At 43.9% G+C, this 144,179-nt stretch overlaps 1 protein-coding gene across 9 annotated transcripts; it reads left to right on the top strand.

Annotated features, from left to right (window-relative positions):
- Positions 1-27,412: 27,412 nt before the first annotated feature.
- Positions 27,413-129,439, top strand: STK33 (serine/threonine kinase 33). Of its 9 annotated transcripts, none has more exons than XM_019477137.2 (14): positions 27,413-27,525; positions 84,326-84,771; positions 88,393-88,509; positions 90,936-91,049; positions 94,142-94,246; positions 95,552-95,690; positions 99,144-99,232; positions 104,192-104,276; positions 109,801-109,876; positions 118,296-118,408; positions 118,620-118,705; positions 124,443-124,685; positions 127,216-127,299; positions 128,611-129,439. In XM_019477137.2, exons 2-14 carry the CDS (start codon positions 84,547-84,549, stop codon positions 128,776-128,778), a joined length of 1,644 nt encoding a protein of 547 aa, XP_019332682.1. In that variant the 5' UTR covers positions 27,413-27,525; positions 84,326-84,546; the 3' UTR covers positions 128,779-129,439. The 9 variants fall into 9 exon arrangements, with proteins under 9 accessions (XP_019332682.1, XP_014457661.1, XP_014457662.1 ...); XM_014602175.3 differs by lacking the exon at positions 84,326-84,771 and adding an exon at positions 73,726-73,806; XM_019477136.2 differs by lacking the exon at positions 27,413-27,525 and adding an exon at positions 73,731-73,806.
- Positions 129,440-144,179: the final 14,740 nt, after the last annotated feature.

Below are 144,179 nucleotides of genomic sequence, written 5' to 3'. Positions count from 1 at the left end.
GCAGCTAGGAGTTATCCGGCCTTCCAGAAGTCCCTGGAGAAGCCCCTTGGTACCTGTGCGTAAGCCGGACGGATAATTAAGACTGTGCGTGGACTACCGGCGCTTGAACGCCATAGCGGTCTTTGATGCATTCCCCATGCCCCACGTGGCAGAGCTGGTGGAAAAGATAGGAGACGCACAGTATATATCGACCCTTGACATGGCCAAGGGATATTGGCAGATTCCGGTAGCCAAGAGAGACCGGCAGAAAACGGCGTTCGGCACCCCGTGGGGGCTGTACGAATTTGTTAGGATGCCTTTTGGATTGCACGGCGCTGCCGCAACGTTCCAACGGTTGATGGATCAAATCCTGGCGCCCCACACCGAATATGCGGCCGCGTATATAGACGACATCATCATATACACCCGGACATGGGAACAACACATGGGAGCCCTTCGGGCCGTCCTCACAGAGTTGAGACGCGTCGGCCTAACCACAAATCCTCGGAAGTGCGCTTTTGCGCATAAAGAAACAAAATATTTAGGGTTCTTGGTCAGCAGGGGCACAATTAAACCATTGGCCGACAAAGTAGAAATTATCCGAAACTTCACGGCCCCACAAGATTGTCGCCAGTTACGGTCCTTCCTGGGATTAACCAATTATTATAGGCGGTTCGTACCCCATTTCGCAGAGTTAGCAGCACCCCTGTCGGGGGCCCTCAAAGGGCAGAAAACGGGAGTAGTCAGGTGGTCGGAGGAGATGAGACAAAGTTTTGAAAAGTTGAAGAGGGCATTATGCGAAGATGTCATAATCCATACCTCTGACTTTCAAAAACCCTTTATCTTGCAGACAGACGCCTCGGAGACGGCGGTGGGCGCAGTCCTCACCCAAGAAGAGGGAGGGGGCGAAAGACCTGTGGCATATGCGAGCCACAAGCTACTGCTGGCAGAAAAAAGGTACGGCACTATTGAGCGCAAGTGCCTGGCAATTCGGTGGGCGGTGGATTACTTCAGGTACTACCTGATGGGCCGAGAATTCACACTAGTGACGGACCACACTCCACTGAAGTGGCTAAGTACGGCCAAGTCCGATAATGCGCGGATCACCCAGTGGGCGTTAGCGCTCCAACCGTATAAGTTCCGCTTCACATACCGACCCGGGAAAACCAACACCGTGGCGGACTTCTTATCTAGGTGTGGAAATGAAGACCAGGCCGGGGACTGAGAGGATCCAGGGAAAGTGTGGACCGACCCTACAGGTACGACCCGCAGGGGAAACAAAGCAGCGCCCCAAGGCATCTTAAGGGGGGGGGTTATGTCCCAGGAACAACGGGATTAGAGGGAGTCCCCGGCCCAGGGCCGGGGGGAACACTTACGTATGCTCTGCAGGAGAGGGGAGCAGCGGCAGCGTGCAGGCCGGGGAACCACCTGCGTGGCTCATTAGCCGCGCTTTCATACAGCTGAGGCGAAGCGACGTCAGCGAGAGGCGCCGCTCCGCGGAAATAAAAGGCGGCCCCGAGGAGAGAAGGGGCGCGCAGTGGGAGGACACGGAGCCCGGGAGGAAGCCCGGGGGTGGAACCGGGCCCCTGCAAGGGGCTTTGACCGTGGGCCGAACAGGCTGCAGCCATGCCGGGAGCAATGGAGGAGGGGAGAGCTGCGCCGCCGGAGAAGAGTGGCGAAACTGACGCGGGAGCCGGCAGAAGCCCCGAGGAGGAGCCTAGAGAGAGGGCCAGCTGGATTCACCGATGAGGTAACAGGGGACGAGCTGGCAGAGGCTCCGGGGAGCCGACGGGAGACTCTGGTGAAGGAACCGGATTGGAGCCGGCGGGAGACTCCGGTGAAGGAACCGGATTGCAGCCGGCGGGAGACTCCGGTGAGGGAACCGGGAGAGAGCCGGAGGGAACCCGGCAAGGGAACCAGGGAAGACCGGGCAGAGGTCCCGGGGGGGTGTCGGGGAAGAGAGCCGCAAAGGGCGGAGAGGGCCCTTGACGCTCAGTCTTCACTCGGGGACAAGGGACGGAAGGTCCACGACCCAAGGTGGCATTGGCCGGGGTGTAGGGGAGGTCGGAGCCCCGTGTGAGCCCTCCCAGGGGCGCTTCGGCGCTGGAGGCCTCAGTGAGGGGGACACCCCTGTGGCAGGCCCAGCCACGACCGCGGCCGGCGAGTTCCAGGGACTCCCCAGCGAGAGCAGGGCAGGCCCGGTCAGACGCCTGCACAAGAGTTGCCCGGGAGCACCTCCTGGAACAGAGGCGGGCACACTCAGGTCTATCCTAATCTTGGCCCCTTCCTGTTCTCCCTGGGCCTTCCTTCTCCGTGCCCACACTTGGGCTTCTCAATTGTGCTGCCCCCTATCTGGGGCTCGCCATGCCCAACTTGGGCTTCTCCATAGTGCGACCCCCCTTCTGGGTCTCGCCGTGCCCAACTTGGGCTTCTCTGTAGTGCGACCCCCCCTTCTGGGCTCGCCGTGCCCAACTTGGGCTTCTCAATAGTGCGATCCCCCCTTCTGGGGCTCGCCGTGCTCAACTTGGGCTTCTCAATAGTGCGACCCCCCTCCTGGGGCTCGCCGTGCCCATCTTGGGCTTCTTATAGATTCATAGATTCATAGATGTTAGGGTCGGAAGGGACCTCAATAGATCATCGAGTCCGACCCCCTGCATAAGCAGGAAAGAGTGATGGGTCTAGATGACCCCAGCTAGATGTCTATCTAACCTCCTCTTGAAGACCCCCAGGGTAGGGCAGAGCACCACCTCCCTTGGGAGCCCGTTCCAGACCTTGGCCACTCGAACTGTGAAGAAGTTCTTCCTAATGTCTAGTCTAAATCTGCTCTCTGCTAGCTTGTGGCCATTGTTTCTTGTAACCCCCGGGGGCGCCTTGGTGAATAAATACTCACCAATTCCCTTTTGTGCCCCCGTGATGAACTTATAGGCAGACACAAGGTCGCCTCTCAACCTTCTCTTGCGGAGGCTGAAAAGGTCCAGTTTCTCTAGTCTCTCCTCGTAGGGCTTGGTCTGCAGGCCCTTGACCATACGAGTTGCCATTCTCTGGACCCTCTCCAGGTTATCCGCATCCTTTTTGAAGTGTGGCGCAGTACTCCAACTGTGGTCTGACCAACGCCCTATAGAGGGGAAGTATCACCTCCTTGGACCTATTCGTCATGCATCTGCTGATGCACGATAAAGTGCCATTGGCTTTTCTGATGGCTTCGTCACACTGCCGGCTCATGTTCATCTTGGAGTCCACTAGGACTCCAAGATCCCTTTCCGCTTCCATTCCACTAAGCAGGTCATTTCCTAGGCAGTAGGTATGCTGGGCATTTTTCCTCCCTAGGTGCAGCACTTTGCATTTCTCCTTGTTGAACTGCATCCTGTTGTTTTCTGCCCACTTGTCCAACCTATCCAGGTCTGCCTGCAGCTGTTCCCTGCCCTCCGGCGTGTCCACTTCTCCCCTTAGCTTTGTGTCATCTACAAACTTGGACAGAGTACATTTGACTCCCTCGTCCAAGTCGCTGATGAAGACATTAAAGAGTATCGGTCCAAGGACTGAGCCCTGTGGGACCCCACTGCCCACACCCTTCCAGGTCGAGACCGACCCATCCACCACGACTCTTTGGGTGCGACCCTCCAGCCAATTCGCCACCCACCCTACTGTGTAGTCATCCACGCCACAGCCTCTTAACTTGTTCACCAGTATGGGGTGGGATACCGTATCGAAGGCCTTCCTGAAGTCTAAGTAGATGACATCCACCCCTCCTCCTGTGTCCAGGCGTTTCGTAACCTGGTCATAGAAAGAGACTAGGTTGGTCAGGCACGATCTGCCCGCCACAAACCCGTGCTGGTTTCCCCTCAGCATAATTTGCCCTGCCGGGCTCTCACAAATGTGAGCCTTGATAATTTTTTCAAAGACTTTACCAAGGATGGAGGTGAGACTGATTGGCCTATAGTTGCCCGGGTCCTCCTTCCTCCCCTTTTTGAAAATGGGGACCACGTTAGCCCTTTTCCAGTCCTCTGGGACTTGGCCCGTGCGCCACGAGCGTTCAAATATTACTGCCAGTGGCTCTGCAATGTCGGCCAGTGCCTTCAGCACCCTTGGATGGAGCCCATCCGGGCCTGCCGATTTAAAGGCATCCAGTTCTTCCAAATGATTCTGCACCACGTCAGGATCTACGTATGGAAGTCTGGCGCCTTGCTGCTGCCTCTCTACAACCCCATTGAGAGACTTGTCGTGCCCCTCACTTAGGAACACTGAGGCAAAGAACCCGTTGAGGAGTTCAGCTTTGTCCCCCCTATCTGTCATCAATTGTTTCTGCCCATTTAGCAGTGGTCCTATTCCTCCCTGGGCCTTCCTTTTACTCCCAATATATCTAAAAAACAATTTCTTATTGTCTTTTACTTGGGTTGCCATCCTCAGCTCCATGGTAGCTTTGGCCCGCCTAACTGCCTCCCTACAAGCACGAGCAGAGGAGGTATATTCATCTTTAGTGATTCTTGGTCATGTGACCCCCCTTCTGGGGCTCGCCGTGCCCAACTTGGGCTTCCCAGTAGTGCGACCCCCCTTCTGGGGCTCGCTGTGCCCAACTTGGGCTTCTCAATTATGTGCTCCCCTCTCCGGGGCTGGGGTCTCTGCACCCCGTGTGCTGCGCCCGCTGGCACTGGGGTCCCCACGCTACTGTGGGTCCCCTATGAGGCCTCCTCCAACCCCTTATAGCCTCACCCAAACCACCGATCTTAACAAACAGCAAACACAAACTTGAGCCTCCTGGCTATAACTCAAACATTGCTCAACTCCAGTCAAGCGGTACCTGCTGTTAGGCTTCTACCCGCATCATTACTCCAGGAGCTCCTGCCTCTCTGGCTGCTGGCAGGGAACTGCCTCAGGCCTCTGCTCTTGGGCTTTATAAGGGCCAGGCCCTGCCCCTTCTGGTCAGCTGGCCTGCTTTGGTCGCCCTGGCAACCCACAGCTGTGCTCCTTAGTCATTGCTAGGGCTCCTTCCCTAGCAGTTTTCTCCTCTTCAGGCACAGGGCACCTCGGTGCTCTGTGACAGGGCTACTCAGCAGTCCAGCTGGCATAAGGAACTAGTGTCCCCAGATACCAAGTGGCTGGGCCTCAGAAGCTCCTGAGGGCAAGTAGCCCTGAGCTGCTGGCTAGGGCAGTTTTTTATACTGCTGGGGCCAGCACTTGTGCTGGCCCCAACCTCTAGCTCCCTGTGGTAGGGACACTGCCACAGACTGAAACCTACCTCCAACACTAGAGCAGAGAGGGAAGTGGGGGCTGCAGGACACTACTGAGGATCAAAGGCACTGTGGCGGGGACACCGTCATGGAGAGAAACTTACCTGAGGGAGGAGAGGGGCGGAGTTGGTGGGACGCTACTGGGGACCGGAAGTGCAGCCGGAACGGGGCTGCAGAGAAGAAAAACGGTGCACTTGAGAAAAAAGAAAAAAACCACCATGGGCCATGGGAGAGTTGGGGCCAGCATGGACCCGCTTTATGGTGGCATGCCAATGCCTATTTACCAGCTGACCCCCCGGAGGGGACATAAAAGCCTCGCAGGATGAGGATTAGGGAGGACTGGGTGTGAGTCCTCTAGAGTGCCCAGAGCAGCCTGGAGCTGTTTGTAGCTTCTCAGAGGGCATGTGGTGGCAGCCCTAAGAGGGACCAGACAGGGATAAATTAAGCCCAGGATAACTACTTACCAGAGACAGAGCACTGGGTCCCGGATACAGCCAGCTGGGAGTCAGATGATGTCAAACCTGAGAAAAAAGAGAGAAAAGGATCCATGGCCTGCCATGGACCCAAACCAGATAGAGACAGAAGCACACTGAAGGGCGAGGTAATCCGGGGCAGGTAAAATTGCAGGCCAGTTGATGTATGGCCTAAAGCTGGATGGTACACTGTCCAAATTGGACTTTTCTGACTTAAAAGGGGGCAAAAAGAAAACCTTTATCTTGACAAGTCTTAGTTGTGGTCTGGAATTAACATCTGGTTGGCGTAAGGTGGGGTTTAGGGGAGGTGGAACCCCAAGGCAGAAAGCCAGACTGAAAGATTGAAGAAGGGACCCAGGAAAGGCAGGACTTAAAATCATCCTCCCAACAACAAATTTATTCCAACAAGACGTGGCAGATGAGAACCTCTGGGGACTGTGCAAGATATCTAACTGAATGGCAAGCTGTCAGCCATTAAAGAGATGGCAGCACCTAAAAAGCCAGTATGGGTGAAAGGCACTAGTGAGCGGCATGGGAGGTTACAGGTGCGGCAGTGGAGATGCCACCGCTGGAAGGCAAGCCATGCCAGTGCCGGGGGGAAAGGAACAACAGCAACAATGGCGCACCACGGGAGATCTGGCACGCTCGTCTGAACTGGCGTGGACATGCTTTATAGCTGCATGCTGATGCCGATTTTCCAACCAGCCCTCAAAAAGGGGGATAAAAACCCCACCAGTCAATATTCAGGGAGGACCAGAAGTGAATCCTCAGGAGTGCCCAAAGTGGCTGGGAACAAACAACTGCCCCGGCAGGGGTGAGTGGTGGCAACCCCAAGAGGAGGGATGCCCAGCTAAAGCTGGCTCGGAGGAGCCAGGATACTTACCTTTCTCGAGGCCATGGGTCCTGGATGAAGCCTGTGGAGACTAGGACTGTGAAGAGAGAAAGGAGGCTGAATCTGTAAGTAGCCGTTGGGGAAAGGGAGAGTGCCTGGGAGGAAGGCACCCCAGGGACAACATTAGAAAAAATCAGGCTGACACCAGGCCTGAATAAGGACGGTACACCATCCGAACCAGGATTGTGATTAGATATGGGCTAAGGCCCAACCATAGCTGATGGATTTTGTTTTAGCTTTGGTCAAGTACTATCATCATTTCCGGTTGGTGCAAGGCGGGGTATAGGGGAAGCAGAGCCCTGAGATGGAGATCCAGGCAAGGAAGATGAAAGAGGGACTCGGGAGAGACAGGATTCAAGCACATCTTCCCAGCAATAATCTATAACAACAAGACATGGCAGGTGAAAACCTCTGGGGACTCTTCGAGGTATCTTACTGGAAGGCAAGCTGTCTACTCGAAAGGAGACAGCTGCATCCGAACAGCCAGAAAAAGTAAAGTGCTCAAGTGAACGTCCTGGGAGACTACACTCCCCCTGGTTGAAGATCCAGGAGAAGCTGGGCATGGTCAATTTGCCCCAAGTGGCACAATTTGCCCCACATCAAAGTGCATGTTCAGGCATGTGTGCTGAGATACAAATCTCCAGTACAAATTTGTGCCGCTGCTACTTGAGCTGCTGCAAACGCCTGTTCCTGTACGTGTGGATGTGCCTTATGGCTGCAAGGGACAGGGCAAGTAACAATGGTCTTAAATTACAAAAAGGGAAATTTAGGTTGGAAATTAAGAAAAACTTTTTAACTATGAGAATAGCTAAGCACTGGAATAGATTATGTAGAGAGGTTGTTGAATCCCCATCCTTGGTAATTTTTAAGACTAGATTAGACAAACATTTGGATGAGATGGTTAGACAAGGATGATCTTGCCTTGACCAGGAAGTTATACTAGATGATGTAATGAGAGCCCTACTTGCCTATGATTCAATGATTCTAAATTGCAACAAGGGAAATTGAAGTTGGATATCAAGATAAATTTTCTAAATGTAAGGGTGGTTAAGCACTGGAACAGTTTACTTGAGGATTTGACTTCATTGACCTTCAGATTAGACCCAGAATGATATTCACTTAGCCTCAGTCTGAAAAAAGTTCAAGAGGCTATTTAATACATGCACACAGGTATGTGGGATTAGGACAGATAGCTTTCTAGTGTAGAAGGTTTAGTTACTTCTCTTGGTTGTTCCTGGATTACACTCTCCTTCACAATCTGTAGTGATCATGCTTTAGATAATTATACTTTTGCCACTTGCTCACAGTTACTAGTACTTTTGTGCAGTGAACCTGAATTTAGTTCAGGGACGTCTTTTATTTTATTATATACAATTCCACAGCAATAACTCTTTCTGTATTCTAAAGCACAGTGTGGGGATTTTTGAACAAACAGGTCACAAAGCCAAGATAAACAATTCTGTTTTGCACTTGAAAAGCAAATGGAAAACACCTGTAAAGAACATATAAGTGCAGGCGCGATATAATCATGAGGCATTTAAAGAACCCTTTACAAATCACAGAAATTAGAGATGGTAAAAGACCTAGGAGGTCCAGTCCATTCTCTTAGAATTTAAATAAAGAAGCAATGCATTACCTAAACAAATTTAAAAATGCATTCCATGTAGTCCTTTCCTACCACTCCACTTCAAAGGAACTGTATGCTGCATTATAATACACCCAGTCATGAAAATCACAAGCATTTTCAGTGTACAGTACTAAGAAACTTCACGTGCCTCAGTATATGAGAAATCATATTTAAAAAAGCAGTCTTTCAGAATTCCACAGTAATATGTTGCTTTCTTTTGCCAAAGATTTCAATGATTTCAACTGGGCCTTTCAACATATCTCTGAGGTTTCTGAGTATAATTATCCCCAATTTATGCCTGGCAAATTGAAACATGGATAAGTTATACAGCTAGTCAGTGGTAGAACTGGAAATAGAAGCAAAGACTTCTGATTCTAAGCCCTCTTCCTTACCCACTAGATTACATTCTATTGACATAATGTACAGGTTCAAACTTGGGAACCAAAGCTGAAGTCATTCACTAGAGCAGTGGTTTTCAACATTTTTTAATTTGCTGACTGCTAAAAAAAATGTGAATGGAGGTGCAGATCCCTTTGAATTGTAATTGAGGTATTTGTATCTTCTTGTTTGATCATAGTCATCTTTTGCAGACCCCTTAGACATAATCTGCAGATACCACAGGGATCTGTGGACCACAGGTTGAAAACCACTGCATTAGAGAGGTGTCATTGAGGATGGGCCTTTTACCTTGCTTGGTCTTTACAGAGCTGAGTTCTGGCTGACTTGGAGATAGCACTGACAGTCACTGCTGGTGTGTATCACACTGGACTTTCCTTACCTAAAAAAAAGCTCTGTCCAAACACAGTTTGCATTTTAGGACACTGGACAATGCTCTGAAATGCTGCCACTGCTGCTCTGATAGTAAAAGTGCCTATTTTTGCTTACTGCCAGTATCCACCTGCACTAGCCCAAGGGCTTCAGATAGTGTAATGGCAATCTCAAGTGGTGTGATTACCTTGGAGTAATTACATACAATGAGTGGATTCCCTCAGAGAGTGAACCTCATAAAGGTTTTCTGGCAGTAGTGTCTCCATAGCTTTCAGATATCATTAAAGTCATCTTCCTTTGGTTTCTGGCTTCAGAGGTGTATGTGATATTAATGAACAGACAGCATTACTAGTTGGCACTAGCCTTTCCCATGTGAAGGTGAAATCAGTGATCTTTTGAGCTACTCAACTGTCTTGGTTTTAGTTCTTGCATCATGATCTATAGTATTCCCCCAGTATTTGCCTTGTTGCATCATGTCAGTTTGAGACCCCAGGTAATTGAAGACCTTTAATTTCATAGATGAGGAACATGTGTGGGCTGACAGAGGAGACTGCAGACTTGCAGCGTCATGCTGGGGGAGCAGAGAGAAGCTTGGAGACATTTAGTCTCAGAGGGAGAAAACTGTGACTCGGAACATGAATTTGCCCTGCTATCTTGATGACTAACAGAACAGAAGCATGTTGTCCGTATGTAAAACATAATTGCCTGTATAGATACATACTGCCCTTATAGATTTCAATCATCTGAGCATTCAGAAATTGGGTCGATCCCAAACTGCTGATAGTCCATTTATCCTCCACATAACTTAACCCACCTGTTTCCTTGTTAGAAAAAAAAGCACTAATAGTTGCTGATAGCACTGGAAGTTCCTGGAGTATGATAGGTTCCTAATTCTACTTTAAATAAGTTCTTTCTTCGTTCAGTAACAAAATGTATGAAGTGGTTACTCTTATGAGTCAATCAAACTCCAAGGAAGTAAAACAGAGATGATTAGAGAAATGTCTGGATTTGATGGTAAATTGTGAAAGCTACTACTATTTGTTATGGAAAGGAGTAGAGTCAGAGTGGACCTGGTATGGTCTTGAACATTTGCTTCTTCCCTGGAAAGTGTAAAAATAGTATTTGGAATTCACACTTGTTGAAAGTAAAAACATATTTCCCCTTAACCACCAGACCTAAAACCCTACTTTATGCTTTGATGGCCATCTAGCATCCTTCCATATAATAGAAGGTCTTAAGATGTAGCAATACCTGTGCAAGCCCATTTAAGGTTAGTAGATTTTAACAGCTGTCACTATGGACATAGCATAGGTTGGAAACCCTCCAAACTAGAAATGATGCACAGGAAAGCAGTATACCAGTTTGACTGTCAAAGTCCATCATGGGCTTGTAGGCATGGAATATAGTTTCTTTGCTTCCAAAGTGGCAATAGGGATCTCGATTAAGTGCGACATGGACACCCATGTTTTCATTGTTTTGCAGGTAAAATTCCCAGGGCGAAACTTCACTTTATGATTACAAAAGGCATAGTAAAAGCTGACTGGTTTTTCCTTTTCATATTGTTCCATAACACGTGAACAGGGAGGGAAATGCAAATGTAACAGCGAGTACCTGTAGAATATATGAAAGGGATTCTTCTTTATGGATTGTGTGATCAGCTTGTGAAATGTACTGCAGTTGAGCTCATGGTATTGATTTGATACTAGGATTATTACAAGGCTAGAGAATTTCACTATTGCTCTTAACATTGCTTATTAAACATAAAGGCAATTGAATTTCATACTTCAAAATGCAAGCTGATCACTATAGAATCATGAATTTTTCTAATTTCCTCTGACTCCTCAGGTATCAGGCATTTCTGGAGGCAGGAGCTTGGATTGGATAAACCAACAGTCTCAAATGACACAGCAAAGCCTGAATAGAAAAGAATAGAATGCAACTAGTGAGGTTTTCAAGTTAGTGTCTATGCTACTATATACTGTAGCTCTTTAATTTCAGCATAGCCTGCAAATGATGTTACGTGTACTTATCCACATATTAGAAAACTAACAGATCTTTATTGAACTGTTGTACAATAGTTGTAATAGATTTGGAGCCTATCATCTGCTACTGAGGAGAACGATGGGAGCAAGGAATGTTGGTAAATCTAAAACAGTGATTCTCAGCCAGGATGATATGGCAGCTGAGGGAGCCTTGAGATCCTTTCAGGGTGCTGTGTGGTGCCATGAAATGTTAGCATTGTTGGGTTTGTTTGTTTCCTCAGGGACAAGAGGCAGTAGTGCTGCTACTTGTCTCTGGGGTACACCTGTCCAATGTACTCTCTGGTGTGGCAGGTTACCCTGGGTGGGGTAGGGAGGCTGGGGCCAGCAACTGTGCTAGCCCCAGCAGCCTTACCTGGAGTCCTGGAAAGCTGCAGCCATGGCACTCCTGCAGCTGGAAGCCTGGCCAGCAACCAGACTGTGGCTTGGGTTGGCCGGGCTCTGGTTTTGGATACTGCATGCTGCTGCCATGTGCGCCACCCCATTATTTTTCTGCGTGGGGGTTTTTGCCACCAGGATCTCCTGGGGTCAGCTCCCCCCCCTTCCGCTATCCCTGCCTCCCACTGGGTGTTGCAGGGTAGCAGCATGGGAAACACCTGAATTTGAGGTGTGTGGTGCTGCAGATGAGTTTGCCATGCCGCATACCCCACGGCCACACTCGTCTGGATGTGGCCAAAGATTTCAAACAGAAATCCATAGTGTTAAAGCATTCTGTTGTGGTCTGAGTTATTTGCAACAGAAGAATTGCTTTATTTTTTTCTCTAGTTCAAAAGTGAGTGAAAGCTAAGAACTGGCATATTTTGAGGGGTGCCTTGAGTCTAATGAGGTAACTAGTAGTGACTTGAGTCTAGCCAGACTGAGAACCACTGATCTAAGGAAGGCAACTGCCTCCCCCTAGTGGTTTGTAGAATCATATTTTCTTGTGTAAGAAAGAAAGCCATTCCATGTTATTTCAGGAGATCTCAGTAACTCACAGACTCTGTTCTCCCTCTGCAGGATGATCCAAAAATGTTTCTTTAGGCTTTTAATGATTTTTTTCATCTAAAGCAGCTCCAGTTAGATTTTTCTTTCTTTCTTTTAAAATGTATATAAACTTTTACTGAGAGCGCTGATAGAACTGTAGTAGGAAAGCTTGGCTGAACAGAGGAATATAAGGAGGCATCTCCACAAACCCAGAGCTGAAGGCTATAAAACAAACTCTTACATAAGAACCTCAGAATTGATGGCAAGTTTTCAGGCACAAATACCTTTCATCAGGCTGGGGAAGCGTCTGCAGATGGTCTGTGCTCTTCCTGGATGGAGTGGTAAAGCAGACAGAGGCCAGTACAAATGCAAGAAAGCCAGTGTGTTAAAATGTAAATTAACTGACAACTTACATTTTAACTGACTGGCTTTCTTGCATACGTACTGGCCTCTGGCTGCTTTACCACTCCATCCAGGAAGAGCACAGACCATCTGCAGACGCTTCCTCAGTCTAATGAAGGGTCCTTGTGTCTGAAAGCTTGTTAAGAAGATTTTTTTCCGGCTATTTATTGAATTTACCCAAAGAACTGTGTCTGTCTGTCCTTAGACCCACACAGCCACAACCTTCACCTTGGAATTGACGTGCATTTATTTGAGAACTGCATTGCACTGCAGGCAAAGGAAACACGTTCCATTCTAGGATATATCGACTATTTCAGTAGAATTGATATCATCTTGAGTGATATCATTAAGCACTAGAATTTTAAAATTAAATATCTTAAACTATGCATGTTTTAATTTGGAAATACTTGGTAAAAAATACACATATGATGTATATGTTTCTTAATATCTTCCACTATACCTTCTAGCTATTATGAGATAAAAGTTTAAACTTTCCCCTTAATTTTTTTTTATTAAAAAAGGTAGTGTTTTAATTGAGACTATGTGAAAGGAAGAAGGGGAAAAGGCTTTGGCAAACAGTTCAATAGAGATCATACCGTACCCAGTGCAAATACAACAGTTACAAAAAAGTCTGTCTAACCCTTTTGCACCTATTGTGGAATTGTGCCAAGATCCAAATTTCTGGCTCTTGTAGCTGCAGTGATAACACATACCTTGCTAAACAGAAATGAAACTGATTTTCATACTTCGAGATGTAAAACTCTTGCCAAAGAAGTCAGGAGTGAATTCACCTTCTAGTTTAGCACCAGAAAATTGATGATGTCACTAACACTGTATAACTGACAATGTGTCAACTATGCTTGTGGTCCCATTAAAGTCTTTTTACAGAACATTATTTATAAACACAGCTTTGCAAATGAAACATAGAAGAAGGCATTTGTTTGCTGTAAGTACTGAAGAATTAATCTTAACATTGTGACCTGTCAATATGCCACCATTGGTCCAGTTAATCAGTTGGAACAAATCAACGCAGTTCTACAGGCTTCCCTGTCCCTGCTGCCTGTAAGAACAGGTAAGGAAACTGTTTTCTGTCATCTTCTGTCATCTGGCATTCTTGTTCCAAGCTCATGATATGTTTTTGGACAGACAGAAAGTATTTTCTTGGACTACATCTTAAAAAAAGACAGGTATGACTGCTTTTTTAATTAGTTGGTGACCTTATAATACCAGTACATCTACAAAAATAATTATCACATATGCATGCTCAGTCAAAAATATAACTGTTTTCAGTATTGTGTATTGAAGAGAGAAAATCTGAAAATCCCAACAGCTAATCAATTTTATTTTGGCATATTAACTTTCATCTCTTTTGGCTATATATAAATACATCCCCATTACAGGTGCAATAGAGTTAGACTTCTTCAAAAATCAGATAGACCTGATGCCTGAAAACACTTGATGACTAAAAATGTGTTCAACAGCTCTCCCAAATATGTAGCTGGGCCAGTAAAAGATATCACAGAAAAAAAATCTTTGCCTCCTTAAACAAATAGCTGTAAGATAACATGTACTATAATAATCTTTACAACCGCAACATAGAAGGGATGCACTTGTCATGGTGGGAGTTTTGACCATTTCTGATATTAAATCAAGCTATTTCTAACTAGAATAGTATATAAATATCTGCCCTCAGGTACTGAGGCACATCCTGTAAAAGAACTGTTTTATTCCATACAAATAGTGAACACATGCATTTTGCTCCTAAGCATTACAGTATCTTCTATCTGTCCATACCCTGGGCAAACTGGTGAATTTTGAACCAAGAAGAAAAGAAACGCACGAAGGCTGAATGAAGGTTGTGGTCTAGTAACAGCAGCCAGCTTGGCCCATCACAACTCACTCATTCATAAGCTAGTCCTGCCCCTGGTCCATACTCTTCCTGGAATTAATGCTGTCATGGAGCTTGGCTCATTGTGCATTTTAGGACATATCTATCCAGAAGTGACTGCACTAACCATGTTTCTTTGGGTTTTAATCTATGACAGCTTTGCCCCACAGTCATGCTAGCCCTCCTGCTGCTTAACTATCCCGCAATTCCTAGCACAGCTCCCAGAGGCAGTGGATTCTAGGGGAGAGTATATATCAACTAGGGCACTATAGGACAGGAGTGGGAAATCTATTTGAACTGCCTTGTCCTGAAATGTTTTAATTTACTGAGCCACTCAGTTACTACTATGGTGTAGATGGAAGCAATTCAAGCCAAAGCTGACCCCTGTAAGTCTGATCCAAATGGCATTCAGAACATATGCAGTGTTCCCAACTTTCATGATTTTATTGTAAGCTGTACAATATTTGGTATTTTCCTTACAGACCCACTCCTGGAATCCTGTCCTTAGGCAACAATCTTTGTTTTTCACTTCAATTTTTCAAACCCTCATGCTTGTGGAAGAAATTTGCAAAGTATGCACCATCAATCTGATATGGCAGAAAGTAGAAATACCCTATTTTCCTGGAGGTTGCAGCATAGCTAGAGTCAAGGCAATCCCCATCCTTCTATGAAAGGACGTAACCCAAGAGGAGGACCAGGTATAAAGGGTGGAGAACATGTCAAGATTTCATCACCTGAACAAATATCTATTTATGGTGCTGTCTGAGTGGATGATTGCATTTCCACATTGTCTTTAGCATAGCGAATTCTCTGTTGCAGACCAAGTCTTACTAGTTTCAGTTCCCCTAGAACTCAGAATCCCCACATTAGCTTCACACTTTAAATGTTCCTTACTGCTAGTCTTCCTCCTTGCCACTGCATCCTCAAATTCACTCCTTCATATCTGCAGGTTGAAGACTTTTTCCTTAATAGAAAGAAAACCCCTGTGAAAAGGGCATTTCATAGATGTTAGATGATTCATAGATGTTAGGGTCGGAAGGGACCTCAATAGATCATCGAGTCCGACCCCCTGCATAGGCAGGAAAGAGTGCTGGGTCTAGATGACCCCAGCTAGATGCTTATCTAACCTCCTCTTGAAGACCCCCAGGGCAGGGCAGAGCACCACCTCCCTTGGGAGCCCGTTCTAGACCTTGGCCACTCGAACTGTGAAGAAGTTCTTCCTAATGTCCAATCTAAATCTGCTCTGTGCTAGCTTGTGGCCATTATTTCTTGTAACCCCCGGGGGCACCTTGGTGAATAAATACTCACAAATTCCCTTCTGTGCCCCCGTGATGAACTTATAGACAGCCACAAGGTCGCCTCTCAACATTCTCTTGCAGAGGCTGAAAAGGTCCAGTTTCTCCAGTCTCTCCTTATAGGGCTTGGTCTGCAGGCCCTTAACCATACGAGTGGCCTTTCTCTGGACCCTCTCCAAGTTATCTGCATCCCTCTTGAAGTGCGGCGCCCAGAATTGCATGCAGTACTCCAACTGCGGTCTGACCAGCGCCCGATAGAGGGGAAGTATCACCTCCTTGGACCTATTCGTCATGCATCTGCTGATGCACGATAAAGTGCCATTGGCTTTTCTGATGGCTTCGTCACACTGCCGACTCATGTTCATCTTGGAGTCCACTAGGACTCCAAGATCCCTTTCCACTTCCGTGCCACCCAGCAGGTCATTCCCTAGGCTGTAGGTGTGCTGGACATTTTTCCTCCCTAGGTGCAGCACTTTGCATTTCTCCTTGTTGAACTGCATTCTGTTGGTTTCTGCCCACTTGTCTAACCTGTCCAGGTCTGCTTGCAGCTGTTCCCTGCCCTCCAGCGTGTCCACTTCTCCCCATAGCTTTGTGTCATCTGCAAACTTGGACAGAGTACATTTGACTCCCTCGTCCAAGTCGCTGATGAAGACATTAAAGAGTATCAGTCCAAGGACCGAGCCCTGTGGGCCCACTGCCCACACCCTTCCAGGTCGAAGCTGACCCATCCACCACAACTCTCTGGGTGCGACCCTCCAGCCAATTCGCCACCCACCAGACTGTGTAGTCATCCAAGTCACAGCCTCTTAACTTGTTCACCAGTATGGGGTGGGATACCGTATCGAAGGCCTTCCTGAAGTCTAAGTAGACGACATCCACCCCTCCTCCTGTGTCCAGGCGTTTCATAACCTGGTCATAAAAAGAGACTAGATTGATCAGGCACGATCTGCCTGCCACGAACCCGTGCTGGTTTCCCCTCAGCATAATTTGTCCTGCCGGGCTCTCGCAACTGTGAGCCTTGATAATTTTTTCAAAGACTTTGCCAAGGATGGAGGTGAGACTGACTGGCCTATAGTTGCCCGGGTCCTCCTTCCTCCCCTTCTTGAAAATGGGGACCACATTGGCCCTTTTCCAGTCCTCCAGGACTTGGCCCGTGCGCCACGAGTGTTCAAATATTCCCACCAGTGGCTCTGCAATGATGTCGGCCAGTGCCTTCAGCACCCTCGGATGGAGCTCATCCGGGCCTGCTGACTTAAAGGCATCCAGTTCTTCCAAGTGACTCTGCACCATCTCAGGGTCTACGCATGGAAGTCTGGCACCTTGCTGCTGCCTCTCTACAACCCCAGTGAGAGACTTGTCGTGTCCCTCGCTTAGGAACACTGAGGCAAAGAACTCGTTGAGGAGTTCAGCCTTGTCCCCCCTGTCTGTCACCAATTGTTTCTGCCCATTTAGCAGGGGTCCTATTCCTCCCTGGGTCTTCCTTTTACTCCCTATATATCTAAAAAACAATTTCTTGTTGTCCTTTACTTGGGATGCCATCCTCAGCTCCATGGTAGCTTTGGCCCGTCTAACTGCCTCCCTACAAGCATGAGCAGAGGAGGTATATTCGTCTTTGGTGATCTCTCCCTGTTTCCACTTTTTATGTGCTCCCCTTTTGGCCCTTAGGCTGCCCTGGATTTCTGTGGTCAGCCAGGGAAGCCTCCTGGCTCCTTTCCCTCTTTTACCTCGCACGGGGATTATCTCACTTTGTGCCCGAAGGAACATTTCCTTAAGGCACAGCCACCCTTCTTGGGCTCCCATCACTTCAAAACTCCTACTCTGCAGTGTGTCCTTGACTAATCGCCTGAGTTCATTGAAATCAGCTTTCCTAAAGTCTAGCACTTTCACCCTACTAGTTACCTTACCCACTCGCCATCTTATGGTGAATTCTATTATTAGGTGATCACTGTCCCCCAGATGGCTACCGAACTGTAGGTCCCCTACCATGTCATCCCCCATTGTCAATACCAGTTCCAGTATGGCATTCCCCCTAGTGGGACCACGTACCTCCTGTGTCAGGTGGAGGTCCTGTACACAGGTTAGAAACCTGCGTGAACGGTGGGACTTTGCCGTCTGTGTCTCCCAGCAGATGTCCGGGTAGTTTAGGTCCCCCATGACTACTGCCTCTTTAGCTTTTATGGTCTCCGTGAGCTGCCTCAGGAGCCCCGCATCTATTTCTTCCCCTTGTTGTGGGGGTCTGTAGCAGACCCCTACCACCAAATCCCTTTCTCCTTGCCCCCCATGTAGCCTAACCCACAATCCTTCTACTTCCTCATCCTTGGATTCCATCTTGATGAGGGTTGACGTATATTGCTCATTGACATAGAGCGCAACCCCTCCCCCTTTTTCCCCACCCTGTCCTTTCTGTACAATCTATAACCCTCAATATGTACCGCCCAGTCGTGAGACGAATCCCACCAGGTTTCCGTTAGCCCTACTAAGTCGTAGGTGTCTTGTGCAAGCAGGAGCGCTAGTTCATCCTGCTTGTTTCCCATGCTCCTAGCATTAGTATATAGGCACTTGAGCCCTGTGACAGGTGCCTTTGCTGCCCCCCCGCTCCGAGTCCCATGGGGCCCCTTATTTCTTACTTTCTCGTTTCTTACCTGTGCCGTAGTGCTGGCCGCCCCATATCTTGCAGGTTCCCAATGTTCTCTTTCTTCAGGCTGGGCTGTCCTTGTGGGTGCCACATGGTTTCTTTCAACACTTTGCTCTCACCCATACTGACTTTTGTGGACCTTGCCAATGGTAAAGGAATCAATTAAATGTCAGACAAATTTTGGACCTCAGGTCCAACACGGGGTTGATTTGAAATATTTTGCTTCTTAACAGCCTGCATCACCTGGCCAGTTTCAAGGGATATCAAGCTGATATTCAGTGCTGCTAGCATCTGAGGGATGACTGTCAGCAGGAGCTTGACCCTTCCCCCCCTGTAGGCTACTGCATGACATCTCTTTCTCTGGAAACATGAACAGTAGTATTTTTTTTACTTTGCTTCACTGTTTGTTATTATATATATATATATATATATACATATAGTTAGATAGATATACCCATAGCTCAAAATGGCTAAATTCCAGTAATTCCATGTTTGCATGCAATACAAAGGATAACTGTTACTTTAGGGCTTTGTTTTTCCACATGACAAAAGCTTGTAACTCATGCTGAACCAATGGGAGTTACAGGTATTCCTGAAAAGAGAAAAGTGTTAAGTTTTAAGAAATTTTTTTGTACTAGGTGTCTTAAAATCATTACAGATTCTCAATGACCCTTACAGCCACAGCTGAATAAGGCAGCAAAGACTCTCTCAGCCAAGTGAAAAATATCACCAGTCCTCAGCCCTCACTCTCCTCCCACAGTGCTATCCACACATTAGTCCAAGGCTTTGTCACTGCAAGGTTGATTACACTGGCTGGTCTCCCAGAATGTGCGGTCTGCAAATTCTAGCCATAAAGTGATGCCTTATCGCAGTGGCATGATCACATAGCATGAGATCTTCAGATATTGCAACAGCTTCTCCCAAAGGGTTGCTTGGATTGTGAAATTCCATCTTCACCTCTCATAATTTTACAAGGATTTTACATGGTTATCTTCCTGTTTCTTTAGTTCAGTCTTGTCTCTCTACATTCCATTCAGCACTCTGTACTCTGCATCCATCCTGGCATTGCCTGGCACAGCCATACACTCGGGCAGATTTTGTAGTTTAAATGATACCAGTAGATGGAATTGAAAGATCCTAATCATTAAATCAACTGTAAATTTGATACTTAGGGTTGCCAGCCCTTCAGGATTGCCCTGGGGTCTCCGGGAATTAGATATAAATCTCCAGGAGACTGCTGAGAGTCACTTGGGAGATAAATGATAAGGCATTCATTAAAATAAACATTAAATGTTGAATCTGATTTATACAGTAGCCCAGTGGGTTTAAAAATATTATAGTAATGTGCATTTACCTTCCTGATGTAAAGTCTGTGCTAGGGGTAGGCAACCCCTGGCATGGGTGCCAGAGTATGGCACTCGAAAACATTTTGCTTGGCACATGCACCTCGAGGCAGACTACAGGGAAGAGGCTAGGGCTGCACTGCCACAATAAGTATTGGGCCCTTTGTGGTTCCCCCACCATCTGCCCCTGGCATGCCAACATCTTACAAGTCAAGGTTGCAGGTGTTTTTGACACTCTGCCCAAAAATGTTGCTGACCCCTGGTCTACCCACTGTAATCTGTAACTGATATATGCAAGCATGTAGACATGTTTGCGTTGTGTGTTGTGGGCACATTGGCGTTCTGGAAACCTCCTGGAATAGATTCAGAGTTGGCAATCCTACTGATACTGGATTCAGGATATGATTTTGCCCGAGATTTTTGATTTTCTGCTGGAAGCTTGCCTTTCTGTGCTGTAGATAACTTCATCTTTTTCAAGTTAAGTTGATTATGAACTGGAAAATGTAGGTGGGTAAATTTGCAATATCTTAATATTCAGACTAAGCATCTGATCAACTTTAAAAAGCCATTTAATATTTTGAGGCCTCATCCAAATGAAACCTTTAGACTGAGAGTTGCCCAATATAGTCACTATCAGAAGAATATATGCTTTCTAGATGCATTTCCACTATCATGACAAATTGGATTTAATGTCATGCAATCTATATGTTCAAATGTTACATGTCAAAGTGGTTTTAGCCTAGATCTTTATAGGCATTTGTCATTCTTGAAAGATTATTAGCTTTTGACATAATATCTCTATTCAAGGACTTGGATCTGGTATTGGAACAGTAATGGTTAGATTGTGGTATGCTGACAGACAAGTGTGTGGACATTCATAGTTGTTACCTTTATAGTTGTCAGTTAGGTCAGTCTCTTCCTTGTACTTAACTTTGAGAGCTAAAAAGATGAAATACAAGACAACATTGTTTTTACATAATATTTCTTTCCTAGGCTACTTATTTCTGTCACATCATTAACTGTTGGTAATAAGTAATTTATTGTAGGACTATACAATATCTAAATCGCAGATATGTGTCCCAATCCACAGTTGCATTATTACTGACCAAAAGCAAAGCAGTGGCTAAAGCCAATATGCCCAACCACAAGAGGATCACTTGGGCTGACGTGTCATTAGCATAGTGGTTCCTCTAGCACTATCCTTCCTTGAAATCGGCACCATGTTTATGGGCCATATGTGAATAAGAACGGTGTATGCACCTTGAGCATAGAATAAGTCATGGTAAAAGTTATTGAGCAAATGACCAGCCTATAGGAGTCTGGATGAGGGCTGGCTATTCATATATAATAGAGGTAAATTATAGTGCAAGTCATTCCCAAGAAAGCAACTGGAAGAATTGCCAAAAGGTTCAGAAGGCCCAATGATAAAAGGAGAGGGTACTTTTGTTTCCAAATTGAGGCCTCACCTGTTGACTACAGCTTAGAAACACACGGAACAATTCAAGGGGAGAAGAGATGGAATGAAGCCCTCACAGACAGTAAGACAGTTGTTAGCAACTGGCCAGGGATTGCTGGGTGTAGAAAGCCTGGCCATAGCCATGTGCCAGTTTCAAGGAAGGATGGTGATAGAGGAACCACTATGCCAATGACCCATGTCAGCCTGAGTCATCCTCTTGTGGTTGGGCATACTGGCTTTTTCCACTGCTTTGCTTTTGTCCAGTAATAATGCAACTGTGGATTGGGGCACATATCTGCAATTTAGATATTTTATTAGAGTCTCTTGGATGTCTCAGTAGTAGCTGTGGGTAAGCACAACATTTTTCATCTGGACTTGGCAATAAGTTCATGACCCTTCTTACTGGCAATGGCTCCAGCCAAATCTATCAATGCTTCTGTCACTTCAAGATTGGATTACTATAATGGGATCATCCTTAGGCTATCTGTGGAAAATGTAGCAAGTTCAGACTACAGCCGCCCATCAAATTTTTCAGCAACCTTATGCTTCCCAAGTGTGTGGGACAGTCAGAATCAGGCCAGCTCACATCTGTCCCAATTTAGATAATTTTAAGGTTACTCAGATTGCACCTGGATACAATTAGGACCCTGTTCATTAGCTAGGGATTGGCTAGACGTATAACACTTTCATCATAATTCTTTTCATGGCAAGCGCACCCTTAATATATCTTGTGACCTGGGCACAGAGACCAGGAGCTGGCCATCCTTGCTATATGATAGTAGAGGATTTCCTCATGCCAGACTGTGTTGCTAGTACGATTTAAAGGCTCTTTTGTACCATTTTAATTTGGCAAATAGACTGGAGGGCCCCAATGGTAGCAGTATTGATTGAGAATCCTTCTATTAAGTCCAAGACAGGAAGAGCTTGGGGCTGCAGTTGATACGGAGTTGCAATATAATAAACAGGAGCCTAGAGATAAAGGGATGCCAAAGAGTTAAAACAAACAAACAAATAAAAAACCCTGTTTGGACAAAGAGGGAAGTTGCACTTGTCAGTGAGCTATACTTGGATAGAACAACTGAGAGGGTCTCAGAGAGAGATCATAGGAAAGTTGGGTGGGAAGGGACCTCACAAGGTCATCTAGTCCAGCCCCCTTTTCAGAAGCCAAGTGTGTGTCTAACCTGCTCTTGAAAATTTCCAAGGATAGAGAATCCAAATCTTCTCTAGGTAACTTATTTCAGTGTTTGATCAACCTTATAGCCAGAAAATTCCTCCTAATCTCAAACCTAAATTTGCCCTGCTGGAGAGCTAGAGGATTGAACTGACTTTAAAAAGAAAATGAACAGTGGCCAGTTTATTGTCATAAGAGTAATGGAGAATAAGTTATACAAGAAAATGGATTTATCTATTATCTTCTTTATATTAAATAATCACAAAAACCTCAGGTATTTAATGGTGTGTTTCTGAGGACTAACTTAAAATACTGACCATATGTAGATTATTTTAGTATCATGGGGTTAATAAACAATGCAATATTAATACTTTAAATGGGGAACAAGATTACTATCTGCTCAATCTTTTGATTGAGCAGATTGGCTTAATCAAAAGATTGAGCTTCTTTTTAATTCTTAAAGGAAAATAAAATATATTTTTTAATCAGTTGCATTTAAGATATTTGTATCCATGTAAGTAAAACAGATTCATATTTTTAGCGTGGGGAGTATTATTGAGAAATCCAGAAATGAAAGTCTGTAGTTATTATTTGCATGTGGTTATTAATGCTCTAAACCCCAAAGGTACTTTTTCTTCTACTGCGAGCTAGTGTAGGAGTAAGCGTTGCTATGAGATTGTGTACCTGGTAGATTTATCATCTCTCAAATGGAGAACATCTTTGGGAAAACAAATGTAATTAGCTCAAACTACTTATTTTTACAAATTATTTCTTCCTAATAATCAGATTAACAGACCTGCTGTATTTCTGTAGACTCCAGTCTCAACCTATAGGTTACCAGATGAACATTAAATTGTATCTTGTGTCCTATAAAGTGAAAGTTCTTAACGTAGGCTAAAAGAGTTTAATGGAGTACGAGAGTTTAGAAATATATGTTCACACACAGTACTAGTAGGATGCAAAATAATAAAAATCTGAAGAGCTGAATAAAGTAATTCACCATTTTCTGCTTTTATTGCATAACTAGCCAATTGCCCGTCATGAATGATGAAGTGTTTAAGGGAGAGTTTACATGCCCCCCGCCCCCAGTGCACCCTTTGTGGCCAGCCATGTAAACAGTCCCTCTGCCGCCACTGCGTCCATCTTCAGCCTCTGGCACAGTGGCTCTGTCCCACCCCCACACCTTTGGCGGAGCTGTGGGGCTTCCCCCTACCTAGCGAAGTGATGGCAGTGGCTTTCCACCCCCCTCACCTGCCTTCACCTCCTCCAACAGAGCAGCAGGGCTTCCCTTCATCTGAGGAAGTGGTGTCAGGAGTGGTGGCTCCCTTCCCCCAGCCCGTCTGCCCACTTCCACTTCCTCCCACAGAGCAGTGGGGCTTCCCTCTGCCTGAGGCAGCTACGGTGGCTCCCTCCCACCCAACTGCCCACCTCCACCTCTTCCCACAGAGCAGTGGGGCTTCCCTCCACCTGGGAAGCCAGTGGTGGTAGCATCTACTCCCTCCTTGTTGCTCACCTTCGTCTCCTCCTATGTAGCAGCAGGGCATCCCTCCGCCTGAGGAGGGCAGTGGCAGTGGCAGTGGCTCCATCCCTCCACCCCACCTACTACCACCACCACCTCCTCCCACAGAGCAGTGGGGCTTCCCACTGCCTGAGGTGGTGGTGGCAGCTCCTCCCTCCCCCTTGCCCACTTCCACTTCTTCCCACAGAGCAGTGGGGCTGTCGCCTCCCTGCCTGTGGCGGCGGCAGCTCCCTCCCTGCCCGAGAAGGTGGACCTCCCACAACCAATTGCCGCCAGACCTCTCGGCGGCGCATCTGCAGTTGCCCAAAAGTGTTACGGGCAGACAGACACACAGACAGACAAAGCCCTTTATTATATTAGAATACCAGGCCGCTCCTCTATGTATTAATGATATATGATTTTTGATATTATATTCTTAATAAATATTACGATAATTTGAAAATACTTTCTGCTTATAAAATAAACCTATCCAGATCTGACTATACTCTGAATCCAAGGACTGAAGTCTTTATGAGGGACAGACCTGTGAGCTACAGAGTTGTAGTTGGGTTATATACTGCAACTATGTCCAGCTCAGTTAATCCAGTTTTAAGATATAACTCATGGTTAATAAAGAGCATCCCCAAGCAGCTGTTGATATTGGTATTTATGTTGTACTGGAATAGTAAATAAACAGGTAGAGAAATGTACATATTTGCTTCACAGTTATCAAAGATTAAAAACAGCTGTGATATGACTATGCAAATCTTTGCATTCTAATTGGCTAATAGCTACTGTCAGGCACATAGGGAGTTGCATGTTGTAGGGTTAAACATAACTGTATAATGATTATGCAAATCAGACACTGAGAAGTGATCAATGCAAGGTTGGGCTGGAGATGGGGAATATAGTTATGCTTCAGTAACTACCCCAACATTCCTGCACTCTGACTTGCTGAAACAAAAGGATATTTCTGTATGAGACTTTTTAGCAGAATGTTCTGAATTGCATTTCAGTGCGGTACAGGAATATCTAGCACCTCCACAGTTGAAAGTGTATTGAGATTTTTTAAGTAAAAAAAAAACAGGTCTAGCTCCTTTTGTTCATATTAAAGGCTAATCTCCAACTAGGCTGATGAAGTAGACCTTGGGATGGCCGAATTTTCTACTTACAGTTTTATTTAAACATTTAGCCACTTTTGCAGGGTGGGTCTCTCATGGGCCTGGATACCTTTTTAAAAAACAAAACAAAACCCATTTTTTAAAAACGCCCTTTTAGAAAAATTATGATGATTCCTTCACATTCCTCTCTGGCTAAATATCAATAACCTCAAAAATTCCAAATTATGCAGGTGTGTTTTTCTTTGACATCTGCAGCATAGCCCATTTTTAAAATTACAGAGTTGTTTCCCTTATTTAGATGAACCCAATTGAAGAGCTTTTCAGTTTTATTTTCAAATCTTGCTTAGGCGATAAGCAAAAAAGAAGCTCTGCTCTCACTACAAAAGCACTGAATTTAAGCTTTCCATTCTGAAGAGGACAAGGACTTGAGCGTAAGGTATCTTATACATTGAAACTGAGTTGTGTAGTCAGAGTTCTGTAGAGAAGTTAGTATAATTTCTGTCTTGGTATGTGTATACTGCACTCATTACCATGGTTCCTCCATTTCACTTTGTTATATACAATGTGTTTAGCCTCTCAGTTTCAGTAAATTTAAAGTTCAGTAGAAGAAAGGATAAATAAGGGAAGGGCCTATGGTACAGCATATATATATGTTTGCTCTGTATATGCAGTTTAAGGAAGAGTAGTGATGTTACCATTTTCCAAAGTTAAATTTCTGTCCTTAAGTTGTTTTAAAAAGTGAAAGTAATCAGATCATAAGCATACAAGTCTTTCTGCATTTAATTTTATTTTAAAATCAGATTCTCTCCTGTCCATTTTACTTTCCAGCACAGTATGTTTAATAATAGTGACACACACAAGAGCATTATTACTGGTGTTGTGTTATACTGACAACCAACTTTAGCTGGTTTAGGAATTTAAACACTGTAATCACTGCAGTTACCATAGTAGGTTTTGGCAAACAGTACACAACCCATTTTCTAAGGGCAATTATATCCCTAGAATGGTATGTTTACCTAATGTAAATATGTGTTATTTTATAGACTAAAGTGGTGACAAGTATTTGCATCTTGTGAAAGGTCACCATACCAGCAATCTATTCTTCAGGGATGACTTCTGCAGACAATAACTCAAATTAATAGTCCATGTCATGTATGTATGGAAGGAGACAGCACTGATGCATAGAGGGCCTGCCTGGCAAATTGAGGAAACAAAAGCAACCCACTGGCTTTTGTTCTGTAAGCAAATGCCTTTGCCTAGAGCAAACCTGTTGCATTTTTCTTTCTCATGTCCTCTGTGCCTCACTGGTGCTTGCTGAGAGCTCTGAGCACCTGCAGCAGTGCCCAGGCCAAGCCCACACAGACCGATTTACAAAGCCCTTAACAACTGAACCTCCCTGGACACACTGTCCCTGACATGAGGGTGGCTGTTCTCAGACAGCAAACTTTTAAAGCGGGGAATTGCAGAACAAGAAATCATCCACAGACCAGACTGTGTTAAGTATGGTTTAGATAGGGATTATTGTATTACTTGGGTTAGCTTTGGTGACTCCTTTGTTCCTATGGGCTCACTACTTGTTTGCTTGTTTCTCCTAGTGCCGTCCCCCCATACCACCTTTCACCCTCCCTTGTGTTCAGATTTCTTTCTCCTTATACTCTTTCTGCCCATCCTTTCACAGCATCGAATGAAGTGAGCTTCAGCACACAAACGCTTTTGCTCTCTCTAGATATTACACTCAAAAGGTAGCTAGCTAGCTAGATATAGCACAAGCTTTTGTGAGCTGAAGCTTACTTCCATCTACTGATCTATCTCTATAGATATTATAACCAATCTTTCGATAGATATAGCACAAGATTTGTAAGATGAAGCTTACTTCTATCTATATCTAGATCTTATAATCAACTATTGATAGGCAGATGCAGCACAAGCTTTTGTGAGCTGAAGTGTAACTACAGATGTAGGATGAGCTTTTGTGGGCTGAAGCTTATTTCTATTCATCTCTAGATATAATCAGTCTACTGACACATGCATGTAGCACAAGCTTTTGTGAGCTGAAGCTCACTTCAATGTATTTATCTCTGTAGATATTATAATCCAACTAGTGATGGGTGGCTATAGCATGAGCTTTTGTGAGCTGAAGCGTACTTCAACCTAACTATAGGTAGATACAGCTATAGCATGAGCTTCTGCGAGCCGCAGCTGACTTCTGTGGGTCTATAGACAGCATAACCCATCTACTGATATGCGGATGTAGCACAAGCTTTTGTGAGCTGAAGCTCACTTCTGTCTCGAGAGATTACAATCAATGCATTGATGCACAGGTCAGCCTATTTCTCTCTCTGTCCATACGACCATCCATGTAGCGACAGGTGGACAGACGTATTGGCGAGCCGAGCCTCCCTTCTATCTATCTCTGTCCATCCCTGTCGGGCTGCAGCTGCGGGGACAGCTCTGCGCTCTGGTCAGTCTGTGCGGTACACCTCTCCGGAGGGGCTGTGTCCCGCAGGGCGGCGAGAGGACCGGGCTCCCCCCGGCCCTTCCCCCTTGCCCAGGCGGCTCCTGAGCTCGGGGCTGAGCCACGGGGTCCCCCGGGCCGGGAGCAGGGGCCGGGGGCAGCTCCTCCCCCGCCCGCCGGCGCTGTCCCTCCCCGGGGGGGAGGGGCAGGGGGCGGGGAACGGCTCCGCGCTCGGCTGCGCGTGTCCCCGGGACCAAAGTTTGGGCAAGTGAAGAGCAGCGGCGAGGAGTGGGTGAGTGCGCGGCGCGGGGCGGGGGGAGAGAGGGGAGAAGGGGGCTTCGCCGGGCCTGCCGCTGCCCGTCCATCTGTCCGGCCGGGAGCCGCGAGTTGTGCGGTTGTCATGGCGACGCGGCGGATGCTGGCAGCGCGGCCCGGGGTGGGGGGCGCGTCACCCGGGCCAGGTCCCCTGCCCTGCCCTGCCCTGCCCTGCCCTGCCCCCGGGGGCAGCGGCGGACACCGCTCGGCTTCCCCCCCCCCCCGTGCGTGCCCCGAGCAGAGGGGGAGGGGCGAGCCCCTGAGGTGCTGAAGGGAAGAGGGGCGCACCCCTAGGGCACGAAGACCGGGTGGGGGGCTGGCTCTTGGAGCATTGCAGAGTGGCAGGGGAGAGCCCACCTGGTCTCTTCCTCTCTTGTGGGGCACCAGGGAGGGCTGCTGGGAAGCTCTGGGTTTCTCTGGCCCCGGGGCTGGCTGGGTCCCAGTGGGGTTGCGTGGGGCTCTTGCCCCTGCTGTGGGGTGGCGGGAGCGGTGCGACTGTGCTGGAAATGCAGAGTGGTGCTTTAGCCCAGCAGTGCCTGCAGGTGCTGTGGATAAAACTTCAAAGGAATACAAAGTAAAGGGAAGAAGTTGCAGATCTAATGCAATTTTAAGTAATGAATGAGATGATCTGATCTAAGTTCTACACTTGCTGCTTTTTCTTTTAAATTTGAATGTGCCTTTTGGGCACACAAACGTTGGGAACCCCTGCTTTAGCCCAGTGGCGCAGGCAGTCAGGGTTTCTTAGGGCTGGGTGCTCTACCTGTGGCCCTCAGGCCGCATTTGTCCCATGAAGCCCTGGCGTGCAGCTTGTGGGGCTCCTCACCAGCCAGAAAATTTGGCAGCAGGAGAGCGGTGGCAGTGAATTCAGCCACCCTCCCTGGCTGCCAACCCCCAGAACCTGCGTGGCAGGTCCACGCTGAGCCACGCTGCCTTCATCACCTCCTCCCTGCACTGCTGCCTTGGGTGGGGCTGAGTCGTGCCGCTTTTCCCTGCAGGGACAGGCCATGCCCATGCAGCTGAATCAGGCCCCTCTGGTTCACTGGCCCATAGATGAAACGGGCACTGCCTGTCTGGCCCACCAGGCCAGAAGGTTGAACACTGCTGTCTTAGGGCAATATCTTGTATTGGACCAGCCGTGTGGCTGGGATAAAGTTAGACAAGCTTTCAAATGGAAGACATTCTTGCTCAGGTCTCCAAATGTAGGAAGCCAGGCTTCACTTGTGAAAGCAAAGAACTGAGTACTGAGAGATCAGGGCCTATATAGCTTTCTGTATTCAGAGACCTGAGGAAGCATGTCTTGCATTCGAAAGCTTATCTATCTTTATCCCAATTATATAGTTGCTCCATTACAAGATATCACCCTAAGACATTCTTGCCTTCTACTTGACTTCATGGCTCATTATAACCTGCCCAATCCCTTCTATACTTTTGACTCCACAGGTGTTAACACCTCTCTCTTCTTTCTTAACGGTCTTGATGTTCCACCAGTTCTGATGCCTGTTTCCTGCTCTTGGTCATGGAGCTCCTATTTCACAGCCCTGCAGATTGTTTTTAATTTGTTCCAATGAAGTAATATGTGTGTTTGCTTCAAGGTTAAACTGAATAATACAGCCCTAGGCCCCTGATGTATTAGTAAAGCTTCCAGTTTATTTTTAATGGGAGAAAACTATATGTTGTTTTATACGTGATGATCATAGATTGTAAAGCTGGAAGGGACCTTGGAAGATCATCGGGTCCAGCCCCCTGCACCAAGCAGGAAAGATAACGGGGGGTCAGATGACCCCAACAAGGTGACTTTCTAGTTTCCTCTTGAAGATTTCCAGCATAGGTTGCACCACCTCTGGAGGGAGCTCATTCCACAGTCTGGACAGCCTGACTGAAGTTTTTTCTAATGTTGAGCCTGAATCCATCTTCCAGGAGTTTGTGGCCATTACTCCTGGTTTTCCCCTTAGGTGCCCTAGTGAACAGTTACGCACCAAGCTCTTGATGTACTCCCCTAGTGTAGCGGTAAGCTGCTACCAGGTCCCCTCTCAGCCTTCTTTTCCTGAGGCTGAAGAGTCCCAGATCCCTCAGCCTTTCTTCATATGGCTTGCCTTTTAAGACTGATCATACGGGTGGCTCTTCTTTGGACTCTCTCAAGCTTGCTCACATCCTTGTTGAAGTGTGGTGCCCAGAACTGGATGCAGTACTCCAGCTGTGGTCTCACCAATGCTGACTAGAGCAGAAGAATCACCTCCTTAGTTTTGCTGGAGATGCATCGATTGATGCATGCCAGAGTATTTGCCCTACTGGCTATAGCATCGCACTGCCAGCTCATATCTATACTGTGGTCTGTTATTACCCCCAGGTCCCTTTCATTTGTGGTACCAGTCAGTTGGGTGCCACCAAGCCTGTAGGTGTGTTGGGGGTTGCTCGTCCGGAGGTGGAGCACTTTACATTTCTCAACATTGAACTTCATCAGGTTGCAATCTGCTCAACTTGCTAGCCTGTCTAGGTCCACCTGTAACTGTAGTTTATCTTCAGGCATGTCCACGCTTCCCTGTAACTTGGTGTTGGCCATGAACTTGGCCAGTGAGCTCTTCACCCCCCACATCCAAATCGTTAATAAAGATGTTTTGCACCACACCAACTACACCCCCCTTTTTAAAGTCCTGTATCTGCCCATGTTTGCACTCCTAGCCATGCGAACATTGCGTGGCACCCCGCGGCACCCTTGAAAGTATCTCAAGACACCCTGGTAGAGAATCACTGCCGTAACATTGTGCTCCACTTAATTGTGCATCACTTAATTGTTTTAACACAGGCAAGCAAAGTAACCTGTCCCAGAGGATGGGACAACTTTTGCATTATTAAGGGTAGGGATGTGAAAAGTTAAACAATTAATCATTTAACCAATAAGTGCAGTGATAACTGGCTAGCTTACTGGGTATTGTTTAGTATGGGGTACAGCCTGGCTGGGAGGGGGAGAAGGGAAGCCACGCAGTGCCCCAGCAGGAATGGGAGGGCAGCAGGGCAGGCAGGATGAATGGGGGAGGGGGAGGGCAAGTGGGGACTAGTACCCATAGCCTATGTGGTTAAAGAGGAAAACAGTGGGTAACTTAATGATTTGTTAATTGAGCACTTAGCTGCTGTTCACAGGTGCTCCCTCCTTCCCAGTGCAGGGCTTCATGTGAATGGGCTTGACACTGCCTCTCCCCCTCTCAAAGGGCCCCAGGAGTGGCTTCCAGCAGCAGCTTTGTCAGAGCTTGTGTGTGCGGGCCGGGAGCAATCCGAGGCCCTTTTTTTCGCGCGGCGGGCTGTGGCCAGCAGCCCGGACATGCCGGGTCGGGGAAGGCAGGCGGCACGCTAGAATTAGGCACGGACGCTTAATGGTTGTTTAAGATTGTTTACTTACACCGTAGATGGTTGCGGTGCAGGCTGGAAAACTTCCAGGAATACTTCGCTTAAATCCTAGTTTAAGGACTCGGACAGAGCTCTGGGTTCACTCACAATTCACTCACACGAAGTTTGCTAGGCTCCGTGGAACTTTGTGCGCAGGGAAGGGTACGTTGAGGATTGTGCTCAGCAACGGGGAGAGGCGAGAGGCTGATCAGACCCCTGTTGCCTTCTTGATATTCACGTTGGGTCCAATAGGCTCCACAGCGCTTAGAGATCTTCACGAGACGTGAAGTCTCCTCCTCCTGATGTTCGTGGAGTCCTCCAACTTGGGTGGAAACCACTCAAGCCTCTTATATGGCTAGCAAGCCAATCGCTAGCTGCCACGTAGGAATAATTTAGAACTGACCAATAGTGGGGCACGAATTTAAATACAAATGGCGGGAACTCCTTGCAACGCGCATTTCTGTGCTGCAATGAAGAAATGCACCCTGCAAAGAAAGCTATAAACGGCAGGAAAATAATTTAGCAGTACCGAAGCGCACACAAACAAAAAATCACACCCTTGGGTTGTGACATTGTGTTATCAGTTAACTATTTAATCAATGTAATTAGAGAAGGTTAAACAGATATTTTTTAAAGCAATATTTACATCCCTAATTAAGGGCATGGTGCTAGCAAGGGCTGAGTTGTTTTGGAGGGGCTGCTGTGTAAGACAAAAATGTAAGCATCTGGTTCTGCTGCTAAGGTTGAAAGATTATAGGAACTTTAAAAGAAACATACACATCACAAAATATATTTGAATTTGTGCCTGTTGAGGCTGCTTTATTGGGAAACATTGTCACTGAATCTTAGCACTGTGCTGTCATAATGTAAATGTGTAAACTCTTAGCTCTCCTTGTAATGAAACAGGTACTTGATTTCATGTATCTTTTAAATGAAGCATATATGACAACTGTGATTTCTTTTGGTAGTAAAGTTTTCTAAAAATGTCAGTAAAGACAGCATTATTTTGTCTTAAAATAAGTGTATTTTACTTTTGTTCTCATTTCTTATCTCTTTGCTTTAGGTACTTTTACCATAATCTGGCTTTACTTGCTGTATTAAAAATATTCTCTGCCAGCATACAGTGTTTTATTTCTTTGTTTGTTCACACCTCTCATATTATGGAAAAGGTCATCTCACTTTTACTTCCCTTTTAAGAAGGCATATTGATGATATTTGGTCACTCTCTTTGGTAGTGACTAGGGATCTAACAAATTGTGATGTTGTGATTTTTGCAGAAGCTGCCAATTTGGTAGGTACCCCCATGAAAAAAACCTGGTCCCCATGAAAAAGTGGGAAAACAGCCAGCAAGTGGGGTTGGGTGAGGGGAACTGCAAACAGAGATGGGAAGCTGTGGCATCCTGAAGCACGGAGGGGGGAAGAGGAGGGAGATCTTTGTGGCGGAGCACGGTTAGCCCTTCCCACACCTATGATTGGCCAAGGGGCCCCTGAAGTCCTGCCTCTCCCCCACACTCCGCTGCGAAAATGGCACCCAACATTGCTCCAGGACCATTAAATTGGGAGGCAGCTGCCCTGAATTAGGTAGGCCTCTAGTGATGAATTGTTTAAATGCAACTGGGTATGCTTGTCCTTCAACATCACTACTGGCTGCTGTTATACCCAACTTGACCATTTAGCTGTGTCATTTTATGGTAATGGCAGTAGAAGTCTTTGGTCATGTCATCTCGTTCCGTAGGTATGTGCACTATGCACTGAATATAGACCTTATTTTGAAAGGATGGGGTCTATGTCCTCATGTTAAATTAAGAACGTGCTTAAGGCTTTGCATTTGTTTGTTTTTTAATACTATACAAAGAAGGCATGGTCTCTTGTCCAAGGCCAAGGTATATTAACCAGTGGCTACGGTAAACTGAAGGGGTGCTTGCTTTATATTTTGTGACTATAGTAAGGACTAAGTCTAATATTTTTTGAAACATTAAACGGTGTTAAAATAACATTTATTATTGCTGATTTAAAGCACCCATTTAGAATCGAACAAAAACCAATTGCAATAGGAATGAAGGCTATGTTTGCGTGTCTTATGCCAATGAAACTGTGGCAGGATCCTTGATCCTCAAAATTGAAATTTTTTTTTCATAAAAACTTATTTGTGAGAAACATCTAGCTCATAGAAGTTTTGTACATATTCTAGCAACAAAAATACTTTATTAAATTCAGCTTTTTACAAAACAAGGATAATTCAATGAAGATGTATTCAATAGTTGTTAATGTTTCCAGCTACGTGAGAATATAGCTAAAATTGTAGGTGCTTTTATAAACAAATAAAGTAGATATAATGATTAGGCATAGTCAAAATTTAAGTAGCAACAGTTTAAAGTTTTCTAATCTGGTTCATCCCAAATCTCTTCATAACCTTTTTTTCCCCCTTGATTCAAAATGGTTGTTTACTTGTGTCTTGATCAGGAGGTTGCATGCTATTTAGATATTATTGAAAATAGAAGTTTCAGCCACCTATTACAGTAGATGAGTGCATGCTGCCTCCAGGAATTTATTATGGTGTATAAATCTAATTCCAAATCCCTTCTGGAATATTGAACTGAAATAATTTTATGCCTGCAGGGTTTTAGATTAGAAGGGGTAATAAACTAATATAATTAATCATTGTGCCATGGCTGCAGAATAATGGACTAATTCTCTTTCCTAATTTCCACGTCTCATTTTAAATCTCACAGGGAATGCAGCATTATATGAAAAGCAACAAGAAACTGCCAGTTAAAAAAAATTGTATCTTTAGTGTATCTTCAGTACTATAGTCCATTATTGTGAGGAAAAGGTGACGGGATTTTGTGCGCTTCCATAAGGGTGTGATCTTGAATGCTTAAATACATTTAAAAAATAAAGATGAATTCATACAGGAAAAAAAAGCTTCTCTATGCAAGAATCAGCATTCCCTTACATACAGTATTCTTAAGGATAACCAGCAGGTGGTACCTTAGATTTTCTATCAGTTTCTTCTGTGGTGTTGTTGCAAGCATGTTGTTATGTAGCAAGCTTAAATGCTGCACAACCAAGAATATGTGCGTTTGAATTAATTTCCTAATTTACTGTACATTACTTGGCTATAGAATCTGGTGTCAAACATATTTTCTGTATTTTAAAACTAACTTGAGAAACATGACTTCTCTGTCATGTTCAGGGTAGTTCAAAATTAGAAGTTATGCACGCTTAATGAAATGCTTCTTTGAAATAGCACTGAGAGCCTGCTGTGAGAAAATCAATTTGCAATCAACAGACTCAGTGTACTTGATGCTCAGTTTAGCTCACCTAAGTATTTCGCATTCTTTTTCTATAGTAAAATAAAAGGGTCCTAAGAATTAATTAAAGTGTTAGCATCTGCTCATAGCAGCTTTGCACAAACACTAAGTAGAACAGTACACTTAAAGCCCATGTCAGACTGGGTTTCAAGTTTTTACTGTCCTTGTAAGTTATTCAAATACTTTTTAAATGGCACAGTTTTTGTTTTCTTTTCTATACATATTTTTTTTCTTTATACTAGAGCAAACAATTGTGTAGATAAAAACATATCCTGATAACTTCCAAATTATTTCTGTTAAGCCCATTTTCTGTGATGCATTTGTAGCATTGGTTGTTCACTCAGCAGTGAATCCTCAAATATCCAAATCCTGGGTCATCAAAACTCATCATTTTAACACGGTGTCCAAACGTTTTATTGGTTCATAGATAAATGAGCTGCTCTGTGAGATTATATTTAATCTACTGTTAAGATTCCTAATGTTGAATCGTGCTAACATCAGTCCCCCACAAACCTTAACATTTTTGTCTTTTTTAACATACATATTTTTAAATGTCTTCATTGTAGGTGTGCTAAAATGCCAATCAGAATTAGGATGCCATTATATTGAGGATGTAGAACTAGACTTGATCCCTGAGCCAAATCTTTAAGGCTTTACTGTACTGTGCTGCCTTGTGTTTTCATGTGTTTGTTTTTATCTAATAAATATTTTAGGAAATAAATTGCCAGCCATTTAGGATTAGAACCAGGCCTTGTGTAATGCTCCCAATTATCCGGGGGTGGGATTTTCTTGATTCCCTACAAAGTTAGGCTTCCCCTCAACTTGCCTACCATGACTTTGATGATAAACAATTGAATAGGAGGGGTTCAGTGTTGTTTAATACAGGGGTCCCACTTGGGAGTACTCACGGATCCAAGAGTATTTGATGAAGGGGGCTCCATCTCCCCTACACCCCCAGCCACACCAGCCGTTGGTGTTGAGACAATGGACTGCTGTGGGGTTCTGGCTTGATTCGGGTTTTGACCTGAAAGAATTCTGAAGGTACTTGCTAGCTTTGTCTGGATTGCTCTCTTGCCTCCTTGCAGACAAGGGGTTAAACTTGGGATTTAGCCCTCACCTTAGGACTCTGCTGGTTCTAGGTGGCCTTCCCTCAAAGAAAAAAAAACTGCAAAAGAAAGAAATGAAGAGGAACCTATTTCCTTGGAGGGTTGCCTCTATCCTGGCTAATGCCCTTCGTAGACTGCTGGCAACACTCCTGGCTTTCTCAAGCCGCTGGATCTTTTTTTATAAATGGACTGTTCAGTGTATATTGAGCCCTGAGGCTCTGACTTCTCCCTGCCTCGGTGTCCTACACTTGCCACTGACTCTGCCATCACTGGTGCAGAGGCAGGCTCTCCTTCTCTTCCCCTGTCACTCCAGGTGTCTTTTAAATTTCCTGTGGCAGTGCTGGGGGCTGACGTCATCAGCTCGGTGCCACGTATCTTGATTGACAGCTGGTTCTTAAACTGCAGTGGTGGTGCTGTGCATCGTTGCTGCCCTGCCACTTCCTGCTCTGGGGCTGAGTTTTGTGTTTTATTGTGGGCTTGTTCAGCTCATTTGGGGTTCTGGTTATTGCCCATGGGGTCTCTCAGGCCCCTTTTGTTATACCTTGTATTAGGTTTCTGGTCCAATAATTTATCTTTGCCTAGACTTCCAGAAGATATTGAATATCTTTACTGGATCATTTTCTAAAATGACTAGAAAAACTAACAAAAGTCTTAAATTTACCAGGAGTTTGATTTTTGTGTGAAGACCTAGAATGGGAGAGGTCTATGGAAGATTATCATACATTGTAGTTTTGAATTGGATTGTTTCAGACTTTTTGTGTCTTACAAAAATTCTCCCACTTTGAAGGACACTGAGATAGTTTAGGCTTAATTTCAATTGGTACAGTGCCACTGGAGAAAGGGAGTTATTTCTTCGTGTTAACACTGTTTAATACCTTTGGCCTTCATTGAAACTTGAGAAAACCTTGCAGTTGGAAAGTTTAGAGTAGTGTTAATGTTTCTGTTTGTATAATGTGTTGCAATTCTAACTTGGGTAAACTGGCTTTTTTGAGGTAAGAGTGTAACTCATTCCTTGAAGAATTTTGAAATGATCAAGATATGAAGTGAACTCCATTCCGACTTATACATTCAGATTCATAGGTAAAGAAATATTTTAAGATAATATTCTTTTCTGACACACTTCTTAAGTAAGAGTAAGAAAATGGCAATAGAACTTTGGGAGTGGTCTTGGCCTTTCTGGAGCTAGACTATGGCCTTCAGCTTTCAGAAATTTTTAAAATGCCCAGCATTATAGTTATTGTATAGGAATATAATAGTTCAAGGCTATCCAACTGGTGACCTGTGCATGTGGCTCTCAAGGGGTTAAGTGGCCTCCCCAGCCACCACTCCCTTCATTGCTGTCCAGGCTTCCCCTCCCTCCTCTGGCTTCAATTGCATGTCCCTGCTCCAGGGGGTGGTGCAGTGTGGCATGGTGCAGGGAACTGAGGGTAAGACCGGGACCACATGGGCATGTGGTACAGTGGTGGTGGCGGGAGTGTGCCCACATGTGTGCGTGGTGCAGCAGGGCTATATCAGCAAGGCAGAGGACTTGGGACATATGTCCTGTAGGCAGTTAAGAAATTGGATGTCTTTGTAATAGGTATTGTATTTTTCATATATTTCAGATAAGTGGGTTATATTTCATTGAATCCATATAAGGACTCATGAGTTCTATTTCATTTGAACCAGTCTTTTTTTTTCCTTCGTGAAAGTATCTGAATGTCCTTTACAGGATCAGGGGTGTTGGTTTTAGCTGTGTAGGTCTAAGGACATAGGCAGATAAGGTGCTTTAGGTAAATGTAATATCTTTTATTAGACAAACTGAAAAATTGTTCTTTGCAAGCTTTCAGGCACAAACGTCCTTCTTCAGGCATTGGGAGAGTCTGCTGTTGTTTTGTGTTCTCCTGAATGGAATAGAAGCCAATATGCAAAATGCAGGTCTGTAAAAATACAGATACATGGCAGTGAGGATCAGAGGGAATGGGAAACAATAGGTGTGAGATAGGTAGGTGGCCGGGGGGGGGGGGGAGAAGGAGGGGATGTTGACTTGGTCATAGAATGTAGCTGGCAAAATGTAGAGGGGTTACCTGGGATTATCAGGTGGCAGGCAGGTTGTAATGTGCCATAAATCCAGTGTCTGTATTAAGTCCATGATTTTTGTATCATGTAGGTTTACGAAGTAAAGTTCATAGGCTCATCTATGGAAGGTGTTTTGTAAATTCTGTTTGAGGATTAGAACTGAGAGATTGGAGAGTGGTTGTCTTGTGAGAAGTGTGCACCTGCAGGTAACAGGGTGTTTTTGTCTTCGATAGATTTTCAGTGTGCGTTCATTCTGGTACACAGTTGTTTAGTTTCTCCTACATATTTTGCATCAGGGCATTTAGTTCACTGGGTGAGATATACAACATTTCTGGAGGTGCAGATGTAAGATCCAGGAATGGTGATGGTTCTGTTGTGGGGTGTTATTGTGGGAATGGTGGAGATATGTTGGCAGGTTTTACATTTTTTACAAGATCATTTGTTAATTTTACTCTTTATAAATATCCAAATTACCTGCAATAATCCTGTAAAATCTGGCCCCAAATTTAGGTAGACTAATAGGTCACTTACACACGTGTGGGGAGCGTGGTCTGAAGCGCTGGAAATCCAGTGTGTCAGAGCAGACTCAATTAATCGAGTCTGCTGGAGCACTTCAGATGATGTGCTCTGGCAGTCTCATGTGTCATGTACATCAGTGGCATGGTGCATCTCTGTGCTGAGAAAATGGCAACAGTGTGCTTTGAAATAAAACACATTTAATGTGCTTTAGTTCAAAGCACCCTGGCACCCTTTTCTCAGCACAGGGATGTGCTGCACCACTGAAACACGTGGTGTGCAGGCGCTTTTAATTAGCACTGCTCGCTAATTAAAAGTACCCAGTGTCACATAAGGAGCGCATGTAAAAATGCCTATAGTGTCACATGTGACTGGAGGCTTGGGCAATATCACTTATGAGGTAGGCTGAAAGAACTAGGATTATTTAGTCTTTAGAAGAGAAAACTACGGGGAGATTTGATAACAGTCTAAAGAGGGGAGGATGGAGATTGGCTATACTGTGACTGCCAGGGATAGGGCAAGGAGCAACAGTCTCAAACTGCAGCAAGGGAAATTTATAGATTCATAGATTCATAGATGTTAGGGTCGGAAGGGACCTCAATAGATCATTGAGTCCGACCCCCTGCATAAGCAGGAAAGAGTGCTGGGTCTAGATGACCCCAGCTAGATACTCATCTAACCTCCTCTTGAAGACCCCCAGGGTAGGGGAGAGCACCACCTCCCTTGGGAGCCCGTTCCAGACCTTGGCCACTCTAACTGTGAAGAAGTTCTTCCTAATGTCCAATCTAAATCTGCTGTCTGCTAGCTTGTGGCCATTGTTTCTTGTAACCCAACTGCGCATGCGCGCAGTTTAAAAGGGCCCGCCGACCGGGAAAAAGCCCAGTTAGACGCGGGAGCGGCGAGAGACGCGCGGGTGAAAGCTCGCTGCGCCCCCGCTCCCCCAAAGCCCCCCAGAAACCCTCCAGCAGCCGCGGAGCCCCCCTGCTGACCCCCAGTGCAGCCGGGGTAAGCGGGGCCCGTGGAGAGAAGGGGCTAACCCCTTAGTGTGTGTGTGGGAGGCAGCGGCTGAGTGGAGCCGGGCCGGGTCAAGCCCCGCCCAGGCCCCTACTTGGCCCAGCCCCCCAGGGAGAGAGAGAGAGAGAGGAGGGGGGGTACTCACCAGCCCCCCTCCAGTAAGGCAGGGTCCCCCAAATCCCGGGCAGAGCCCCCTTATTGCCTTAAGAGCAGCTCCCTCGACGGCAGGCCCACTGCGCATGCGCGCAGTTTAAAAGGGCCCGCCGACCGGGAAAAAGCCCAGTTAGACGCGGGAGCTGCGAGAGACGCGCGGGTGAAAGCTCGCTGCGCCTCCGCTCCCCCGAAGCCCCCCAGAAACCCTCCAGCAACCCTTCAGCTGCTGACCCCCAGCGCAGCCGGGGTAAGCGGGGCCTGTGGAGAGAAGGGGCTAACCCCTTAGTGTGTGTGTGGGAGGCGGCGGCTGAGTGGAGCCGGGCCGGGTCAAGCCCCGCCCAGGCCCCTACTTCGCCCAGCCCCCCAGGGAGCCACGCGACCAGAGCCGCACTAACAGGCTGCACAAACAGGCGTGCTTCTCTGCCGGCGCGGGAGGGAGTGCGGGTGGGCGCTGGACCCTGCCTGCGCACCCCCCAGGGTAGACAGTCCCAGCCGTAGCCAGCCTACCAGAGGCATGACACAGATGGGCACGCGCCGCACCCCGAGGGTCCCCTCGGGCTCCGCGGCCCCCCCCCCGGCACCTCAGAGACGGCCACCCAGACGGAGCCCCTGGTTCCGGGCTCCACACAGACGGAGCCCCTGGCTCTCGGCTGTGGGGGCTGCCTGTCCCTTTTTCAGGCTCTGGGGCCTGGGAGCATGGCAACCTCCCCTTGCGGGGTCTGCTCCCTTTTGGGGTCTCTGGCGCGCCAGCTGGAGGAGCTCCAGGCCACAGTCCACAGACTGCGTGCCATCAGGGACTGTGAGCAGGAGATAGACTCCTACTGCCAGGCCCTTCTCCCCGGGAGGCAGAGGGTAGATCACAGTCTCCCTCCAGGCCAGAGGAGGACTCTGGGACCTCCTGCTGTGTCCAGCCAGGGGCAGGGACCAAGGTGGTCAAGGGCCCTAAGGCCCGCCGCACCAAGGCCCCTCCCCCGCCAGAACTGAGCAACAGGTACGCACCTCTTGCCGCCCCAGCAGAGCCTGCTGAGTTGCCGGCCCCCACAGGCAACATGGGCCTAACTGCAGCTCCCGCCCCTGCTCTCCCCAAGACAAAACGTAAGGTGTTTGTTGTGGGAGACTCCCTCCTGAGGGGGACGGAGGGGCCAATCTGCCACCCCGACCCCTTAGCCCGGCAAGTCTGCTGCTTCCCAGGGGCCCGCATCCGGGACATTGCGGAGAGGATCCCCAAGCTCCTCAAACCCACAGACCACTATCCCATGCTCCTTATTCATGTGGGCACCAATGACACGGCTCGGAGCACTCCCAGCCAGGTCATGAGGCGCTACAGGGATTTGGGAGCGGGGCTTAAGGGTCTGGGGGCACAGGTGGTGTTCTCGTCGATCCTCCCAGTCTCAGGCTATGGGCTGAGAAGGGACAGGAGGATCTATGTGGTCAACCAAAGACTGCGGCGCTGGTGTCGTCAGGAAGGCTTTGGCTTTCATGACCACAGCCCGCTCTTTGGCGAGAGAGGCAGCGAGCTGCTGGGAAGAGATGGTCTCCACCTCTCTCCCCTAGGGAGGAGGCTCTTCTCAGCCAGACTGGCTGACCTGCTCCACCGGGCTTTAAACTAAGCCCGCTGGGGGATGGGGGGACTACCGCCACTGCTGGCCCGCTGAGCAATCCTTGCAAAGCCAGCGGATCACGGCACTCAAGGGAGCCCACCCCAGCCCCAGCCCTGGTAAAATCTGTGGGCAAGGAAGGAGCCCCCCAGGGGGCATTTGCCTGCCTGTACACTAATGCCAGGAGCTTGGGGAATAAGCAGGAGGAGCTCATCCTCCTGCTCAGTGCAAACAATTACGATGTCATAGGGATAACGGAGACCTGGTGGGACTCCACCCATGACTGGACCACAGGGATAGATGGCTATACCCTGTACAGGAGGGATCGTGTAGAGAAAAGGGGCGGGGGTGTAGCTCTCTATGTTAAGGAAAGCTACCCATCCCTGCAAGCCGATATTGGTGACCAGGGTGGATGGCTGGAGACCCTCTGGGTTAAAATCCGTGGGGAACACGGCACAGGGGACACAATGGTGGGAGTCTATTACAGACCTCCCACCCAAAGTCCTGAGCTAGACCAGGAGTTTGCCCAGGAACTGGCTGAGGCAGCTTGCTCCAGGACCATGGTTGTCATGGGTGACTTCAATTACCCAGACATCTCGTGGGAGGATCGCTCAGCAAAATCTGAGCGGTCGCAGAGCTTCTTCTCGTGCGTGGATGACCTCTACCTGACTCAAGAAGTCTATGGGCCAACGAAAGGCAAAGCGCTGCTCGACCTGGTGCTGGCTACTGGGGATGACCTAGTTGGCGACCTAGTGATCGATGGGAAGCTGGGTGACAGCGACCACGAGCTGATCACCTTCACCATCCGCTGAAAAGCTGGCAAGTCAGTCAGCAACACGGAAGTCCTTGACTTCAGGAAAGCCGACTTTGACAAGCTCAAGAGGCTTGTCAGTGAGGCCCTAAGGGACTGTGACCACAGGGAGAGGGGAGTTCAAGAAGAGTGGTTGCTCCTCAAGGGAGCGATCCTCAAGGCACAAACTAAGTCTATTCCATCTTGGAGGAAAGGCAGCAAGAGGGCACAGCAGCCCCCCTGGCTCTCCAGGGACCTAGCAGACCTCCTGAGGCTAAAAAGAAAGGCCTACAAAGGATGGAGGATGGGAGTCACCTCCAAGGAGGATTATTCTGCACTGGTCCGGTCCTGTAGGGAGCAGACCAGGAAAGCCAAGGCTGCAACTGAACTCCAGCTAGCTTTGAGCATCAAGGACAATAAAAAGTCCTTTTTCAGATATGTGGGGAGCCGGAGGAAAAGCAGGGGCAACGTTGGACCCCTGCTGAACCAGATGGGGCAACTGACAACTGACGCCCAGGAAAAAGCCAACCTATTAAATAGGTACTTTGCGTCGGTCTTTCATCAGCCCCATGGGACGCCCATGCCCGCTAGTGGGCCGGGAAGTCCGGGTGAGGGTGATCCCCTGCCCTCCATTAATGCTGACTTTGTGAAGGAACATCTTGAGAAGCTGGATACCTTCAAGTCAGCCGGCCCTGACAATCTTCACCCCAGGGTACTCAAGGAGCTGGTGAGCATCATAGCCCAGCCTCTAGCGCGGATCTTTGAAATCTCTTGGCGCTCTGGTGTAGTGCCCGAAGACTGGAAGAACGCCAATGTGGTGCCTATCTTCAAGAAAGGGAGGAAAGTGGATCCGGCTAACTATAGGCCCATCAGCCTGACTTCTATCCCGGGGAAGATCTTAGAAAAGTTTATTAAGGAGGCCATCCTTAATGGACTGACCGACGCCAACATCTTAAGGGATAGCCAGCACGGGTTTGTTGCGGGTAGGTCTTGCTTGACCAATCTCATTTCCTTCTACGACCAGGTGACCTATCACCTGGACAAGGGAGATGAGATTGATGTCATATATCTTGACTTCAAAAAAGCCTTCGATCTGGTGTCCCATGATCGTCTCTTGGAGAAACTGGCCAATTGTCGCCTTGGGTCCTCCACGATCCACTGGCTGGAAAATTTGCTCCGGGGTCGGACCCAGAGGGTAGTAATTGATGGAAGTCACTCATCGTGGTGTCCTGTGACCAGTGGGGTCCCCCAGGGCTCTGTCCTTGGACCCATACTGTTCAACATCTTCATTAATGATGTGGACACTGGAGTCAGAAGCGGACTGGCCAAGTTCGCCGATGACACCAAACTTTGGGGCAAAGCATCCACACCAGAAGACAGGCGGATGATCCAGGCTGACCTGGACAGGCTCAGCAAGTGGGCGGATGAGAATCTGATGGTGTTCAACGCCGATAAATGCAAGGTTCTCCACCTTGGGAAAAAAAACCCGCAGTATCCTTATAGGCTCAGCAGTGCTATGTTGGCTAGCACTATGCAAGAAAGAGACTTGGGGGTCATCATTGACCACAAGACGAACATGAGCCTGCAATGCGATGCTGCGGCTAGTAAAGCGACCAAAACGCTGGCTTGCATCCATAGATGCTTCTCAAGCAAATCCCGGGACGTCATTCTCCCCCTGTACTCAGCCTTAGTGAGGCCGCAGCTGGAGTACTGCGTCCAGTTTTGGGCTCCACAATTCAAAAAGGATGTGGAGAAGCTTGAGAGAGTCCAGAGAAGAGCCACGTGCATGATCAGGGGTCAGGGAAGCAGACCCTACGATGACAGGCTGAGCGCCCTGGGGCTCTTTAGCCTGGAAAAGCGCAGGCTCAGGGGTGATCTGATGACCACCTACAAGTTTATCAGGGGTGACCACCAGTATCTGGGGGAACGTTTGTTCACCAAAGCGCCCCAAGGGATGACGAGGTCAAATGGTCACAAACTACTACAAGATCGTTTCAGGCTGGACATAAGGAAGAATTTCTTTGCTGTCCGAGCCCCCAAGGTCTGGAACAGCCTGCCACCGGAGGTTGTTCAAGCGCCTTCATTGAACACCTTCAAGATGAAACTGGATGCTTATCTTGCTGGGATCCTATGACCCCAGCTGACGTCCTGCCCTTTGGGCGGGGGGCTGGACTCGATGATCTTCCGAGGTCCCTTCCAGCCTTAATGTCTATGAAATCTATGAAAACCCCCGGGGGCGCCTTGGTGAATAAATACTCACCAATTCCCTTCTGTGCCCCTGTGATGAACTTATAGGCAGCCACAAGGTCGCCTCTCAACCTTCTCTTGTGGAGGCTGAAAAGGTCCAGTTTCTGTAGTCTCTCCTTGTAGGGCTTGGTCTGCAAGCCCTTAACCATACGAGTGGCCCTTCTCTGGACCCTCTCCAGGTTATCCGCATCCTTCTTGAAGTGTGGCACCCAGAATTGCACGCAGTACTCCAACTGCGGTCTGACCAGCGCCCGATAGAGGGGAAGTATCACCTGCTTGGACCTATTTGTCATGCATCTGCTGATGCACGATAAAGTGTCATTGGCTTTTTTGATGGCTTCGTCACACTGCCGACTCATGTTCATCCTGGAGTCCACTAGGACTCCAAGATCCCTTTCCACCTCTGTGCCACCCAGCAGGTCATTTCCTAGGCTGTAGGTGTGCTGGACATTTTTCCTCCCTAGGTGCAGCACTTTGCATTTCTCCTTGTTGAACTGCATTCTGTTGTTTTCCGCCCACTTGTCCAACCTGTCCAGGTCTGCTTGCAGCTGTTCCGTGCCCTCCGGCGTGTCCACTTCTCCCCATAGCTTTGTGTCATCTGCAAACTTGGACAGAGTACATTTCACTCCCTTGTCCAAGTCACTGATGAATACATTAAAGAGTATTGGTCCAAGGACCGAGCCCTGCGGGACCCCACTGCCCACAACCTTCCAGGTCGAAACCGACCCATCTACCACGACTCTCTGGGTGCGACCCTCCAGCCAATTCGCCACTCACCGGACTGTGTAGTCATCCAAGTCACAGCCTCTTAACTTGTTCACCAGTATGGGGTGGGATACAGTATCGAAGGCCTTCCTGAAGTCTAAGTATATGACATCCACCCCTCCTCCTGTGTCCAGGCATTTCGTAACCTGGTCATAAAAAGAGACTAGATTGGTCAGGCACGATCTGCCTGCCACGAACCCGTGCTGGTTTCCCCTCAGCATAATTTGCCCTGCTGGGCTCTCACAAATGTGAGCCTTGATAATTTTTTCAAAGACTTTGCCAAGGATGGAGGTGAGACTGACTGGCCTATAGTTGCCCGGGTCCTCCTTCCTCCCCTTTTTGAAAATGGGGACCACGTTGGCCCTTTTCCAGTCCTCTGGGACTTGGCCCGTGCACCACGAGCGTTCGAATATTCCCGCCAGTGGCTCTGCAATGATGTCGGCCAGTGCCTTCAGCACCCTCGGATGGAGCTCATCCGGGCCTGCCGACTTAAAGGCATCCAGTTCTTCCAAGTGACTCTGCGCCATCTCAGGGTCTATGAATGGAAGTCTGGTGCCTTGCTGCTGCCTCTCTACAACCCCAGTGAGAGACTTGTCGTGTCCCTCGCTTAGGAACACTGAGGCAAAGAACTCGTTGAGGAGTTCAGCCTTGTCCCCCCTGTCCGTCACCAATTGTTTCTGCCCATTTAGCAGGGGTCCTATTCCTCCCTGGGTCTTCCTTTTACTCCCTATATATCTAAAAAACAATTTCTTGTTGTCTTTTACTTGGGTTGCCATCCTCAGCTCCATGGTAGCTTTGCCCCGTCTAACTGCCTCCCTACAACCAGTTTAGGTTGTACAGTAAGAAGAACTATCTCACTATGAGGGTGGTTAAACACTGGAACAGGTAACCCAGTGATGTTGTGGAATCTCTGTTCTTGGACGATTTTAAGACCAGATTAAACAGACATTTGACTGAGATGCTCTAGTCAGGGATGATTCTACCTTAAACAGGGGTTTGGACTGAATGACTCTGTGAGGTCCATTCCAACTAGGGATTATAAATATCATTTTAAAAATTATCTGTTTAACCTCCTCTAATTATACTGGTTAAATGGTTAACTGATAACATATACCTAGTCCTGGCTGGGGTGTGTGTGTTGAGCAGGGAGGCCCCAGGCAGCAATGAAGGAAGCTGGAGCCCACGCACAGATCCTCTTGGACGCTGCTGGGAGCTGCCCCCTGGAGCCTTTGATGGCGGTGGAGGAGGCAGTGGCAAGCCCCACCAGAGAGCACAGCCCCCACGAAGCTGGGGGTGGCGGCAGCACGCAAGGGATCCAGAGCTTACAAAAACTTTTTTTATTTAAATAATTCAGTCCATTACAGAATGAAAGTGTACTAATTCATTCCTTCTTCAGCCAAAATTCAACTGAGGAGGAAGGAAGGAATTCAGATTTGGAGTAATTGTAATTGCATCTGAATGATATACACCTCTTCAACAAATTTCTGTATGATTAAGAGTTATATTTTCTTTAAATAAAATGGTTTACATCACAAGAACAAGAGGGAGAAAAGAAGGAAGAAGTAAGGGGAGGACTAGTACTCATAGTTAGTCTACTCCCTCTCTCCTAGTATGCTGGCGGCTGCTGTGAGGGAGTAGACTAACTATGAGTACTAGTCCTCCCCTTGCTTCTTCCTTCCTTTCTCCCTCCTTCCCTCCCACCTGCCCTGCTACCTTCCTGTTCCTCAGGCACTGCACTGCTTACCTTCCCTGCCAGGCTGTGTCCTCTGCTAAACGTTAAGCGGTAATGCATTACCGGTATAAATATACTTATTGTTTAAATATTTAAAAATGTAACCTTTCACATCTCTTAATTCCAACCCCATCATTTTATGATTCTGTAATGCAACTCTTGTTCTTGTGATGTAAACCATTTTATTTAAAGAAAATATATCTCTCTTAATTTTATAGAAATTTGTTGAAGAAGTGTACATCATTCAGATGCAATTACAATTACTCCGAATCTGAATTCTTTCCTTCCTCCTTAGTTGAATTTTGGCTGAAGAAGGAATGAATTAGTACACTTTCATTCTGTAATGAACTGAATTATTTAAATAAAAAAAGTTTTTGTAAGCTCTGGATCTGCTTTACCAGAATATCACATCACATGAAATTTATCATGCTATGCAGATGACACAGTACTGAAATGAACATATGGTTTTGAGGCTTTTCAAGACTACAGAGATGCTGCAGTGCAGTGCAGGGAGTGGTAGTGAATACCCATTCCTGACTTCTAGTGGTGCGTGTTGCAGTTTCTCCAATATTCCCAGAGCCAGGGAGGAAAGCTCCAATTGGCTGAACACCAAGGAAGAGCAAGAAGAAGATATTAGTTGCCTACAGTTGCAATTTTTTGATCACTCTTCTCATTGACATCAAGTTTGACGAAGATCATTTCCGCACTTTACTGAAGTATGTGTGGTGATACCTTGAAAAGGGGTACCTGGCTGTATGTGTTGTGGGGAGGGGCTGCCTAAATCCCTGCTTCTGGGTTCCTGGGAGCTGGGTGCTCTAGGGCTGCCCAAGTTTTCATTGCTTTTAAAGGCTGGTTTTCCCCAAGCCACTCATCATCAGGGATACGGGTTTTCTGTTTGCTGTGGAAAAATATGGATTTTCTCCTTTAAAGGAGAAAACTTGGAAAACAGCAGGTTTCCCGTTGCAGGCTGGCAGAGTTTCAGCCTGCAAGGGGCTGCTTGGGGCTGGAGGGAGTGGGAGGAGGGTGATCACAAGAAGGGGGCATCACTTAGGTACACATGTGGCAGCATGGTGGAGAGCGGCTCCTGCAGATCCCCTCAAGTAAATTGTAGAAGGAGGGCATAGGTGATGTGTGGAGGGGCGGAGGGCATAGGCAACATGGGGGCGGTTCAGATTGAGGTGGCGGCTGCTTGTGCTGAGCACTTACAATAAGGGAGGGAGTGGGGCAGGGTTAGTGGCTGGGACTGAGAGTGCTGCCCAGTTGGGGTGGTGTGCAGTGCCCTGGGCCAGGGCAGGAACATATAGCCATGGGCCCCAGCTGGGGAGCAGGTCAGAGTTGGGCAGCTCATCTGGCGGGGAGCTGGTGGGGGGCCAGCTCCCTGCAGCTACACACACTCCCAGGGAGGGGTCAGGTGCCATAGGCAACATGTCTGGGCATGGGGGGGGGCATGTCCCCCCCCCAGATTTATTCACCCACAGTGGGGCATGGGGCTGCGGTCTGGCTGGACTGGCATGGGCAGGAGCCACCTCCTCAGCCCAGTGGGCAGGACCCAGCATGGGGGGGCGTGGAGAGACTCATTGCTGTCATCGCTAGGATCCCTGAGCCAGCTGTGTTGCCACAGTGCAAGGAATAATGCATCTGGGCAGGGGGCCATGCTGTTCTCACCTTCTCCTGATGCTTATGTGCCAGGTCGCAGCTCTATCCCACTGCCATAGCCGAGCTGCCACCATCACTCCCCTCAGGCCACCTACGCTGCATCCTACCTCACCTCGCCTTTGAGGTAGAGTCACAGCCTGGCATGTGAGTGGCTAATGGTGAGAGGAGGTAAAGCGAGCATGGCCCCCTCTCCCCCGGTCCATTATTCCTCATGCTTCCGGTGGCACACCTGGTGTTGGGGTCCCAGTGGTGGCGGTAGCAGCAATGAGTCTCACCTCCCCATTTTGGCCAGGCTGCAGCCCCATGCCCCTCTGTGGGCACACAAATCTGGGGGGTATGGGTTCCCCACGGCACCCTGGTGCATCACCTATGGCATCACCTATGGTTGGGCACTCCCTCTGCCCCGTACACAGGGTCTGGGATCTCGGGGCAGGGGCAACAGATCGGGATTGAGGGGCACCAGCAGGGCAGGGGTGGGGGTCTGTGGATTGGGAGTGAGAGTCATTTGTGGGAAAGGGGGGCGGGGGCTGCAGGGAGTGAGGGGCACTGGCAAGACCAGGGGCTGCGGGTCAGGAGTGAGAGGCACTGGTGGGGATGGGGGAGCTGCGTGTTAGGAATGAGGGGCACAAGCAGGGCTTGGGGGGGCTGTGCCTTGGGAGTGAGGGGCACCGGCATATCAGGGCTGCTTAATGCCACAGAGTGGCAGGGGGGACAACCTTAGCTGGACCCATGTCCTGGTGAGGGAAGGGGGCAGTGCGAATTTTGATTTTCTATGATAAAAACCCCAACATCAAATGTTAAAATATATAGGTATTTAGAGTTTATTTTATTATAATGACTGAGGCACTGGTAGACTTCCAAATTGCTTTAAAATTGTAAATATATCAATCAGGACTCATAGTAGAGATGATATCTTTTATTAGACCAACAAGACTTTTGCAAAAAAAAAATTACAAGCTTTTGGGCACAAACACCCTTCATCAGGCATTGGAGAAAAGATTGTAAAAGTTCTCCTGGATTCATATTAAAGTTCATATTTCATAGGATTTCACAGAGGAGTCAATAGATAGAAAACTCCTTTGGGCAGTCAGTTCATAGCTGGTATGGAGACTGTCACCTCCTGTGAGGATCTGTGATGCAAATTACCTTGAAACAAAGGCAGGAGCAGGATCTCAGGTTTTAGGTGGTCACGGTTGCTTCCTGCTTGGGAAAATATGAAGATTTCTTTTTAAAAAATATATCAATAAATATAGCAATAAAACATTGGGTTCAACTGATACCTGTATATAGTGGCATTTAATTTTAATCATGGAAAAATGAGGATTTTGGGTTTTCTAATTAGAGAATTTAGGATTTTTTTAAAATTGAGAATTTGTAATTTTTAAACAGAGAAAACCAGGATCCCCGCTCATCAGTTTATTTCAGTTCCTGGCAGTGTACCCAGGTTACATCCCAGGGTGATTTGGGAGTGAAGTGGTAGTCAGTTTTTTGTGGGAGCTACCTGGACACCTGCTTCTCCCTTTCCAGGGGCTGGGTACTCCAGGGTTCTGGCTTTTCTGTCCCTTTTGTGTTGTTTACATTTTCTTTTGACATGGATAGTGTTCCACATTTTCAGTTTTTATTTAAAAAAAAAATTCTGGGAATTTTTCAAGGGAAAATAATAATACGTTCCCGCAGTGGTGAGGGAGGGAGGGACTGGAGTAAGGCTGGGACTAGTGAAGGGGTGGGTTAGGGGTGTGGCACAGCCCGTTGGGTGCTCCTGGGGCTGCAGCAGGGAGCAAAGTGGGGGGGGGGCTGTTAGTGAGTGTGTGGCGCAAAGCGAGGGGTGTGCCTCTTGCTGCAGTGTGGCCCCTGGGAGGGTTGCGGCCTAGAGCTGTGCTGGGCTCTGCCAAGGGGGTCGCATGCCCCTAGATCTGCACGCATGACAAGAGCAGGCTCCCGCCTGCCCCGAACACCAGGAAGAGCCTGGTGCCACCATCGGTCCTAGCCAGCAGCAGCAGCCTGCTCTCGTTCCGCATGCAGATCTGGGGGCATGTGACCCCTGAGAAGACCCCGGGGCGGCCCCACAGCCTTCCCAGGGGCGCACAGCAGCAAGAGCCATGACTCCCGTGCCCCACACCCGCTAACAGCTCCCCTCGCTTTGCTCCTGCTGCAGCCCAAGGGGTGGCTGACGGGCTGCGCTGCACCCGTTCCCCCTGTTGCCAGGCTACCCTGGCACTTGGGGAAAGGGCGCAGTGGCACATGGCTAGATGCGGAGAGGGTGGGGGGACCCGACTATAACCCTAGCACTGACACCGCCGGGAGTCAGAGCTGGGAGCCCTACGGGCCTGTGCGGAGCAGCTGGGTGCAGCACCTGCCACAGGGAGCAGGATTGGGCTCTCCTTCTTGCCCCCTGGCAGGGCTCGCAGCTTCCAGTGCCTGGGGCAGGGCTACAGCTGGAGCCGTGGGGTGCACCTGGGACCCGCCCGCCCCGGGAGGGATTCCTGCGGCCCCACCCAGGATCAGAGCCAGGAGACCCTGAGCCCCAAGGCAGCAGCTCCAGCCACCCTCCCCTGGCCTCCTCACGTTCACTGTTACTCCCCTCTCCCCCTGCTCCACGTGTGGCTCCTGACACCGCCCACCCCCTCCCGATTGTTTTTTTATTGATTTACACTGAAAAATGGATGTAAATCAATAAAAAACGAATAACTTCAATAAAAAATCTGGTAACTTACCGGTGAAATGCAGTAAAATCTGAAAACGTGGAACACTAGACATGGAGTAGAAAACAGTATTTTTGAAAAAATGTATGCAAAAGCATTTTTGAAGATCCCTTAGAAACAAGCAATACATGCAAAGTATATGCTAGAGCAAGTTTAACAGGGAAAGAAGTATTTCTACAATAGTTAGGGACGTACCAAAAATACTATTTCATGGATTTCACGGAAATCATGTAATTGGCAGTTTCTCATGAAATGGTTAGTTCCAAATTAGTAAAGAGCTGGCAGAAAGCTGTCTCCTAGAAGGATGGGGGAGGGAGAAGGGAGCAAAGAGAAAAAAAATGCAGACTGCCCATCTCCTGAAGTGTGTGGGTGGGAATGATATGATATGATATGATATGGCCATGAAATCGGGGGTCTTGGCTTTGTCACAGCCATGTAATCGGCCACCAGGACCCATGAATGTGGTAGGTCCCTAATGATAACAGTATCAATGTATCAAGATATCTGCTTTTGTCTCAGGGTGTGTTAGAAGAACTGTTGTCTTGCCAGTAGGTAGAGTGCACATTAAATACTGTCTATAACATTTTGAAATCCCCTTTTTTTATGTCAGACTTGGTATTGAAGGTGCAAAATCTTGTATCTAGGGGCGGAGTTCAGTCCAGCGTGAGGCATAAGTCCAGTGCCGCGTAGATTATGGTTGCTCGAGTGACCCAAAGGGCTCCATAGGGACTGGCCAGAGTGAGAGTAGTTAAGCCTGATTGCCTGAGGGGGCTGCTCATGAAGCAGAGTGGGTTGCTAGTGGCCCAGTGAGGGGCACTATGAAAGACGCCCTGTGAGATGGGGCAGAGTGTGTGAGTAGAATGTTAGAGGCCCTACGAGGGGCAGAGTTTGGCCTGGCAACAGGCTGGAGCTATTATCAACTTATGATGCCATCTGCGAGGCATGGGACACAGTATAGGGAAGATCGGAGCCGTGTATATTGCCCCAGACATTGGGGCATTAAATGGACAGCCTCCTGCATTTTTCAACAAGTCTATTACAACAAGTGGCAGGCAAGACAGGGCAGACTGCCCTAGTTAGGTGGGTGGGCTGATGTTAAGATCAGGCCCCGAGTAGGCCCCCTGTCACAAAGACTTACCTAGCATTGATGCCTGGTCATAGCTAGGCTGATGACAAGCTGTTATTTAGGCTACCTGCATTGCAAATGAACACTAAAAAAACCCTCTTGTTTACATTTTTAATTGATCTATCAGCACTAATGTCATGTTATCTACTAGTGGTGCACTGACAACAGTAATAATGAATTCTAATAGGGGAATGACATCTTGAGGCCATTTTACAGGACTAATTAATTCTGACTTGTCCAGTAAAGTAGGAAATTAGCATTACTATTATTTTACAAATAATGTAATTTAGGCAGAGAGGTTAAGTGACTCACCAAAGGCTACAGAGAAATAATTTTCAATCTGGGATAAGAAAGAATTAATTTCTGGAAGTCAGTCCTGTCCTATGCTTGTGTAACTTGACTTTACTCCTTTCCTGTTATAGAACTAGTGTTCAGTCCTGTTGTTGGCTCCCTTGGTATATATTCCTTTAGAGCCATTGCTCTTGATGATGACACATGACAATTGATCCTGAAGACCTTGTGCACAATAACTAGTGTCTTCACTGAGAATATTGTCAAAGTAAGGGCTAAGTGATGTAAATAAGAAAAATGAAATTAGTACAAAGCAACGTCTGCATAGCTATGTGAAGGTAGGTTCAAGGCATTGCAGTCTTGCTGTTTCATAAATGAACTGGCTTTGAATATTGTAAAGCACTCAGATTTTTCATGGACTTCCTTGCATGCTTGAAACCTCTCAGACAGAATTTAATATAGAACTGTAGATCTTGTAGCTATCCCTCAAATTTTTTAAAATTCATTATTTCTATATAAGAATGTCACTGTTCAGATACATTTGCTTTTATCTTATGTATTTTGTTACTATTTTATTTGAATGTTATGATGATCATCAGGATTTAATATTTTGTATGTTTCCATTCATTCTTAATTTTCATTCCAGGCCTAATTAGAGTCACAGTGATTTTCTTTTTCATGTTGGATTGAGTGAAATGTCAGTTATTATTTAGAAGTAACATCATACCTTCTCTTTCCTTCTACACATGCTGCACAAAGACCAAATAAATGGGTAATATTGCATTATCTGGTGCATCCCTGGGCGACTGGTGCCTCCTGATCCTGGCGGTCCCCCAGCGGCTGATTGCTGACCGATCTCTCTCTCTGTCTCTCTCTCTTTCTCTTTCTCAAACAGAAAGTGCCGGCAGCAAACTCGGAAGTGCCACCGGCGTTTCTCTCTGCGCCCCCATGTTCTCCCGTGCCCCCCACTATGCGTCGCCTATGGGTGCAGCTGTGTATAAGATTAAATCCCTTTCCAAAGTATAAAATTAACATCAATTTGATTGCATGTATTCAGTTTTTATTACAGTAATTTCATTTTTTTTTCATTATGGGGCTCATTTTAGATTTCCTTTTGCAGTAGAAACAACCTTGTCTTAGGCACTGGAAAATATGGTATTCTATAACCTCCCTACTTAATCTATTCCAGTGCTCAACTGTCATTACAGTTTGAAAGTTTCTAATATCTACCTAAATATTCCTTGTAGCAATTTATTTTGTCATATTTTCAATGATTATGGAGAGTAGTTTGTAAGTTTCTTCTTTACAATAACCTTTTTGCACATTTCACACTATTTTCATATCTCCGCTTAGTCTTCTCTTTTCAGTGTTAAACACAATTCTTTCTTTCATCATTGGTCATCTGTTTTAGACCTCTCTTTCTCTCTCTCAGATGTTCTCCAGGTCTGCATTTTTAAAGTGTGAGGCCCAAAACTGGGCACATTACTTTTAAGACCTTACTCATTGTGAGTAGAGCAGAAGGATTACTTCATGTATTACAGCCAATACTTCTGTTTATACATCCTAGTATAGTGGTGTCTTTTTATAGCAGCTTGATATCCTCGACTCATGTTCACTATGTGAACCACTATAACCTGTTTTCTGAAGAACTGCTAGTTAATCAGTGGTTTCCCATTTTATATTTGTGTAGTTAAGTATACCTACTTAAGTATGATATTTTGCATATGTCCTATTTGCATGTTGTCTTGCTTATTTCACACTTTTCTCTAGTGCGTCAAAATATTTTTAAATTCTGATCCTGTCCGCCAGAGCACTTGTAATTCCTTCCAGTTTGTTAACAGCTACAAATTTAAAATACACTGTCAAGCTGTTGAAGTAGTCAGTAGTAGAAGGCTCCAGACATCCCTGTGGAACCCCACTTTATACATACTTCCAGCCTGAAGGTGAGCCAATGACAACCCCTTTGAGTATGTACCCATGTTATTACTCTAGGGCAGTGGTTGACAACCTTTCACTAACAGTGGGACAAATTAACACAGTTGAGCTAGTTTCCTAAATACTGTAGTACAGGGGCAGGCAATTATTTTGGCTGGAGGGCTGCTTAACAAGTTTTGGTGAGCTGTTGAGGGTCCCATGGGTAGCCCTGCCCCTTGACAGGTGCCCCACCCCTTGGTTGCCATCTTGGGACTGGAAGTTCCACCCCCCCCAGCCCCTAACCTTTGCCACCAGAAGTTCCTCCCCTTGCCCCTGGAAGTACTCCTAAGGAGGTTGCCATCTTGGAACCAGAAAAAATTATATTCTAAAAATCAAACATCTAAAAATCAAAAATGTGTTTTGTGTAGTGTACATAGAGGTGATTGCATAATAGCTTAAAATGAAGTCTTACTTTTATATATTGTAGGGCGGAAGATATGGAGGGGTTTGCAGGTTATGGGTGGGTGGATACAGGGTGTGTGGGGGGCTGTGTGTGTGTGTGGGGCATGGGGGAGGGTGTGGGTGTGTTTGTGGGGGTGGATAGGCATGGGTGGGTGTGGGACTTGTGGGGGAGTGGGTGTGTATGTGGGGTGTATGTGGGTATGTATATGGATATGTATGGTGTGGGTAAGTATGGGGTTTGAGGGACTTTGAGCGTGTCGGGGGAGGCTGGCTGGGGTTTGTGAGGGGGTGTGGGGTGTGCATGGGGGTGTGGGTGTGTGAGGTGCAGGGGGATTGTGTGGGGTGTACAATGTGGGAGGATGGTGGTTGTAGTGTAGTGCTGAGTGTGTTGGGCACCAGGAGTGCCGTGCTGGGCTTCTTGAAGACACCCATCCTCACAAACCAGCGTCACTTCCCCCACCTGCCTGGCCACTGCCACTTCCCTCACCCGCCCACCACTGCTTCCCCTGCCCACCGCTCCTCCCCCTGCCCACCTGCTGCTTCCTCACCCCCCGCCTGCTCACCCGCCACTGCTTCCCTTTACCCACCGCTACAGCATCACATGGTTCCTGGCTGCATGTTCAGGACTGTATAGCACAGCAGGAGCCAGCCGGGACTGTGTAGTGCTGGAGCTGGCCTGGCCTGCACCGCATACCATGGAGTCAGCCAGGAATCGCTGGGGTTGGGCTGGCTCCTGCTGCACTGGCAGGAAGAGGGGGGAACCTGCTCGGCTCCATAGAGCCCCTGCCAGCCTGGGCTCCATGTTCCTGCCACTCCGCCCTGGGTCCCCACTGGCATGTGCCCCATGCTTTCACCCTGTGCTCCAGCCCAGCTATTGCTGCACTCCTGCCTGCCCACTTGCTGCTACTCCCCCTACCACCTGCTGCCACTGCCATTTTCCTACTTCCCCGTCGCTATTTCTCCCCTCTGCCCCGCCCAGCCATCTGGTGCTCCAGCAGCATGTGGTTCCCCACTGCATGACCAGGATCATAGAATGCAGCAGGAGCCGGCTCGGCCCCCGCATAGTGGGGCGATCTCCAGTGGTCCTCCCTGCCCCCTGTTCTTATCTGACCGCACTCTTGGGTGGAGGGAGGTGGGTATCAGCCCTAGGGTTGCGAGGCTTCTGGTTGGGGCCTGTGGGTCGGGCTGAGGGTGGGGCAGAGCTGGTTGGGCCTGCTGCTGCTGCTCCTGGGTCCTGCTGCCACTGGCACCTTGTCAGCTTAGACAGGCAGCCATGGACAAATAATAAGTAATTTTATAAAATTTTTAGGGGCCCTGCAGGCCAGATAGAATGGGCTGGTGGGCTGGATCTGGCCCACAAGCCGTATTTTGCCCACCCCTGCTTTAGTATAAAGCTTATGTGACCTAGCTGATAGGAAACATCTAGCTTTAATGAGTACTCCCTATCTTATTCCTTGCCCATTCTAGCCTGAGTTCTTGCTCCTGTATCACACTGTAACCAGAACATCAAAGGCCAGAATATAGACTGGGAAACAAGACACAGACTTACCTTATAGGATAATTTTATTTTCCAAGGTAACGTGCGATACATTCAAAATAAAGTGTGATGCAAACAAGCCACAAAGTTGTTCCACTTTTAACAAATAATATCTCTGATGCTGCTTTACCCTTTTCTGGCCAGTTTACTGTTTTTATCACTTGATAAATGGCTTGCATGTATGGCATGTTACAGTTTATTGGGTAATTAACATGTTAATTGCATGATAAATGTAATGCTTGCTAGGGGGCCATAGTGTTTGGGAAATGGGGGAACATTTGCTAGAACAAGTCCTTAAATAAACCAAACTGTCAGGTGTATAAAACCTGAAGCCTGTGTCCACACAACAAGTCTATGCCTGCAGTAAATAAGGAACATTATTTCTTGCATATCTTCTTTCTCTTAGTGAGTACGTAATAGATACTTTTTAAAAAGGAATTTGTAAAGTTATATTTGATGGCAAGGTATGATGATTAACCTTCATCCTTGACATTTTTATTCACTAAGCATAATCTTTTCATCATACTGTAATAATTTTTATTCTCTTGCTTGCTTTCTTAATTCTGGATGGACAGTTGGGGCATTTTTACACACGCAAGTGCCACAGCACCAGGCACCTTGAAAAGCACCCACTGCTGCATTGCTTGCAGTTGCATAAGCGGTGAAATGCATGTCAGCACTGAGAAAATAGCGGCAGTGTGGTTTTGAACGAAAACACATAGAAGGTGTTTAGTTCAAAAGCACATCGCCACCATTTTCTGTACGCTGATGCGCATTTTGCCGCACACAAATGCATGCGGTGTTGCACAGTTTGCATCAGCTCTCATGCGGAGCAGACTTGATTAATCAAGTCTACTCCGAAGTGGTGGATCTTCGGCACATTGCAGGACAAAAAGGTATGTGAATAAATGCCTTTGGTCTTAAATGTGTTCAAGCTTCAGTATTTTAGAACTGAGCGGCATTTAATTTATTGTGGATCATTTCTTTTCAATAAAGAGCTGAATAAAACTCATCAGTTTGATGTTGTTATACCCAAGAAAACTATCGTTTTGTGTTTTTCCCCCCTTAAATTTAGAGTAGTGGAGTCGTAATTGAATTTGGAATTCTGAACTATTCACAGAAAAGTATTAGCTGCTTATGTAAATGTGCTTTTTATTGTAATGGAGAAAGGTCTCATGAAAAAGCAAACATAATATTTGTCCTGTGTCAAGTTAGCAGATATTGAATTCAAGAAATAACTAGATTATTTTTGTTCTGGAAAAGGACTAAATAGAAAAAATAGGGAGGTGGTATTAACATAAATCTAAAATAGACAGGTATTTTGGACTGCATGTCTTTTTTTCTGTTTCTGATTTTTTTTAATTCTTCATCAAAATCCTGCCTTATTTTCATTTAGAATTTTAGTTTTATTTATCCAGTCTGTGATTAATTTGTAAATATATGTTTTAATGCATTCATTGCAATGAAATCTATAATTACTATTCCCTGTGCTTTACCCTTGCATCTAATATTTTAGGAAAATTACATTTTCAGTTTGTGCTTAAGGTTTATTTTAACAGCAAATATAACATACCTTCTGCTTCTGATTCAAGTCTCTGTGGGTAAAGAAGGACCTAATGTTTTATTGATTTGGCTTGGTTCACTTGCTGGAATTATTTTTATTAACTGTTTGCATTTAAAAAATCAGCAATATAGAGAGCCTGACATTTTCGTTTTAAACCTAAGTAAATAATAATTATAGCTAATTTAACATTAGTGAAAATGTTTTATTTTTAAAGCTTTAGCTAGAATAACTTAACCAGAATACATATTCCTTCAGAAAGCAATTTGCCTTCTTATATTAGCATATAAGTAGAATTGGACAAGTTTTGAAATGGAAATAGTGACTTAGAAATTGGTTCAGATCTCCAATGAGGAATCAGTAAAAGTATGATGTTTATGTTAGAAATCTTGCTAATTGCTTACTATGAATACTCAATTATGTGTTTGTGCACCGATATCCAAGAACATTTTTTTTGTCTGAGGAGATATGCAGTAATTTTTAATAAAAAATAACGCTCAGTTTCATCTAGGCTACTGTAGAAAGAAAATATGGAACAAAGATGCCACCTTGTGGGGGAAATAAATGATAAAAGTATAGATGGTCCCAAAATAACTATTTCCAGACAATTTTAATTAGTAACTGTGGTTGCGTGTAAAATTTTGTTTTGATCTTAAGCGTTTATAGTTGCATTTCAGTTTTATTTTACTCTTAATTTTTTTTGTAGGAAGCATCTAAATAACTGCATTTGTTCTTTTCTGGGCATACATACTATGCGAATGGCTAAAATTTACAAAAGGTAGTTTTTTGTTTGTTCTCATTTACCACATACTTTTGATAGCAGATTCATTAACCTTATTGGTTTCTATATTAAGAAAAAAACCCATATAATTGAATTTTAATAATATTATCTCCTGTTAACCCTAGGAGGTAGGCAAAACTCAGGATCTTGTAAGTTATTCCAGTGGGAGAGGAAATTTGTCATGGAGTCAGGGTTTTTTTGCTGCAGCTCTTTTTATTTACAAGAATGTATAAATCTCTGCTTTCTTGAGTACAGAAGGAAGAAGTGGTTCCCTGATCACATCTCCAAACCTTTCTCAGGCAGCATTGCAACCCAGACTCCAGCCTTTAGGCTTGGTGAAAGGTGGCTCACACTGCTCTGTTTCTGACTTTTCTCAGTCTGTTTCTGAGCTCTGTCTCCACTTCTGTATGTCATCTCTCTCTCTCTCTTGCACATGTATATGGTCCCAAAGCAGTAATTAGGAATGCCCTGCCATCTGTTTTGGATGGAGATGTGTCTTATGTTTTGGTTTTTGCTCTCATACTCATTTTCATAGAGTTTGACCTTCCACAGCTGTCTTAAGGGAAGGGCAGTGGTTAAAACTCGTGAGTTAATGAGGTGCAGCTTAACCCAAATGAAAAACACAGATCAAGTTGATGCTTAGAAAATATTGACCAATACAACGTCAGCTCCTGAACTGAGTGCATCTGGGTTGTTCCCTAAATGTATGCATTCTTCCAGTATACTCTGTAATCTTAGACTTCACGAATGTTCCTTGTTTGAGTCCTTCTGCTTTATTGTTTAATAGAAAAATATGGTCCCAGTAAATTTGGAATAAGAGATATCGAAATATAAATTTTTGGGTAGATTTTAGAATTTTGAACTCCCCTGTCTCTACCCCAATTTGTGTGACAAAGCATTGTGAGCTCTTGCGAATTTGTAGTAAGGAACCATTAAATGAGGTTCACTAACGGAAAGTATCATTTACAATTTCAAACCCTCCACTTCAGGTTGGCATCTGTGATCAAGATTTAAAGAACATTGGGGACTGCAAGATCCAGTACAGGATCGGAATGGAGAAGTGTTTATTTCTCATAGGCTACTTGTTTGTGCCATGCAGCCATACAGTATTTAGTGTGATCCCATAAAGGCTTGCAATGCAAGTAACATAGAGGAAGATCTCTACCTGAAGACTAAGAATATGCATTTTATAGCATTTTTTATCTTTTACTAAAATACTATATACATACTAGTGAATTAGACCTCATGGTACTTTCCTACTGAGGGAGATACTATCTCCAATTTACAGATTGGAAAATTGAGGTACAATAACGGTTAATGGCTTTTCCAAGTTCTTGCATCAAAAATTTGAAAGATTTAGGAATAACAGTCGGGTATCTTGACTCCCAATCTTGAGTTTTATGCAAAAAATGGCCCAACCTTCCTGTAAGAAAAAAAGGTGCAATGAATGTTATTTGGTAGAGGTGGACTGATATATTGGTCCATATCAGCACCGATAAAATGAAAATTGACATTATCAGCAATCGGCTTTTTATGGCCGGTGTAGCCAGTAATGTCACTGGTAAATGCTGCATGCATTCAGCTGCAGCATACATGCACCAGGAATGAAGCCTGGCAGCTTGGAGAGCAGCGCCTGGCTGGTAAGTCTGTGGGGGGGGGGGAAAGGGGCGTGTGGGAAAGGGGTGTGGGAGGGCGCAAATTGAGGCTCCCGTGGTGAGGGAAGGAGTGACAAGCTGCCTGTGGCTACATCCCACCCTGGCTGGGCATCACTTTCCCCAGCCCTAGTCCCAGCCCCACTCCCTCCCTCACCATGAGGGCCTCAATCTGCTCCCCCCACGCCCTTTCCCCCCCCCACAGAATTACCAGCTGGATGGTGCTCTCCAAGCTACCAGGCTGTGTATCGGCTATTGGATCGGTATCGGCCAATATGGCTGGTTAATAATTGGCCGTCGGTATTGGCCAAAAAAATCTTTATTGGTGTAACCCTACTATTTGGCAGTTCATGTTAAAGAATGCCCTTCTTCCTGAATCAGTACTTGATCCTATCTTGGGGTACTTTGCTGCTGACTTTTGGATAAGGCATTAACCAGAAGTTCCTGTGAATAATTTTACACAGGTGTTTTCAACCTTTTTTACAGAGTGTACCCCTTTGGTGGCAGTGGCCAGATGTGGGGGGGAGGAGGGAGGGCTTGCATGTGGTGCCAGCAGTGTAGGGTAGTGGATGGCAGTGATGGTGGCAGTTGCCTCGTGTGGCCCCCCCCCCCCCGGTGGCTGGCCGGGCAGTGCCGCTGCCCTCGCCGTCCCCTCCACCCCCCGCCCAGTCCTGCTCCTAGGAGGCGGCAGCATGGGGTGGTGGGTGGTGGTGTTTCATCCCTGCTTGCCCACGTGTACCCCCTACCACTTTTCCAAGTACCCCTGGGGGTACGTGTACCCTCCCAGTTGACAACCCCTGATCTTACAGATTATACATTCTTGTAAGAGTACAGATGTTTTTTCTCACCATCCTAGCTAAAATCTAACTTGATATGTAGAATGTACCAACTGGGAATTTTCTGAGCAGTTTCAAGTAGAAATTATTTTTATGTCCTGTCTTAAACTTCTGTGCAGTGTTTGTTTTTTTTAAAACAGCTCCAACTTAGTAGCAGATCTTTTATGTAGACTTTGTGAAGTGCTTTTTGACAAATGGCTTCACATAAAAATCTCTTACTTATACCAACTTGTCCAAACATATCATTAACCCTTGTCCTCCTTGTTCAGTTGTTGGTTCTTGCCAATTGATTGATTTATCTAGGTCTGTTGCTTTGGAAAAATCCATGCTTGTTATTCAGTACAGGCTATTTGGGTTTATCTGCACCAATTTATTATAAATTCTTTAGCTTCAGCTTACTTTGGCCTTCCTCATCTTGAGTCTTTGATTGAAGTAACTTCTCACTTCATATATAAATCTTTTAAAAAAACTGTGTAGGACACAGGTGGTCAACTTGCAGCACAAGTGCCCCAAGTTGAATGGGCAGCTTCTGTGTATGGAGACATGTCAGATCAGGGAGGGGACAGGTAGCATAGTCATAGATGAACCAAGAAGTAAAAAAGAGCAGCAGTTTGGGCAGGGAGCATAAAGAAGGAAGCAAAAAAGAGCAACATATTGGGCAGCTGAAAAGGGTCAAAATGGCACTCAGGGCAGGTATGGGGCTGATCTGTGTCAAACCTGCCAAAAAGGTTGTCCCCCACTGGTATAGGTCAAATTTTGCAATATGGCTGTTTTCATGTTTTATACCATAGATTCATAGGTGTTGGGGGCTAGGAGGGACCTTTCAAGATCATTGAGTCCAGTCCCCCTGCATATAAAACCCTTCATAGGCTCTTTTAATGAGTGGATCATTTTCCATCCTTTTGAGGGTAGAGGAAGGCCCTGAGAAGTGAAGTAATGTTTTTGAGAATCCAAAGTTCATCTGTAGTTCAGAATCGTTCCTACCTGCAATTTAACATCCTAATTCCAAAGAGATAATTACCTCTCTATGTAACCCTGGCAAACAAACTAGCATAAGTCCCATAAGATTTCTGGGACAATAGGCAGCCATTTAAATCATGCAAATAGCACTAGCCATTTGCTAAATCCTACTGATTTGAATATTTTAGGTTCTGTTTAAGCCTGCCTGCTAATTTCTGCAAGGATGTCTTGCTTTTAGGTATTCATATCTTATTAAGGCCGCCATGACATTGACAGGACTTGCTCTGTTTAAACTCTGTTAATAGCACAGTGCTGACAGAAGTTGAGGTAGGCTAGAAGGTTGCCCTGTATATTGGGCAATTTTCTGCTTGCTAAAGCAGCCCAGTATATGTGGTTTAGACTGTATATACACTGTTTTTGTTAGATATTTTTCTGTTTTCTGTACCCTGAACATTGAGAGAGAGCCCTAGAAATGCATTCCTGTAATATTACCAGAAACTTACAGTTTTGCCATATATTTTTTACTTGGTTAGTGGAAATAATAAATAGCAATAAATAAAGCACTAGAAATTTTCACACTACCATATCGTGTGAAAATAGTAGACTAGTGAAATATGTAATAGATTCTTGACCTGATAAGCTGCAATGTACAGTGAAAGAATACTTTAAACACCACCAGAATATGTGACAAAGTAAGGTACCATTACTGCAAAATGAATGCCTCTGGAGTAAGCTGGTATTTAATTTGCTGGAGAGAGGCTGGGTGTGTCTCCACGTGATGCTGCATCACTGTAGCAATGCACTACAGTGACATGATGTCGGTAGTCACAAACCATGATGCTGCAGCTATGTTGCCGTAGCAACACGCTCCCTCATTATAGCGCATTACAGCTAAAAATAATTGTGCGTGGTGCACACAGTGCAGTATGGGCTAATACCCAAAAGGAAGTACCAAAAGGAAGTACAAATGATGACGTAGTAACTTAGGTGCCATAGGAGCACATGTAGACACATCCACTGTAGACTTTTTCTATACCAACCGTATTAATGTAGTCTTAATCTGTTGCCCCTCTTTTTAACTTGCATTTACTCTGATGTTCATACTATGTTTATGTCAGGGACATGGTAAACAACAGTCTTTTAGCTCAATCAGCCATTCACAACATTCACATTCATGAGACATGTTTACAATTTTATGTTACCCAATCAAAGACTAGTTCTATCGCAGTCTGGAAAGTTCTTGCTCTATTACTAGTGGCGATGAATTAGCCAGCCAAAACACAGGTTGATTTTAGGATACAGGAATAGTTTGTTGGCTGACCTTGAATAGTGAATTTATTCTATTTGCTTATACTTTATCAAATAGTTTGAGAAACTCGCATCTGAGAGTTTCTTTTTAACTATAATTTAGACTAGCCCTGTGGTGGTCAACCTGTCTAGTCCTGTGGGCTGGAATAGTGGTGTAGTGCCAGTGTGTAGGTATGATCCGGCAGACAGGGCCATGTCACCTGGCTCCCAGGGCTCCTTATGCCTCCAGAAATTTGGTGGCTGTGGAATGGTGGATGTATTTAAGTGCTGTGACTCCTAGAGCTGGGGCAGTTAATGCTGCTACTGCTCATTTTCAGATCTGTGGGGAGCCCTATGGGTTGGAGCCTTGCAGGCTGTAGGTTGAGCATCACTGGACCAGGCATTTTATTTCGTAGAGTTATTTTTTAGATGATATTCTCAAGATGTTGAGATCTTGCTTCTTTGACCTTTCTCACCCCATGCTTGGCACTGTACCCAGAATGTATCTGTAACTGGACCACCAGCAGCCCTCCTGAAGGTTAGATTTGCAGGGGCTTTGATCTGGAACCAAAAAAGGAGAAGATTAAAAAAATAAGCAGCTTAGCCAGAGGAAAATAAAACAGTGTTTGGCCTGCTTTCTTAGGCACAGCTCCAAATAAAACAAATGCAGCATAGCTTCTCTCTGTTTAGTCAAAGTGCCCATAAACCACGTAGCACTTCCTTTAGTTAAGGATCCAAGTCTTACTATGAGTAGTCTTTGGAGACCTGAACCAATTTCCAAGTCACTATTTTCATTTCAAAACATGTCCAATTTTACTTATATGCTAAATATCAGGGAATCCTTAATAGAAATTGTAACTCCCCATCTGTCTCCTCCTTTTCTTTAGTAAGCTTTTTATTCAGGGGTCTTTTGGTAAGGCATAGTAGCTTCAGTTGCTTACTTTTTATGACCTCCCTGACTTTGGGGTTGTAACTGTCAGAGCTGTTCTCAATCATTATGTATTCTGGCTGTCTTGATTTTATTGCCCATAGCTGATCTTTATGGCTAAGTTACTTGTATGCATTTAAACACTTAATTATAAAGTAGAAGAAAGAATAATAATTATACCTTGTTTCTTGACTCAGAATGTTTTACTGCATGTATCTACTTTTGAAAGCTTGTATGACTGGTTAGATGTGAAAAATACATCTTTTCTTCAGAGAATTTGTGTTCTGCAAATATTGGTACTCCACTCTTGCTCACTGCTCAGAAGTTAAAGGATATCTGCAACGTACTCTGAAAATGTATTCACATCTTTAAAACTTGTGTCAATGAGAGACAAAAACAAGATTGCTGAGGTGTCTGTTTGAAGAACTTCAAGCAGAAATCCATACTCCATTAGGTTTTCTAACATTAGGCAACCTTAATTTTCTAGATCTCTTGCCATTTAAATTAAAATAGCATTTTAATACTATTTAAACCTTCTGAAGAGATTTGTAGTAATGTAGATTTAAGTTGTGAAACTTTTGAATCAAATGAAAGATGAAACAACAGCTTAGGATATTATATTTTTTAAATTTAAAATATTACAAAGACAAAGATGTGCATCATGCACAATTTATCAATTGAAGTTTGTGAAAGGTCCCTTCCAGCCCTAATATCTATGAAATCTATGAAAAAAGACGTTTTGTGGCACATACAACAGCAAAGTTATGTGTTCATATACTGAGTAGAGTTTTCTTACATCATAGTCTCCTTTTGCATTTGACTACTATATATCCCTTAAAGTTAGGGATTTACCTCATATACTGTTGTTCAGTTAAAATGAAAATCTACCTGGACAATAGCTGCTGTGTTATCTCACCTCGAAAGATAAGGCAAACAGTATAATACAACATTGCATTACTAAGGCAAGATATGAAGAACTATTTTAAAAATCCTGCACAAAAAAGAGTAGATAAGAAGCTTTTGTCCTCTCATTAATAAATGTAATATAATATTTTAGTAATATCAAACAAAGCCAAAATACATAACGTTTGCCAGCAACTGATGCTGTGCAACCCAGAATAGTAATGTAATAACTAGAGTAAATCATTTTAGTAAGCTAAGGCTGCTTCTAATTTCTCCTTATATTCCTTAGACACTAAAGCAACCATGGTACTACATTTTGGTACTTGTCACTTCTGTAACAAGGCCTGAAAAATACATGCACAGAGCATGTAACTGCATAATCGCATCAATAATCATTTTGTGCATACAAACATTTTTCTTGTATATGCATGTTTTGAAGACCAGTTGAGGGATCATTTAAAAATTTAGCCCGTGCCTTTTCTCTCTTATTCTAACTCATTTGAAGAAATGTGAATCACTAGTTTTTCTATAATTGTATGTAATATTAGTAACACTAACACAGTGTTTCTCAACATTTTTTGTACCAGGGCCCATTTGTAAACATTAGCCAGTCTTGACCCAGTGCCCCTCACTCCCAACCTGCCCCTAGGCCCCAGTCCCTCAATGTGTGGGGCAGGGGGAAACTCTGCCAGCCTGCAAGGGAAAAGCCACGGTTTCCCTCATTTTTCTCCTTTAAAGGAGAAGCCATTTTTTAAATGTGTTGATCCATTTTTAAAGTTTGTTCGTGACCCTTTCATATATTCTTGTGACCCACTTTTGGGTCGCAGCCCACAGGTTGAGAAACACTGTTCTAACATACTTATTCTTACCTAGGTACTTCCATACTTTTGCTGTAAAGAACAAAATACTGTTTGACAGCATACTGTTGATGTAAAACAAAATGGTAATACTTAAATGCACAGTTTATGCCACAAATGTATAGCGTCAAACAACACTGGGTAGTTTTGGGATATGAAGTTGTTATAATGCTGAGCCAGTTTTTAATCTCAGCCTCAAATTAAGCATTCTGGTTACTGAATACACCAAGGATTTTGAAGCACTGGTTAGCAGGTTAATCTAATGTTCATTAAGTAATTAGGTTTCACTTGCCTGGGCAAGTTATTGTGCTTGGCTGCTGAGCAATAGGATCTTTATAACCATTCAAGTGGTTTGTTTCTCATTCCTTGTGTATTATTAGTATGCATCACTGATTGTTTCAAATGTATTGGCTTAGCAGCCAGTATTTGTCTGAAACCTTTTAAATACTGTCATAATAAATTTCTTTCCGCTAATTTGAATTTGTACCCCAACTTTTTTTTTTTTTTTAAATTGGAGGATTGTATGCACATCCACTTTTGTATGAACACTTACTCACATACCTTCAGACGGGCATGTACATGGGTAGCAATAGAAGTTGGACCTCTTTTTATGAGAAGTCAGACCCTTTGTATCTATATAGTAGAGTACTTTTGGATTTGACCCACATTTCTGTTAAATTTTGATAATACTAGCAATGAGAAAAAAAAGTTTGTTATTCATTTTTTTTTTCCTGAGAGAAAAAGGGTTTTATACAGAAGTTGTTTCTCATATGAGAGCAAGCAAAAGTGAATCAGGTAAGAGGTTTTATTTAAGATATTCTAAAAATCAACTCTAACAAGATGTTGTTTTGTATAGTTTCATGAATATTGTTTAACTGTCCAAAAGACTTTGAACTGTTTGGCTTTTTGCAAAAATGTTTACACCCAGTTTCAGTGCTGCTGATACCTTTTATAAGCTTTGAAGCTGCAAAGTTTAAGTAACTGGAAGTAAAGCAAAAAAACCCAGGAAGATATGGGGTATATACAGACATTTGGGGAGGTGAGTGGGAGGTTAGATCAAGTTAAAAATGGCTACCTAATCTTCAGTTAGTCAGGATGTGGGAACAGTAGGTGGGGGTTGGGAGAGGTGGGGGGGCTAGTGGGGTCTGTGGGGGAGATTAGGGGGTATCCATGAGGGGGATTGGGATGGGCAAGTGGGGTCCACAGGAGGAGTTTTGGAGATTGGGGGGCAAGTAGGGTTTATGGAGGGAACAGGTGGGCATGTGGGGTTCATGGGGGTTGGGGGCATAGGTGACTGCCACTGGGAGGATTGGGGGGGCAGGCAGAATCTGTGTAGGGGATCAGGGGTCAGGTAGGGTCTGTGAGGGGTGATGAGGTCTGGGAGGGTTTGGTGGGATCAAGGGGGATAGTGGGGTCTGTGGGGGGAGGATTCAGGGAGCAGGGGTTCTCTCCACCCCCCCCGAACCAGGGATATTTTTAGCCTCCTGATCCCTCCCTGACCCCAAATGAACACCCCCATGCCTCTGATCCCACCTGCTCCTCCCCCACCCCAACTTACTTCAGTCAGCTCCTAGTACTGGTGAACACTAGTAAAACTGGCACTGGGAGCAGCTTGCTAATGGGGGATTTTGTGGGGTGGGTCTGGCTGGTCCGTTAGGGGGTGAGGTCATCCATTGTGGGGAGGGGCTAGGGAGGCTAAAAAGGGCCTTGTGGTGGGATTGGGGAGAGGAGAGAGTAGGAAAAGCACAGCCCTGGGGCTGAGACCAGTGGCTGAGCTTTCCCATACCCGGGGCTGTGCTGGGAACTGAACAGAAGTTCAGTAAGATCTGTCTCACCTGATCCAATAAAAGTTAGAGTACCTCAGAGGTACAGTTAACTTGGATAGGGTTGGACATTTTTAGACTGATCTAAGCTTCCTGAACTTCTGTACAGTTCATATTTGAGTTAGGTCTCAAGTTAGGTCAATCTAACTGTAAGGTCTGTACCTGGGCGAACTAAGTTAGATTGTGTGGCCATTTTTAATGTGATCTAACCTCCCCAAACATCTGTACCTAGCCACAGACAGAGATCAGCATGCATCGCCCCTTTCCCTGTGTTGCAGGGCACTAAGTTACCTGCTCCTTTAAGGGTAGAAACTGCCTAGAGAGAGGGCCCTAGCAGTCAGGCAGGAACCCCACAGGTGCAGGTTACTGTGGCAGCAGGCTAAGGAGGAAATTAGTCTGCACCTGCAGCCGGTCAGCTGACCAGAAGAGGTAGGGCCCTGGGCACATATAAACCCCAGGGCTGGGACTAGAGGGTCAGTTCTCTGTCAGCAGCCAAAGGGGAAGGAGCCTTCGGAGAGGACTCACCCAGAGATGCTGCGTCTGCCTGATATGCTGCACTTAGGGCTAATGGGGCTCCAGGAGCTCACCAGGTACCCTGGCCTGCAAGGCACTTAATGCTGGGGGGGAAGTTGGACTTATTTAAAGGGACAGAGCACATCCTGAACTGCTTGTGCTATGTTATAGCCCATGGGCTCATTTTAGTTGCTGTTTATAGACTGGTGGATTGAGCTGAGGCTATTGGGGGAGGAGGAGACCTCATTGTGGGGGCTCTCTACAGTGTGGGGACTCCAGTGCCAGGGGTGTGGAGACAAAGGGGGTGAGCAGACCCCAGTGCTAGGGGGCACAGAGACAGGGCTGCGGAGAGCCCAGCACCAGGGCGCGGAGACAAAGGGGGTGAGCAGACCCCAGTGCCAGGGGGCGCAGAGACAGGGCTGTGGATAGCCCAGTGATGACCGGAGGCCAAGCTAAGGCCCAGGAGGGACAATGTGTGAATGCTTTCTGTGAGCTTTGGGGTGTGGTAAAGGGGTGGTTTTGGAGCCATGCATCTAGCCCATAAGGCTGAAGGTGCCCCGTGAGGCAACCATTTTGTGCAGGACCCAAAAGGGGTCCAAGAACTGACAGTGTTCAGTGGGGTCCATCAGGACTGTGTCCAAACAATCTCGAAGGCAGCCTCCCTATTCATAATAATTACAAACAAAAAGTAGCAGACGAGAAAGAGGGTGCCCGTTGGGCAGGATTGGCAGTCAAGGAGCCCTAGGAGTATCACAGCCATCTCTGGGGACCCCATCCCGTGACACCCCCCAAATCAATATACCGTGGGTTGCTTCATGGTTAGGCTGCAGCAACTCTTCTAATGAAGGTTTCTGTGGCAAGGCACGTTTGGGTACCTGCCACTTTAAGGGCAGAGACAGGCAGCTACCAGGTGCCTGATGAGGGCAGCCACTTTGAACAAGGCATATAAAGGCTGCAGTTTGCTGCAGCCAGGGAAGGCAGAAACATCACCTAGCTGAACTGCAGCAGGAACAACTTTGGAGGTAAGGGCAGGAGCTTATGGGGATGGTTTGGAGGCTCCTGGTCCTGGGCATGACCTAAAACTTCACCTCGCTTGGGAAGGGTGGCCTGGTGGGGCTCCTGGTGGTATAGAAGTTCCCAGGAAATGGCAGGCCAGTTACCTCCCCAGTGAAAGGCGAGGAAGGGTGCCTTAAACCCAGCCCCCATCTTTGGGTGGGCTTTGGACAGAGCTGGGGAAGTAGAGGGGGCCAGGTGTGTCTACACGTAGGCGCCTGAGCCCAGCAGGGATGTGTATCCCAGAGAACCCAGAGGGGGCAGCGTGTGGGAATAGTGGGGGCCAGGTATGCCCACGTGTAGGTGCCTGAGCCCAGCAAGGATACGAGGTCCTGGAGACCCCAGAGGGGGTAGTGTGGAGAATATTGGGAGGCCTTGCACAGAGTAAGGTTGAAGCGTGAGCAGGCCTGAAGGGCTGTATGTGTGAGGGGGCTAAGTAGGGCTGAAGTTGGAGAAGGCCTGAAGGACAGCCCAAGGGGTATGCTGAGTAGGGTTGAATGAGAGTAAACTTGAAGGACAGTGCAAGGGCCAGCCCCCTGAGAAGCTGTGCCCTGTAAGAGGCTTGGGGCAGAATTAGCCCAGGGTTTGGCATAAGGCTGAACCATGTAGAGTAGGGGAACTCGCAGGAAATGAAGGTTCTGTGTGGCAAGGCCAGTATGAGAGTAGTGAAGCCTGATGCCCCAAGATGGGCCGCTTAAGGAGGAGCAGAGCAGTGGAGTGTGGCCCGGTAACCGGCAGTATGCCAGAGACCCCGGTATGGGAGGGATGGAGTGGAAGAGGCCTCCTGTGAGAGGGGAGGTGTATGTGTGTGTGTGTGTGGAGCCCAACTTTGGACTTAATTTGCTCCAGTCTCAGACTGGGAGTAATATTAATCTGAATGCCATCTGTGAGGCATGGGCTGCAGTGTAGGGGAGGTCAGAGCTGCAGTTAGTGCCCCCTGGCATTGGGGCAGTAATGGGCAGTCTCCCGCATGTACCATCTGTATATGGGAACAACAAAGTCATGGCAGGCAGGATCAGGCGGATTGCCCCATAGAGACAGGTGAGTGGGCTGAAATGACTCCCGGCCCCGAGAATTGCCACTTGTCACAGTCTCATATTTGAAATAAAGAAGTGAATACTTGGGTTGAATCTCTCTCCAAATATGAATGGAGGATCTACATTATAGATTGATATGTTTATATAGTCATCTGAATTTGTTGAACTACATGCTGTAAGTAACTCCTAATAAACATCTTGTAAGCAACCTTCTTTTTTTGAATGTTTATTAGCTCTTCATTATATAAGTCAGTGCTAATATAGTAGCTTCTCTGATATAGCTAACACAGTTGGAATTCTTTGCTGCTCTTTGCTTGATGGTATGACATTTGGCTCTTGCAATTCATTTGAACTTAGTCATCACCGCACCTGTTTTTCAGGTTTTACAATTTAGCTATAAAGATACAGAATACAGTTTACATTTGTTAATTTTAAAAACACATTTGAAATCAAATTTCATCCATTTAAGAAACAGTAATAAAAATGGATGTCAGGTGTTTTTTTGTTTGAAATGATTCATTTTTATCTATTGCAAGTTGGTTGCCTAGATCTAAATTATTGCCATAAAACAAAGACTATGACTTGTCAGAATTTGTATACTCCTATATAGAATAACATAGAACCAATTCCATGTAAAGGAGTGCTGGGTACTTTAATTGAAACATCTCCTGTTTTACTCATAATGCTTATACTTTGAAAAGCTCATATCATTGAAGTAGGCTACGTACCCTACATAAAGTACATATCCTATTCATGGGCATCAAACTCATTTGGCTAGTTGGGTCCATAGACTAGGTCCACACACTAGATCCAGAACACAGGCCTGGTTTGGCATGGGTACCACATGCAGCGCACAAGGCTGGAGCTGGTGCATGTGCTACACAAAGTACATGGGGCCAATCCAACATGCATGCTGGCTCCAGCCCCACATGCTGCACGCAAGCATGAACCACATGCTGTGTGCTGGGGCTGTTTGAGACTCACGGGCAGAACTGTGGGCCAGGTCATAGGGCTCCCTGGGCCATATCTTTGATGCCCTTGCCCTGCTTATAGAGCAGACATGCATTATTGACCTCTTTTTACATAAGTTGATTGAGAGATATCAAAAAGTTACTTCTGGAATTTGTAAAAAAAATTCAGTGCCTAATCTGTCAGATTTAATCTCACATACAGGATGTCACAGTGACTGGGAGATCAGTGGGTTTATCTAGCCTGCCTGGGACCACTATACTACACTCCTCTCAAGGGTAGGAACAGAATCCTGAAAACCATATTGATGATATTCTATTGCAATCTAGTATATTGTTGTATAACTAATTCACATAGCGTATGTAATGATCTTAAAGATCTCTTTAGTGCTTGATCCATATAACAGATATGTTACTTTAATTCAAGTGGGATTCAAAAGGTTCTAGATGCATACCCTGTGGCCGGCCAGTAGGGGGCGCTCCTGTGTTGAGCCACCCACCTCACTGCGCCTGACCACCTTCCAGGCTCTGAGTGCCTCCCTGGGGGCTCCTCATGTCTGGCTGACCCCCTTCCTGGAGCACACCTGGTAGCCTGGGGTATGTATCACTGCCACCACCCAGGGATGGGCTTGATTCTGGCTCTGTGCACCCTGGGAAACACAGGCCTAGTAGCCCTCAAGGGTACTTGATTCACTTCAAGAACTTGGGATGCTTCCCTCAGTCGGAAGCACAAGTAGTGGTCTCCCTTAGCTGAACCAAGGGGACCCCAAGGCATAATGTAGACCCACACCCAATAAGTCTCCCACGCTAGGTACAAAGGAGAACTTTAATGGTTACAAGGGGTAGGGTTGGAATAGGGTACAGGGTAGAGCAATATCAGTGTTCTTTTATAGGGATTGGCATCCTTTGTTTCAGTGCTTTGGGGCTTTTCCATACCCAGCTTCTGTTTTTGCGGTGGTTCTTTTTTTTGTCTTCAGCTTCATAGATTTCATAGATTTTCATAGACATTAGGGGTGGAAGGGACCTCGGAAGATCATCGAGTCCAGCCCCCTGCCCAAAGGGCAGGAAGTCAGCTGGGGTCACAGGATCCCAGCAAGATAAGTATCCAGTTTGCTTTTGAAGGTGTTCAATGTAGGCGCTTGAATCACCTCCGGTGGCAGGCTGTTCCAGACCTTGGGGGCTCGGACAGTAAAGAAATTCTTCCTTATGTCCAGCCTGAAACGGTCTTGTAGTAGTTTATGACCGTTGGACCTAGTCGTCATCCCTTGGGGCGCTCTGGTGAACAAACGTTCCCCCAGATACTGGTGGTCACCCCTGATAAACCCCTGAGGCTTATCTCAGTCTATGCATGTTCTTGCTGCCCGTCTGGCAGGATGGGTGCATTCCTTTTCCTCGTTATCTTCAGGGGTTGTCCGCATCCTCAGGAGGGCTGTGGGAGCTGTGCCGGACTCCTCCTAAGGGTGCAGGTCCCCGATCTGCCTGCCAGATGACAAGAGGCTGGTGCTGCCAGCTGGGGCCAGCGGCAGCACTGATCTTCCTGGCGCTGGGTGCAGAATAGCCAATGACCGAAACGTTGAAACGCATCGAAACAGTTTTAAGGAAATGAAATGGAACAGCGTTTTCAAAACTAAACAAAACTCAAAACACTCTTCAGTCGAAATGGAAGTCGAAGGGGAATGGTGCTGTTTCACACAGCCCTAATTACTACTACCCTTTGAGCCCAATGATCCAGCCACTTTTCTATTCACCTTACAGTCCATTTCTCCAACCCATACCTCCTTAGCTTGCTTGTGAGAATGTTGTGGGAGACTATCAGAAGCCTTGCTAAAGTCAAGGTGTATCACATTAGCTGATCTCCCTGCATCCACAGAGCCAGTCATCGCATCACAGAAGGCAATCAGGTTGGTCAGGTGTAACTTGCTCTCAGTGAATCCGGGCTTACCATTCCGAATCACCTTCTGCTTCTTCAAGTGCTTAAAAGTGTATTCCTTGAGGATCTGCTCCATTATTTTTCCAGGGATGGAGGTGAGGCTGACTGGTCTGTTGTTTCCTGGATCCTTCTTCTTCCCTTTCTTAAAGATGGGGACTACATTTGCCTTTTTCCAATCATCTGGGACCTCTCCTGATCACCAGTATAGTATACTATAGTAAAAAAAAATTGTCAGTAACTTTTTCTTAAGCACATCTTGGTATCTACAATGAACATTCTTTGGTAGTTGGCAATGTGCTTTAACTTTTTAGAAAGTAACAGTGAGAGCCAGTTACTTGTTTGTTGGGAAGAGGAGTCTGAGGAAGTGAGGGATCTGAGAAAAGACTTCTAAAGATTTCTATTTTAAATTAATAGTAATTATGCTATAGATTTACTTGGCAGTTCCAGAAAATGTAATCTTTAGCCACAGATTATATACGTGAATTTGAGAAGATATACTAACTCCTTTTAAAAAGAAGGTGGTTGAAGGCCTGCTTTAAGTGCAAAACAAAAACTGAATATAGGAGAATTGCTGTACCATTATTGTTTACTTTGGTAAAACTCCTCACTGAAGTGAGAGTAAGCAGTATGGGATTTGGCTTATCAGTGAGAAATTAATAAAATCATGGCCACTTTCTTTTTTGGGATTCACTAAAGTGGTGTTTTGTCTTCTGTCAATTGCCTCAGCAGAACCAATTAACCCTGTTACCAGAGCTGTGATGATATTATCAATAATGCTGGATTCTGTGGATGTTTTTGTGTGATAAGGTACTGTTTTGTTTCATACCTAAACAAAAACTGACATTTACGTTGTACATTCCTACTGTTGTTAAAAAAGAAAATCTGTTCGGGGAAAATAGAGAGAAAATTTATCGTTGAAGTCAGAACTTAACTTTAATTTTGAAGAAATTACATGATGATGTCCTTTTAATTGAAGGAAAATATCTTTTGCCTGTGAAAAAGAAATCCTCTACACCTCTCAGCTGCTTTTCAAGCCCTTCAACCTGTCAGTGAAATTGTGTAATCTAGTAATACCATGCCTGAGGCTTATTGCCTTTTCTTAGGCAATACTATCAGCAAATGATGCGCTCTATCGAGTTTAATCATTTACGGCTTGATTCTGATCTCAGTTGGTGTAAATCCAGACAAACCAAACCTGTGGACTTAGTTGAAACTACTCCAAATTTATATTAGTATAAATGAAATCAGAATCTGGCTCATTGGGCTTACAGTTCCATTGTAAGATCTTTAGGAATCGCCAACAGAAGAAATTTATGGATGGATTTTACCATCTGTTCATGAAAACTACTTATTTAAATAACATTCCCCTTTAATCAGTAATTAAAGCATTTGTCTGCCTACATATCTGTCATGATGACTCAAGGTCGTTGTTGTCATTGGCTGCGATACAATGAAAACAATTTGAGTTGCTTATTGGAGTTGGCTAGAATTTCTCATTATTTATTACCTGTAGGGCTGAATCTGATACCAATATATTGAATATATATTTGAATGTGTGGATGAATTTGAAGCATTCTGAAATACTTCCTGTAAATCACAAGACTGATATACAGTGTGTTGGAATTTGGGTTCTAATTCTAAATTTTTACTAACAGATAATTCCTGATATATAGTTAATAGGAGTTTTACATTTTGTAGGGACTGCAGAGTTGGGCTTTTACAGTCCAGAAATTCACTGATTTTGTTTTAGCTAGTTCATAGCAGATTTGATTAGTAATGATCCCATCTGTCTTCCACGGCAGAGAGCTATACATTTTTTTCTTTAATGTAAAGAATTTTCTTTAATATAGAAAGTTTATTGTTTGGAAATGTAACCTAAAACTAAGGCATTAACTGCCCTTTAGCCTACACATTATTACTTTTTTGAAATGCTCTAAGAAAATTAATAAAACATAGGATTAATTTGTAGCCACCTCTGACATGATTTTCTTTCCCCTTACTGGTGGTGTTATACAGTAATGTTTTCTGATATGAGGGGGAAGGTTGGTAATGTAGCCTAGGACTTCTGATCCTTGTCTTGTATAGACAACAAATTGACATACTTATCAAAAACTATAGACACCAGTGCTTTATAGTTACTCTCTGCATTCTATGGGTTAATGATTCATTTGTGCCCATGTGGTGGATCCACATTACTGCTCTGTGTGACTGAGCATTACATTTTTTTTAAATTTAAGCTGGAGTTAAAATCATATATTAACATTCATAGTTAATATGTGCTTAGGAGACGTATTTCTATGTCTGTCTGAGTGAAGTAGAAGATGCTATTTCAGCAAAATTAACCTCTTGTAATTTTAGGTATTTTGCCTTTTTATGGCTGATTTCTTTTTTTCTTGTGGAGCTTCCTCCTTCGTTTTTCCCCTCCAGCATGAGGTGTTGGGAAGACTAATGATTTCCTTCTCCCCAAGTGTTGTTCCTACCTTCTTTCATATATCATCATGGTGCGTGCTTTAGGCAGATGAACTATGTAGTCTTTGCCAAAGCTGCTATACTGCTTGAAAATCTTGTAGCTTCATTAAGACATTGTTGAAATTGGTACTTTGTCTCTTGAAATTCAAATATAATTCTCTATCATTCCATTATAGAGACCAGGGGAATAGCTCAGCTTGTTAAAAACAAACAAGCAAAGAACAAATCAAAACATAAAAACCCCAAACCAGAAAGGTGCTCTAGAAAATAAAGTTTTATTCTTCTTCATCATGTAAAAGAAATCAAAATCAAAGAACACTGTATCCCTCATGAAAGTATCCTAAATAAGTGGGGGAAAAGAGGTTTAGCATATTTCAGGTTCACATATTTCAGGTTCACTAGCTGGCTGTGCACCAAAGCTGCTTCATTTTTTCCTGAGGTTTCTAGGCTTTAGCCCTTTCCTGTTGCTGCTCTTCTATGCTAGTGCCTTCAGCAGGGCTTGACTGATGCAGCTCTTCAGATCAGCAGTACTCTACTGCCCTCAGCATAGGCTTCTACACAGAACTAGCTGTTTTCCCTTTTCCTCCTTTTATGCGATGAAAAAAAGAAGAACAGATAAGGTGGAAAACACAGAACTGTGCCACTCCAAGGAAAAACACTACCTCATGGAAAATAAAACATAATTTAGAGGGGAAGGGGGGAGCAAACTAAGAGAGGAATTTCTTAAAGATATGGACCTCCCTGTTATACAACAATGAACCTGCTCTGTCTTGTTTAGTAAATCCTGAGTCAAATTGTTGCTTCTGCGCCTCACTTGGCGCTACAATGCATTTTATTTCAAAACCAGGAGTAATTTTTGTGTGCAACTATCTGAGCCACTTGGTTGGCTCAGTTAATAACTTCTCAAATTAATTTAATTGTGAAGATGCCAGAATAGCCCAATTAAGAAAAGAGGATGTTTAAGACAGGCACTACATGCTGTATTATTGGACAATTTGCCAGTACAAGAGTATTGTCCTCACTATCTGTTGTAAATTAGGGCAATCAATGACAGGATTTGTATGTGGCTGTTTTCACTTTGCTCTTCTTTTTCCAGAAGTTGGTTTTAAATGTTGTTAATAATAAAGGGAAGTGGTTCTGCCTCTCTCTTTAGAACGATAATCTATTTGATTGAAAGACTAGTTGACTCTTCACTAGTTTGTGGTTTGTTGTTTTTTTTGCACGCTGAACTCTTATGATTGTGAATTACTGGTCATGATCATCTTTAAAATTTTGGAAAAATGAATCATAGAATCATAGAGAAGTAGGCTGTAAGTTTCCAGAAGTCATCTAGTCCAATCCTTGCCTGGAGCAGAATCATCCCTAGCCAAATCATTTTATACAATCCATCATCTAAACTCTACGTGAGACTACCATCAATCCTGGCATAATACAGACCTAACACCCTAACCTGCCACAGGTAAAGCAGAGGAACCACAGCAGCCAATGTCCTGTGTCTATGAAATGTTGTCAATATATTCTCAAGAGATCCCAGGTTAAAGGTCCACTTGCTCCGCTACAGAGGAAGGCAAACCCCCCCACAGTCCCTATCAGTCTGACCATGGGGTAAAATTCCTTCCTGACTCCAAACACAGCCATCGGTCTGAGCGGAGGGGCAAGACCCTCTAGCAGGGAATCTCTGGCCTTGGTCCCAGCAGGAGTATTGGTCCACCCCAGTCAAAAATTCCTAGCCTTGACTGTAGCCAACATTCAATGCCTCTGTGGGCGGCTTAAAAACACCCTGATATATTTAGCAGAAAGGTGTGGGTGGGGGCAACCAGCAAAGCCCAGAAGCATGGGCAGTACCCATAGTAGAACATAGGCATAGCTATGCCTAGCTCATCCCCAACCAGTGGCTGTCCAACCTCTTCCTGAACACCTCCAGGGATGGGGAGTCCATAACTTCCCTAGGCAGTCTGTTCCACTGCCTCACTGTTCTAACTGTGAAGAAGTTTTTTCCAGCTATTCAATCTAAACTTACTTTATGGCAGCTACAAGCCATTGTACCACATCCACCTCTCTACAGTGAAAGAGATAAGGTGCTTTTTCCTTTCTTGATGGCAGCCTTTCAAGTATTTGAAAATTGCTATCATGCCCCTCTTAATCATCTTTTCCACAATCTGAACATGCCTAGTTTCTTCAGCCTCCTCTCATGTGACTTGTTTTTCAACCTCATCATTATCTTTGTTGCCTGTCTCTGGACCATCTGTAACTTCTCAATTTCCTTTTAAAGTGTGGAGCCCAGAACTGCACATAGTACTCCAGATGAGATATAAGCAGTGCTGAGTAGAGAGGCACTATCACCTCCTTTGTCTTGCACCTAATGCTTCTGTTGATGCATCCCAAAAGCACCTTTTGTGCAGCTGGATCAGACTGAAGCCTCATATTGAGTCTGTGGTCTGCCAAGATCACCCACTTTGTATATTTGTTTTCGATTATTTCTCCTGGGGCACAGCACCTTGCATTTGTCTCCGTTGAACTTCATCCTGCTAACTCTAGCCCTACTTTCCAATCTGTCAAGATCCTTCTGAATTGTGTGTGCATCCTCCAATGTGTCCGCAATCCTTCCCAGTTTTGTGTTGTCTGCAAACTTGCTCAAGAAGCTTTCTATGCCAGCATCCAAATTGTTAAATGCACTGAATAGCACTGGGCCCAAGACAACATCCTGTGGGACTCTACTTGAAACCTCCTGTCATTCTAACATGAACTTGTTAATAGTTACCCTTTGGTTGTGGCTGTTGAGCCAGTTATCTATCTGCCTTATAGTAGTTTTATCTAGCCCACATTTCTCCAATTGGTTTATGAGAAAGTTGTGTGGGACCTTCAAATTCCTTATCTAACATTTTATTTATATTGCCTATCTAATAGAAGGCAAAATTAAAGGAGAAAATTGGAGGCTTTAAAGAAAGTGACTGATAAATATGGGAGAAATACTGATATATATTCTATAACATAGCTTGTATTTTATAAAACATAGCTGTGAAATCCATTAGGGCTGTGTGAAGCTTTGGTCACTGATTCGATTCAGAGGAGATTCGGCTCGATTTGGCAGCTGAATCTCCGAATCCAAATTGAATCAGGAGACCCATTATCTCTCAGAATCAAATTGAAAGCCCCCGATTTGATTCAAAGAGATTCAATGATTCGGACATAGACACAGCTTTATATGTTTTTTTCCTACATACTTCAAGGTACCAGGTGGCTCATGAATGCTGAGATGGTGGGGCAGATGGAGCTTCCCACTGGAGCATGGGGGGCGGTCCCTAGCGCACTTGGCAGCGGGCCTGGAAGTGAACCAGAAGCACTTCTGGTTCATTTCTGGGTCTGCTGCAAAGCATGCCACCCCCCAGGAGGTGACTGGTGCCTCCTGGGTCTGGGGGGGTGCCTGGGGTCCCTCTACGGCCAATTGCCTAGCCGGGGAGGTGTGGGGGGGGAGGTCCACCACTGAGCCCACGGGGGTGGGGGCCCCCACATGCTCCTGTGGGATGCTTCATCTGCACCACCATCTCAGCATTCACGAGTTGCACCTGGTACCTCGAGGTATGTAGAAAAAACATATAAAGCTGTGTCTATGGCTGAATCGCTGATTTTCTGAATCAGAATCAAGATTCAGATTCTGCCAAATCGAATTGGGACAGTGATCTGAATCAGCAAATTGAATCACTGTCCTACTTGGGCCAAATCCGAATCTGAATCGAATATGGTCCACTTGAGACACCCCTAAAATCCATCTGCAGTTGAATTTACAACTTGTCAATAAATATTCCCACATGAATTCAAGAATGCAGATATTACTTAGGCATGGTTATATATTAATGCAATAAATGACAAGATAATCTATTGCAGTACATGGTCACAAACTGGTAGGCATTTATTGCTAAATTCATTTTTCCTTCTTGGTGCTTCTGAGAGCAAGATTCTTATAAACTTCTATGTTGGTGTGGGTCAACGAGTTGAGAGAACAGAAGGAGTTCTAGTATTTTTGAAGACTTAATTCTGAACATCTGATAGATTTTTCATTAGAATTAGGCAAGGATTCCCTTTGGTTTTCTTTTCTAATGAATCACCCCATATCAGAGTTTGGAAAAACAAATTGATCTTGAAAGTGTTTGTATTGGTTCTCCAGAATGATTTTTAATAAGTGATATGAGATAAAGACCAACTTTTTGTCTGTGTAGGAACACACATTCAAACGACTAAGTCATGAGGTCTTCTATCATAATTTCTAGGTTGTAGCATATAATCAGGGATCCTAATTTTCTCTGTTAAAAAAATATAAAATTCTGATTTAAAAAACCTCAAATATGCGTTTTTTTTTCCTCAGTTAAAATGAAACACCACTATATATATATATATATATATATATATATATAATATGTATCATTTGAACAGAATGTTTATTGCTATTTTTACAACTTTAAAACAATTTGGAAGCCTACCCATGCCTCAATCATTCTAATAAAATAATTTCTAAATACCTATATATTTTGGCATTTGATTTTGGTTTTTTTATCACGGAAAATCAGAGCTCCCCCTGCTCCCTTCACTCACCAGGATGCGGATCCTCCTGTGGCTGTCCACCCTGCTGCTTTGAGGTGCTGAACAGCCCTGATATGCTAGTGCCCCTCACTGCCAAGCCACAGCCCCCTAGCCCTGCCACTGCCCCTCATTCCTGACCTGCAGCCCCTTCCTACCTCCCAACTGCTCCCTCCCAGCAGCGGCTTCCCCCCACACTGGGATGCAGGTCCAACTGCAGCTGTTCCCCCTGCTGCTTTGTGGTGCTGAGCAGCGCTAACATGCCAGTACCCTGCCCCTACCATTGCCCCTCACTCTCAAGCCACAACTCCCCCAGCCCTGCCAGTGCCTCTCATTTCCAACCCTGTCCCACTGCAGGGGAAGACAAAACCCCTCAGTCTGTACGAATTTGACCAGGGGAAAGTTCATTCCTGACCTCAGTGCAACGTCAGTCTGATCCTGAGCCAGTGGGGCAGGACCCTGTAGCCAGGACCCTCTGGGGCTGAGTCTCAGCAGGAGCATTGGCACATCCCAGACCGGTGACTGACCAGCCTCTTCTTGAAAACTTCAGTGCTGGACAATTTACAGCTTCCCTGAGCATCTGTTTCATTTGCCCCTGCTCTAACTGAGTGTTGAACTGGAATTGAACCAGATCCTAAGAACTGGTCTGAACTGGTGTTTTGACTTGAACCGGAACCAGAACTGAACCATCATTTGCCCTGTCCTACTGAACCACAATGGGAATCAAGCTGCAAAAAATCACTGTGTCACCAGTTAGACTTGTGTCATTGGTTAAACTGGGGTTACTGGTTAAATGGGGCCACGAGTTATCCCACCAGTCAGGTTGAGATGACCGGTTCAGTCTTCATTAAAGCTGCCTATAACAATTTTTTTAAAATATAAAAACACTGGCTTGCATGAATACACGCAAAGATAAAATTACATGCTTACTGCAACCACAAAGACACATGCCTTACTGCCCTATTGCGAATCCTCAGGATTTTCCCTGAACTTGCCATTTCAATTGTGCTTTTTTTTCCCCTTTGACTCCTTTAGTTTATATGATTGATTAACAGAGAATGGAGGTAAATGTAGGTAAACAGCTGTAAAGAAATACTACTGCTTTCTCAGTGGATTCTTAATCTTTTTACAACCACTTATGTTTCAGGTCAGCTAGTTCCAAATGCCCATTTTCAAAGCTTGTTTAACAGGAGGTAGTTGTAGCATGTAGGATGTGGGGAGGGAGGCAGGCAGGCTTCTACAGTCTGTGGAGCAATGGGAGGTGGGGGGCATGCCCGCAGGAGCTGTGAAGGGGTGAAAGGCTTAAGGCAGGCTTCCTGGCTGGGGGGGGTTGGGCTCCCTAGGCAGCCCCTCAGGGTAGCAGGGGCTGGGGCCACAGCTGGGACTCCTCTGGTTGCCTCTCTGGGTTTGGGGGATGGGGTAGGGGGCTAGTGCCACCTTGCACTGGGGCTGGGGGTTCACCCTGCCCCCCCCAGTCCTGTCAGCATGACCTGCAGCCACTGCCCTGCCACCGCCAGCCCTGCTGGCACGACCTGCAGGTGGGTATGGGGGGTGTGGGGGGAGGGCAGGGGGTGTGTGGGACTTTTCAGAGCTTGGCCCCTGCCCTGATGGCTTAGGGCTGGTCTGGACTTGCCAGAGCCTGGTCCCTGATAACCTGGACCAGCCCCATGGTATTGAGGTTGTGCACCAAGCTCTGGCATGCCAGGACCGTCGCTGTGTCATTGCGGGGCCTCCAATGGTGCAGGGCCAGTTTGGCTCACCAGAGCTTGGCCCTGGGCCTTGCATGGTGCAGGGACGGTCCCCAAGCCCTGGCTCTCCAACAACCCCCTCCCTCGCTGTCCCATAGACTAACCTGCAGGTAGCTACCGGGGCGGCTCCCACCACCCTGCCTGGCTGTAGTGTGTGTGTGTGTGTGTGTGTGTGTGTGTGTGTGTGTGTGGTACCCCCTGCCCCATCATCCTGGATTTATTTTTTCCATTTACCTCTCCGACCACGCCTCTTATTGCCCTCCCCCTGCTCTCCTCAGCCCTGAGCAGCTCCTTGCAGGGTGGGACTCTGCCAGCCTGCAGGTGGAAACCCTTTGTGGGTTTTTCTTCTTTAAAGGAGAAAATCTGCGGTTTTCTGCAGGAAACGGAAAACCCGGATTCCTGCATATAACAAATAAAAAGTAGCAGCATGTCACAATAACAACAGTTGATAGCTCCAATATACCTTTTTTCTCTTCAAAATATTTTGCGTTCAGCAACATTAAAAAAAAAATGCTACTTAGCATTTGTGTGCTAAGTAGCATTTAACAGAGAGGGAAACTAAAACAGGTCACAATGGCAAAAAATAAAAATGTAAGTGAAAAATGCTTCTAAGTTACAATTTCTGTCACAGCTGCACATGAATTATGATTAGTTTCTCCTCTCTCTCTGTTGTTTCCTTATTTGCATCACATGTACTTTTATATCCTTGCATATTAAAAAGTAAGGCAAATTGATCTATTATCTCCGCACAGCCTTTTCACTGGTATAAATCTTAATGTTTTTTTAAATGATTTAATAGAAACAGAAGATACTATTAATGCAAGGAATTCCCTTTTAGAATTGTTGAGGGTTTAGTTGTATTTTTAATTTAAAATGTATACAGCCATCTAGGATGCATGTACCTGAATATCTGCCGCTATCTAGGGTGTATCTAGATATGCTGTCCAGCAGATTCCCCTCTCTAGTATTTTTTTTCCTTCCATTTACTGTTTATTCTCTAACTGGCTGATTATATCCTCTGAAATAGGCTGTAGTTTAAGGGATTAATAAAGTATTGGAAAAGGTGACTTACAGGAGATATTTTAGGACCAGCCTGCAGACTTAGTCAGCTCTATTGATATCTTAAAGGCTGCAAGGAAGGTCATATGACTCTTAGAACATGATTAAAGTGTACAGAAAAAGAAGTCTCAAGCAAGAAGCCAATGTAGGATCAATGTTTTCTACAATGGAAGTGCTTTGATTTACAGCAGTTCTAGGTCCTCTCTCTCTTTTTCTCTCTCTTCTGCTCTTTTCTGTTTAACTTTTTAAAACTATTTCCTTGTGTCTCTTGGCAGAGGGAAGGGTCCTTGTAGGTTCTGTGGAAAATGAATCCCTCCTTTTTCTGCCCGGTTGCATTGATGCTGTTAACAAAAATATATCCTTTCTTCAGTGTATGGATCAACCGAGAGAGAGCTCTAATTCACTGAGCACCATTTCCCAGGATTCCAGTTTGCAAAGGCCTTCATGCAGTCAGAGTGTGTAGGATAGCATTTTAACTTACCTATTTTTTTAAATGAACAAAATATCTGTCTTTTTAGTTGAGCAAAACTGTTTAATGAGAACAAAACAAAAAGCATCTTTAAATCCCTCCCCATCTTAGTGGTACTCGGTACACCCTTTTTTTTCTAAGAATGCTTTAAAGAATCTAAGTTTGTAATCTTTTTATCACATCACATTTATAAGTGATTTTTTGGAGGTGAAAAGAATAAATGGAGAGTATTATCAATACATAAATGTGAAAAATGGGTATTAATCACCTTTTGTGTGAATTACAGAATAGAAGGTACATAGTGAGATAAGAAGATGCCCCTCACTGCAAGAGTATATTAGAAAGAGAATATACCTTCATTATTATTTCTGTAAGTGTAAAGGTTCTGCATAGTTGCAGGTGATTAGGGTGACCAACAATTTGCCACTCAAAAAGAGAAGATTGAGCCTGGGGAGGAGCCAAAGAGCTTAAGGATATTCAAATTATATTTGCAGACCTATTCCCTGAGATCCCTTAGGGATAATGGAAAAGAGGAACATTTTGTAGAGTGAATACTAAAAAGTTAATCTTTGTTTCCTCTAGAAATACAACTCATTGCTAGCTTCAGTAAATAATTATCTTTGGAGTTCTGTCCAAAACAATGAATGTAGAAGCACAGCAGTAGCCAACAGAACTTGCTTTTAGCTGGGTGTCTCCATTTTGGCTCTACTCTTGCATCATCACGTGGTGCCAGTTGGAAGCAGAAATTCATATTTTATGCTGTTCCCCTAGTCAATAACTTTTCAAGTCTAATGCCATATTTTGAAAAAACTCTAACAAATGTTCAGTATCCCATTTACTATGAAGAAAATGCTTGAGCCACCCTGCACTGTTAGGAAGAAAAAAATTTTTTTTCATCTCCAGTTTCTAGGATTCCTTGTAATCCCTGCATATTTGTAGGATTTCTGATGGGTATAAAAGCGGGAAGATAATTTCCTTAACAACAAATTTCATTTTTCCCCTGCAGATCTGCTGTACACTATACTGTGTTATACCAGTCTGGTTCCTTCTTGGCGCAGCAGACACTAAGAATCAGAGAGCGAGGTTTTTCTGCCACCAGTTCACTAACTGTGACCTTTCTACTCTTCTCCTCAGTTTTTTGTTCTGCTTCCTTCAACAGTGGACACATTCTTGCCAGGCTTTGTGCTGACATTTAATTTGCACAACAGGATCTGCAAGACTGAACAGATGGCTGGCCTCAGTCAGGGCAAGAAGACCATAACATGTGCCAAGTGCTCGGCCTTATTTCAACCAAGCAGTGTTGTATTTTTTTGTCCCCATTGCAACAAGGGTCCTATGTGCTCTGGTAGTGCTGTGTTAGGGACGTCTGACTTATCATCCAGTAGCAGTACAAGCTCCCATAATGACTCATTGCCTCATCAGTCAAAGGAACAAGTGTCAGTTGTAGCAGAGGTGAGCAGATTGGGTTCATATACAGCATTCCTCTGTGTGAAGTTCTCAAATTTGTATTCAGACTAATTATTTCTTCTTATTCCACAATGATTACTGCTCATTTCTGCTCAGAATAACAAGAACTATATTTCCCCCTATGCCCTCATAAATGTTGTATAATAGAATGGCCTAGATTCTGGCTAAATTCTAAAATCTACTCACAGTTTTTCACAGTTATCACTTAGTAATACTGCATAAAACTATTTTCAGTGCTTATAAACATCCTGGTTCTCTAGAAACTGTGGATAACAGGGGCAAGTTATCATACTCTATGATTGACTGTAAGTACATGGGACAGTTTTATGGAGGGGTGTTGTTTTAAAAAAAATCCTACTGCTTAATAGAAAAGTTCATGAACAAATATGTCTAAGCCAGTGGTCTCCAACCTTTTTTAAGTAGGAGATAACCTTTGGCATTTAAAAGCAACTGAAGATCTACCGTGTGCCGCTGCCACCTTCCCCCCCCACCCAGCAGGTCAGTGTGTGGGGAGGGATGGGGGTGCAGATCGAGGCAGAGGGAGAAAAAATTATTTAGGGGCACGCTCCCTCCCCAGCAGGTAAGTCCCACCCATCCGGGGCCTCACTCAACTTACCCCTGCTCCTGCCTATGTGGCACTGTCTCTCGCTGCAGGGTCCTCAATTTAGTCCCTTGCCCCTTCCCTCCCCCGTGGACTGACCTGCTGAACTGGGATGTGCGTGTGCATGTATACGGGCACTCAGCCCCCCCACCCCATCCTCGGATAGACTCCAAGAGGCTCCAAGATGTACTGTAAGAGGCTCTGAGATCTATTGGTGGATCGAGATCCACTGGTTGGAGACCACTGGTCTAAACTATTAAAAAGTGTAGTCTTCATTTTTTTGACAGCATGTAGTATTAAGGTTTCTCAAAAGACACCTGTAGGAAATATAATACATACCATTGACGATTTACTGTTTTAAATAGTTTAACAATTGTAAAATGGCTTCTAAATCCCAAGTTATTAATGTTCAGATGCGTATTAAAGGTTTTACTGTGTGTATATAGAAATATACATTTAAAACCTAAGTTGTAAATCAATGATGAGGAAGTGTATGTTCTAAGGGGCTCTCTTTCAAGAGGTTGGCCAAAGAATTCTAGAAGTAGTTTGTTTTTTAAATAACTTTTAAAAATAACTTTTAAGTATTTTTTTTTTAAATAATTGTTTTTAATTAACATTTTGCTGTTTGAAATGTAGCTAGTAGATTATGTAAGGGGGAAAAATGGTGCAAAATCCATACACTAAACCAGTAGTGTCCAACCTTGTGGCCCCGTGGGCTGGACGAGTGGTGTAGGATTGGTCCATGGACTGGATCCCACATGAGATCGGCATGTGTGGTTGCTCTGTGGGTGTGATCCAATACCTGGGTCTGACCCTGCATGTCCATATCTGTCGTGTGCTCTCTCAGTCTGGCGAACCACATGAGGCCATGTTATCCAGACCATGGGGTTCCCCACAGTTCCAGTCATTTAGTAGCAGGGGAGTGGCAATTAACACTACCACTGTTTCCCTGAAGTCAAATTTTCAGACCCTTGGGGAGCCCTGCAGGCCAGATGTCTTGGCTCTACAGGCTGGATTTGGCCCGCAGGCTGGAAGCTGAACACCTCTATACTCATTTAGGCACTTAGCCTAAAGGATCCTCATTTTGGCACTTAGCTCTGGCTTCGTTGAATTGCTAACATTCTTTAAGTAGATGTGTTTTGTTGAATCATCCCCTGAATGGGGATGGATTTGAGTGTATGTTAGGTGCTTTGATGAACTGAATCCTGTATCAGTGTGGCCTGATTTTTGGAAGTGGTGAATACCAACAAGTTCCACTGAAGTCATTGCCTCGGTAGCATTCAGAACATTTTGAAAATTAGGCTTACCCTAGACACACCTTAGATCATAATCTCCTCTCTAATATTGTAGTCTGTAAAATCATATAGTCACAACCCTTTAAAAGCTTTAGTTGAAGGAGTTTGTATTAAATATACATCTGAAAATAATGTATTTGAAAAAAGGACTTAAAACTTAAATTTCAGAACAAAATAAATCATCTGGGATAGTAACATAAATGGGTCCACTTTAAAACAGCACTTTCAAATTGATGGGTACAAATTAAATACCATCTTAAATCAGTCACATATGAGCATACTGTCAATGACTTGTCTTCATGAATTATAGTAAGTAGGGGACCAAAATGGGAGAAGTGTTAATAAGAAAGCTAAAAGAGGTTCAGCCTCAGTTATTCCCTCACTCTTACAATAGTAGTGTCAGATAATACTGTACAATCATCTCTGTTTCTTTTAGCAATTTTATATATGGTAGACATATAGATGACTATTAAGTCACTGTCATATAAAAAATATCCAATTGTAGGCCTGTCAGAAGATATGTGATGCTTGATAATGCATGAGGAAATTACTTTAAAATGGCAGTCATCTTCTAAAATATAAGAAGCACTTTCTCTTCTCCTTTGCTTTGCTTCATTCAGCATCATATTCATAGAACATTACTTTATTACAGATGGTTTTGTAACATAAACTTTCCTCAATTATAGTCACAGTGTTTCATTCCCAGACCCCAGTTATCACAAATAATTATTCTTTACTTATGACAAGCATTTCTGCGATGTGTGATATCCTAATATCCAAATAAGTTGGAGTTCCTAGCATCTAAAGATATTTCAACTGAATCTATATTGGGAAACTTAGTAAGCATTCAGAAGACCTTGTAGTCTAAAACCATCATTTATCTTTAGTTTACTCCTGTTCTCTTCCGATTTATTCCATGATGTGTTCTGTGTCAAAGAATTTCTATGTTCCTGACACACAACCTCTTTAAATTCCTCTGACAGTGGGAATGACTCTTCATTTATATCCCAATTTATTAGAACACTTACAAATCAGTTTAACTTTATATCTATGAACATTGCATAACTTCAAGCAGATGAGTAGTGTGATTACCTTCAGTGGGAGTACTAGAATGCTTATAGCTCAATAGGTAAGTGTTGTGTTCAGTGGGGCTATAGCCATTAAGTTCTAGTACCTGCTGTCTCACACACACACACAATTTAAATGTGTCATCTGTACCATCCTGGAAAGTGAGATGTGGTTTCTGAAAATCTAAGTGATATGATGATTCTAATATGTATATTAAGGAAATTGTGCATAGGGGTACTGTTGTATTAAATGTGGCCATTTCAGATTTTTCAGGCATTTAAGTCTAATTCCTCCTCTTTGTAAACAGATACAACTCAGTTGACTTTGGTGGAATAGTTCCTGTTTACATTAAGGGAGAACAGAATAGAATAGGAATAATGAAGATCTGCAAAGACAAAATCATTTACATAATTCTGGTATAGTTTTTTTTTTTTGCCCCTCAATTTGCCGAATTTCAATTGGGGTGAGGGGAGGGTCTACCAAATTGATGCAGCCTCTAGGTTTTGCCTTACATTAAACTTTTACACATGTGATTTATTGTATTATATATCTGACATTAGATGGTGCAATGATAAACAGCATAAAGATTTTTAAAATAGCGAATTCTACTTTAATTTCATGCTTTATATTTTTTGTATAAAGATGCCAAAATCAGAACAAATAGAACCTTATAGAAAAATGCTCACCCAAGTGACTCGCAGCAGTAGTGCAGAATCTAAAGTTCCTCACACACGAATAGATGATGGAGCTGCTATTCAGGTATGTGGCCATTTTTATCATTAACAGCAGCCTTCTGAACCCTAGGTTTAATTGTGCTGTATCAGCATATAGAGACGTTTAGCTTTGGATGTATAAAATTTAATTATTTCTAGGATTTCCAGCTGCTTTTTTTTTCCCCCAATAGAATATTTTTGGCATTTCAGCATCTTCATTAAATGCATTGCAGCTGTTTTTCACTCCCAAGGAACCCAAGTCCTGAAACAGACTGTCTATTTTAAGGCTTTTGTTCACTGTATTGAACTAACCAGGAATCAGATTCCCACATTCAGGAGTCCAAATCGTTTTCATTCTCTGCTGCACTAATGCAGTTTGGAAAGTGTAAAAGGGGTGGGAGGCAGGAGGGGGAAAGTCATTTCCCTAGCTGTAAATGAAAAAAAGGCAGAAACAAATTAATAAAAGATGTTTGTCATTCAGCGGTATTAATGCTTGTGGCTACTCTCTGTAAATACATTGAAATGATCATGACAGAATCTTAATAAATAAGAAAAGTCTCAGCTAAAAAATAAGATTTGGCAGTAGGAAAAAATCACAGAAAACAAATTCAGTTGTCTTTCGTTTTCAGTTCTTCTTTAAAGGTGCAAAACTTTTGTTAAAATGCTCAAAATCTCCAGTAATTAACAACCTGATGCTTATGGAAATCGGCGGAAAGATTTTTGCCGATTCCAGTGTGCATTAAGTAACAGACACACATGCTATATCGGGGTGGGCAAAATACGGCCCGTGGGCCGGATCTGGCCCGCGAGGCCATTCTATCCGGCCTGTGGGGCCCCTAAAAAAATGTAGAAAATTAATATTTTTCTGCCCTTGGTTCCTGTCAAAAATGACAGGAATCAAGGGCAGTAGGACCCAGGGGAAGCCCGACAGGCTCCAACAACGGTGGGGCTACCTGGACCCACCCCGCAGCCAGAAGCCCCAGCCGCAGTTTCTGGGCTGGGATCACGTGGCTGTCGCGGCGCGGGAAGCTCAGGTAAGTTGGGGGGACCCCAGGCAAGGAAGGAGCGCAGGGTGAGGAAGTGGCCCGGTGCCCCGCACTGCAGCTGCTTGTAGCCCGCGTGGAGCTGCCTGTGCCTGCTCCGGACAGCCCCATGCGGGCTGTGAGCGCCTGCAGCATGGGGCACCGGGCGTGGGGCAGGGGAGGGGCCGCTTCCCCCCTGTGGTCAGCTTTTCCCTTGGCTCCTTCCCTGCATGGAGAAAAGCGGCCCCTCGCCCACCCCATGGCTGGTGCCCATGCTGCAGGGGCTCGCAGCCCATGCGGGGCTGTCTGGAGCAGGCACAGGCAGCCCCAGGCAGGCTGTGAGTGGCTGCAGCATGGGGTGCCGGGCATGGGGCAGGGAAGGGCTGCTTCCCCCCCCCCCCCCCGCTGGCAGTGGGGTGGGTTACAAGCTGGTGCTGAGTGCGGGGAAAAGTGGCCCCTTGCCCGCCCCATGGCCAGCGTCCCGCACTGCAGCCACCTGCAGCCCGCATGAGGCTGCCTGTACCTGCTCCAGACAGCCACATAGGCTGTGACTGCCTGCAGCACGGGGCACTGGCCATGGGGCAGGAGAGGGGCCGCTTTTCCCCATGCTCAGCACCAGCTTCTTCCCTGCTGGCGAGCAGGGGGTCGGGGCTGTGCGCTGCCCCCCACCTGTACCGCGGGGCTGGGGGGCACTGGGTTTGAGTGGGCGGGGAGCCAGTGGGAGCACAGGGCATGCACTGGTGTCCCAGGGCCAGTGCTGGTGGGGCCCAGAGCAGGGTGTCAGGAGCGTGGGGTCCCAGCTGGCAGGGGCTCTATGGAACCAGGCCAGCTTCCCCCCTCCCTGCTGGTGCAGCCCAGCCTGGCTCCACAGACCCATACTGTTCTGTGCCCCGCTCTGGGCCCCACCAGTGCTGGCCCTGGGACATTGGTCCCAAGATGGTGACCAGGGGGTGGGGCACCTGTCAAGGGGCAGGGGTACCCATGCGGCCCTCGACAGCCTGCCAAAACTGGGTAAGCGGCTCTTCGCCCAAAATAATTGCCCGCCCCTGTGCTATATATGTACAGATTTACAAATCACAAATTTATGAAGTCTGCATTATTTTAAATATTTTAAACATGTACCGTACCTATTTGTTTGAGATGCTGATCAACATTGTAGTGTATGGGATAAATAGTAAAAAATAACATCATTCTTTGGAATTTGAGATGGAAAAATCATCCTATGACCTACATAATTCATCAGCAGCATTCTTATACCTTATCACACACCATGACTGAAACAAATATTCTGTATAAGAGTCTTTATATGTGGGCAGGACTGATAATCTCCTATAAAAGAACATCTTTTAAATATTCCACCCATAATGTATATACTTTAAACAGCAGCAATTACATTTTGCTGTTGAAGAGTTTAAAATCACATTTCTTCTCTGATTCTCTGTTCTTTTAGCAAATCTATTCTTTTGGAAGGAAACTAGGACAAGGCAGCTTTGGAGTGGTTATTGAAGTGAGGCACAAGGAAACTGGCAAAAAATGGGCAATCAAAAAAGTGAACAGAGAAAAGGTAAATATATAAATCCATGGTGTGTTTTAATTCCTTCTTGCTTTTTTTGGATGATTTTTTTTTTAACTGATCATTATCTGAACATTATGGTATCTTTTTGCATTCAAAACTCTTACTGCAATCCATATATGCATTTACTCTCACTGTTTAAAGTTTATTCTCACTACCACTTGCTAGTGTTTTCTTAGATGAGTTCCATCAAGTCTTAATGATTAAACACACAGGCTGGATCCAGACACGCAGGCACATGTGGTTTGTGGTGCTGCAAACCTTTTTGCACCACCACAAGTTACACAAGTGGCACGTTAATCAGTGTTCAGCACTGCTAATTTGCAGTGCCAGGGCAAAATTTGTACCAGGATTTCCTGGTAGCAAACTGCCTCCTTCCCCCCGCCCGAAAAAAAATGGTGCAAACCATGCCAAAGTGGCGAGTGCCAGGACAAATGCAGAGATGGAGGAGCAGGCAGCCCAGGGCTGAGGGACCCGGCACCCCAGCCAGCCACTTCTGGGTTGGCTGGGGCGCAGGGTGCCTCAAGATGGGGGAGCAGGCAGCCCTGGGCTGTCTGTTCCCTTGTCTCCACATGCCTCAATGTGGAGGCACTACAGTAAAGCCTCGGGGCTGAGGCACGTGGAGACAGGGGAGCAGTCAGCCCAAGGTTGCCTGCTCCCCTATCTCAAGGTCCACTGTACCCCAGCCAGGTGGGGAGCTCCCCAGCTGGCCAGGGCACAGGGTAGCTCAGCACAGGGAATACATAACCCCAGCTGAGACACCCTATGCTTCAGCCCCCCCCCCCCTTCTCCCCCTGCTGCATGTGGAACAACAGGACAGTGTGTCCCAGTGCAAAGCATGTGGGCAGGGTCATGTATTGGGGCACAAAGTAGAGGTACAAATTTGTGCTGCTACTATTTTTGCTGCGGCAAAGGCATGCCCCTGCTTGTGTGGACATGGCCATAGAGTCCAACCTTGTCAGTTTGGATTATTACTCTTTCATGAAGTTGTAATTGATTAAAAAGTTTGCAGGATTAGCCTCTTAGTTATGCAAATCTGTTTAAAGAATGTCAGATGTTAGTTTAATATATCATTTCTAGATTCTCTTTCTTTTTGCTAAGGAATTTCTTACAATCCTAAAAGAAAATGAATGAAGTTTTACATTAAAACAACATAGACATAGTCTAAATACTTGCATGACTAGTTACAGCCAGTAACAAACCATTTTTTTGGCTGCATGATAGACCCTGTAAAGGCAAGATACTATAAAATCTCTAGTGGCTGTGTTATTTTGCCTACCCATTGGCCCAAATTAACAATTAGTGCTGCATTACTACATCATAGACTTACTGTTATCAACTTGCTAAACTAACTGGCAATTATTATTTATCTTTAGTTAAGTTGCTACAAATAGTTACTGGACTTCTAATCTATTTTTATCATGCAAGAGGAATAGCATGCTTGGGTCTGATTGTACTTGGATGGGAGACTTCCAAGAAGAGTAGTTTGTAGTCTTTTCATCTACGTTGTTACTATACCAAAGCTCAACATGCTGTTAAGACGTGCTGTGTTGTCTGCTACTTTCTTATGGATGAGACAAAAAATATTTGTGATCATTTAAGATCCTATGCAAATATTCACAGGATTAGGGGTATTAGCTCCATTGGGCTGGCCGACTTCCAACTTGAGTAATTACATTTTGTTTATCTGCATTCTCTTGATATTATTCATTTTCTATTTTGAATGTATTTTAAACTTTGGTTGCTTTTTTCCATGTTAGGTGAAATAATTCCTATTTCTTTCTCTCACACATGTGCGTGCGTGCGTGCGTGCGTGCATGCGTGCATGTATATACTAGCCAACTGCTTGTCAGGAATGATGGGGGGAAGGAGGGAGAAAAAGTGCTGCCACCCACCACCCCACACTGCCGCTGCTCTGCCTCCAGCCCTATGTGCTCCCCCTACCCCTTGCCGCTCCACCCCGTGGCACTGCCACCTGCCAGGCATGGTGGAGGGGAGGAAGCTTGCACGGAGTGGTTGCAGCCACCAGCCAGAACCCTGTGCTACCACCGCTGCGTGTCCAGCCACGCACAACCCCCTCCCCTCCCTCCTGGCTGTTCTCAGGGCCCAGTGACAGCGGTGGCAGGGCGCCACCACTGTGCCCTCCCCTTCCCCACTCCTCCCTGCCACCTCCCCCTGCCTGCTGGCTTTTGTTGGGGCCCACTGGCAGCAGCAGTGAGGCCAATGCTGTGCCACCAGCACCTTGTGCTGCTGCCTCCAAGGAGCAGGGCCCGGGGGGGGGCAAGGCCAGAGCCACTGGCCTCATCTCTCTGCTCCATCCCTGACATCATGTTAGCACTCTGCCATCCCAGTCTGTCCCTGCCATTCCCCTTTGCCTCAAGGAGCAAGGCCTTGCCACCCACACTCCAGCCCCTCAGTCTCCACTGTCATGGTGTTGTGTGTCCACTGTGTGTGTCTGTCTGTGCAGAGCACACTGATTGGTTGTTTCAGTCAGCATGTGATTGGCTGCTGAGACAAGCAATCAGAGTGCAGATAAAGCATTATGGACAAACAGACTAAGGCTTTTATTATATTAGAATAGATATATATATGTATATATGTGGCTGCATTTTATATCTATATCTATCTATCTTATAGTATCTTGCCTTTACAGGGTCTATCATGCAGCCAAAAAAATGGTTTGTTACTGGCTGTAACTAGTCATGCAAGTATTTAGACTATGTCTATGTTGTATAAAATATATATATAAAATATATATGTATAGTGTGTGTGTGTGTGTGTGTATTTTTTTTTGTGAAGAGTTCCAAAATCCTTTATGCTGGAAAACAGTCCAAAAAAGTAAGATGTTATTAGTCATAAAACTAAGCTAAGCTATACAGGTAGCAAACCCAAAGTACAAGAAGAATTATTACGTATTTGTTATTAATAATTAGTACGTAACTGTGTTTCTAAATGTAAGTTCTGTTCACGTCTTTGAATAATTTCTGTAGACTTTATAAAGAAAAATTGCCATTGTTGAATAAATGTGACCATATAATGAATTTTGTGATGTCTGCTAAATGCATTTCCCATCTATAATTAAGGCTGGAAGCTCTGCTGTGAAGCTACTTGAAAGGGAGGTGAGCATCTTAAAAAGAGTGAACCATGAACACATAATACATTTAGAAGAAGTGTTTGAGACTCCAAAGGTAAGGCTTCCTTAATTGTAATATGATGAAAGTTATTAATGCCAAAAATAAATATAACAACAGCATTCCTGTCTACATTCTGAGCCAGTTTCTCTTACCTTCTGGTTAACATGTTTCACATATTGGATAGTTTTCACAATCATTGACTAGAATATTGTGGATACGTTTGTTTTCTGTTTTGGTGCCCAGCCTTTTCATCCCTGAAGCTGGATGGGCAATGCCAGGTCTGCCTGTGGGCTGGATCCAACTAGTGGGCCCAGTTAAGGTGCTGGGGGTTGTGCAGCCCCATCCCAATCCATCTGTCCAAAGCAAGGCAGGGGCAGCTAGGTCCCAGTCTAGATGGGGAAGGGGAGGGAGAAGGGGACAAGTAGCCTGGCACTGATCTGGATGTGCAGAGGTGGGTGCGTGGAGGGGGTCATGGGGGTTGGGGGGAGAAGAGCAGCCAGGCCCCAGTCTGGATGAATGGGGGTAGGGGCAGAAACAGCAAGCCACAATCTGGATGTGTGGGGAGCGGGGACAGGGACAGAGTGAAGTGGCCCCAATCTAGATTCGCAGGGGTGAGGTTGGGGAGGCAAGGCAAACAGCCCTCATCTGGATCTGCAGGGTGGGTGGGGTGGAGTGGCCCTGATTTGGATGTGTGGTGGGGGAGGGCTGGGGAAGCAGCTTGGCCTGACCTGGATGCACTGGGGGTAGGGCCAGCCCTGATCCTGCTGTGTGGCAATGACTGACACAGGATAGGATCTAGCTGCAGGGAGCTCCTACTTTCTCCCTGCTTCTACTTGCTCCCTTTCAGATTGTTAATTTGGAGCCCCCTACTGCTAAATATCTACGCTTTGGGGATTCCAGTGGGCCAGATGCCATAGCTTCATGAGGTGGAGGTTGAACAGTCCTGCTCTGGACCAGAGATGCTCAAACTCTGGCCCACAAGCCGGATGCAGCCAGTAGAGCCATTGCATCTGGCTCGAGGGCTCCCCGCATGTCTGGAAGTTTGGCAGTGGGAGAGTGATGGCTATTAATATGGCCACCCTTCCAAATCCCCAAGCCCAATACCTGTGAGGCCTGTCGGAACCAAGATATGCTCTCCCCCCTGCCCCAGCTTTTGGATCGGGACCCAGCCATGTCTCCTTCCCCCATGCAGGGCCAGGTAGGAGTGTTACCATCATGGATCATCATGTTTTTGTTCTGTGTTTGGTCAGTACACAGCACAATGAGGTCCTGATCCATGACTAGTGTTCTTAGTTATTACAGTAATAAAAATAATATGTTGGAAGAGAAATCATTATTTTGGCTCTTTGTTAATATCAGCGGATGTTCCTTGTTATGGAGTTGTGTGAGGATGGAGAACTTAAAGAAATCCTTCACAGGAAAGGACACTTCACAGAGACTGAGACAAGGCACATCATTCAAAGTCTGGCATCAGCAATAGCATATCTTCACAAAAAAGGTAAGGAGGTTCATTGGCTCTGAATGTTAGTGTTCTTTAAGAGCAATTACAATTACTGTTCTGTGTTTCACAGTGTAATTGTGCCCTCATAATCTAGGAGTGAAGCATTTCACTTTAATGCTTTTTGAAACTTTATTTTTTATTGTTTAACTGTTAATGTTTCCTTTTACTACTTTGCTCCAACCTTCTGATAACATTTATTTTTTCTAATTTCATAACTGCTTTGTGTTACAGCATTGTCTTATTTCAGCAGCTAGGTCTATTATAGCAGAGAAAATGAAGTGGGACTGGAGTGCTCTTGTCTGTCCTCCACTTAAAATGATGCAGTCAATATCAGCATTTTGATTCACCCTAGGGAAACATTAAAATACTGTACAATCCATGACAGAATTAACCAATTCAGCCAAAAAAATAGAATTTAGTGTTTTCAGTTTTTCTTTCTCCATTGTAGGAGTGGAAAAGCTTGTATTTGAATTCCACATAAATTGTTTGTCTCTTTAGTTTCGATATATTAGCTGAAATAATGAGTTCCTCTTTCTTTATATTGAGGAACATGTTGTGTGAGGAATAGCCCCTTCTTTGAATCAAGCATATGTTTGCTAAGCTGCAAAATGGGCAGAAAAAGAGCTGTATAGCAACAGCATAAGAATGCATCTGGGTGCCTGAGGCAGCTAACATGCACAAGGGCAGCGGTGACTTCTGGTTGCTGCTGCTGCCACGATCACAACCATGTGGTTGCAGTGAAAGTAGTTTTTTTCATGTCCCCACCTCCCTCCCCATCCCCATCAACACATGGGACTGTTGCCCCTGTCACTCTGCCGTAGTTATGCCACTGTTCTTTCCCTTTAGCCTATTGGATATTGGGAGAGACTGGGCTTATAAAAATATTTGCAAATGTTGCAAATAATAATTAATAATTATAATCAGAGGTGCACCAATCTACTGGTTGCCTGTTGGAGTGGCACCACAAATGACATTATCGGCTATCAGGTTTTTTTTGGCTGTTGTAGCTGATAATATTTACTGATAATTATGTCTTGGGGCTGGGCCCCAGGATGCCTGGGTTCTCTCTCCGCTGTGAGGCCGGGGCCCCCAGATACCTGGGTTGTTTCCCATGAACTAGGGTGACCTTGAACATGCAGGACCCAGTCCGGATACAGGGTCCCAAGCTGTTTTCCATCCCCACCCCCATCCCCTCGCCAATGGGCTGGACTGGGTTAGAGTGGAGTGGAGCAACTGGCGCAGTGTCCCAGGCTCTGATATAGCATGGACTGTGAACTGGGGCCAGGGTGGGCACTGTAAAAGGCGGTGAGTGCTGCAGAGACGTAACTGGGGGGGAAGGGGCAGGTGGAGCTGTCTGGCCCAGCCTGCAGTACTTCAGCCTCCAGTGGCTGGGGGTCTGCACCCTAGGGGCCAGGAGCAAAGCCTGGCAGGGGCTCAGGCAGCCGTTCCCTCCCACTGTGTGCAGCAGGGTCCTTCCCCGGTCCTTCAGCTGGGGTAACCACCCATCCCTAATTGGGACATGTCCTGGTCCCAGGCCTCATGACTCTGGGACAACTTTTGTCCTGGATTCGCAGCATCCTGCAGGGATCGGGAAATGGTGGGTTTTCCCTTGCAGGCAGGCAGCATTTTAGCCTGCAAGAGCTTGGGGGTGCCACATGCATGTGCAAGCCCACACACATGCATGTGGCTAGGAATACAGCTTGGCAGCATTGAGAGCAGCTCCCTGCAGGGAAATCTGTGGGGGAAAGGGTGGGGGGAGAAGGAAGATTGAGGCCCCCCCAGTGAAAGAGGAAGTGGGGCAGGGCCAGGGTAGTGCATGATACCTGGGGCTGGGGCAGGGATCAAGGCAGAGCCATGGGCAGCTTGTCCAGGAGGCACGATGGGGGGCAACTCCTAGTCGCTGTGCATACCCCCAGAGGTATGGAGGGGGTTATGTGCCCCCCCCATTTATAAATGGGATGGGGGCTGGTGTGGGCAGCCTGCTGTGGGTTCAGAGCTCCTCACCCTGCTGCCTTTTCCTTGAGAGCTCTGTGCCAGGCCCTGTGCCTGTGCCAGCAGTAGCATGGGTGGTGGCAATGGTGGCATGGAGTCGTGCGCTTTGCTGCTGCTGGGCGGGCAGGGGGTGTGCGACTGGCGCGGGGCTCTCAGGGCAAAGGCAGCAGAGCTGGGAGCCCTGAGCCCACAGCAGGCAGCCCACAGTAGGCAACCCACATCTGCCCCTGCCCCATTCGACTCTGCTCCGGCTGTGGTGGGGCAGGCATGGAGGGGCCTGGGAAGAGAGGCAAGCATGTCACCCTACCCTCAGCCCAGCTGGGTCCTGCCCTTCCTGGGACCAGGGCCAGGGCTGGATCCATTCAGCCTCCCCCATGGGGCACAGGGGCTTGCCCTGCCCCTGACAGTGGCAGCACTAGGAGCGGAAGGGGCCTTTCCTGCTGCTGGAGTCCAGATACTGGGACCTGGGGCTTGGCTGTGGAGGAGGAGTGGCCCAGTTTCTCCAGGCCTGGAATGGTTCTGTGGTCCTGCTCTGGGCAGAGGGAGAAGAGTGGGGAGCCTGGCTCAGAGACCACCCAGCCCTGGGCAGCCGGAAAGGCTTGCACCTTCCCTCTCAGCCCTGCTTGACAGGCTCAGGCAGTTGCCCCCAGGCTAGGGTTCAAGGGCATCGTGCAGAAGGGGCTGAAGGGCTCCACGCAGCCAATCTCAGGCACTGCTAGGCCAGCCCTTCCTGCTGCAACTGGCACAGGCTCTGGGCACTTTTACATGTGCTCCAGAGGTGTGGGGGGTGGCGCTTTAAATAGAGCAGTTCCAACAGCCACTCTAATTAAAGTGCTGTGGTGTCTCATGTATCAGCGTCCCTGCACTTAAAGATGGTGGCAGGGGAACATGAACTAAAGCTTTTTCAACAGGCTTTAGTTCAAACGCCCCCACTGCCATTTTTAAGCATGAGGATGCTGATATGCAAGATGCAGGATGCTTCTGGAGTGCGCCAAAAAAAAGGTTTATTTATGCCAGTAGTTTAAAATGCCTTGCATTATTACTAATTATTGGTTATTGGGTTGGCATCGGCTGATATGGCTGGTTAATAATCAATCTGCTATCAGTATTGGCCAAAAAAATCTTTATCACTGCACACCTAATAATAATCCCTCCCTGTTCCCCCCCATTCTTTTACTATAGGATTTTTGCTAGTTTGTGATACTATAACACAAAAAGTGATGCAAACTGTTTTCCTTATTACAAAACATGAGGAGTGTGGATCCAAATTTGATCATCATGTTAAATTCCTTCTCTTAATGGACAAATGCTCCTTTCTTTAAGTTTCACTAATGAAGAAGAAAATGCATCAGAACTGTTCAGAGAAATTACACAATTGAAGGCATTTAAAGCATTTCTGTCAGAATATTTTCATTGTATTTGGTAAATAACATTTTATTCTTTGTTCTTTCTTGACAGACATTGTTCATAGAGATCTGAAACTGGAAAACATTTTAGTTAAAAGCACTGACATCAATGCAGCAAATGAGATGAAATTAAATATAAAGGTAAGACTAGAAATTTTTAACAACTGTGCATTGCTCACTTATTTTGATATCCAGGTATTGCTGAAGGACTTGATTTTGGTACCTAGTAGTATCTTTTGAAAAGAGACACTAAAAATGATATTAGTAAGTTAGAAAAAAAACAACCCCAAATTGATAGTTAAATTCCACTGAAATAATTTTTTTTCTGTCAAATAAAAAGTTGTATACCTTCAAGTTAACTGGGGGGGAAAAGACCCAACCCATTAAAAACCTTAAAGAAAGCTTACCTTATTTTTCTAGACAATGGCTGTCTAACTGGCTGCCCAGAGGCCACATGCAGTCCATAAAGGATTAAAGTGGAGCCCCTAGGCGCCCATGCAGCCACTGCTTCCCCCCCACTCCATTGCTCTGGCTACAGAAGCAGCCAGGGTCTCCAGGCTCCATCTCTGTCTGGCTTCCCCTTCCCTACCCCAAGGTGAGGGGCAGTGTAGCGCAGCACAGAGCACAGTGTGGAGGCAGTGGCATAATAGAAAAGGGGGCACAAAATTAGCCACAACTGCAACAGTGACTGATTGCACCTTTGTGATCAGCATCACAGCACCCATTGCTGCCTGTGGTGAGGAGCTGCACAGCCATGGTCAGCCCAGGATGCCTGAGAGGTGCAATGCATCAAGGGACCCTATAGCCAGGGAACTTAGGGTGAGGTGGGGTACAAGTGCAGTGGGGCAGGATGCATGGTGCAGCCCTTTTCCAGACATTAGGATAGTTCCAAAACATTCATTACGCTAAGGTAGCAGAAACTCTTAAATTATAGCTAATATTTTAAATTATGCGCATTATCAATTTAATGTAAATATAGTACAGTTTTTTTTTAAAGAATCTTTGATTTAAGTACAACTCACATTCCACAGTAGATTGTTTTGTATGCTGATAAATATTTACTACTTTCAAAATATTTACTACTTAAAATGTCTGTTTATTTATTACCTATTCTTATTGCAAGAATTGTTCCCTGGTGGCCAATAAATCAAATGTTACATCATTTACTAGTTGCTTAACATTTCAAGTACAGATGTTGGCAAAATTAATACATTTGTTGAAACAGTCTTTAGAGCTGAAGTGTTGGATTGTGGATCTACAGTATGTGTTATGAAATATGTATAATATTTTATATGTTGTATAATACGATCACTTCAGTAAAACGGTCTCTGGAAAAATTCAAGTGTACGTAGTCAATCACCATTAACATTACCATAAAGCATTTCTTGTTAATTTTGTGCTGTTCATGAAAATAATAATAGCCAATGATAATAGCAAGCCAGTGGAATTTAGGACTTCATCTCTGGATGACATTTATCAGAGCATCATTACTAGGGACCTCAGAAAAGTAATTCAGGAGTGTCTGTCAATGATATTGGTACCGTTTTTAATATAAGGACTCCCAAATCCCTTGAGGGGTGGAAGAGATGAAGAAAGTTTGTATGTATTTAGATACTGATGTTCAAAGTGACATCTCTAAAGTGTATCTTTACCTGCAACTTAAGATTCAGGAATGAAGGTTACTCTATGGATACGAATGCACATGAGAGGCTTTCACAGATGCTTTTTACAGCCAGAGAGTCTTTGTTAACAAATGACCCAAAGAAAAGTAAAGACACTACCCAGCATTTTAATTGGTGAAAATAGGAAGCCCATATAATAATTGAAACCTCCCTTTGAAATACCCTCCTGGTCATTCATTCTTTATAAAATACTTTGGGTTTTCCTGCCAATCCTCCTCAGTCTCATTCCTGGTCAGACATTTGATCCAGATGGTGATTCTATAGGTAGGTACTGCAGTTTGTAGGGAAGAGGTAACTGGTATTTTAAATTTTGCATATCATGTCCTTACTGTTAGGTCCCCAAATGTCTCAGTTTAAGAGAGAGAGCAAGATCAGAATGGAAAATAATTATCATATACTATTCTTTCTAGGACTATCCTATTCCTCTTTCCACACCAAACAATATAAATTCTTTGAGTATTTTTACAATGGTCTAACTTTGAGTGTTTGTATATTATTACTGTGGTTGAATATGGTGTTACTGTCAGGAGTTTGCAATTATTTTCTAGTAGCAAATCTACTTTTTGGCGTATATGTGAAAGTTCTTAACCTATGTAAGGGATGAGGCCAATTCCCAAAGCCTTGTGGACAAGTCTGAATTGCCTCTGACATTTCCAGGCATAAAAAGAGGTCAGTCTCAAAAAGGAGATGATAAAGTAATGCATTTTTCACTTGTGATTGTAAAGTACATATGTATTCATACATATTGAGTAATCTTTCTCATTTCCAACAGTAGAACGAGGCTTTGTTTATTGTCCTGGAGGTAGATGGGTGTCAATGGTAGAGTAGAAGCATTTCTGCTATGCTGAGACACCATAATATTACACACACAAATGTCCACAAGAGCACTGGAGAGCATGTGTTGAAAAAGCTATTTTAAAATGTATTTATAATGAAGGTTAAAGTATGGATTCTTTTAAATTGTCAGGTCCTGGTGTATGGAGAAGGACAGGCTCTGGTCACTACCTGGTTCACCATCTCTGGAACATGCAGCATAGTCCCTGTGCTAAAAAGGCAACTTTTCTATATTATGGCTGCTTGTGGTGTAGTTGCTCTGTGAAATAGGAGGATCCTAGTATTCTTTTCCTGCACATATACAGAAACAGTTATAATAATTAGCCCCAGTCAGAACTGGCTTCAGTTTCGTTAGTTAGGGTCATGTCATCAGAAACAATGATTACAAGAGGAAGGGGTAGCAGAATGTGATAGTGTTATCCTTTCAGTAATAAGTTTAATGTTGGCATAATCGTTTCTGTCATTGGATACTAGAGAAACAAAAAGAGGAAACTAGTTAAGTTTAAAAAAGTAAAAGTAAATCTTTTTAAAGATATTGATCACTGCAAAAGTCTCATGAGATACATCTCTACTATCCATGAGATTACAAGAAGGGTAGAAGGTGTAAATTTAACATCTGGTGTGCCTCAATATCATGCCATTGTAAAATGAACAATACCTACGTTGGACAAGAATGAAACTTCCACATTTTAGATCACTTTCCACTGGTGAGACTTTCTAAAATGCGGGCATATGTATATCTTACCTACTCACATTTGCCAGCTCCATGTAAAGTGAATACCAGTTTTTAAAACAAAAAAATATAATTATTTTGTAGCTCAGATTGTTCAGGCTCTGCTTTCATTTCTGGATTGAATGCAAGAGCAGGTATCCTGTTTGGATGTCTGACTCAGTCCAGCAGAACCTTGCCTTAGGAAATTATGTTAGCAAATGACATTTTAGCTCCTCTGACCTTTTTTTTTTTAAGAGAGAGTATGAAAGGAAAGAGCCACCAAAATCTTAATGGGGTGTAAAATTGGCCCTGAAAGAATCGAGTAAAATTTGTATTTGGATCTCCCACTCTGTTGGCAGGTGCTCTAACCACTGGGATATTGGGCTAAAATAACAGTTTTCTTTCCTCTTAATTCTACTTCTAATCAAGTATGAGTGCAGGGTAGTTCTGTTTTACCACAAGGCAAAATAGAATTCCAAATGTTGAATAAGTGCCCCAAACTCCAGGTACATACATGTAGGGATACAAGTTAAAATAGGATTTAGCTCCTTGTATCTGCAGCAAGCAGGCTATTACTAGCTCCCCTATCACCAAGGGCACCTATACAGTACACATGCCTGATGTCTGCTCTGATGTGTGCTAATTAGTTTGCTAGATTAATCGAGTCTGTAAGAGGGTACTAATTAGCATGTTCCAGCAGCCTTGGCATTTCGTGTATTCAGCATCCCTGCTCTTCAAAATGGTGGTGGGACACTTTAACTAAAGCTCATCCAAAGAGCAGGTATTTTGCCATTTTGAAGCATGGGATGCTGAATACCCAAGACACTGGGGGCACTTTAATTGAAGTAGCTCCCAAGAGCCACTGTAATTAAAGTGCCCTCCCCACAACCCTGGAGCACATGTAAAGACACCCTAAGTGGTGAGGCCAAGTAACAACAACCTAGAGCAATGATTCTTAATCTTGTTAGACTTGGGGCACCTTCATAAAATACTGTCCCTTGGTTTTCATTTTTTTTTTGATGACAGAAAAATAATAGACCCTTTCTTCTTTTGCAAAGAAGTCAGACCACAACAGATCAGAATGCATTTCAAACTATGAATTTCTTTGAAATTGTTGTTTATCTTGTGAATCATGTATACACACCTAACAGAGCAAACATTACAGTGCCCTTGAAAAGATCACGAGGCACCCCAGGGTGCCAGGGCACCCTAGTTGAGAATCACTGCTATACAGTCTGCTATTTCGGTATAAACTGCTCTTTTGTCTGCTGCTGATCCAATTTACATTAGTATATAAAACTGGTGTACAATTTATAGGAATGTATAAAACTGATTTACCCGTGTGAATGTGTTGTGTATCCAGTTTAAATGTAGCTCTAAAGAAACAACTCTTTGATTTGCCAGAAGTTAGGCTTTGGTTCAGCTGGATCTCTTTTCTGATTTTTCTCTCTCTCTCCCTCCCTTCTTGTTCCCATTATTGGCTGTATCTGGGTTGGCTGTATCTGGGTTTGCTTCTACCATCACTAGCTTTTATGTGGGCCTTCCATGTTTCTCTGGTCTCAAGGAAAGTAAAATATTTAGCAAGAATTTGTTCCGTGTCCTTGGTGGGCTTTTGAAGTTATCCTGAATATCAAGAAACACCTATAATATTAAAGATGTTTAGATAATAGAAGAACATTTCCCAGCTGTGAAGTCACCAAATAAACATTAGTGATGCTTGATACAAAGTTACATACATTTGTGGAAGGAATAGAATTGAGCCCTTCCTGCTACATACTTTTGTTTTCTTTGACCACAGGATAATCGGTGAGTTCTAAGCTGGACAAAAGAACTACTTTCTCCTTTGTTTCAATATTCTGTTGTTTCCTATAGGTGACTGATTTTGGTTTAGCTGTACAAAAGGCAGCTCGCAGTGAAACCATGTTTCAGTCTACTTGTGGAACGCCTATTTACATGGGTAAGTTCATTTCTTAATATAGTTTAAGAATTATAAATTGCCAGGTTGTTCCTAATACGCAACCATTGAAAGAGAGCTTTCTTCTAAGCTTCATCTATCAGGAGATTTTCCTTTATTTTAGGAATTGCTCTGCCAGTCCAAATCAATAATCATCTAGTCTGGGATGGTGACTGACTTCCACAGTATATACTTTGGAAGCATATACAAGTAACTGTAATGGATAATAAGGTGCTAGTAAAGCAGTTTATTTTTCTAGCATAGACACAAAGCTTTGTTACTGTGAGGACTTGTATTCCTTATAGTATTTTCTGTATTATGTAAAGGTTATTTGTAGTAGCAATATACATGTTTAATCCACTTTCGAATCCTTCTAATATTTGGTGTCTCCTGTGGGATCAAATTCTATAACCTAAAAATATTTAGGTTTTTTCTCAGCATAACACAGCTGTTGGATAGTAACAGTGCATGCAACTTCCATTGTGTTCAAGTGTCCTTCCTCTCTGTGGTCTGCAAGAGGGCAAGCCAAAAAGGTCTGAGGTCCTGAAGAGGGAGCTCACACTGTGGATCCAAGGAAAACAAACATTACCTCTATTTAAAATAAAAATGTTTTCCTTCTCACTTGTCCATTAAAACAGTATTTTGGTAGCAATTGTGTCCACTAGAAGGATAGCAGAGATCAAGACTGGTGTGGCAAGATCATAGCCAACAAAGAAGGGTTAACATTGAGACTTCATCTTAAGTTTCTGTGCAAAACAATCTATGATTTTCTTCTCAAGGAGGTGATTCACCTTGTTTTTTGTCCCTAAGGCATGCTATAATTGAAGGTAAGCTAAGGTACATACTTTAGACATTGGTAGAAAGCTGGCCTCCTCCTGTCCAGAAAAAATGATATTAGGGTATCCCCTCTCTTATATGTAGCTTTTGCAAAAACAGTGAAGAGTCTGTGTGTTTTGACCTCAAGAATTTCTAATTGGCTTCCTGCCTGTATCAGAGTATGTCAAGTTAAGGTCCACCAGAAAGAGTAACAGGCTACTCGGCAAACACAAGCAGGCTCCATAGCTTTTTTTAAAGGAATATACCTATAGTAGATATATGTAAGGCATGTACATGTCCCTTTTCACAGCATTCCTTTCTTTTAGAAGCATTATGACCTGATGCTTCTTTTGGAAAGACTGCTTTGTGTTTATTATTTAATTAGACTCCAAGTCCCCACCTCTGTCAGTTCAGGTCACTTCTTGTGAATTACAGTACTATGCTTGGAAAGTAGATGGAAAAGCACTTAAAGTAAAAACATTTACTCAGTAGGTGTGCGCGAAGCAGGCAGTATTAGATTTGGATTTGGATTCAGCCCGATTTGGGGGACAATGATTCAATTTGCTGATTCTAATCACTGTCCCGATTCAATTTGGCCAAATCGGGAGATTCAATTCAGATTCGGATAATCAGTGATTCGGCCATAGACACAGATTTTTTCTTTTCTACGTACCTTGAGGTACCAGGTGCAGCTCGTGAACACTGAGATGGTGGGGCGGATGGAGCGTCCCATGGGTGTGCGGGGGTGTGACACCACAGGATATGGACGCAGGGTCTGGCATCCTGAGGACATCCACTTGTCCTGCTGGTGCCAGAGTGGGCATCAGTCGACAGACTCAGGTCAGGCTCCTGCCCGTTATCTTGCCTGCCATGTCTTTGATGATTTTTAATTAAGGCTGGGAGTGTGGTGGTTTTCCCCGACCCAAAGCCAGCTGATGCTTGTTCAGGTGGACAGTGCGACCCGGCAAAAAAATAAAGGAAATGGGAAAAATAAAGGAAAAAAACCTCCAAGAGCTGACAGCGTCACCTCTGTTTTCTTCTTTGTTCTCTTGCTGAGCCTCTCAATTGTGACTACAGTGACCGAGCGTTTTCTTCCCGCTCCTCCACTGATGCTGACACGCCAGCTTAATCCCACACCTGCCGAAGCCAATTGACGTGGAGCCGGGGTTTCTGCTCTCACTTTCTCTCTCTCTTTTTTTTTTTTCTCTGAGCTCCTCCGAGCTGTGAAGACCCAATGGGTCTTTTGCCCCTTTCCCGGGGGCAGGCGGGTGGTTCTTCCTGCTGCCGCCCCTGCTCTCTTTCTCCCCTATGTGTCTCTTTCCCCTCTTGCTGCTGCCTGCTGCCGGAAATAGCTTTTGGCCCCGTATTTGCACCAATTTGGCGCACCCAAAGAGTCAATAAAGCTCTGTGGGAGCAGATTGGGAAATTCCTCCAGAGCACAACCGGGCTGTGATGGCCACACAGGTCTCATTTGGGTCTCCCGGTGATGCGGATGCTCCTGACCTTCCCACAGGAGGTCCCCCGTGCACTCAGAGGCAGACCCAGAAGTGGACTGGTAGTACCGGACCCCAGGTGCCTCCCCAGATCCAGGAGGCACCAGTTGCCGAGCCGGGGGGCAGAGGGGTCCCCCATGTGCTCCGCAGCAGACCCGGAAGTGGACTGGAAGTACTTCTGGTCCACTTACGGGTTTGCTGCTGAGTGCACGGGGGACCCCCTCGTGCTCTCGTGAGACACTATATCTGCCCCACCATATCAGCGTTCACAAGCTGCGCCTGGTACCTCAAGGTACATAGAAAAAACATAAAGCTGTGTCTATGACCGAATCTCTCCAAATGAATTCGGAGGCTTCTGATTCAATTCGGAGAGATTAATAGGTCTCCTGATTCAATTCAGATTTGGAGATTTGGCCGCTGAATGAGGCGGAATCTCCTCTGAATCGTTTCAGCGACTGAAGCTTTGCACAGCCCTATTACTCAGTTTACAGTAACTGTAGTCCTTTGGGGTGTGTTGTGTCCATATGTGTTCCAAGACCTACCTCCTTCCCTGCTTCCAGGGAATCTTAGAACAACTGGTTCTTCATTGACAAAGGAATTGAGAAATACAGGTCAAGAGATGGAAGCCTGAGGACAGTTATAGGCCAGATGTGGCTCCAGTGAACACTGCTGGCCAAAAGAATCCCAACTCCAATGGACAGGTTACAAGCGTACTGTCAGTGAAACGTGTATGGTTGAACTCCTAAAGGACCACTCCTACTGTTTGGGGGTTTTCCCCATCAAATTTCACTTTCTTAGATAAAATAGAGGGTATGAAGGCCACAACTTTTTATAAACTATGCTGTGGAAAAAGGCAAAGTGGGATTAAACATTAAAACAGCTTTAAGGGACATGCCATATGAATGGTGCATCCAATCCCTTGTGTCTTGATGGTGACCAGTACCTTTTAAGGAAGTTAAAAGAAACACTGAAGTACATGATTATGGAATTACCTAAGTAAAGGCATTTTCCTCAAATACCCACTTTTACCTCTGCCTGACAAGAAATAGTGTACTGCTTCTACATGGGTTTTTTTTGTATCCTGTGTAAAGTGCTATGTTTATTTTCATTATCCAATTCTGAATGCTTTTTTGAATTACATTAAGCTGCAGTGATATATTCTAGCAATGCATTTCACAGATTGATTGTCTGATTATGGATTGTATAACAAATTAAAGCAAAAAAGAAATCTTCCAAAGAAGATAATGAAGTGCCCAATGGCATTTCAACCAAAAAAAATGGTATTACAATATATATTAAAAGGAGGGGGTTGCATAGGTTGAAATGACTTTGTGATAAGCAGCTAACCTTTACAGCTACTCTGAGAAATTGCTGTTCTTTCCGTTAAATGTATAACAAGTACAAACTAAACATTTAAAAATACTTTGGACAGATACCTCTGGTGTTCTAATTCCATTGATTGGATTGGAGTTCACCAAGAGGGATCTGCATCTTATTGTGTTGGGCACTAAAATCTAGACTTTCCCCAAGTCTAGTATTTTTACATTGTACTAGGTGAGTGAAATGACAAATATCAGCAAGACTTCCAATACTTGTGTACCAGTTGTGATATGTAGTTAAAGTTAGACTTCATAGTTTCTTGACAGTAATTTGGTATCTTTAAAACAAGACTCATGCTTTGAAAAGGGGACTTCAAATAAATGTAGAATGTCATATGGTGCACTAAAATGTTTTTGAGTGTATACATGGATAAATGAAATGTATACATTTGTTATAATTTTCCATGTATAGAATCTAATTATTGGAGGGTCATTTTAACTTCATCCCTGTCACCACTGTAACAGGGAAAGCAGGGGGGCACAAGGATGGCAGGTGGAGGGAGGTCAAGCAACTTCACCTCTGCCCCTTGCCCTCTCACACCATGGCCCTGCCATCTGCCTGCCTTTGCAGTCTCCAGAGCCTGCTGGATCTGGAGCCAGAGCAAGGGTAAGAGGCAGACAGGGCATGATGGGTTGGGGGGGGGAAGAGTTGGTGCAGTGGGTGGCAGGTTGGGAAGCAGAGGGTGGGGGTTGGGGGGGTGGGAAGTAGATGGAGGCGGAGGGGCAGGCAACAGCTGCGGATCCAGTTTTGATCCTCGATTGGGGCAAGAGCCAGAGCCACAGCAGCTGTTAAATGGGGGGAAAAAACACATCTTGCATTCAATTTAATATGGTAATCAGGCATTGTTGACTTGGCAGGACTGCTATACTAAGGCAACGAGCATGCTTTTGCTCCAGTCCTGCCTAGATGCATAAAGCAGTTAACTTTTTTTTCTTCCTGGGACTAAAACATGCCATCTTCACTGATTTTGGGAATTAGGACCAAAACTCTTGATCTGAATAAATCTCATCAGACCCAAATCCAGGAGTTAAATCACCTCTAAGGAGGCCCCAAAGTAGCATTTTTTAAATGTGTATCTAAGTCAACCCAAATTGATTACTGATTTGATTATAGTTGGTGGATTTTTAAACTAGGAATTATAAATAAATAAAACTATGTGGGGGTGTTGGTTGTAGCTGTGTTAATTGAAGGACATAGGCAGACAAGGTTCTTTGGGTAAATATGATATCTTTTATTAGACCAACTAAAAAGTTGGAAAAATTGTTCTTTGCAAGCTGTTGGGCACAAACACCTGAAGAAGGCTGTTTGCACCCAAAACTTGCAAAGAACAACTTTTCCAACTTTTTAGTTGGTGTAATAAAAGGTATCGCATGTACCAAAAGAACCTTGTCTGCCTAAAAGTAGTTTGAACATTTAAATGTTTTTCATGTTCAGAACTCTTTACTGTTTTATTTTGTATACTTGAGGATATATGTTAGATGATACCAATGCTTATTATTTTTCAAGAAGGAAACGTATTTCTGTGGTGTCAGGCAATACTGAAAATGAGGATTTTATAAATAATAGTTTAATAGCTTAGTATGGAAAAACAATACCATGTTTAATCGCACAGTTAATATCACAGTGTCACCATTCCTTTAGCAGCTCAACAATAAAAGTGAAGACACATCAGCATGAATTAAGGCCTGTACATTATTCATTTAAACATCTGCTGTTGGTTCCATTTTTCATATGGGAATAAATTATATCACGTCAGCACATTCTTCATGCTTTGTGTTTAAGCATTTAAAAGTAATTTTTTGTATTATTAATATTATTTTTTTCTGCTTGGTTGGCAGCTCCAGAAGTTATCAGTGCCCATGACTATAGCCAGCAGTGTGACATTTGGAGCATAGGCGTCATTATGTACATGCTGTGAGTACCTCGTAAAATTAATATAAAGGGTACTGCCCCTTTATAATAGAAATGTTTATGAGTTTGAACTAAAATAAAAAGTTAACTTAGATGCAAAAGGTTATACCACAACAAATATCTGGACTAAGTGCATATACCCATTTGTATATAAATATGATACAAATATAAAAAAGTCACAATTTTACTCTAATTTTAAAAGTTTGAGTCTAGTTTACTAATCTATTTTATAGTTTTAGAAATTAGAAATAATAGCATTTTATGTAATAACTCAAATTACAGAATGTAATTCTGTAAAATTAATCTAAGGGTTTGAGCTCTGGCTTTCTAACCTGTTGGTTTAAGGTGTATATGAGAAAGTAGCTATTGACTTGCAAATTACAGACCAAATCACCAACACAAGTACAGAACCCTAGGAAAGAGGCTGCAGTGTCTCCGGGTATAGTGTACAGGACTACTGCTTCCTCTCTTGTCAGCTTTAGTGGTTAGCAACCATGATGTTCCAGGGATGCAAGGTTATCTTGTACGGATTGTTTGCTCCCTTGACAACTATTAAACCATGTTGCTGTTGGAGGGGAAAATCAGGCCTTGCAATTACAATAGTGATGATGTTAAAATTCCTTCTTATTTTATTGACATTATCAAGCTTAGCTGGCAGAATGTTAATTGTTACAGAAATCATTATGAAATTGTGATGTTATTTTTCACAAGAGAAAATAGCTCAAAATTAGGTATATTATCTGAAAAATATCTGCATATCTCAATTACTGAAAATATATTGCAAAAAAAATACTGAAGGCATTCTCTGCATAGGATAGTTATCAAATCTACCCTTAGTCTTTTCTTTTCCAGAATAAAATAACTCCAGTTGATTCAGCCATTCCTCATAAGTTTTGCCTCCCAGGCCCCTAATCATTTTTGCCACTCTGGTTTGACTCTTTCCAAACTATCCACATCCTTCTTGAAGTGTGGCCCCCAAAACTGGACAACATACTCCAGGTGAGGTCTCACCAGTACTGAATCACTCCCCTTGATTTGTAAGTGACACTCGGGTTAATACAACCCAGGATGCTGTTGACTTTTTTGTGCAACAAGCAGAGCTGGCCTCTCGGGTGGGCGAGTGCCCAGAGTGCTATGGCCAGGGGGTCACCTCACGCACACACGCACGTGAGGAGCTCACACTCACAGCAACTCTCTCCCTCTGCCCCAGGCAAGAGAAGCAGTGCATAACCCAGCCCAGCCCTCACCCCCACCTCCAGCCAGTGATCAGGAGGAGCTGGGCTGGGCAGTGCAGGCAGCAGCACCATGCTGCTCCACCTCCCTGCTAGACTGTGCCCCTGCTCATTTGCCTCTGCTTGCAGCAGTGCTGATGACTTGGGAGGGGGTGCTAATATGCAAGTTCATACAGGGCGCCATTTTCCCTGAGGTTGGCTCTGTAACAAGAGTACCTTGTTGTCTCATATTTAGTTTATGGTCTACTGTATGGTTTACTTAGATCCTTCTCTGTAGTACAGCAGCCTAGCCAGTCATTCCCCAGTCTGTACATAATTAAAGTGCAACATTGCTTATACTGCTCTCGCTATCATTATAGATTTGTGTATTTTTAATCTCTCTCTATCTCTTTAATCTCTCTTGGACCTTGTCTTGTAAGCTGCTGTCTTCCTAGTTCATGGCTTTAATGCAGTGAATTTAGAGTCTTCCTTTATAGTATTTGATTCACTGGTAAGCTTTCTATCCTATGACTTTTGTACCTCTGTTGCATGCAACCTGATCTTTTATGACAGTCTTTTTAAAGCAGGCACATGTGAACACATGCAATTCCCATTCTCTTCTCTTCTCTTTTATCTTTCTTTTCCATCTGTTCCTCAGTTTTTTTTTCCTGCACAGTTAACCCACCTTGGTTTAGTTCACAGCATGAAAAAGTCCTCACAGCTTTATCTCCTTTATTCTTATTTTTTATTTCTAGCATGCACTGTATTGTGTGTACTTTTTATGGTGATTCAGTATCAGTTTTATAGGTATACTTTATGGTATTAATGTTGGCATCCTAGTAGTTATATTTGAACAACATACTACAGTGGAATAAATTATAAAATGGGCAGTAGAAATTGGGTAGTTTGAATTCACGGCTCAGAACTTATAAGATTCAGAGCACTGAATTGTGTTGCTCACAACTTCTGACCCTATTTCTTAATTAGTAATATAAATATTTTTAAAAATTAGCATTTTATAATCACAATAGTGTCAGAACAATGTGGTATTAATTCACACCTAGTTTGGTTGACAATAAAAAAATGAACATAATGAATGTGAATTAATAGAATGCAATTCACATTCTTTTTATTGCACAATTTGGAGAAAATCATTGGATATTCTAGTTTTAATTTTGTTTTTACAAATAGTTCATCCCTCCACCTCAATGTAATAGCTGGGCTTCTGGTACTGCCCTAATAGGTTTAAAGAAACTATTACAAATATTACTGCCACTGTCAAAACTTTGACCCTTCTAAGCTGTAGTTAATGTCTCCCTATTAATTTGCTAGCTGCTAATGTTCTTGCAAGGCATGCAGATCATAGTATCATAGGAAAGTAGGGCTGGAAGGAGTCTTATAAGATCATCTAGTTCAGCCCTGTGTTCAATGCAGGATCATCCCTGACTAAACGATCCCAGCCAAGTGTCTGTCCAACCTGCTCTTGAAAACTTCCAAGGATGGAGACTCCACAGTTTTTTTTAGGTAGCCTGTTCCAATGCTTAGCCACCCTCATAGTCAGAAAGTTCTTCTTAATCTCTAACCTAAATTTCCACTACAGTTTGAGACTATTACTCCTAGTCCTGTCCCCTTCAGTCATGGAGAAAAGCCCATTTGTATCCTTTTTGTAATTGCCCTTCAGATATCTGAGAACTGTTATCAAATCCCCCCTCAATCTTTATTTTTCCAGACTAAATTACGGTACTTTTTTTTAGCCTTTCCTCATAAGTCTTGTTCTTAGGCCCTTAATCGTCAATCTGTGCTGGACTTTTTCCAAATTGTCCATATGCTTTGTTGAAGTGTGGGGACCAAAACTGGATACAGTATTCTAGGTGAGTCCTCACCTGTGCTGAATAGAGTGGAAAAATCATTTCCCTTGACTTGTAAGTGGCACTCCTGTTAATACAGGCCAGTGTGTTGTTGGCTGTTACTCAGATTATGGTCTAATGTAGCTCTCAGGTCCTTCTTTGTGGTACTAAAGCCTAGCTAGTCACTCATTCTCTAGTCCGTATTTGTGCATGCAGGTATTCTGTCCCAAATGCAATCTTTGCTCCCGTTCCTGATTAATCTCATTTAATTGATTGCAGACCATTTCTCTAGTCTGTCCAGGTCATTCTGGATGTTAGTTAGCCCTTCCTTCCAGAGTGGGTACACTCTATCTTGGTACCAAGTATATTATTGCCGTGGCAGATTTGATCTCTACCTATCTGGAGAACACAAGCCCTGAGGTGACTCATGAAATCAGTTTTCTTCAACATTAATATACTGACCTGCTTCTGCATAATAGGGTATATGCCAGCATGATGTATTTTTAATATATAATTTAAACCAAGATATACTTTAAAATTCCTATTATATTTCTATTTCTGCATATACTAATAGAAACAGAAACAATAGTAACCAATGGAAATAAAATAATTAAAACAGAGGTGGGTTAGTTCATTCATGGAATAGATGAGCAAAGGAATCTTCCTGCCTTGTGCTCTGCATGTGTTGTCTAAATCCTGCTGTCTGCAGGTAATGGGTGAGGAGCTTCTTTTCCATATGAAGTCAGCACAGGAGAATTTCTCTGCAGCTGTTCAGAATGTGCTAATAGAGACAGCTAGCATGCTGGCTCATGCAACACCTCTCCAAAGACCTCTGGATAAGGTGACAAATCTAAACCCCCCTCTCCCTCCACACCAGCTGGCTGATAGTGGCAAACACTAACTGACTACAGATGTATGATGCACACTCTCGCTTAAGTGCGCAGGAAAGTTCAACATATCACCCCAACATCATGCCTTACTAGACCTAGTATTGGCAACAGGGGATGTAATGGTAGGGGACCTATAGATCAGTGGTGACCTGGGGGACAGTGACCACCAAATAATAGAATTCATCATAAGGCGTAGAGTGGGTAAGGTAACTAGTAGGGTGGAAGAGCTAGACTTTAGGAAGGCTGACTTCAGCGAACTCAGGTGTTTAGTCAATGACGCACTGCAGAGTAAGAGATTTGGAGAGATGGGAGCCCAGAAAGGGTGGCTGTGCCTTAAGGAAACGATCCTTCGGCACAGAGGGAGACAATCCCGATGCGGGGGGAAAGGGGCCAAGAGTCTTCCCTGGCTGACCAGAGAAATCCAGAGCAGCCTAAGGGCAAAAAGCGGGGCATATAAGCAGTGGAAACAGAGAGAGATTACTGAAGAGGAGTATACCTCCTCAGCTTGCAGTTGTAGGGAGGCAGTTAGAAAGGCCGAAGCTACCATGGAGCTGAGGATGGCATCCCAAGTTAAGGATAACAAAAATTTATTTTTCAGATATATGGGGAGTAAAAGGAAGGCCCAGGGCAGAATAGGACCACTACTGAATGGGCAAAAGCAATTGGTGACAGACGGGGGACAAGGCTGAACTCCTCAATGAGTTATTTGCCTCAGTGTTCCTAAATGAGGGGCGAGACAAGTCTCACAGTGGGATTGTAGAGAGGCAAGAGCAGGGTGCCAGACTACCAAGCATTGACCCTGAGATGTTGCAGGGTCATTTGGAAGAACTGGATGCGTTTAAGTCGGCAGGCCCAGATGAGCTCCATCCGAGGGTGCTGAAGGCACTGGCTGATGTTCTTGCACAGCCACTGGCAAGAATATTTAAGCACTCGTAGTGCACAGACCAGGTCCCGGAGGACTGGAAAAGGGCCAATGTGGTCCCTATTTTCAAGAAGGGGAGAAAGGAGGATCCAGGCCAGTCAGTCTCACCTCCATCCTTGGCACAGTCTTTGAAAAGATTATTAAGGCTCATATATGCGAGAGCCCAGCAGGAAAAATTATGCTGAGGGGAAACCAGCACGGGTCCGTAGCAGGTAGATCATGCCTGACTAATCTAGTCTCTTTTTATGACCAGGTTACAAAACACCTGGATGCAGGAGTAGGGGTTGACATCGTTTACTTAGACTTCAGGAAGGCCTTTGATACGGTATCCCACCCCATACTGGTGAACAAGTTAAGAGGCTGTGACTTGGATGATTACACAGTCCGGTGGGTGGCAAGTTGACTAGAGGGTTGTACCCAGAGAGTGGTAGTGGATGGGTCGGTATCGACCTGGAAGGACGTGGGCGGTGGGGTCCCACAGGGCTCGGTCCTTGGACTGATACTCTTCAATGTCTTCATCAGTAACTTGGATGAGGAAGTGAAGTGTACTCTGTCCAAGTTTGGGGATGGTACAAAACTGTGGGGAGAAGTGGACACACCAGAGGGCAGGGAACAACTACAGGCAGACCCGGACAGGTTGGACAAATGGGCAGAAAACAATAGAATGCAATTTAACAAGGAGAAATGCAAAGTGCTGTACATGGGGAGGAAAAATGTCCAGCACACCTACTGCCTAGGAAATGATCTGCTCAGCAGCACGGAAGTGGAAAGGGATCTTGGAGTCGTCAGTGTGATGAAGTCATCAGAAAAGCTAACTGTACTTTATCATGCATCAGCAGATGCATGACAAACAGAACTAAGGAGGTGATACTTCCCCTCTATTGGGCACTGGTCAGACTGCAGTTGGAATACTGCGTCCAGTTTTGGGCGCCACACTTCAGAAGGCCAAGCCCTATAAGGAGAGACTAGAGCACCTGGACCTCTTCAGCCTCCGCAAGAGAAGGTTGAGAGGCAACCTTGTGGCTGCCTATAAATTCATCATGGGGGGCAGAAGGGAATTGGTGAGGCTCTACTCAGCAAGGTACCCCTGGGAGTCGCAAGAAATAATGGCCATAAGGTAGCAGAGAGCAGATTTAGACTGGACATTAGGAAGAACTTCTTCACAGTTCGAGTGGCCAAAATCTGGAATGGGCTCCCAAGGGAGGTGGTGCTCTCCCCTACCCTGGGGGTCTTCAAGAGGAGGTTAGATAGGCATCTGGCTGGGGTCATGAACCCAGCACTCTTTCCTGCCTATGCAGGGGGTCAGACTCGATGATCTATTGAGGTCTCTTCTGACCCTAACATCTATGAATCATGTGATAATATTCCATCCTGGTTGAGTTGATTTCTATGGTAAAAGTTACATAGGGCAGCATCTCTGCTTTCCTTCCTTTTAGGACAGGATTTGGCCTTCCCTTTGTACTGCAGAATAATGAGCTCCATCACTTGCTAATATTTACAGTGTCATAGATTAAAATGATTCATGCTTCAGGTGTTCTTGGCTTTAAATTTAGTTCTATGCAGATATAAGAACTTGGAAAGGGAAAGAGAATTGAAGGATAAAAGCATATTGAACCGTTTTTTGTTGAAGTGATTTGGAGATTAAAGCTTTGAGAAGGGAAAAAGTGCTAAAATATTAATTTTATGTTTTACCTTAAAATTAAAAATTAAAATCTAAAAGAAATTAAAAATCATAGTTCTGTACTTTGATATGAAGTGACAGACATCCTTCAGGAGATGACAATTAGGTTTTTAGCAGCTACTTCTGTGTTTTGAGAGTAGGTTTAAAAACTTAATTTGTAGCAAATAATTCATTTAATGAATTCAGGTTCTTTTTCTATTTTAAAACGATTTATAATGAGAATGTATTAATTTCTTGAAATTATTTGCCATGTTATTCTTTGTCTGCAGAATGTTTGTGATTGGCTTGTTATACTCAATATTCAAAATTTAATCTGCATTTGTTTGTTTTGGTGGAAACACGGGTCACATGACATCAGCATGTGATTTCAGGGAGCGTTAGCTCTCTGATTTGATTAGCAGAATACAGCATCAACTTTCCATTGTTGGTACTTGTTTACAAATTCAACTGTACTTGCCCTGAATTTATAATCATTTAGATTTGATGTGTCTGTGAATATTCCTGCTGGTAAATGATAATGTTCCTAGAAAGCAAACACAAAAGGTCAGGAACATAGGCAGAGCATATTCATTTATTTTATATTTCCAGCAATGTTTTCTTAGGTTTTCCCCTAGTTTTGTTTCAGGTGTTCCTTCTTTTTCCTTCCACAAGTCAGAACACAAGCAGTATTATAAAGGTTGCAGAAAACATACTGTATTATTTCCTTTAAGGGTATACTGAATTGACAGACATGAAGCACAACATTTGGTTTCAGTCATTCATTCTAATGTTTTACTAACTGTATTATGAAGCAAATTATAACTTTTAAGATTTCTTACCAAGATATACTCCGAGTACCTGTATTTTCAAAATATAAGTGCTCAGAGGCATCTCCAGATGATTTTTTTTTCTCCCCCTGACACTTCTAGTATGCTTTTTTATGTATTTGTATTGACACAGAAGTTCAGGTTATGCCAAATAAAGTAATATCCGCATTATGCCATTAATAAGGATTGATACAACTACAAATAGTAAATGACAAATTTAAAAAGAGTAATTAATTTCTGGCCAATGACTATTTAATTTTCCTATGGTGTAGACCTTTTCAGAAAAGTAGTTTTTTAAGAAGGGGTTCCACATTTGTCTCTCAATGACTAATATAACATTTTTTAGTTTATTAGTAAAAAAAATATTTTTTTCTAACTTCCAGCACCATAAACCCAAGATGAACTTTTTTGGCACATGCATTTTTGGACTGTCGGATGCTGGTATGGGGACTGTGTCACCCACAATTTGAATAGTCCCTAGTGCAATTTATTCAGTACATATTAAGGCCAGAAAGAGCCATTTTGATCATCTAGTCTGAGCTCTTGATCTGTCCAAAAACACAGGCCCATAGAATTTCATCAGTAATTCCTAACCTGAGTGTAATGACTTGCGGCTGAACTAGAGGATATATTGTAGGGGAGTATCCTGCCTTTCTTTAACTGCTTAACCTGGTGAAGAATCTATAACATTTCTTGTTGTTGTTCCAATAAGTTATTATCCTTGTTGTTAAAAACTTATATCTTTGTTCATTTCAATTTGTCTAGTTTCAGGTTTCAGGCATTGGATCTTGTTATGCTCTGTCAGCTAAGTTAAAAATCTGTGTGGTATTTGTTATAGTCTTCCTGTGCACATGAAGACTGTGACAAAGCCATCTTTTAACCTCTTTTCTTGAAGTCTTTTTTTGTAAGATATATTTTTCAGGCCTTGAACCAATTGTGTAGATCCGTCCTGGACCTTTTCCAATCAGTTTAGCCTTGCATATCATCATAGTCTCATATTCCGTACTTCTCATTTCATTAGTAAAAATAGTAGGAATCTATTAATCATGTCTGTCTTTATTTTAGATTATGTGGTGAGCCACCTTTCATAGCAACTTTAGAGGAAAAGCTCTTTGAATTAATAAAGAAGGGAGAACTACATTTTAACAATCCAATCTGGCAAACAGTTAGTGAAGCTGGTAAGTTGGGAACTATCTGACAAACTCTGAAAACACTGCAATAAATTAAACAGTTATGATATTTTGATTCCTTTACATTATGTAATGTAGCTTCTCAAAAGAAAAATTGATGTTAAGAAATAAATACACAGAATCATAAGTAAACTATTCTCTCCTGAATTAAAGCACTTACGTAGTTGAAAGATGTGATTTATTAAGTTGTTTCTTATAGCTAAACATGTGTTGCAACTGCTTCTGAGAGTAGATCCTGCCCATCGAATCACGGCTCATGAATTACTGGATAACCAGTGGATAACAGTAAGTTTTGACTTTCTTTTTTTTCAGATTATTTTCCATCCTGTTCTGTCACTTATTATTTGAATCTTGATCTTTTAGCCTAGGAAGCTGTCACTTCTGTGAAACCCTGAACAAACAGATGTAAGCTGTTTCTAGAACTTGATCCAAAGCCCATACAGATCTGTGTATTTGTATTGGCTGACATCAGACCTTTAAGGTTTCACAGAGTGCCTTGTACTGTTGTCTTTACCCAGCCAACCTTCCATTGATTTCAAAAGATATTTTGAAATATTAAATACATGATCAAGCCTTAACTGGTTAATTTTTGCAATATTTCTATGAAGTTGATAAAGATTATTATACCTAATTTACAAGTGGGTAAAGTGAGTCACAGAGAACTGGTGACTTCCTCATGACAGAACAGCAATCTCTTCCTTCTACCAACAGCCTGTTTTTTTCCCCTTTCTAGTTAGGCAGATGCCACTGTTCTTTGGACAGATGTTGAGCTGCATAATTAAGCCCTAAAAAATACCCATATTATCTGACTGTTTAAAAATGGGTTCAGCTAATATGGAGCTGTTGACAGGACTTTTGACAGCTAAATGTTTATCCCATTTAATGTAAATAGTGTGTCAGACTCAACCAAGTGGCAGTGCAAGCGGTAGCACAGGGGTTACTACAGCCATTGCTCTCCTCTCCCCACCCCCACGGACATGTGTTCCCAGTGGAGCTGCACACCCCAAAATTCAGCAGTGAGCCCCACTACTGCTTACCCTTCCCATGAACTCCTGGCCCCTCTGGGAGCCCCACAGGCCAGATGACATGGCTCTGTGCGACAAATCTGGCCTACCACCCATATCTTTGACACTCAAAATATAAGTTCATCTCTTTAGAACTGAGGCCTGCAACTATTTTCATTTTTATACTCTGTTTATATACAGTGGTGTTGGAAGGAGAGGGGAGATGGTTAAATGGCTTTCCAATAAGAAATACCAAAGATTTGTCAGGGAGTACAGACAGAGGGAACAGGGACTTTGAGTGATAATTTTATTTTTTATCAGTGTTCCTTAAGATGTCTTTCTATGACTTGTTTTTCAGAAGTACTGAATACTTGTATCTTCCATGTAACTTCATTGCAAGTTGCTTTGAAAATCAGGCCATTAGTTTCTAGTTCATGCTTATGCCTTCATTGTCGTCGTGATTTTACAATGTCCAGAGGGGTAACAGGAAAGTGCATTATCATGTTGAGAATTGTACATGTTATAAACATTAACCTCTTGGTACCAAGTGACACATGAGCTCCTGCATAAGAGTTAATGGCACTACTATCTCCTGTTACGAAATATGCCTCACCTGTACCAAAATAATGTGAAGTCACAAGTCATCTTGTGTAAGTAGTATTAACAGTTCAAAGATAGATGTGGCAAAATTTATATCTAGATATAAACTTTTAACAGTTAGATTGTGCATTTTAGAATTACAGTGCACTTACAGCTAAACACACACACACTTCAAGCCCTGTTTTAGTTAGGAATTACCTTGGAGGTTTATCTGTTGCCAGTTTGAGACAACAAATAGTTTTGGCTGGAGGCAATACAAACAATCACTGATTAATTATTTACACCAAATAGTAATTATACCAATTCTGTTTCTAGTTTTAATTATTCCTGAGCTTTATCCCATTTAATTACTTCTTTCAATCTTCTTAACTTTTACTTCTTCATCAGCTGAAAAAGTAGGCCTAAGTACAAATAGAATATTCGAATCTTACTATGATTATTGAAGGAAAATAATGTTTTGGCAACTGTGTGTTTCATTTAAAGGAGATGTTGGTACAGGATATTCTGTACATTTTTATGTGATCCTCTTTACAGCTTTTTAGGACAAATAGTTGTTTTGAATGTGACCAACAATTATAGTGTGACTACCTACAATTTCTATTAATTGATTAATCTTTATGTGTTCACATACTATTCCATCTTCTCTCTATCTACCATCATATATTTTATGGTCTGCTGTATATTTTTAGCTCAAAAGACGTACTGGCTCTTCTTGCTTCCTTATATCAATTATGAGAATGTCTGAGGTATTTTCTCAGGTCTGATACTGGCAGGGGGTGCTGTTTCCTTGCAGACCAGGGTTTTGCTTTGCTTTCTTCCTCATTAATATTTCTTTTTTGGAACAGTCTGTGAGCACTGTTGGAAGGTGAACCCATCAACAGAATGGTAGCTTTATCATTTTCTGACGCTGCTGTGATATAATTCTCTTTGGTAAAATTTACTAGTACATGAACTTTCTTGATTGGAATGGGGAGGCATAATAATTTCCTGTGTAACAAACTTACACTTGCAGAATATGGAATTTTTCATTTTTTCTGCCTACACATTTCTCAAAATCAACCTTCTCTTAAAAAGGAAAGAAAGCAAGAAAAAGGAAATGCTCCCTGGTATTTGAATGGCACAAAGGATTCTGTAGCTAAGCAGAAAGTGGATAGTGTCTACAACTAAAATAGATACTAAAAATGTCTACAACTAAATCAGATACTAAAAACTCCTAACGGACTTTAAGATCAGGAAAACACAAAACCAAACCAAATTAACTATAGTTCAAATGGTGCTTTAAAAAGATTAAAATCATATCCCTATATATATTAAAAGGATGATAGAGACCAACACTTGTATTAGTATGCAAAAAGGGCTCATAACAAGAAATTAATGTCAAATAGTAGGGAAGATGTAAGGCAAGCATATATTGATAGATTGGATAGTGGAAGCATAGTGCTCAGTGTGGGCTAATTTACTCTGCCCAAGGCATACCTCAAGAAACAGGGCAGCCTAGTTCAGGTAGGATTCTGTCCTGACACAGCTCGACTGCTTCCAAAGTCTGTACTAGCTCTACGCTACACGGCTGTTCACAGTACAGACAAGTCCTGAGGTTTAAAAACAGCTCAGAGATGGTGATCTCTGTGGTTCTACGGATCATGGTTTTGGAAAAAGTGACAAGGGTCAAAACCATTTAGAGTTGGTTTTCACAGCACTCCAGCACTGCACACTAAAGGCAAAATAATATATTTTATTAACACATTTCAACAAAGGAGAAGCAGTTATACAATTCTCTCCATGCAATTTTTCCAGTTATTTCCCCTTCTCTTTTTATAAACTGTGCCTTACTAGTTGATTTAATGCTCTTATTATGAGTTTATTCCATGTTTATTTTATGTTTATATTGTCCTTACTGTGGGTAGGAAAGCTGCTGCCTTTTAAAATAGACACATCTCTTAAATTGACACACAAACTCAGAGTCCTCCTAGCTTATCAAGAGCATTGTCTTTCAATTCATTCTGAATGGGAAAAATCATTAAAATGAGTGTTGTCATATGAAGGATAAACAAAGCAAGATACTCACTCCACCTTTCCTCATTATATAGTTACTCTGTTCTAAAAGACCTTTCTGTGCCTTTTATCTGCCATTGTCAACTTTCCCTGTGGTGTCAGTAGTATTTCTTAGCAAACTCGGAGAGAGGTAGATAGCTGGTCTTGCCTTTAGCATCCTTAGAAATCTTGTTCCACTTACTGTTTCTCCAACCTAATTTGAGGACCCTTTCATTTTACAGTCACAAGGGTTACTTTCTCAGTGATTGACGATTTTGTCTGTGCATGAAGTAAGTTCTGGCATGGCAACATAAGATTCATTGCCTATCTATTATAATATTTTCTGTGGGACTGAAATGCTGACCTGTAACAACTCCCCAGGACTTTAAGTCTTGTAGGGGTGGAAGGAGCACATACATACTAGGCACATTTTTTTTTGTCAGACTCTCTATTTTACAGAGTCCCATTCTGCTACTGCATTTTCACATTGTATTCAGTTCTCTTTCTCTTTTTATGCACAAAGTGTATTCTTCAATGTTTTATTTTGAAAGTTTTTTGTTGTATTATCTTAGATGTACAAAATCAATCACTGGTGTAACAATTTCACAACATGCTTTTCAACTTACCTGGGTTACCCACAGCCTATTCTTTTTTCTTTACTGTTAACCTAGCTTTCATCTTCTGCTGTAGCTTCTAAACTAAATACTCCAGACCTTATTAGTCTGGACACCTCTTCAAAATTCTCACCTATAAACCTTTTAATTCTCCTGGGAAGTCTGTAGTTGCAAAATGCTATTTAAAATTAGTAGCAAAGTGGTGTTCAGCAAGCTGAAATTGTGGATTTTGAGATATGATATTGTGTTATCAGGGGAAAGATACTGAATTCTGTGCTATTCATTGATATCTCTTCATCTTGTGTCTTGAATCTTAGTGAAGCACACTAGGGAAAGCTGGACAGACAAAGATGAAATGGAAGACAGAAGAAAGTGAAACAATGTAAAGACAGTCAATTAGTAATCTGCTACTCTCTTTACCCACAATTGGCACCAGATGCTAGCCAATTAAACTCAACAGGTGTTCAAATGAGCCAACACAGATAATTAACTTAAATGGTTCCACTTTCTTAAAAACTGCCAGACTACAAACTCCCTCTTCTCTTTTATATGCTATACAATTATCTGGAGCTTTTAAAGGCCTAGATCTTTTTAAAGGGCCTAAATTCAGCCTCTGATTTTGTGGGCACAATTCCATACACTTACGTGTAACTACCCAATTTTTCTTGCAAAGGAGGTAGTTAGTTTAGTGTCTGTGCCATCAATTTTGCCCACAGTTAATTGCAAATGTAAATCTGCACCTGCAGAATTGGAAGTTGTTTCTTAAAATCAAGTTTTATGTTGATAGAAGATATGACTGTACCTTGTTCACTTTGAGCATATATCTGGATTGCTATACCCCTCTCTCCCATTTTACACAAAGGAAGTATTTTCTAGCACTCACCCTCACCATAAGAAGACAAAGAAGAAATCTGAAACAGAATCAGCAAAGATCTTAATCAATGTAATATAGTCTAGTGCTTGGATAAGGAGTTCTGAAGTAGTGTGTTAGTAAAATATTCGTGCGTTAGTAAAATTCTTTGAGTTCCTTTGATGAAACATGGTATAAATACAAAGTGTTATTTATTATTATTCTCTCTCTCTTAGAGTGGAATCCTTTTTTTCAAAACAAACTTTCGTGTACCCCTGGTATATTTGTTCTTTCTTCCAAGCTTTCAGACTCATAGTTCATAAAGAGAGTGAAAGCATGAAAGAATGGGATAGGCCTTACCAAATGATATGGATAGATAGATGTAATCAAATAGGATAATTATTTAGGATCACCTGTGAGCAGAAGGCGTCTAGCAAAAGGGAGTGCTACCTTTGTGATATTATTTTCCCTAATCCCATGAAATCCAGCCTGTCCCCATTTCCATTGAGGCTGTGCAGACTGGGACTATTCTCTAAACAGCATCCATATGCACCAACAGTTACAGATCTGGGGCAGTGGGATAATTCTGAGCAGGGCAGTTCCTGTAAGAGCTATGTTCAAGTTGTTGTAAGTGAAGTTAGAAGGCAAGGGAGCACAAAGGCTTGTGCACATTTTGGATATCTGCAGTTTGGAGCCAGACTCCTGGCTGCAGGATTGGGGTTCAAAGAAGTCCCTTTCTTCAGTATCCTGCTAACATTTCTGTAAAATATAATCTGACATTTATTCACTGCATTTATGATGTACAGTCAAATAGGAATACAAAAAAAGCATTTTCAGCAGTAAGGTCTACAGCAAAATGGCAAATTATTTAGTGTACTATATCCAGTAAATGAAAAAAATATTAATAAAATGTTATTCTGTAGGGTAACACACATATTGTCCAGAGGCCATGTAATGTCCTGGAGCTGATGAAAGAATGGAAGAACAACCTGGACATTGGTGAAGTTTGCACTGTGGAAGAGCTGAATAAACCTCCTACCACAGCACACCAGGCTGAAATGAATGAAGAGCAAGAGAGTCCTGTTAGAAGCAATGGCATTTCAGATCCTGGTGCCGAAACTGAAACAGAGAGTGGAAGCAGCAAACCCTCCACTCCAACAAAACAGGTGGGAATGAATATGTGAAGGATCCAGAGTAAGCTGTATACTGTAAAATTACCTCCATGAAAGAAAGAAATTTGCCTTTTAATGAAATCACAGTGACCCAGAGTATCAATTCCCTATGTGGCTCTGGCTCCTGGTCATTCCTTTCAATGTTACATATGCAGGAACACAACAGAAAATGAATAGGACATTAAGAAAGCAATATTTAGAGAATATGGAAAGGAATCTTTTACAGACATGCGATTCCTGCATTAGAAATTCCCCTTGATACTGCCAGTAGCAATCTTGGGATGCAGTGTTGAGGAAATGAATAAAATAGAAAAGAATAGTTCACAAACAACATATGTATAAGCTACAAATGACATATTGAGACCCAAAGTTTAATGCTTATAATAGGCCTTGCTTTGATTTCTTCAGTTGGCTTGTTGCTTACGATATTGGATTTTCATAGTGCACAGCTGAATCCCTCGCTTGGAGAAACAGAAAACGATAATGCACATTCTGGGGGTTTTGCACTAGCTGTGACCTCTCTGTCTCTTAGATTTATTGATCCAAATGCAGAATATTACTGTGCTACAAGCTGAAGGCATCCCTGTTAGAGGACTGGGTGTGCTCTTGGAAAGGCTCCACTTAGCACAGATTAACCTTTGCTATGGAGCTTCAGTACTGCTATTACCTCGCAGCTGAATATTCTTGTCTGAATTGGAAGGTAAGGGCCAGATCCAAACAAACACTTAGGTCCTTAAAATGGAATGTTGGTAGAATTCAGATAACTAATTTTGATTTTTAACTGCCTCATCCCCAGAGCTGTCACCTAATCCTAGAGACATCTTAACTCCTTGTGTGTTATGTCTTTGACATTCAAGTTCCCTAAACACCTAGACCTGCCCCAGTCTCAACAGGGTCGTGCGGCTAAGTGCCTATTTCATGTCTGATCTGGTCAGGAACCCACTTTTTTAAGATGTGGCTGGAGTTGGTGATGGTGGTGCCCACCACCCTAGTGGCTAGAACACTTGTGCAGGAAATGGGGGATACTGATTTAAATCCCTCCTCTACCTGAAGGGCTTCAAACCAACATCTCCCACCTCTCTCTAGACAGTGTCCTGACCACCAAGTTATATGCTTTTCTGGGTGGGAGGCACACTCCAACCCACTGTTGAAGTTGTATCACAATGTAGAAGAGAATTTGAAATCTGCTGGGCCAGAAAGAAAGAATAATAGGGCTCCTGACTCTGCAGTCTAGTGTTATATATGGACCTGAGAGCTCCTTGATCCTGCTACTCATACTATATTTTAGATTAGTCTTGGTTTTATTACACAGATAATCCTGGATATGGGTTTGAATCCCTTCAGACTCAGGAGGGAGCTGAACCTGGGTGTCTTTTTCTCAATGCAAGTGTGCTAAGCAGCAAGCCAGTGGTTCCTAAACTGTGATCCATGGTCCAAGAGCCCAGGAAAATGGGCCAGAGATCTTGTTGGATACTGTGTGCCAGTATGTTGTCCTCAAATAAACATTTGGGGTAAGAGCATATGGTGGTCCACAAGAAATTTCAAAAGCTGATAGTCTTACATTGGTTCAGAAAGTTTGGGAACTGCCTCAGGAAGCTATTGCAAAAAGGGGTGTTGTGTGTGCCAGCAGCAGCACACCACCTGTTCTTTCTCCATGTTTTAAAAGAAATGTGTAGTTGTAGGTTGCCAGGTGCCTATCTTCAGAAGAGGGATCCAGGCTATGAATACCCTGTAAGTGTGGAGGTACCTAAGCCTCAGAGAGCAGAGATCCAGGCATACTTTTGTCCTTAGTGTTTTCTGTTGGTTAGTTCTAGGGTAGTTGCTGGATATTTTGAATCCCATTCTGTAGTGCACAACTCTTTCCATAAAGTGTATAGGGAACTTGAATGTCTAACAAGCTTGAAAGATCAAGTGCCTTGAAAATGACTTGGCATTTAAGTTCTTTATTAAATTGTCAACCTGGCACTTAAGTTATTTATTGGATCTAGCCCATAGTCCTTCCCTTCCCACCACCTGAAAAACTGCTTGGAATAAGCATTTTTGTATGGAAGTGGGGGAAATTTTTTTTCCATCTCTGATTGTAGAGCTACTTTACATTAACATCACTGTTTCCTTCCAAACCAGCTGCATAGGGGTTATACCTGACCCCAGAGCTGAATTCCTCAAATGCTAACTGCCTTTTTCTACCAAGTGGAACTATTCCCAAGGCTTATTCATTTGGGAATGAAAACCACAGTTGAGGAAAGAGTATCATTTTGCACTATTGTAAAGGTGTACTTACCACATTTGGAAGAGCTGAGCTTTGTGGGAACTTTACTGGTTGCAGAAATGAGGGAGGAAGAGGATAATGCACAAAAATCTGCATAAGTGGGTCTGACTGTTGGCACTTAAATATTTAGTCTGTCCATCTGAATCTAAATAGAGCTGTGCCTGTGGATACCCAGAGATTACAAGCATTGTAAGCCCCTCTCGAGTCTTCAGAGTATATTCGGCCTATTACTTCAGCCACTTGATTCTTCCATAGGTCAATAAGAAAAAAAATCACACAAGTGCTCTACCAAATGGGACACTTAAAAAGAAAAGTATGATCCTCAAGCCTTCCAGTGCTGTAAGTATCCTCTGAAAAATAAACATGTTTTCCAATTATCTTTAATCTTGCTTAGTTTCACATTTTCCTTGCTGGCATTTTATTTTAAGATAGGTTTAGGCTAGGGGATCCTAGGCTGGTAGACTGGAAGGCTAAATGGAGCCTCAAAAATTGCCAGGTGCCTTTCCTAATGTTTTCAATTAAGATAAGGGTCTGTGATAGTCATCAAGAAATTTTGAAGGTTGCTAGCAGTCCTTTGTCCAAAAGGTTTGGGAATGAATTCAGGAAAAAAAAGTTTTTTAACCGAAACTGAAGATCCAGCAGCTGCCATTAAGGAAATAGAACTTTGTTTACTTGGATTCTAGATTTAGAAGCCTATTTTAAGGACTTTTACCTTCAATTTTGGGATAAATTAAAAGGGCAGAGCAGGACTTGAGAACCTTTTGGGGCTGAGGTTTTCATAAATCAAAAAAATAACTTCATTGCCATAAAACAAAAAGCTGAGATCCAGATCCTTACTGGGTGTCAATTGGCAATGTTCCATAGAAGTCACTAGCTAATTCACAAAAGCCAAGGATCTGGCTCAGGGGAAATGCTCGTACAATAATTAACTAATGCTTGTCAATAAGTAAAAATACCATGAAGTTTATTTCTCAGGTGGTGGGTTACTGTTATATTAATTTTGTCTTTGTGTAGTATCATTTTCTAAAGTCCTCAGTCCTAATAAGATGAGACACCTTTAAGACAAAGCCTGAAACTTTGTCCAACAAAGAATGTTGGTAGCCTTGGGTGTTGATTGAGTTTTACTCACAAAGCAGACTAAAAAAAAAAATAGCTGTAATAACCACCTCATATTTAAAAGAATAAAGATAAGAGCTTTAGAATGTATTTGAATTATTATGATAATTATACTATAATTATGGTGCTTATTACACTTGTTCTTTAAAATGATATATCTTTATACAGAAACCTGGCTAGTGAAGGCTATAATCAGGTAAGTACAGTTGGCTCTAAGTCTTGAGCAGGTGTTTAAACAAAGAAATTTTTGCCTCACAAAGATGAGGTTTTAAATTTACAGAGCATAAGCTAAGAAGTTGAATCATGGAACATGAACCAAGTTTAAAACTGTATCTTTCATAAAGAGGCTTTTCTTGCACTTCAGAATGACTTTAATGTCTTTAACTACTTTTTATAACTTGTACTGCTGTAGAATAATACTGGCATAGAACCACTTCACAACCCATTTGTATTGCGCTATTGTGTTTAACAGTATGTCAGTTCCTCGTATTTAAAAATACACGGTTTTTTTAAATTTCTTTTTTTTAATTATAGACTCCTGCAGGTAGGTCAGTATCTCCAGTGTCAAATTTAAAGCGGAATCAGGATTGTCAAGAGAAGAAGGGGGAGACGGACAAGTCCTTTGTGTCTACAAGCCAGGGATTGGGAAATAAGAACGTACAAAAAACTACTGCCACACTCAGAACCAAAAAGAAATCATAGGGTATCCATCAGGTCTGAACAACATACTAATGGGGCAACTGTTGCTTGTGCCAAAATGAGGAGACTGCATAAAAATGGACAAGTATATCCAGAACTGTTTGCCTTTTTGCCCTCCTGAACCTTGTAATCAGCAGAGAGCTCTGGCTTTCCTTTAACACTGAAGAAAATTCTAAAGCAGTATGAACTCCTAACCTGTAAGAGGACATCCACTAATAGTATTGTTGTCAGAGTACAGATTATAGAATTGTCTAAAAATATATGTAATTTATTTGTTCTGAGCTAGCAAGCACCATCCAGGTGAGCAGCTCCCTTATAGAAATCCACTTGCTATGTTACTTAGATGCTTTAGTTTTGTCACAAACATTTAGTGGGGGATAATGAGGCCAGAATCTATAATGGGAATTCCTGATAACTATGTGCACTTTGCACTGTAAGAATTTTCTAGGAAATTGCTTTATAAACTTGCTCTAGGCACAAGTACTTATGTCTCCAGAATTTGTTACTGCTATTTTAGGTTGCTGTAGATTGCTTACAAAACTTATTTTAAACTTGACAAATGGAAGATGTATTTTTAAGTATAATGAAATTACTGCATTTCTTGCTGCTAAAATTTTGGTGTGTTAATGAAATATTTTAAATAAAAACAGGTGTTAGAATAATAGCCTTAACATGTTAGTTAATCTTCATTTTCAAAAGGCTGTTAAACCCAGGGGTGTTGTGTTATGTAAAATGTGAATATGATCTGAGGTTCAAAAGGCAGTGCCTGTATCACTAAAGGCAAATCTTATTTGCAGATAACAGCTTTGTTCCATTGTGTGAGCAGAGCATACAAGTTAAACAGTTGTTTTGATACAGATGCACTTTGTATTACATATTATTCAAGTAAGAATGGTAAGAACATTCAGTCTAATGGGAGAACAAATAGTTCAGTCCTTTCACTTGTACTCCCCCCAAAATATAGTTTCTTTTGCACTTTAGAACCTAGATTTCACACACAGTCACCTAATTCTGGTTGGGTCTCAAATAAGCCCTTATAATATGGCCAACCAATTTCAAAGCAGGTATCTGAGTATTTGAAGAAAATCACATTTTTGATAAACCAAATCTATTTATTCATGAGATACTTTATTCTGTTGATATCTTTTGAACCCTATAGATCCTTGCATGGTTAAGTACCTTATATGCAGGATTAATCTTCTGGCTGGTGTTTTCACCTTGGGGTGTAGAATGAGTGCAAGGATGTTCTTTAGCTCAGTGGTTTTCAAAGTTCCTAAAGTCATGCGACTCTTTCATATCCCTTCTGCTGCTGCAAAACTTCTACCCCCATTCCGTGAGCTTATGTGGAGCCAGGCAAGCTGGCTTGGCAGTGGCGGTGCACTTCCTCCCAGCTTGCTCCATTACCCTGGATCTCTTTGTGGAACCACTGATGACCTATTGCGGAACCCCAGGGGTCCATGAAACACTGATTTATACTATCCTGAATTAGATACGAAACATGTAGCCTTATATACTCATCTGACTTGAATTCTCTCCAGATTTCACTTTACCGAGGCAGTTGTCCTTCCATTATTTTCCTGTGTACTCACACTTATCTTATCTAAGCCCTGTCGCATATACTGGCTCTAACGCTCTCTCTGTCTTTATTTGAAGCAGACAAAGCCTTTTACAAAGTCCATCCAGCTTTCTGATTGTTGTGACATCAACACATTAGGTCAGAATGTGGCTTAAAGAACTATCTCTAGTTGGCTATTAACTCACGCAGCTCATTCTTTTCCTTTAGTAAGACAGTTACTTGAAGGGCGTTTCAGGACTCGCTCTTCAAGAGCAGTGGCTGCATCCTTAGCTAACCTCAGGGCAATCCTACCTGAACACAGTAGTTGCATAGCTGCAAAATGAAGTTCTTTCACTGAGTTGATACAGTGTTGAGAGTGCCCATGTTTCTAATACCAACAGAATTTTAGAAGCCCAGCAATGTGCTGAAAGTCACTGCCAACACTGCTATTTTGAACCATGGGAACTTGCTGCTTCACAACAAAGGAGCATATCATTTTTACAGTACCATATATTAAGTAAAATTTATTTATTTGTCACAGATGGCTCTTGAGCTGAAAAATGTCTTAGTTATCCAGCAGTGCAGTTTAGTGGTTTCCAACCTTTTTTGGTTTAGAACCCTTTCTTTTTTTCTTCTTTTGGCTGATTAGTACCCATGGGCAACTGGTGCCTCCTTATACTGGGGGGGGCGGGGGGGTGGGAGAGGCACCAGCAGCCAATCGCTGACCTTGGGGGGAGGGGAGGGTCCCCCAGTGGCCAATTGCCATTGCTGGCTACCCAGAAGTGCCACCGGCGCTTCTCTCAAGGGGTGCACGTGCACCCCCTACACGTCGCCAATGCTGTTAGTACCTGAAACCCCTCCCGCATGCTTTGCCTTGTCTTTGCATGCTGTGGTTTATTCCAATTGCTATTTCTTACTGCTCCTGATTCTACTCTCCGCCCTTTTTCCCTCTTGTAAGTTCAGGTCTGGCCTTTTTTTAAATGTATCAGTCTTATATTCTCTCTCCTTCAGTGCTCTTCCCCATGCTGGTACTAGCCTCTTCTTTTCACCACCCTTTCTCATACTCTTAAATTTTTTCCTCACTCACCATGTGCCAGGCACTGTGCCTCTGGGTGTCTATATATGTGCTCCAGATATAAATGCTCAACAGTCATCTGATCTTTTAAAGATCCAAGCATTTATTTCTCAGGTCCCTATGAAATGTTAAGAAGTACACTCACCCTTTAAGAATGCTTCATACCAAAGAGGATCCTTTCTCTATGCAAAACCGTCAGCATATTAGAACTGAGTAAGTAGTTTGCTGTGCAGAAATCAAGCCTACTGTAAATCTGAAACTCATTAGCAGCTGTTTTAGCCATAATTAAGTGCAGAACAATGGCATATTTTTAACACAAAGTCCAGGCAGAGACTAGTCCATGTATTTTTTTGCTGTCCACTCTGTAATAATTAAAGTGTGCTTGTGCAATTTCTAAAAATTGGTGAGGCGTATGATAGGGTCAAAGCATTGATTGATTCTAGGACACCCAAAGAAACAAGAATTTTTCTTACTAAATACATGTATTTCTACCTATTATATATTTCTTTTATGTATTGGTTTAGTAAAAGGCTTTTTTAACTGCTTTTTGATGTTCTCACACTTCAGGGGTTGGTAACTCTGCCCCTCTGAAAAGTGTGGTTTTAAATTCTGGGCTTGTTTTCAGACATATTGCACTTTTTTGTCTGAGCAGCAGCAAGATATATTTGAAAGTAATGCCCCACAAAGTTCATTTGAGAGAGAGCAGTGACACAAGAAGTCATTTACAATAAATGGATTTCACAACATGAACAGAAAGACAAGAATGTGTTCCTCTTCAGGGCTGAACTGCAAACTCAGTTGTTATGTACGTTACTGGTACAGTGTCATGCACTGGGAGACTAGGCTTATATTTGTTATGAGGAAGAAGTGGCATTATTTCAATCACAGGTAAGTTAAGGTTTAAGAATTACTGTAATGCTTTGATTTGCTTTGTTCCTATCAATATGTCCCTAGTACTTGTGGCTGTGGTGGTAAATATATAATCCAGAGGTGGGAATGCAAGTACTTTTCCCTCTTCTACTAAAGTTCTTCTTATTCTTCACTCTCTAACTGTAGCACTTTATTTAACATTGTTTTTGTTATGTTAAAAATAATAGTATAATTTTCTTCCCCATAAGGTAGGCAGCACTTTATATTGAAGAAAACAAGCTAAACTCTCTGCTCTTGGCAGTCACTGCCGTGCAAATTTTTATTCACCACTGTGAGTATACGTGCATCTGCCTCTACAGTAAACAGATTCTAGCTTCATCTGAGGGGGAGGAAAAAAGATGTATGTTCAGATCATCAAGTGGAATGACAGTTCATACCATTGACTTCAGTGGAGCTGTGACACTTTACACCCACAGAGAATCTGTCACTTGAAGTTTAAAGAGTCTGATCATGGAGGGGATACATACCTGGCTTTTACTGGCTTTGATGGGAGCTGTGTCAGGATGATTGGGCCATAAGAAGAACATTGTTGTGCTTTTTTCATAGAACATTGTGGGAGTTATTTTTATGGTGACCATCTGATTCACAGAAAAACTTTCAGGTCAGTTCTGAAATGAACTGTACTTCTTATGGTAGAAGCCATCTTTACTCACTGTACACGTTAGGAATTCACCTCGGTCTGTATGTGCAATGATTGTTATGGTATTTAAACACCTAGGAAGCCATGCATTGCTATTTTTCATATTACCAGTGACAGTAATGATATTGGCATATGGTGGTAGTAAAAATGCATTTAAGGCCATGGACTCGTTCATTTGCAGCACTACAGGAATAAAACGCTATGGGAGCATCCACTAGCTGGAGTGCTACACAGTTACCTTAAACGCATTCTTTCCAACCAGGGCTCTGTAGATCCTGCCCTCAGGAGAGCCTGTCGATGAGCCCAGTCACTGACAGCCTGCCTTCTCTGTTACTGGGCAGGCTATCACAGGAACTGCTGTGGTGACCAGAGCAGTGGCAGGCTGCGACAGCTTGCTCCTAGGGTGCGTGGCGGGAGCCTGTTTTTGACAGCTTCTGCCCAGTCCCAGCATAGGAGAGGGTGGCAGGGTCTGGTCCAAGTAAACAGCAGGGAAGCAGCAGTTGTTGCTATTTTTAATGCCACTGTAGTTGTGGGGGCACCAGCTGCTCCTGCAGTGGCAGCAACTCTCTCTGCTGCTATTGCTGCAGCCACTGGGGGCAGCAGTACTGCTCCTCACTCTCACAGTGTTGGCAACAGGGTCCCAGCAAGACTCTGTGACAGCTTGCTGTGGCTGGACAGGCTGTAGCTGTGGCTGAACAGAGATCACTCCCTTCCTCCCCTTTGGAAGGCAGAAGGAGAACAGAAGACTATGGGATGCTGGGGTTCAAAAGACCACGTGTAGTTCTACCTGTAAGTGGACAGATGTTACACAGAATGCTACAAAATGCAGTGGTACAGGGATGCTCCTCCTTGAAAGAGGAATGTTTTGGTGGATCTGGCAGTATAAATGGCATGAAACTCTGTGTGCTCCCTTTTTATAGCGCTACAAATATAACGTGCCCCTAGCCTAAGCTAACTTTACTACTGATAGCTTCCTTCTGTGCTGTCTTTCTGACTGTATACCAATTTACAATAATTTCCTGGCAGCTTTAGAACACCAGTTCTCTTGGATCATCTCCCCATGCTCTTTCCATTCAAACTGGACCCCTGAAGTAATAGATAAACATACTTGTCTCTTTCCTTTGGGAGTAGTTTAATTCTTATTGCTATTGCATATAAAATGTCAAATGAATGCTCTGCAGTGGAATAGTGTATTGTTAACATTTTGAATAGGAATTTAACTAGGTGTCTTCCATTGATACATAGCAGTTGCCTGGCAGGATCCCTCTGCTCCTGTATGATTATAGAAGCTGAGATTTTTGAGGTAGGCACTGTCTTTCCATGTGCTTGTATAATCCCTAGCATTATGACTGGGGCCTCTGTAACAGTAAAAGAAGTAAATCTGTTGTATCTCCAGGTGCCTAGCCCCTTTCCTCCTTATCATATGTACTAAAAAGTTTTGGTAACTTCTTGAGTGCTAAGACCTTTTGGTTGTTTAACATCTTTCATTGCCATTCACTCTTCCACATAAAGTACAATTTTTGAGACCACACAACAGAATTAATTTGCCTTTCTACCTTAATCAAAACAAAAATCTATTAAAAGCACTACATATGATGAAAAATTATTTTGAACAAATATTGTTTTCTGGTATCATTTGAATATAGGGAAAAAAGTGAGGTTTAGTTAAAATGTATGGTAGGAGTGAATTGCATCTTTCATGTCAATGCTATGCAATGTAACATTGTGGCATAGTTTACCATCCAAGTGTTTCTATTCTGCATGAAAAGAAGAAAAAGGCTGTGCAAACAGCACTGTATCCATATTCAAAGTTTGTGAGCAAAGTGAAAGATTGCAATAAAAAAACTCACTTTCCTATGTATGTGGTTTGCTAATTATCCATAAAGATATATGGACAGGGTAGTCACAATCTAAATTGCGGTGTTATCTGCCAGTGAATGCATTAGGGTGTTATTGCAGTGTTCTCAGCCTTAAAACAAGGAAACATTTGAGAGAGGTTGTGCATCACTGAGTCCTATGAGAGGTTGAGAGATGAAGGAGAAAAGCAGCAGCACCAGGGTTGCTGTTGTTGAAGGTGACTGAGGAGGAAAAAGGTCTACTCTAAAATTAGGAGAGGTCAGAAGGATCACCTTTGAAAAACACAAAGGGACTATCATCCACACTTAGTTCTATTATTTCTTTTTAGTTAATTTTAGTGCCCAATTGGTAGCTCTGAACCCTGATGTTCTTACTTTGTTTCCAGCAGGGTCCAGCACTGGTAGCTATGGTGCTGGCTTTCCAATGTGACTTTTGTTTTATATCCCTAAACTGACATGTGGAACCTGCCTTGACAATAGTGATGAGGTATTTCAGTTTTTGTGGTCTCTTCTGCTGCTGGCATTTCTGCTTATTTTCCAGCAAACCATAATGTGGATACTTAGGAGCTATACTGAGCCACTAAGCTCATTTCACAAAGACGTTGTTTGAATTCCATTTCTATCCTGGATCTGAATCAGCCAATTGGAGATGAATAGATCCATTTCTTATTCCTGGTTTCCAGAACTCCTGCCTGCCTCATCTTGTTATTGTTATTGTGGCTAACGAGTTAAGATGACCTAACTTATCAATGGGAGATTTTAGTCTGATTCACTGGCAACCTGTGACTGGAAGAATTTCATAAGGAGCAAGGAGTTCTAAGGGGCACTGTAAGGGTCAAGATTTGTTTTCTTCCCGGTGTCCTTGGACAAAGTGCACTGTAGGATGATGAAATTGGCCGACTGATTAGAAAGACTCTTGGTGTAGAGGCACACAATAACATTTAGAAGGACTTGAATAAGCTACCATGCAGCAAGGTAATGCAAAGCACTTGAACAGAATTGACATGAGCAAGAGTAGAAACAGAACAATAAAAAAGGAATTTGCCATCCTGTCAGCAGCATTCATTGTATTATGGAGATGGAGCCATGGGTACCCACAGAAAATTCAGAAGCCTTCCAGAAACTGCAGGCTCTATCTTTTGTCACTTCCCCTTTCACTTAGGGCCTATCCTCAGAAAGGGGTGCTAAGAGCTAGGAGAGTTACCAGCTCTGGGAGTCTTACCATTTAGTTCATTACGAGGCGTTGAGTAGCGGGGCATGAATTCCCATGGTCTGGAGAGAATTGTTAAATGTTATAGTTAGCCTAACTTTGTCCACTTTCAGGGAATCTTTCACTTTGCTCACAAACTTTGCCTAATATTATTCTTAAAGCTGACTGTTCCTAGGGTTTCCTTGCAGAAAGTTGCATCTGGGAATCAGGTGCTGCTGATAGGAGGAATAACTCAGCATCGGCTTGGAAGGTTTCCATACTTGTTAGTCTGGTGTGTCAAAGAAGAAGCCTGTTATGGGCTCTATAACCAATAAGTTGGCAGCATGTGAGCAAGAGGGACAGGGCAATGGTGTTACAGAACCAGGGTGAAGGTAGAGCAGGGGTAGGCAAAATGCAGCCCGCGGGCCGGATGTAGCCCACCAGGCCATTCTATCCAGCCCGCGGGGCCCCTAAAAAATTTAGAAAATTAATATGTATCTGCTCCCGGCTGCCTGCCATGCGGCCCTTGATGGCTTGCAAAAACTCAGTAAGTGGCCCTCTGCGCAAAATAATTGCCCGCCCCTGAGGTAGAGCCAAATAGCTTCTATGTAGATGGCCAGATCACCAAACGTCCCCTGGAATAAAGGCTAGCCCCGTGTTCTGTTCTTGTGGGTGTAAAGGTACAAACATTGGAGGATATGGTTAAAAAACTCAGCAAGGAAAATATGATTCAGATTTCCTCAATCCTATATTAGATTAAAAGGTTTTTGGGAACCTTCCATTTCTAGGGCTATTATCAGCTGGTATAAATTAGAATTGGTTAGATGTGAATGAGGTAGTCGCCATAAGTAAAATGAAAGGTAGGTCAGAGCATTCTTGTCTAGAAGAAAAGATGCAAACATGAAGTAGCAGGACTTTTTCATATCTACAGAATGTAATACTCGTGCTCTCCAGTGCTTTTATCAATTTCATGAATGCATAGCAAAAGCAATTTTTTTGTATGGCAAAAAATATATTTTTTAAATCGCACTGCTGTATATTTTTGAGAAGTTAAGGTTTTGGGGACATAAGGCATCTGTGAATTCATAGTTCTGTCAAGGTACAAGAAGCCTTCTATTTGACCCACCCTAAAGTAGTTTTATAATCCAGAATGTTCTCTGGATCCTAAATACTATACATCTTGATATTCACTAACTGAGAAATTAAAAAAAAATGGGAAATTGCCTTTTTTTGTCAGGCCACATGTGAGCATCTGCCCTGGACTCTGCTCTGTTCAGGCCTCTCTAGAGTTGTGACCATTTCTTATGAATAAATAAGAAAGTGAATCCCCCGTTCCTCCCTCCAAAAAAGCCATATTCCTTTGAGTTCTATCAAAATAAAATCAATATTTGGAAAATGAAAAAAGAGACACAAGCAAGGAAAGATGTCATTTGCATTAAGAAATTGAACGTATAAATGCAACAACCTTATTTCCAAGAGTGGTTAGTAGTATGGGATGTTATAAGTTTTGGGTGCTCAGCTTGAGATATAGTTAGGAAACCTTTTTCATAGTGAGTGAGTGACTAGTACTGTTGGAAAATTGGGGCCTTTAAAGCCATGTCAAATAAGCACCCCAAATCACTTGTTCCTTGAGAAAATGTAGACCTATTCATACATATGTATTCATATATGTTTGATCCTTCTTAACCAGACATGGAGCAGGATACACAAAGTGGAGATATGCAGCTGAACAACGACCTTCTTTATGCTGTGTAAGTTACTCATTTAATAAAAGCCCACTTAATAATAATACCTGATTGGCATATTATAAATGTATAACAAAGTTAATAGGTTACTAGCAGGTTAATGATTTTATTATGACCTTGCACTTAAGTACATATCTGTCCCACTGGGCTTCAAAGCAGCACTCCATTAAATCATTTGAACCTTCTTCTCTCCAAGTGTTAGATATTTACAGGAATAAACAACACTTCAACTATGCCTTCTTTTAATATTATACAAAACATTTATTACAAATTCATATTTCATAAGTCAAGCCATCCAAAAGTCAGGCTGTCTGAAAAAGAGTGGCCTGTGCAATTTTAATTTGGTCCTATTGCACATGCATGTTTTGGTACAGTTTATATTTAAATTATCATAGTGTTTTTCCCATTGGCTCCCTTTCTTCCTTCAGTCCATTGGTTGGATACTGCTCACGAGTGGGTAGTTAAGTAATATTTCCTTTCATCCACCTCATTCGTCTTGTAGCCCCTGCCATTTTTATGCTGTCCATCAAAACCCTAAATGGAATACAGAACTACTAGATTTACACAAATCCAAGACAAGGTTTTTCCACATTTAACAAGGGGGGTGGGGAAGCCCCTCATCTTGGATTGAGTACAAGGCAGCCATCTCTCCCCCTCCCCACCTCTGCCCCGCATCTCTCCTTCTAACAGCCTCTTCCCTTCCTGTCTGCCTATCCCACAGCCTCAGCCCCCTCCGCCACCTCTTCTCCCTGTCCCCCATGTTCCCACCCCCACAGTAGCCTCTGCTCTACCATTGCTAACTCTTGCTTCAGCTCCAGCAGGCTCTGGTCCTGCTTTAGACTGGGGTATGGAGCATGTGCTTGGTATGGCCCCAGCCTGGCCTGGTAGCAATGGTGAAGAAGGAGGGCAGGGGGCCCAAGGCTGAAGTGGGGAGTAGGCTGTGGGGTAAAAGTGTCAGGGAGCAGGCAGCAGGAGGGGCAAATGGTGATAGGGTCAGGCAGAAGGGTATGGGGGGGCAAGGAGCAAGGTTCAAGCTACTTGACTCCCCCACTGCTTGCCCCTCTGCTGCCCTTCCCACTGCCTGTCCCTCTGCCACTGCTTTTCTCACAGCAGTGGTGAGAGAGACAAATTTAAGATGACCATCCAATAATTAGATTCTATATATGGAAAATAATAACAAATTTATAAAATTTCCATGTATAGTCTAACTTTGAGGGGGTCATCTTAAATTCAGGGTAATCTCAGATTCAGGTAAATATGATATTAACTTGTGCATTGGCTTTTTAATGGTACTCTCAACAAAGGTAATATTTTCCCTGCATGACTGTATTTTGTTTTAGAGTGATCCTGTGAAATAGTGTTATCCCTTCGTGTACACGGGGAACTGACTTATAACTGGAAGGCGGAAATAAGTCAGCTATTTTCTCCAAGTATTTAACATGTTAGAGCACAATTCCCATTGACAGCTGCAACTGTGAAGGCCAGCTCACCTGCAAATTAGATCCAGGTGTCCTGGGTTGGGCATTCAGAAAATGAAGATGACATACTTAGTGACAACCTATGGTTAGAGTGATTTGCCCAGAATCGCTCAGGAGCTGCATGGCAGAGAAAGCGATAGAGCCCAGTTCCACAAGATAGCTTAACTACAAAAGTACTGCTTTCCCTCTTCCTGCAATTCTCTGCCCCAGGAATAATGGGCTCCGTTCTGGATTCTGTAGGAGAACATGTTTAAGTGGTTTTATGAACAATGGTCACAAGCTGTAAGATCAGACTTAGGCTAGATATCAGGAAAAACTTCTTCATAGTAAGGGTGGCCAAAATTTGGAATGGGCTTCCAAGGGAGGTGGTGCTCTCCCCTACCTTGGGGGTCTTTAAGAGAAGTCTGGATAGATATCTGGCTGGGCATCATCTGACCCCAGCACCCTTTCCTGCCCAGGCAGGTGGTTGGACTCGATGATCCGTTTAGGTGCCTTCCGGCCCTAGCATCTATGAATCTATGTTTCTTAACCAGCTGTCCCCTGACACTTCTACTTTTCTCCCTCTTCCAGAAGCTCCTGTGCTTATCCTTTCTTCTCTTCTGCCTTTTTGGGTCCTGACATCTGCCCTTATCAATGCCGAAGCAAGGGGGGGTGAGCGGGGCAACTGCCCTGGGCACCAAAGTGAAGGGTTGTCAACAGGCGCTGCCCAGCCAGGGCAGAGCGCAGGACAGAGCCACAAGTGGCTCTTCTGGGAGGTGTGGGGACAGGGGGAGGGCAGCTGTCACCATTGCGTGCACTCCCAGACAAGCATAGGGGAGCATGTCCCCCCCATCCCCCTGGATCTGTGCATGTGGTGTGGCCGGGCTGCTGCTGTGGGCTTGCCCTGGGTGCCAAATTTCTTTGCTATGGTACTGGCCCTTATCCCCAACCTTTGCCTTTTCTTCCTTCTCATTACCATGGGAAGCATTGAAATTATCTCTGCAATTAGTTCTGGTGTGTGGTACTGCAGTGAGGATCAGTTGCAAAGAAAGTCCTCCTCTGTTCTGCAGCCCTGGGCTGGGTTGTGTTTTAGGGCCTTCTATTCCACATAAGCACGGTTGCACAGGAACACAGCATTTCCATTGTGTAAGGGCAGACACTGCTAGTAATAGTTGGTTAAGAAGGCTCTTCTTTGAGTTGTAACATAATGGCAGACCTGCCATCTCCAAGGCCTGCTATAAAGGCTGCAGGTTTTCAGATCCTGTCCCACAAATGTCGGGAAAATCCAGGTGCCCCTGGAGAAGCCCTTCCTCACTGGTTTGCCTCTCTATCCCCTCATCCCTAGGGCAAGGCAGCTAATGAGAACTGCTACCTATCTCCTCCCTGAGGAAATGGTGAAGGTTTCATCTGTATACACTAAATACTGATGAAAGCCTCATTCTTCCTCTCAGAGCCAGCTGGGCAGGGACTCCTTGTTGCTGACTCTTTAGCTCTCTTTCCCCACCTCTGACATTTTCTGCCTGTTTACTTTCTCACCCTTGGACGGCATTGAAGATCACACTCCTCCAAGCTGGAGCTTCCCCCCAGGCCTTGTAGTAGGGCATGGGAAAATTAACAATCTCTGGAGTGTGGCCCTGTTCCCTTCAACCAACATAAGGGATGTGGAAAGGAAACCTGCAGAGGAGGAGGTAGCTAGAGAGCAGCTCCAGCAGTACAGTCAGGTGTGTTGCGGGGCATGGGTTGCAATGGTTTATTTATGTTCTTACGTAGCTGGATGGTGGCACAGCTTTCTGCTGGCACAGTGTTGTCTGTTTTTTTAGAAACTATTTATTCACCTACCCTACATCAGAAGTAGATTGGGGAGTGGGGGGAGAGGGTTCAGTGGCATGGTCACACCTTGCTTCAACAGTGTAGCTTAGTTGCCAGGAACTCCAGTTCCCTGCAGGGAGTGAATGAGGAAGGGCAGACCTGTTGCTGGCTGACTCCAGGCTCTTCATGCCCTGCTCCAGCTGGGGCTGCAGGGAGCAGCTGCAGGAGGTGCCAGGCTCAACGGCAGAAGGCAGGTCCCCGTGCTCTGCCTCTTTTCCTGGTTTTCCCTTGTTAGCCAAGGGGCTCCAGCTGAGGGTTGTGCCTGGCTGGGCCAAACTGGCAGTCAGTGAGCAGTCCCTGACTTCCAGTGCCTGCTCAAGGCCAATGAGGGATACCTGAGGGACTGGGCAGGGAGCAGGCACTGGCAGGAGGGACCTGCCTGCTGCTGATGTCCCTGGCTGAGCCTGGCACCTCCTGTAGCCACTTAGTACAGCAGGGCAGGAGCTGCTCTGGGGCTTCCCCTGCCTCTGGGGTTGGCATGGGGCAATGTCAGAGCAGCAGTTGTGGGTTGGTCGTCCTTTCTATTGATGGGAGGCATCTCCTACTGGAGAGAGGGAGGAGGGAATGGGGCAAGAAGGGAAGAAGCTAAAACAGGATGGGGTGTGATTCAGGCAAAGAAGTTGTACCTGATTTGGGGACCCAAAAAGTCCTCAGGAGCTGCTGCCACTGGTGACCTGCCCACACATGATGGTGGGGATGGCTGCAGCCTCTGTCCCCCTGCTTTTGAAATCCTAGATCTGCCATGTCCCACAGCGGGGGGTGGCTGGCTGGGTTGTATGTGTGGTTAGGCTGGGGCAAATATTCACATGTTGATGGACTGGGTAGTTATTTCCTTTCATATTGGCACACTGAGGAGGTAGCTCAGGTTGCTGTGTTGGCTGAAGTAGTGTTTTTTATGTGGGTTAGGAGGTGCTAGCATGTAGGATAAATAGATGTCCGGGTTTTTGCCTCCCTCTCTGATGCCATATCTAGGGCTGTGGAAACTTTCATTCCATTGACTGATGAAAGACATGTGAATGTCTATATGCTGGTATGAAAAGTCTGTGTATTCATGTAAGTTCTGCTGTGCTTTTTGGTGTAAGGTGCCTGTAAGTCAAAACCAGTAACTCTAAGACAAATTAATTTTCTCTGATATGGAAGCCAGAACTACTTCAGGTGTAACTTTCTTGGTACCTCCTACTGATGCCACTCTATTTCTACACCTGCAGTCTCACAGTTTGGCTTTCTTTGCATGTCAAGTTCTTGTCAATTCCATTTAAGAAGCAAAACCAATTTTTCATCATAGATTTCTTTTTCATCTGCTCGTTAACACATCACATTCCTTCTGTGGTAGTTCTGTATCATAGCTTAGTCGCATCTGGAGGAAAGCCTCAAAGATTAAGCATAAATATGAATTCTTTACCTGTTCAAACAATAAGGGCTTAGGGTTTCATGAGCAATGAAGACTGCCATAAATAAAGAGAACTTAAGTAAGTTTAAGTAGTATTGAGTATTTAAGTAGTATTGAGTTACATGCTTGATACAGAAATTCCTGGCTAATGTTCTATGGCCTTTTTATATGGGAGGTCAGACTAGATGGCCATATGATCCCTCCAGCCTTAACACACATATAAATCTAGTAAATTGGTTGAAAAACAAGTTATGAGACTGTTCCTTTTTGGAACAAACCCCAATCTTGCCTTTCTGAGTCTTTATTCCTAAATCAAGACATGTTCCATCTGAAACTTTCTTCCCACAGGTTCCTTTTCTCACACCATGCATTGAATAATATTGGCATTGCTTTCCTCAGAAATCTTTTTTAGTGTGTAACTCTTTTAGGTATTCATCCAAAATTGGCAGATATCCATTGTCAGCCAACGGAGCTCTAGATCAAAGATCATCTTTGTCAGATGTTGTGATTTTATTTTATTTTATTTTTTTTGTGGATTTCTGTGCTTTTCTTTAAAGACTCACTCCTGGAGTCTTATGATCACCTGAATTTATCAGATTTCATGTAAAAAAAGTAAGCTTCTAGCCCTCATGGTTAGAGAGAAAGATGTGAGAAATAAAGAGACTTTGAAGATAGAAGGTAAATAAAATGAGCATAAAATCAATTATATCTAATCATCTCACCTGACTCATGTTTTTGGAACAATTGGGACTGGAAATACTGAGAAATACAATTGAGGCAGGTTTATTTCAAGCTTTCTTATGTTATATTCAGCAAATGCTACAGAATAGCTATGAAATTGGCATAAAACTATTTTAATATAATTTTTCCTACGTAAGGCCTGTCAATCCTTTTATTGTGACAATAGTTAAACTACTTTGTATTCAGGATATCTACAATTGCAATGAACAAGTTCATTTAAACATCAAATCAATCAGCATTTTCACTAGAGAAAAAATTTTAAGTACCAATTAAGAATGAAAAAGTGATCTACATCCTCTAATACAATATTAATGTACTGTGATGGGTGATCCCAATTGAAATGGAAAAAAATGCTGCTGTGCATATGCTTACCTTAGAAAAGTGGGTATTTCTATCACTTAAGATAATTTTATGAATAAGAAGTGATTTTTTTATTGCTCTTAATGAATGGAAACCACATCAGATTTGAAGGCATCCACACATCAGCATTGCTCCTTAACTCCATAGAGTTTGGAAATGATGTTGGAGGGGAAAAATACTCAATACAATTGATAGGCTATATTTGGGTGGTTAATCCTGTATTGTAGTCTTTTAACAGAGCATGGAGCAGAGAGTTTGGGTGCTTTACTGGTATGCTTTCTTGAAAATCACAGCCAATCTGTTTATCACAAGGTAGCTTTCTAAATGCAAGAGTGTATTGAAATTGTGATCATAGGTAAACCAAAACGTTGAATGGTCTCCCAAAGGGAAGGGGTGGAAGTCTCACTGTTATGGACTGAATTTAAACTGTAGCAACTGAACACACAATTTGGGGAACAAACCTGCATTGACATGGTAATCTAATTGGTTGTATCTACTTCCACTTATCTTAGAAGTAAAGGAGGCAACAGAAGAAATGGTCTAAGGGGCAAAAAACAAAGGCAGAAATAGGTCCCTGAATGAACAGGGATATGCTAG

Source organism: Alligator mississippiensis, chromosome 2 (assembly GCF_030867095.1).
Source record: "Alligator mississippiensis isolate rAllMis1 chromosome 2, rAllMis1, whole genome shotgun sequence".
Taxonomy (NCBI): domain Eukaryota; kingdom Metazoa; phylum Chordata; order Crocodylia; family Alligatoridae; genus Alligator; species Alligator mississippiensis.
The sequence above is the reverse complement of the archived record's forward strand: the minus strand, read 5'-3'. Positions and strand labels throughout refer to the sequence as shown.

Excerpts from the sequence above, each read along its gene's own strand:
- STK33 (XM_019477137.2), top strand. The coding sequence starts at position 84,547 with ATGGCTGGCCTCAGTCAGGGCAAGAAGACCATAACATGTGCCAAGTGC. Across the intron at positions 109,877-118,295 it reads GGCGTCATTATGTACATGCT|ATTATGTGGTGAGCCACCTT; the intron begins GTGAGTACCTCG and ends TCTTTATTTTAG. Across the intron at positions 124,686-127,215 it reads CCTCCACTCCAACAAAACAG|GTCAATAAGAAAAAAAATCA; the intron begins GTGGGAATGAAT and ends ATTCTTCCATAG.